General features: G+C 41.7%; 2 protein-coding genes across 2 annotated transcripts; one reads left to right on the plus strand and one right to left on the minus strand.

The window, feature by feature from the left end:
- Positions 1-27,500: 27,500 nt before the first annotated feature.
- On the minus strand, positions 27,501-39,009 carry mrpl15 (mitochondrial ribosomal protein L15). Its single transcript, XM_080194920.1, has 5 exons — positions 38,905-39,009; positions 36,656-36,813; positions 33,229-33,394; positions 28,632-28,755; positions 27,501-27,934 (listed from the first exon to the last, which is right to left on the minus strand). The coding sequence occupies exons 1-5, from the start codon at positions 39,007-39,009 to the stop codon at positions 27,597-27,599; spliced, it is 891 nt and encodes a 296-aa protein (XP_080051046.1). The 3' UTR covers positions 27,501-27,596.
- Positions 39,010-39,584: 575 nt separating this feature from the next.
- Positions 39,585-101,831, plus strand: LOC145346668 (acyl-protein thioesterase 1-like). Its single transcript, XM_080194228.1, has 9 exons — positions 39,585-39,735; positions 53,370-53,401; positions 65,758-65,823; positions 79,709-79,756; positions 84,928-84,998; positions 89,053-89,126; positions 94,382-94,483; positions 99,041-99,217; positions 100,555-101,831. The coding sequence occupies exons 1-9, from the start codon at positions 39,667-39,669 to the stop codon at positions 100,606-100,608; spliced, it is 693 nt and encodes a 230-aa protein (XP_080050354.1). The 5' UTR covers positions 39,585-39,666; the 3' UTR covers positions 100,609-101,831.
- The last annotated feature ends 22,681 nt before the right edge of the window (positions 101,832-124,512 follow it).

Genomic DNA, 124,512 nt, shown 5'->3' on the forward strand with positions numbered 1-124,512 from the left:
TCATGAAGGCTCACCTCCTTACCCTTGCCTGAGGTGTAATAATCCTCAGGTTAAATCACTACCATTCAGCTCTCCCACTCAAAGGGCAGCCTATGATCATCAGGGACTATGGAGACTTTACCTTCTACTCCAAAGTGCATTATACAAAGCTAGCTTAATACTTTAGTTTCATCTCCCACTAACATTGGTTCTATCAGAGTTCTCTGGGTAACAGCAATCTAAAGGCATTCAATCAACTCTACACAAACATTGCTGGACACTATGCATCCAATGTAAGGTCTTTGATTACTTGCGCAAAAGGAGACTCCCCCCCCCGCAACCCTGCCAATCCCTGGCCAACACAGGAGGACCGGAGCAGTTCTGAGGTTACAGAGAAACAGCTCAGCATTTATTATCAATTTCAGCAAATCAGGAACGAGATATTTTTCACATCTTTCATTGAAATAATATTTGCCAATTAAATTCTAGCCTTTCATCCTTTCTCATTCAATGAAAAAGGACTTCTGCTAATCCTTCATTTGCACAACATATCCTCATATCTTGCCTTTGGTATTTGTTATAGAAAAAATCTGGTCTTGCTCACCCTCTGGTGAAGACCAAGAAAGGAAAATGTTATGGGGGCCTGAGAAAAAAATAGCAGAGACTGACTCTTTTTGAAGGTCAGTAAGCTGATAAACATTTTGCACTGCACAGAGAGAGCATGAAATTTATAATTTGAACACTTCAATTTCCCCCCACAAGTTAACTTCCAAACTACAAAACTTCAATCTGAACATTTTAATTCCACACTTCTATTTAATTCTACACAACACATTGATTTAACTATTGAATCAAAGATCAAAGGTTTATAATGGTCCTTTCTCAAGTGAATTAAGATGGTCTATTTCATGATCAGCTTCAAGATGATTTTATCCATTTATCTGTGACTTTGGGGCCACATTTTACCACTCTACTTCTAAGTTCTGGGAGGTCTTGAAACTGGGACTGTTTCAGATGCAACTTTTAGACCCGCTCTCAGGCATCCCCATGCACACTCTGCCTGAAAAAATAACAGTGATTCTAAATTGTGCTGCAGAAGCCTGTTGGCAGGGCTTAACATGCCCGAGACAATGCTGCTCCGATCGGAGCCTTCAACAGTGCATGTGCAGTAAAATAGAAAAATACTGCTGGGTTGGATAATGCCTCCTGCTGGCTCCCACAGACATTGTCTCACTCCCATAACATTTCTGGCCCCCTTATCCCCCACTATCCAGACTGAGCACACCCCCTGCCCCCTGCCCCCTGCCCCCTGTCCCCCCTTCCCCCAAATGACCTCAAATTAGAACTTAATTGGAAAGTCTGTTAACCCATTTTTAATAGTCTCCCCTTCCTTGGGGAAAAAAAGTATTTTCATGAATATTGTTTTTCACAGAAAAGCACTCTATTGTATGTAAGTTTTGTTTCTTATTACAGGAAAAGTCCTCATGTAACAGATGCAATCAAATGAAAATAACGCCCATTGGCTTAACTTTGACTTTGGGTGACAATATGTAATGAGACCTATCAATTTAACTGCTTGTTATACATTACTTCTGATTTTTGAGGAGTGGGGACCCCAAATTTTGAAGCTGGAGGCCACAGGCCAAGATAAAATAGGGAGAGGTCAGAAATCTAAAGACTCTTAAGTTCAGGATTTATGTTATCCTTTGCTTATTCTCCTGTCTCTTCCTCCTCGCTCACTATTCATTTCCTGCAGCTCAGGCAGAAACAGCACGTCATACATATGGAAAGTAACGTTTCAAGAGATGCCTTACTGCTAGAATTCTAATGTTATATTCTCCTTCAGATTTTGTAAGCGCCCAGGAAAAAGAGACTCGAGAGGCCAGTTTCCACTGATTCTGATCATTTTTCAGCATTAATTAACAGTGACAAGAATATGCACATTGTCCTCTTGTTGGCAGTTAGAGGGCAACTCGCAGGCTGGCACTGCCACTCAGGAAGTTGCTGACTGTACTTTACTGACTGTAATTACTGATCTTTGTCTGGAAGTGAAATAACAACAATAACAACTTACATTTATTAGCACTTTTAACGTAATTAAACATCCCAAGGGCCTCACAGGAACATTAAAAAGCTAAGTATGACATTGGGCCACGTGAGGAGAATTAGGTCTAATGACCAAAAGCATAATGAAAGAACTTTATGGAGTATCACTAAGGAGGAAAGCAACGTAGAGATGCAGAGGGAGGTTGGGGAGGTGGGGGTAAGTCGGGAGGGAGGGAAGTAGATTCCAGTGTTGCCTAGGCAACTGAAGAAGTGAGCATCAATACTGCAGTAATTAAAATTGGGGGTGCAGAGATGACCAGAATGAGAGGAGCAGAGATATCTCAGAGGGTATCGTGGAGTTGGAGGAAATTGCAGAGATGCAGAGGGGGCAAGGCCATGGTGAGGTTTGAACACCAGGAAGGGGTCATTTTAAAATCAGGATCTTGCTTGACTGGGAGCCAATGCAAGTCAGTGAGCACAGAGGTGATGGGGATACAGGGCTTGCTGCGAGTTAAGACACAGGCATAAGAGTCTTGGCTGACCATAATGCAGCCACTAATTCAATAATGCAACCTTTGTTGTTGTCAAAGGAAAATTCTCATGTTGCATGTACACTACAGAAAAGTATATTAAAAAATGCATTTTTATTAATTAGTAGAATTGTAGGTTTACTGTTAAAATGTGAATAAATAATGCGTACCACATTTAAAAGTTTGATTTGTTGCCATTGCAATGTGATTCAATAACGAAAGAAACTTTCTCTGCTGAGTTTTGACTTGTATTGAATACTGTTTTGAGGTTTAAAGTTAAAGAGTGATATTGAGATTGAATTACTATCCACCCCCACCACCCCCCCTGCCCTGCCGCACCTCTCCCAGAATTCTCCCAGAAACCTCAAATTCAGCTCATGAAATGAGGAAAATTTTGAATTATTGAATGGGGATTTTTTGACAAAGGGCGCCATCTATTGATTTTTGATAAGGTAGCAGTGGTCCTCTTTTTCTTGGATTTTTATAGATAGCGGCCCAGAACTTCGTTTACAGTCATTTTTGGGCATGAACCAATTGGCAACAATGAAACCACATTTAAAACTGATGGGAAAGAGGACAATCCCAAATGGTTCTCTTGAATCATTAGGAGGTAACCAACATACTGCAAGCATTGGTTGCACTCAAGAAACCGTTCACCTGTTACAGGGAGAAATGGTAGCCATGATATGGAGATGCCAGTGTTGGACTGGGGTAAGCACAGTAAGAAGTCTCACAACATCAGGTTGAAGTCCAACAGGTTTATTTGGCAGCACAAGCTTTCAGAGAGCTGCTCCTTCATCAGGTGAGTAGGAGTTGTGTTCACAAACAGGACATACACAGACACAAACTCAATTTACAAGAAAAGGCTTGTTTTTTTAACTGAAGAACAATTATTTCTTCCGCACGCTCTCCAAAGCACTTTTGACCAAAATGACAGAAAGGTTTTGAACAGACACAGGACACATCTTCATGTATTTAAATGAAGCCAGTGTTGTTGAAGTGACCATCAGAGATGCTTGAAAGCAGATAGCCAACAGCCACCATTTCAGAAGCACAGCCTTGTGCCGAGAAACTGATAAATTTTGTGCCTGTCCTATATCCAAAACAGACAAAACATATATCGACTTCTACCTCAGTAAATTACATTAAAATGGGAATGGAATTTCATGACCATTTCATACTGAGGTTTTTTTTCAGCCACACACAAGTAAAACATAAATAATTGGTTCCCTAGTTTTAAACAAATGCTAACAAATATCCTTTTGCAAAGAATTCCTTATTGGTGTCACTCTAGGTTCAGGGTCAGCACTCTGATTTTTAAGCCTGAAGATCATTGATTAAACACCCATGCCAGAAACATGTCCACATATCCTGAACAGATACTCCGATACAGCATGTGTAACGTTACACTGTTGGAAGTGTCATTTAGAGGGGGAATGTCAGACCACAGTCCTGCTTGACCTGACAGGTAGAGGTAAAGGATTCATGGAAATATCGGAAAGAGTTCTCCTAGTCTTGTGATCTATATACAGCTCTTAACCAACATATTCAAAACAGTTTTTGGGACCCTGCTGTGCTCAAACTGGCTGCCACATTTTCTATATAGCAACAGCAATTACATTTCTGGACAATCATAGCAGGTATTGAAACATTGAATCTATTCTCTCTCCACAAATGCTGTCAGACTTGCTGCGATTTTTCCAGTGTTTTCTGTTTTTGTTTCAGATTCCAGCATCTGCAGTACTTTCCTTTTAGCAATTACATTTCACTGGGTGTGAGGGTGCTTCCAGATATCCTGATATTGCAAATGGCACAATAAAAATGCAAGTTCTTCCTTTTGCTTTTTTATTAATTCTCTTTTTAAAACAAGGCTTCCCACTCTTGTTTATGAGCGATCCTATGTAAAAGCCACAATCAAAGAGCAAAGAACAAAGAAAAGAACAGCACAGGAACAGGCCTTTTGGTGTTCCTAGCCTGTACCAATCATGATGTCTGCCTACATTAAAACTGTATGCACTTATGGAGTCCGTATCCTTCAATTCCTGTCCTATTCATGTATTTGTCTAGTTGTCTCTGAAATGCCACTATCGTACCTGCTCCACCATCTCCCCGGGCAGCACATTCAGACATTCACCACTCTGTGCAAAAAACTTGCCTCGCACATCTCTTTTAAATTCTTCCCCATGCACCTTAAACCTATGTCCCCTAGTACTTCACTTTTCTACCCTAGAAAAGAGCATCTGACTATCCACTCTGTCCATGCCATTCATAATCTTGTAAACTTCTATTAGGTCACCCCTCAACCTCTGTCTTTCCAGTGGAAACAAACTGAGTTTATCCAACCTCTCCTCATAGTTAATACTCTCCAGACCCAGCAGCATCCTAGTAACTCTCTTCTTTACCCTCTCCAAAGCATTCACATCCTTCTGATAGTGTGGTGACCAGAATTGTACATAATATTCTAAATGAGGCCTTTACAACTGCAGCATGACTAGAAAATTTTTAATCTCAATGCCCCAACCAATGAAGGCAAGCATGACGTATGCCTTCTTGATTATTTTATATACCTGCATTGCCACTTCCAGTGATCGGTGGACATGTGTGCCCAGATCTCTCTGTCTGTCAATACTGTTAGGTTTCTACCATTTGTGTATAATTCCTACATGCATTGGACCTTCCAAAATGCCTTAACTCACACTTGTCCAGATTAAACTCTATCATTGCCAGTTTTCTTGAGAGTGAAGCACAGAAAAGGGCAAGGAAAACAAGAAAATGAAAAATCGGTCAGAGTGATAACCCTTCGAAAGTTCCAGCTAATTTGGAACTGTCACATATTGGGCAGTAGTTTATGTTCTCCCACTGGAGGGTTTGTAGTTGGGACTGACTAAAATTCTCGGATGACTTTCCAGAGCGCCCCTCACCACCCCGATTGCTCTTGAACAGGTGAGGCCTCGGTCGGCACACCTGCCCTAGCTCCAGTTGAGGCCTTTAAGTAGCCAATTATTAATCACTTGAGGGCCATTTCCCACCCAGCCTCAATTTTCGACTACTGGGAGGACTTTAGGTGCAGGCAGGGTGCAAGATCAAAACTGAACACTGTTGAGACCACTAGAAGGGATGTTGGAGGAGTACCTCCATAAGCAGCCTTCTTTTAACATTAGACACTATTCTCCTCCAAAGACTCCAGACCCTGCAGGTCCTCTTACCTCCACCGAACTCTCCACCAACATCTCCACACTTCTCTCAGCTCTTTTCCCTGCCCTATGATCCCTTAGGGCCTGTATTTAGGCTCTGGGGACTGCATGTAGCCCCAGTCCTTGACTGTAGCCTCTGTTGCAATATGTGAAGCTAGCTATTTCAAGCAGCGACTATACACTAGCAATATGAGTGATATTTGCCACTATCAGGATGGTGCCATCAGGTGAAAAAGACGTTATCAGACAAATGAGCGATATGGTATATGAAGTTCAGTGCTGGTGTGATACTAGGTATCTGGACTATACATCCAAAGACTGGTGAATTGTCTCAAATAGCATGTCCCTTCCAATGTTTGCAATGGGCAAAGTACAGACCATACATATATAGCTAAAACTCAAAACAGTGTCCAGCATTGGATGTGATTCTGTGATTGGACAACAGTTGCTAAATGACCCTCAGTGTGCTAAACATTATGCTGACAACCAATTTAGGATTGTTTGTTGGGTTCACAGCATTGTGCATCTGAATGTAATGGCACGATGGTTAACACTGCTGCCTCACAGCGCCAGGGACCTGGGTTCAATACTCACCTTGGGTGACGGCGTGGAGTTTGCATGTTCTCCCCATGTCTGCATAGGTGCTCCAGTTTCCTCTCACCGTCCAAAGATCTGAAAGTTAGGTTGGTTGGCCACGCTAAATTGTCCCTTAGGATCCAAAGATGAGTAGATTAGGTGGATTAGCCATTGTAAATGCACAGGGTTATGGGGATAGAATGAGGGGAGTGGGCCTGTGTTAGATATTCTTTGGAGAGTTGGTGCGGACTCAATGGGCTGAATGGTTTGCTTCTACACAGTAGTGATTCTATGGAAGCTACATATGTCAGTACATAGGGCAGACAGAAAGAACATGTACACACATTGCACTTGCTTCAGCTAAAGAAAGTAAGTGGTAGCCATTTGCTGATTCATTCCTCATGGCAATACTTTGACTGATCAGAGTCAAGCTGTCTAGTTTAAATTTTCAAACAGTGCTTGGCAATTAACTGTCAGTCATCCTTAACTGGTGCATTCTCCATGGCAACGCTTCTACCAGTCAGAGTCTATTTGCCAACTAATCAGCACAAGTTGTTGTTTCCCCTGGCATTGGTATTCTTCCGATTGTCCAGATGAGTGCAAGACAAAAAACTTGGACAAAATGTCTTTTCTCAGCAATATTTTAGCAAGGCGAGTGTGAATTCAGAATTCATAAATGTATGCTTGAGACATATAATTCACAACATTATGTACAGAAGCTATTGATTAAAGATTACGCAAGTAGGCTTAGAACAAACAATCAGAAAATTGTTTTCTTACTGAATTAATTCATGACAGATTTTGTCATGGCAACCACCCAACAGATGGTAGCTATTGCACAACCTTTGTGTTTGATCAGCAAAAGGCATTCCTTATCTCTTTCAAAAATGAGCTGCATATTTATCAGAAATTTTCTAACTACATATTCCTCCTGATAATCTTAAATATGTAGAAAGGTCAGTATTGTAATCTGCCCTAAACAGTCTTACTTAAATTAAGGTACATTAGTAACAAATACAAGCTCAGAAATTAATGTTACTTTTCGATGGAATACCCAAATTATTTGCGGGTTAGAGGAGAAATTATTTTGGAAATGTAACATAGCTCATATTTCACTTGTTGGCCACACACTGCCAGCTCGCTATTTGCAAGATGTAGTTTCTGGATGCTTTTGTACTGAAGCATTAAAGTAGTAAAATACATAATTCTCATCAAAATCACTAGAAGTGTAAAGCATATTGTATTCTAGAGTTTATACATTGCATATTTAGATTAGTATGTCATCAGCCTCAAATCAAACCAGATTTTTGGAATATTCAGCACCATTTGCAACACCTCACTGAAGAAGCCCATGGAAATACGCAGCAAGACATGGATAACATTCAGTCTTTGGATGATATGTGGCAAATAACATTCAGGCCATACAGGTGACAAGCAATGACCATCTCCGACAAGAGAGAAGCTAACCATCTCCCCATGACATTCAGTGGCATTACTAACACTGAATCCAGTACGTCACTGCAAAAACAAGGCTGAAAAACTTGCCAACATCTTTAGCCAGAAATGCTAAGTGAATGATCCATCTGGGTCTTCTCCTGCAGTACCTAGCATCACAGATACCAGTCTTCAGCCAATTTGATTATCTCCGTGGGATATCAGTAAATAGCTGAAAGCTGGATGCTGCAAAGGCTATGACAGCATTCCAACAATAATGCTGGAGGCTTGTGCTCCAGAATTTACCATGCCCCTAGCCAAATTATTCCAGTACAGCTACCAAGCTGGCATTTATCTAACCAACTTAAATTGCTTCATGAATGACCATCCTTCCATCATTAGATCAGAAGTGGGAATGTGAAGGGCAAGTTGATTGAATTACATAAGAAACTGGATGGTCTTGATAAGGTGGACATGGAAAGGATGTTTCCTTTTGTGGGTGAGTCCAGAACTAGGTGACACTGTTTTAAAATTAGGGATTGCTCTTATAGGACAGAGAGAACCTTTTATTCTCAGACAGTCTTGTGACTTTGGAAACTTGCCTCAGAATCAATGGAAGTGAGGTCACTGAATGTTTTTAAGGCAGAGATAGATAGATTCTTGTTAGGCAAGGAAATCAAAGGTTATTAGGGACAGATAGGAAGTAGACATTGAAGCACAAACATAACTCATTCTTTAACTGCCTATCTACAATTACCAACATAGCATAATACTAGCAATTATCTGTATACCTTATATTTCAGGGTCATCTTCTATGTTGTCCTTATTTGCAAGGAAAGACACAGGAAGAATTTTAGGCTACTTCCTGCAAATCAAGGTTTGCTTTCAACATAATGTGTGTCACAAGCTGAGTGCAAACAATCAGAATGCCAATTGAACATACCATTAGCAGTCATCAACCCTAAATTTACCTCCCAAGGCCCTCCTAAATAATTATCTGATGTATGTCCTGTAACTTCCCCTGGAAAGCAGCCTTACTCTGAAGATAAAAAGATAAGGTGATGAAACCATGGCAGAACAGAAGGATGTAGGTGCTAGCAGACCAGTACAAATGAAGGAAAACTGCATTACCAGATGCTTTTCAATAAAGGCCACATCTGGTCCATTTCTTAAAGCTCTGAAGCACATTTTCGCTTGATTCTTCCCAAACCATTGAATCATAAAATCATAGAATCCCTACAGTGCAGAAGGAGGCCATTCGGCCAATCGAGACTGCACCAACAACAATCCCACCCAGGTCCTATCCCTCTCACCCCACAAATTTACCTTGATAATCCCCCTGACACTAAGTGGAACTTTACCAAGGCCAATCAGCCTAACCCGCACATCTTGGAGTGTGGGAAGAAACCAGAGAACTCAGTGGAAAGCCACACAGTCACCCGAGGCCAGAATTGAGCATAAAAATTGAGGGCTACTGTGACCTTCAGAGCCACTGACATGGGTGCCCAGCCATACAGTTGGAGGTGATTTCCAGCCCAAACATTTGGTGCAATGATGTTCCAGTACAGCCTCCTGTGACACTGGACTTCGGACATGTTGAGGTAGCTGGATCACTATCTGTACACTCTGGCAGCAGGATAGTGGTATTTTCTGCAATGCTGTCTGGCTTGCTCTCCCTGCTGGCTTTCCACTCCTGTGCCTGCACCTCCATTCCTACAGTTCACTCCCTGCGACCCCTCCTGTGGACAGCTGGCTTCCTCTCCCTTCAGCACCTCTCTTCCTCCTCAGAGGAAGAGAAGATTTACCTTCAGTGGAGTACACAATCCCCATCTGTTGAAATGCAGAAGGCACAGCCCCATGCACTGAAGACTACAATGAACACAAATGGTCCAACAGAGTTGACAAAAAAATACAGTCCTCAGCACAAGGTCAACAAAGAAAATACTTACTAGCAAAGCAGAGGAAAAAGCTTGAAATGTCATGGATAAGGCAACTGCAAGCTGTCACCCTCACTTCTAACAATTCTCACAGTCAATGTCCCAGCCTACTTTTATCCCGTACTTGGATGAGAAATGTGAAAAAATGAGATGGCTGCCTGCCCGTGTTACTTGTGTTACCTCAAAATCACATGGGCAACAGAAAATTGCAGTTGATGGCCAAAGGACAGCACAGTGGCCCAGTGTTTAGCATTGCTACCACACAGCGCCAGGAACTTGGGTTCGCTTCCCAGCTTGGGTCATTGTTTGTATGGAGACTACACATTCTCCATGTCTGTGTGGACTTCCTCTGGGTGCTCTGGTTTCACCCACAGTCTGAAAGATGTGCTGGTTAGGTGCATTGGCCGTGCTAAATTCTCCCTTAGTGTATCTGAACAGGCGCCAGAGAATGGCAACCACAGGATTTTCACAGTAACTTCATTGTTAACGTAAGCTTACTTGTGCAACTAGTAAATAAACTTTATAGAAACTTGTTTAATTGCCTTAACTAGCTGATTAATTGTCAACAGATGCACCTGTGACTCGATGGCATGCTCACTGACCAAAATATCGCTTGAGTGCATGATGATGGTGGGACGTACATTTGACATTTTCCTGCACAATTTCACGTTCTTCCGGGTTCAAAGCGCACCCAAAAATACTGCAAAAATTCTGGCCAAAGAGTTTACAATTTTTGTGAGGGGATGAATTGCAATTTTATTAGAAAGTAAGAAATGCTGATCTATGTGACCTGGTGACCCTTGACCTAGAAGCAGTACCATCAGGAAGGAAGTTAAGATAAAGAAGCCATGTGTGGCCAGACACAAAGCAAAGCTCCAGACGCAAAGTGCAGCAGGGCAAGATGGAAAAGGCATTTTTTTAAGGAGCTGTGCATGTAAAACAGTTAAAAAGGACAGAAGGCTGAAGACAAGGAGTAGAGCTGAGATTGTGAATTCTTTGGTTATGATTCAGTTTTGCCAGAACCAGAGCCAATCAGCACATTTAACAAAGTTTGTTTTAAAGGAATCTAATAATAAGTCCCTGGGATATCAGTGCAATAAGGACTGCCGTGAACCTAGCTAACAAGGTTATGCAGCAGTGTGCTGTCTCAGTAGGAAAAAAATAATAAAAACTTGGAAATAAGATTACTGGTCCGAACTGGTCTTATGTACCTTAAAATATAAAAACCAGATCAGACTAGCCCTTTCTTCCCAGGTTTGTTTTCATTCTGGAATTGCGCTGATTGTCTCCGGCAACTCAGATGGAGTGGAGCTACTGTTGCGGGTGAACTGACAACCAAATCCTTTGAGAAAAGTGAGAGATCCCAAGTTCCAGAGGCTGAGCTGGGAAGACTGTGAAGTGGCCCATGATGTCACATTGGTGTGGAGAGTGACCTGATTGTTTGACATCTTGTGAGATAGTCTTTGCTGTACCTTCTACTCTCTGTGTAATTTATAATTCATACCAGAAATAATTTGTCATTTAATCCATGGTTAATCTACATAGATACTAACTCATGTTAAAGTAAAAGCTTCTTAAAAATTACAAAATATCTATATGGTTGTTGTTACACCTCAAAGTTTATTGCTCTAATGTTTAGATAAGTAGCAAACAACAGAATTCCCCATAAGGAAACCACTGTTGATAAATAAGCACTTTGTCTGAGTGAGAGAAGAATATTTCCCAGGGCCTGACAAGTCTTTTGTCCGTCAGAGATAAGTCTACCTCTGCACATCATCAAAGGGGGAGAAAAATTCAAAACAATTATTTCAACTTCCATATATAGCTTTAAGTAGCTTTTCAAAGTTGCAGGGAATCAAACACTTCCGCTGGTATCAACTGTGGCTGGCGGGAGGTATATTTCTTGACAGTTACACTGGCTGCAATTATCCAGCTACACCAACTCCATGTATTACGTACATTTCAATGCAGTTTAACTTAAAGTGATATAGTAATCAAATCTTCTATATCAGACTGTAAGTTATAGTGCAAGGAAAAGCATGTTTCTTTCACACAGAGGTGGGGTAATTGCCTAGAATGCGCTGCCAGAGGAGTGGCAGAGCAGATACAAAAGCAACATTTAAGCGGCATTTTGACAGCTGCACGAATGGGTAGGGAATAGAGGATATGGTCACCTAAAGGCAAATGGTCTTTAGTTTAGAAAAGCATAACATGTTAGCACAGGCTTGGTGGCTGAAGGGCCTGTACCTGTTCTGCACTGTTCTTTGTTTCTTTATTACATGGTCCCAAATTTGCAGGAGTCAAAATGCTATGCCATTTTTATGATGTTACAATACAGCCTAATGGAGCTCCATGTAGAACCCTATCCTTTACAAAAGGAGCTCTCCTGCTGCAAAAAGGATAGTCTTCATACAAAGGTTCCTATTATTTGTGATAGGATTGCTAACTGTGCCCCTGGATCCAACTACAAATCAAGGCAAATCTGGATATTCCCGAAAGTTATTACTCAGATAAAGCTGAGGAGTTTATGATTTTGTAGCTCAATATTCTCCAGCCAAACCAATCATTACTGCTGATATCAAGCAAACTGCCCAGACTTTTACAGTGCTGGCAATTATATACTACAACAAAAGTACAATTCCGATGCTGCTGATGGCCCACAGTGCTAATTGTTAGCAATTCACTCACTCTCAGGCATTGTATTCCAGAATCTAATAACTTGCTCATTCTCATGCATTGCATTGCAGAACCTAACAACTCACTCACTCTGGCATTGCATTACTGAACCTAACAATTCACCTCACAAAAAAATTTTACTTTTTCTGTCAGTAATTCTTTTGCCGATTGGTGTCCTTTTGGTTTTGATCCTGATGCCAATGGGAATAGTTTCTCTCTATCTACTTTACCCCTCATGATTTTGAACACAGTCTCTTTCAAATTTATTAAATTTCCTCTCATCTTTCTCTAGATTAAGGAGGATATTATCAGCTTCTCCTATCTACCCATGTAACTGTGATTCCTCATCCTTGGCACCATTCTTTCCTGCACTCTCGCTTAAAGCTTTCACATAATTTCTAAAGTATCCTGCCCAGAACAGGGCACAATATTTCAGGCAAACCAACGTTTTCTTAAAGGTTTATCATAATTTGCCTTCTTTTGTACTTCTATACCTTTACTTAAAATATCTATGGTCCTGTATGCCTTATTGACCACTTTCTTAACCTGTCCTGCCACTTTCAAATATTTGTGCCTATATATCCTCAAAGCATTTCTGTTCCTACACCCCTTTTAGAATTGTGCCCTTTATTATGTATCACCTCTCCTCATTCTTCTGACCCAAATGTACCTCTGCACACTTTTCTGCATTAAATTTCATCTGCCATGTGCCTGACCTTTCCACCGGCCTGGCTATATCAACTTAAAGTTTATTATCATTCTCTTTACAACTCACGGTCCTTCTGAGTTTTGTGTCATCTGCAAATTTTGAAATTGTGTCCTACACAGCTAAATTTAGGTCATTAATAAATATCAAATCAAGCAAGGGTCCTAAAACTGACCCCTGGGAAACCTCACTGTATATTTTACATTAATATGAAAAAAAACTATTTGTCAGTACTTTCTGCTTCCTGTCACTCTATCAACATCGTGGGGGTGATTTTCCCAAAAAAATCAGTGATTTTGCAGCACCATTTTCCTTGATAAAGATAGAGATAAAGTCGTCATTAAGTACTCATTTAGTATTTTATAATAATTTATTTATTATTTAAAGCCCTAGTTAGAGCAGGAGTACTGTGTGTACTACAACATAGGAATGACGTTTTGATTGATCTTGAAGGATGGGTCTGAAGTTATCAGAATGATACCGAAACTCCAAGGGTTAAATTAAAAGATGAGATAACACAAAGGTTGTATTCCCTGGAATTTAGACAGTTGAGGGTGATTTTATCAAAGATTTCAAAATATTAAGGGGAACAGATTGGCTGTAAAGAGACAAATTATTTTTTCTGGTTAAGGAATCTAGGACTTGGGGTCATTGATGAAAACAGAGAAAGACCTCTCAGGAGTGAAGTTAGGAAACACTTCTACACGCAAAAGGTGGTAGAGGTTTGGAACTCTTTTCCACGAATGGTAATTGGTTCTAGATCAATTATTAATTTGAAATCTGGGCTTGAAAGCCACTAAATTACATTACTTTCTTTTTGTTTTCAGTAAGTATTCATTGCCTTGGTTCAATCTGCGAGCATGAGGCTGGATAACCTTTGTGGAAATGCTTCTCCTGGATACAAACAATCGACTTCCCAATTATTGCACAGTTCTACAGCAATGCCTCTCTGCCCCAAATCCATACAGTTATCCCGTGTGGTGCAGAAGCCAATAAATTTCCCATTGTCACAAATTGGTGAGCTGCCTCAGAGCATGGTTTGATACTCGTAGATTAACAGCCATGTGCTAATGAGACCTGATCACTAAGATGGTCCAGGCCTCTGCAGTGGATTGGATGAGTGGCATGGTTGCAACACTTTGCCACCTCTTCAATGATGGATAATGAAATGAAAACGTTTAAGATGAATTAAAAGAAGCAATACCAAAACAAATAACAAACAAGCCCTTCCCTCAAACTGTCAGTAGCGTTATCCACATGTCCATAAATGTAGCATTTCTAAAATCGCCTATTTTCTTTAAGTATTAAGGCAATAAGTATTAAGGGCGGCGGAGTGGCACAGTGGTTTGCAGTGCTGCCTCACATGCCGGGAAGTGGGGTTCAATTCCGGCCTTGGGTCACCATTTATGTGGTGTTTGCACATTTTCCTGTGTCTGCATGGGTTTCCTCTGGGTTCTCTGGTTTCCTCCCACACTCCAAAGATGTGTTGGCTAGGTTGATTGACTATGCTAAATTGCCCCTTAGTGAAGGTGGAGGGGAACTGGGTAAACATGTGGGGTTACAGGAAAAGGGGCCCAGTGGGAATGTTGTTGGTGCAGGCTCGATGGGCAAATGGTCTCCTTCTGCACTGCAGGGATTCTATGATTAGCGTTAGAATGTCAATATTATACTTCACAATGAGTGAGCTTGTTGTGTAATTTTTTTTATATTTAAGGCGCTGCTCGATTGAATTTTAAAGATCTGTTTTCAATTTTCTTCTGCAATGAATATTTCAGATCACATTTTGAAGAGGTCAGTCAGCAGACAAGTACGATTTTTAAGAGCTGACATCATGTGGCACACACCAGTAACAACTTCCTACAATGCAGCCTGGCAGCAGCCTTTCCTGTTATGGCAGTCTTGTAAAGTCAAGCAGAAATCTGTTATTGCTTATATAAATGCCTCAACAAACATAGGAAATTAAATTGAAGCTGTCGCAGCTGATAATTTTCAGCATATAAACATGCCACAGATTCTTGAAATCCCAAAAGGAAAAAAAACTCTTACAAGATGATGTATGCAGCAGTATCACAAAAATGAGAAATGCACTATGACTGCACATTGGAAGATTTCCAAAAACTAAGATATGACTTACAATTAATCAATTATTCTTATTATAATGTGCATTAATACCAGACGTTATTACTTACAGCTCTAATTATAGGATTAGCCAGATCTTTCAATTCTTATTTGATCATTTGAGTTGATAATGACAGGATTATAATATGATGTCAGTTTGATTCAGCTGTGAGTAAATGGTTAAGTGTTTAAGCTCCAGCGTGGGATTTGATTCAGAGTTTAATCCACTACTTTGATGCAGCACTAGTTGTGCTGTCTTTCTGTTGAGAGCCTGTCTGCTTTTCTCACGCATGCTTAAGTTCCCATCATGTTTACTTAATAAACAGCAGCATTTTCTCCAGATCAATATGCTTCCTCAGCCTACACTATTAAAACCAAATTAATATGTCAGTTATCACATTTGATATTTGTGGAGCTTTGTTGTGTACCACTGGCATCAACAAATATGCTTTGAAAAATAGCGTTCACTCAGTATGTGATACACAATATATAAAGCCAGGTTCCTTTACTTCCCAACTGTTTGCTATATATTCACATCTGGAATTTCCATGGAAATTCTCCCAGTTTCACAGAATCATAAATTTGTTGCAGTGCAGAAGGAGGCTATTCAGCCCAACGCGTTTGCACTGGCTGTTCAAATGAATAATTCACTTAGCGCCATTCTGCCTGTAATCCTGCATAATCTTCCTGTTCACTTTGACTTCTTTGACTGAACCTACCTCCACCAAACTCTCAGGCAGCATGTTCCAGACCTTAACCACCCACTGCACGAAAATGGTTTATCACATATCGTTTTTGCTTCATTTACCATTTACTTTAAATCTTGTTCTCGGCCATACGTTTAAACAGCAGGAGCTGAAATAGATTGGATATTGGATGGTTCTTCCACTTTACCTTTCAAATGCATCACAGAGACCCCACAGGTGGTATATAAATATTTTACTCTGTTTTTCCCAGGTTTTAATGAGGTGTGGTAGGACATCAGGAAATCCCAGCAAAAATTCTGCCATTTTTACCAGTCACTTACACACGAGCATGCCACATAATCAATGAAACTTTTCCATGGTTTTGTCAGATACCTAAGAGGTATGAATTGCCTTGTCTAAGAAGGAGCTTTATATAATCACAATTAGAAATATATTGATTCTTGATAAACATATTTGCTAGAAATATTAAATAATTAATATTGGGCTTGTATTTTCCATAGCAGAGTTTATTGGCTAGACTTGCTCCTGTACCTTTCAGTTTTTTGTTCACAAAATGGCTGAAAATATCAGTAAATTGCAAAGTGAAGGAAACAAGGCAGGGTGTCTGGGGTAATGGAACAGGACAACCAACAGGATATCTCCTGAACTATCTTTCTTATTGGTTTTGCTGGCTAGGCCAGAATTTATTGCCCATCTTTAATTGCCTTTGAGAAGATAGTGCTGAGCTGTCTTCTTGATCCACTGCAGTCCATATGGTGTAGAGACACCCTGAGTGCTGTTAGGGAGGAAGTCCCAGGATTTTGAACCAGCGACAGTGAAGAAATGGCAACATGCTTCCAAGGATGGTGAATGGTTTGGAACTTCCAGACAGTGATGTTCCCATGCTGCCTTTGTCCTTTTAGTTGGTAGAGGTCATGGATTTGGAAGGTGCTGACTATCAAAGGAACCTTGGCGAGTTCCTGCAGCGCATCTTGCTGATGCACTGTATACTGCACTGTACTCAGTACAGAGATCTGCACATGTGCAATGGTGCCCTTTGCTGCTATCAGACAGCTTCAGGGTGATTTAGGCCTCACCCACTTCCCCTACAGGCAGAAATCAGATCAAGGGTTTTTTGATTGCAGAGAGTGAATAAGATTTAACTAGTAGCCTTGCTGAAAAAAACAGATCTGAAACTCCCTCATTTTCATGCCCATTCTAGACTTAGAATTATTTTAGTAAGATTCCCCCCACAGTCAGAGAAAAAATAAGAAAAAATATTAAGTTTCATATTTAACATTTTTAAATCTCCTACAAATTCTAAACCTAAAGGAATTAGACTCCACATTTGTAGTAATTGTAACAATTAATTTTCAGTGCCAGTGATATTGATTGGCAATAATTCACAAATACCACACTATTAAAGAATATTACCACCAATAATTATTAGCCCTAAATGTTGACAGTGGGTTTAATCTTTAGCTATTATGTAAATATAGCAACTCCATGATATTCAATACATATGTCATTGGAGATGCAGTTGGCAGAATGCAATTTTCACAAAACTAACAGCAGAACAATGCAACATGGACGGCAACTTGTGAATATTCACATTTAACTTTGCATCTGCTCTTTGCCTGAAGTTGCTATAGCATTTACTAATATATAATAGAGTGCCATAAGCCTCACCATTACTTCAACAACAAATTTTGCAGGTGGAACTCTGAAGCCTCATCATCAATGGTAAAAATGCTTCCCTATCTCACTGGGAGTAGTGTGCTTTAGTGCGCTCTTATTGCCAGTAGCATTATTATTGTTGCTGCTAAATGTTAAAAAGTTTATTTGAAAATGCTCACTATCCCAACAGGGCCACCATTAATAAGATTTGACTGAGAAAAGCACCCACATGCAATCTGACCAGGTCTCCCTTCATCAAATCAATAGAAAAATAAATTGCATGTGTCAACCAGAAAAACTAGCAAAACTGACCAAAGTTTTGAAGAAGGTAACACAGCTTTTGAATTGTTTGAAAACCATATTGAACATAGAAAAACATGCAATACGCAAAACTGCAGTGGGAGATGGGCTCCCCATAACTAAACCTGCTGGTATACCTAATGATTGATTAAAGGCATCATTGTGACACAATAGTTAGCATTGCTGCCTCACAGCCTTGGGGACCAGGCTTCAATTCCAGCCTTGGGTGATTGTCTTTGTGGAGTTTGCACATTTTCCCCTTTACAGTCTGTGTTTCCTCCGGGTTCTCCAGTTTCCTCCCACAGTCCAAACATGTGCAGGTTAGGTGGATTGGCCATGGTGAATTGTCCCTTGGTGTCAGATATGTAAGTTAGATAGATTAGCCATAGTAGATGTATGAGGTTATGGAGATAAGGCAAGGGTGAGGGTCTGGGTAAAGTACTCTGTCAGAGAGTTGGTGCAGACTCGATGGGCTAAATAGCTTCCTTCTGCACTGTAGAGATTCTATGATTCTATGAATGTTGTTACATGAGGAAGAAAACCTAAGGTAAAGGCAAAATGCAATCTGCAGCTGTGGTATCAAAGGCTCAGTTGCTGGTCAGCTTTACCACATGGTTGCCCAGATTTTATTTTATTTGATTCTTTATTTGATGCATTTTGCTTAATTTCAAAATATTTCATAATGCTACCTTTCAAAAGAATGTGTTCTCAAAAAGTAAGAGATATTTTAAATAATACAAGTAATTCACAGCTTCTCTCCTTGGGAATCAAATTCCAGTTGCATTACATTAATTTGTGAACTGATACCATTGACAATCCCCATGAAGAAACGTCCAGTAGATGTGGGGAAGGGTTTGTGGGGAAGGGGGTTCGAGGAAGGGGTGAAAATAGAGATTATGTAGAAGGCATTCTCATTTACTTCTTTCGAACAATCATTTTGTTATTTTTAATTTTCTTCAGGTGAACAAAAGGAAGTTAATATGGTTGAAATGAATTCTGAGAACAGTTCTAAAGAGCACTCATTGATCTATATTTTCCTCTTTTAGACGCTGATTAAATGCAGTGCTTATCAAGGACAATTTGCATTGATACAACCTTTCTAATTTATCAAAATGCACAAATCTCTTTATGGAGGGACAAAAAAGGAACAAACCCATCCAGAGAGAAAGGATTAAATGAAAGCTTGGCCAAACAGGTGAATTGTAAGGCTTTAAAAGATGGAAAGAAAGTTACATTTAGGGTATTTGGGGGTGGGAATTGGTGTCATTGGGTGTGGTTAAATTCAGGGATCTTTTAAAGAGTATAGTCATTACGGCTGAATGTTCTGCTACCATTGATGAAGGCTGTGCACTGACCAAGAAGATCAAAGGGAATACAGTAGGTTGTAATGATCAAGGAATTGGCAGATAGAGTGTGGATGAATCCATGGAGGAATTTGATGCTAATAATGGACCAACACTTCCATAATTTAAAAAAAAACTTGCATTCATAGAGAACTATTCACAATCTTAGGCTGTGAAATTGGTCTCTGTTGTTAGCAAGTCTGCAAAAGAGAATTTACTTTTTTCTCCCCAGTGATTGGAAAAGAAAATCAGGCAGATGTAAAATAGACTGTTATTGTCAATTCTGTCCTACCACTCAAGTGGCTATGTGGGGGAATGTGAGCATATTACAGAAAGTGATATTTTTTAAGATAATTTCTTAGGTGCAGAAACTAGAGGGGTGGAAATCTATAGATTGAGAGTTAGAATCATATATCGTCACATAAAGGGAGGCCATTTGGTTCATTGAGCCTGTGTCTACTCACAGCATACTCTTGGCCCTTTCCCTTGCTCTCCAAGTTTTTACTTTTAGGTGTTTTTCCAATATCCCAAAGCTACACCCTCAGGCAATGCCTGAACACTCACTTTGGAAAAATATTTTTCCTCATATTGCATTTGATTCTTTTGCCAGTAACTTTAAATCTGTGTCCTTTGGTTCTAGATTCATCCGCCAATGGGAGATATTACTCTCTGTCTACTCCATTTCTACCAAATCTCCTCTAAGCCATCTCTTCTCCAATTTCTACAACCTATCAAGGTAACTGACGTCTATCATCACTGGGAACCATTCTCGTAAATCTTTCCTGTACCCTCACTAAATCCTTTATATTCTTCCCAAAGTGTTGTGCCCAGAAGTGGACAAAATATTCTAGTTGATGCTGAAGGTCTTCATCATAACTTCCTTGTTTTAGTACTCTGTGCATCTGTTTATAAAGTCCAGAAACCTTTTTGCTGTTAATGGTGGGGTGAAAAATAATTGACTAATGCTTTAATAATTTTTTAAAAACCTTACATTTATATAGTACTATTCATAACTTTACGATGTGAAATTGGTCTCTGTTGGTTGGCCATTCTACAATAGAGAACTTATTTTTTTCTCGAAGTGAATGGAAAAGAAAATTAGGCAGATATAAAATAGAGAATAGGGGCAGAGAGCCACAGAGAATGTGGCAGGACATGTGAGTCTGAAGGAACTTGCACAGGTGGGTTTAGGTGAGGCTGCTAAGGTTGATGAAGATGGAGACAAGATTTGAAGTTCAGTGTGTTAGGGGGTATGAAGCCAATGTATGTCGATACACACAGGAGTGGTAGAAAGTGAGACAGGGTACAGGCAGCTGACTTTTTGGGCAGGGCAGATTTATGAAGAATGGCAAGGAAGCTGCTGGAGGAATTGAATATAGGGGTGCCAAAAATATAGAAGATCCCTATAGTAACAACAGGATTGAAAGAAGGTTAATGGTGGGTAATATTGTAGAGGTGGAAGAGAATGGTCTTAATAATGAATGATATCTAGAGTATTAAACTCAGTTTTATGTTGAAGAGAACAGCAAGGTTTTGCATTGTTTAATTCAGCCTGAACAAATAGCTGAGAAGAGGGATAGAATAAGCAGCAAGGGAGCAATTGTTAGCAATTGATAAAAGTTATAACTTCAATGCTCCTGATGTTCAGTTGAATGAAATTTTAAAATGTTCAAAAAAAAGGTAGTCAAGACTTGATAACATTTCTGGAAATGTAGAGATGAAAGGCCAGCAGCCTTAATAAGAAGTCTGTTCCTCAGTTCACATACCCTCCCCCTGAACCCACTGGATCTGGAGTCTTTGTGCATCCTCTTCCAGTAGACAAAGTGGTATCACTTGCTTGTGAGATTTTCATGCAGCTTTGTTGGGGTCTAGCTTCCCTTCCCTCAGTCTGCTTTTCATCTTCCATTTTTCACCATCCTCATCCATTTCCTTGCAACTCTGCCTGCCATCATGCACTCTCTCCCTTCTACCTCCTGCCCTTGCACAGCCCTCCTTCCACATTTTCCCCCTGATCTTTGTCAGCTCAAACCCCTCACTTTGTGCCCCATCCTTGGTCAAACTTAAGACCTTTGGAGTGGAGGGTTCATGAGTCCCACAGCACAGTGACTGTCTGTGGACAAGCTCGGCATGGAGTTGGAGCCCACAAACTGGTTTGCCCCAGTAGAAAGGTGTTCAGTGCATCAGAAGCAGTAGAATACTACAGCAGTTAGGCTATGAGTCTATCTTGTCCATGTCACTCCTTTTCAAATGGGCTTGAGGCCAACGTGGTTTCCCACTGCATGACACAAGATTGGAAGACCTGACAAGATTTCAGTGATGAGCTGTTTTAACGAGCAATCATGAGATGCAAATGAATGCCAATGGAATATACAGCACCAGGCAGGGGCAAACCAACCCACAATTAACCCATCATTGGGAGAATTGCAACCCATTTTACATTGGCGGAATTCCAACTTTTTGGCTCTCATTGGATTCTTCGCTCCTGCCCGCCACCAAACTGGCCATGGATGATGGGTAAATTCTGCCCAATGTGTTCAAGGGTATTTTAATTTGATTTATAATTGTCACATGTATTACTATACAGTGAAAAGTATTTTCCTGTGCGCTACACAGTCAAAGCATACCGTTTCTAGAAAAGGAAAGAAGAGAGTGCAGAATAAGGTGTTACAGTCATTGGAGAAAACAATGTTGTTATAATGTAAAGCATCTGTTCAGGATATTCCAAAATGTTTATAATTCATTAATTACTGCTGTAATGTAATTACCATTGTTTTGTATGCAAACACTGCACCTACATTTCACACAGCAAGGTCGCAAAAACAGCAATGTTAATCTAATTTTATGGTTAAATGTTAGCCAGGGCTTCTGAACTATCTCTTCTTTGAAATGAGTGCCACAAGACTTATCATTTCCATCTGAACAGTAAAGCAAGTTTTGGTTCCCATCTGGAAGACAGCACTTTAACAATGTACTGAAGTCTTGGAATAGGGCTTAAATTCAGAAACTTCTGTCTCAGAAACACAGTGGCACCATTGAGCTAAGATAGCACAAAGAGAGAAGAAATGAAATAGTGAAAGGGCAGTATATACGGAGATGGATGGATTAAGGGGGCATGGCACTGGCTTTGAAAGAGAGAAATATTAGTTGTGCAAGGTGCGATATTAACAATCTTGGCCAACATTAGCATCAGCAGAAGTGATTTATAATTTTCCATTCTTATCAGTAAGCTGTAGACTCACTTAAGATAAAAGCAAAATACTGCAGATACTGGAATCTGAAACAGAAACAGAAAATGCTGGGAAATCTCAGCAGGTCTAACAGCATCTGTGGAGAGACAATAAAGCCAATGCTTTGTCAGAGCTGATGAAGTGTCATCTAGACTCAAAATGTTGGCTCTATTCTCTCCCCACCGGTGCTGTCAGACCTGCTGAGATATTGCAGCATTTTCTGTTTTTGTTTGAGGTTTAACTGCTGGGTACAGTCAGAAATCATAGGTTCTGCATAATCATATAGACTAAGTTTCTTTGAAAGACAGAAAGGGCATCAAAAAGTCACTCACTATTGCAGAATATAGAAAATTCTAGCATCTTATAGCATCAATCCTTATAACTAGCCTCAAGTCCAGTACAAGACATTTTCCCTCTTGACAACTTAAATGAAGCCAATAATTAATGTAATTTAAATTAATATAAACAAAATCATGATTTATTTGAAATGTTGAAAATATGATAAATTGCAGTAAAAACATTATTCCATTGCCAGTTTTAGATAAATTTAAATAATGTACTTGAAAATTAAGCCAATGCCTGTGTTCATCAAACTGTTTACTCAGCAAGTCAAATTCACAGCCAGGACAAGTAATTTGTACATGTGGCACTCTGATTTCAAATTTGATTTGAATTAAATTGTAAATTGAGAGAGCTCACAATACTACATTGCACGAAAGATGCTTCAGTTTGGAATGACGTAATAGGAGGTTAAAAGAAGGAGTTAAGTGTAAATAAATAAAAATCTAATTTCTTAAATTAGTCATACACATCTCAATAGATCTTGTACCTACTGACATTATGTACCGACATTATGTTTTTTTAAAATGATGTACCAATTAAGACCATGTACTGCCTCATGCCCAGTTAATGTTCAAATTAAGAAAAAAAGCAGTTCAGATTCAGATGCAATTTCTATGTATGCAAAAGGAGACAACATTGTAACCAGGATGCAGCTGCTCCCTGTCTAACATCACGTCCACTCACTCAGCGCAGTCCTATCACCTCCAGTAAGCAAGCATCTGTTTCCTGTTTTCATTTACACAATTAACTATTTTCCCCCTTCTTTTCCATGTCACCTGCAGTAACATTTGAAAACTGACTAACAAGTGTAAATTTATTTATTGTATGTATTACAGAAAATATAATCAGCATGGTAAACACTGTCATGCAGGAAAAATAGGAATTAACACATTAACGTCTAAAAAAAATCTTTTTCTATTTGATGGTTATTATTGCTGAAATGTTTTCCTGTTCAACTTGGCAAAAATTATTGTAGTTAAAATAACAACTTAGCTCACTCTCTGCTCTGAGTCAGAAAATTAGTCCCACTCCATTATTTCAATGCATAATTGAGACTAACACTTCAATGAAGTACTGAGGGATGGTTGCATTGTCAGAAGTGCTGCCTTTCAGATGAGAAGCTAAACTGTGGCTCCATCTATTGGTGGATGTAAAGAGCCGTTCCACCATTCAAAGAACAGCAGTGACTTTTGCCAATGTTTATCCCTCAGCCAACATGATCAAAATAGGCGCTAGTCATTTATCACTTTGCTGTTTGTAATACCCTACAGAATGCAAATGAGCTACCATTGTTCACATAACAGTAACTACACTTTAAAAGTAACCCATGACCTGCAAAGTACTGTGGACATCCTGAGGATATAAAAGCTGCAATATTAATGCAAGCTCTTCTTACTTGTTGTTCTTAGTACATGGGTATCATAGAATTTAACAGTGCCGAAGGCCATTCAGCCCATCATGCCTGTGCCAATTCTTCTAAGCAGCTATCCTATTTGAACCATTATGCTCTTTCTTTTCAAGTATATATCCAAGTTCCTTTTGAAAGGCACTATTGAATCTGCCTTCATTCCCCTGGCATTATATTCCAGTTCATAAAAATGTGTCATCTTCTCTCCTTAACCATCAGGCATCCTGACTCAAAACGTTGGTTCTATTCTCTCTCCACAGATGTTGTCAGATCTGCTGAGATTTTCCAACATTTTCTGTTTTTGTTTCAGATTCAAGCATCTGCAGTATTTTGCTTTTAATCCTGCGTATTTATATAGCTTCTGGTACATGCTAATGCACCACACTGCAAGCCTAACTAACAATCTCAAATTGGTTGTGTTTAATCTTTAGCTCACAAAACTTAGCAAATGTTGTCTAATTGCAGAATCACATCTAATTTTGGACTCTGGGTTTTGAATTTTGCAAGCGTGAGTCGTTCAGGTATGGTTTGTATCATGCACATTGCAAACAGTGGAAGGGTCATACTGATTGATACAATATGCTAGTCTTTGAGACTTACAGCCCACATACCTACAATCGTGCTCATACTGAAATTCAAATACCACATTACTCATATGTGATGGGCAGAACGTCATTTTGACTTGACACCAGCATCCTGTCAGTGGTGAATACACTTGCATTGCTACTGCACAGTAGTGTGAGACAGCTAGCTTTACCTGTTGCTCAAACTTTTAAGATACCTGATCCCTCCAGGGCAATTGAAGGTGGACTGGGCATTTCTCAGAAGCAAAAGTGATGGCCTTAGGCCCATGCAGGTGCATGCAGGTGCGCAGGAAGGCGAATGGGATGCTGGCCTTCATAGCGAGGGGGATTGAATATAAAAGTAGGGAGGTCTTGCTGCAGCTGTATAGGGCATTGGTGAGGCCGCAGCTGGAGTACTGTGTGCAGTTTTGGGCGCCACACCTGCGCAAAGATATTTTGGCCTTGGAGGGAGTGCAGAGGAGGTTTACTAGGCTGATACCGGAGTTGAGGGGGTTGAGCTATGAGGAGAGGCTGAATAAACTGGGCTTGTACTCGTTAGAGTTTAGAAGAATGAGGGGAGATCTCATTGAGACGTATAAGATGATGAATGGGATGGATAGGATAGAGGTGGAGAGACTCTTCCCGCTCAAAAAAGACAGTAGGACTAGGGGCACAGCCTCAAGATAAAAGGGGGGCGGTTTAGAACGGCGTTGAGGAGGAACTTCTTCACTCAAAGGGTGGTGAATCTCTGGAATTCTCTGCCCGTTGAAGTGGTGGAGGCTACCTTGCTAAATATATTTAAGACACAGGTAGATAGGTTTTTGGTAGGCAAGGGAATTAAGGGTTATGGGGAGAAAGTGGGAAAATGGAACTGAGCCACTTCAGATCAGCCATAATCTTATTGAATGGCGGGGCAGGCTCAAAGGGCTAGATGGCCTACTCCTGCTCCTATTTCTTATGTTCTTATGTAAATATCTCTACCTACTAGGTTTACCTATAAGCCTTTATCTCACTAAGTCCCATGTACTCATCCAGAGGTCTCTTAAAAGACCCTATTGAATCTGCCTCCACCGCCACCGCCGGCAGCCGATTCCATGCACCCACCACCTTCTGAGTGAAAAATTTACCCCAACATCTCCTCTGTACCTACTCCCCAGCACCCTAAACCTGTGTCCTCTTGTAGCAGCCATTTCAGCCCTGGGAAAAAGCCTCTGAGAATCCACTCGATCAATACCTCTCAACATCTTATACACCTCTATCAGGTCACCTTTCATCGTTCGTCTCGCCAAGGAGAAAAGACCGAGCTCTTTCAACCTATCCTCATAAGGCATGCCAACTAATCCAGGCAACATCCTTGTAAATCTCCTCTGCACCCGTTCAATGGCTTCCACATCCTTCCTGTATTGAGGCGACCAGAACTGAGCACAGTACTCCAAGTGGGGTCTGACCAGGGTCTTATACAGCTGCAGCATTGTTGTGCAGTTATTAGGAAGTGTGTAAGATCTTTCCTTGACCACTGATGTCAAATCATTAAATATTTTAAGGTACTGCAGTCATATCTTAGACAGCAGAGCTCCCGGCTTTGACTTGATACCACATCACTTATATTCTCTACCAGGACTGCCACTGCTGCCTTTGAGAAAATGTAAGGCTCTTTCCACTACGTGCTGTCAACCAGTGCACTCTACGTTTTTAGCAGAAGCTCTTGCATGGAGTCTACATATACCTCCACAAAGTGGGGTGACCCAGTGTCTAGCACTGCTGCCTCACAGTGCCAGGGACCTGGGTTCAATTCCCGGCTTAGGTCACTGTCTGTGTGGAGTTTGCACGTTCTCCCCATGTATGTGTGGATTTCCTCCGGGTGCTCCAGTTTCTTTCTACAGTCTGCTAAAGATACAGCGTGCACTGCTGATAGTACTAGTTAGGTGCATTGACCTGAACAGGTGCCGGAATGTGGCGACTAGGGGAATTTCACAGTAACTTCATTGCAGTGTTAACATGAGCCTTACTCATGACTAATAAATAAACTTTAAGCATTGTTCCTAAACAATACTGTAGGCTAAATTAGACTTCTAAATATGTATTTTTTTGGCATTATACTCATTTGGCACGTGTTTTCACCCTTTACCAAAAAGAGCCCCAGCACCAGCCCAAAACTGTGGCTATTTACATAGAGAACTAATGCTTTCTGCTCTTACACAAATTACGTGTGGACTATGGGGAAACGGTGTGCATACTGTATCCATCAAATGGAAATTCTGCTCAAGCAATTAAACAGTGCTGTTTTGATTTGAAGTCTCGTTGAGTATCCGAAGCTTTAAAGATAAGAAATCAAGTATGAGTAAAGAAATGTCTGAACTATGCAGGTAAATTGAGAGAAATACAGAAGAGACAACAAGCAACAGAAAAAAGTGAGAATTAAATAGACACAAAATATCGGAAAATATCAAAACCACACCAGAAAAGGAGTGCAAGAAAGTACAGAAGACAAAGTTAGAAAGCAACAAGAAGAATGGAGTTGAAAAGGATAAATAGATTGCAGAGATTATAAGTTGTCAGTTTTGCTATCCTTCAAGAGCACCAGCCCAGCAGATCAAGTTTAGAATACAATATATTGTACATTAAATGGTACAACATCTTGTTATAAACAGCATATCTTCCAACTTACTATGAACACCACCCAATACTGTGTATTAACTTTCAAAGCAAGAAGTATTTATCAAAGTCAACAGAAAAATTGAATTCTGAAACAACTAACTCAAGTAGAAAACAAACAGTCTTTTAATACATAATTCAATTTACACAGGTGAGTAATCAACAGTGATATTTCTACAGCTAAATCATTATCATCAGTTCAAGAGCTATAGTAACTACATAGCTCTTCATCGGTTGGTTTCAAAATTTTCTTTTCAGATAGGTTCACCACCCAACCAGGAGCAAGACCGAAGAAAATTTGTCGAGGATCCTTGCGCATTGTTAGCATGTTATACATCTCATCTTTGGTAATGTCTGGTAGAATGTACCCATATTTCTTTGCAAGTCCCATTCGTGCTTCTTGAATTTTTGCTGGATCTGCTAAATAACCACGATTTTGAGCATCTGTATAGTAGGGAACTAGTTCTTCAGGTGGAAGCATACGCTTTGGAATAGGTTGTCCTCTTAGAAAAAAAGGCACTGGCTTACACAAAGCATCTGTTTGAATGCAGAAACATTACTAAACAGTTAACCATACTGATGTAATAAGATTATTAAATTATTCAACAATGTTGGTTTATTGCATACTACTTCAGATATTTAAATCCACAGTAAGTTTATTGTACAAGTACATTAGGGGTGGATAATTCATGCTGTTACAACCATTTCATTCTGATAAAAGTACCATATTCTATGTGAGGGCTATGTGCCATGTCTTGTTAATCAGGAATGACAAAACCTACTTGCCATGCGCTTACTTGTTTTGTTCATCTCAGTCATTGTAAGTCTGTCAATTTAGTACCAATTGGTGAACAGCTTTGTGCTGTAGACCGAGACTCAACATGAACTGAACTGAAGCTGGTCAGTAATTTTACATCGGACAGCTTTAGATTTTTGCTAATTATCTGTGCTGGCTGCATTTAGGGTAATCCAAGTTTGTACAGAGAACTTCAATCAGGCATTAGGCACCTTGTTTACCTATGCAAGAAGTCTAACAATTGTTCTAAGTATGGTTCCAGCCTGCTGTTTTGGAGCTTAAACATCCTGAAAATGAAACATGAAGCTAGCCAAAGAATCAACACCACAAAAAAGTTAAAGAATGAGATTTGATTTTAGATCATTCTCAAGAGACCCAATAAAAGAGCTTACTTTAAACAAATATACACACAAATGATTAAAACAGAACTTTGCTTACCCAAACTGCGTGGATCATAGAATCCAGTAGTTATAATTCCGCCATTCCTTTCAATCGCAGCTATAGCAAGCTCTGATGCCCACTGAACTTCAATGTTTACTTTTGCTGCAAAGGTGTCAGCACCCTAAAAAATGAAGCAAGAACTGTGGTGGGTTGCAGTAGTCTAAGTAACTTACATTAATTATTAGCTCATTTTTGTGGTTATATTTTTACAGCAATCTATATGAAAATGTATGCTAACAAATGCCTTTGTAGATACACAAAGATCTCTCAGTTTCTAATGTCCTTGAAAAAACTACAAGAACCACCTAATTGAATTGTCTACATGTTCACAAACTGTGCTTTTGCTTCCATCTAATGGCAGCAAGAAAAACAACTGTCCAAATGAACAGTTGTTAGCTTTGTATCTGTTTGTTCTTTGGATTAGGTACACAAGTTAGTTGGGATAAAACAACAAAGCAGCTGATAAAGAAGTCAGCTGATTTTTGAAAAGCCAAAAAGAGAACTGCAGGAACTCTTACTACAAAGTTCACTTTGAATAAATAACCCACCTCTGCTAGAAAAACAATCCATCTGCTGCTGAAACTCATCCATGTTTTTGTCACCTCCAAGCACAACTATTTTAATGCTCACACAAAATCAGAAAATGCTGGAAAATCTCAGCAGGTCTGACAGCATCTGTGGAGAGAGAATAGAACCAATTTTTCAAAACACTGGCTCTATTCCCCTTCCAAAGGTGCTGTCACACCTGCTGAGATTTTCCAGCAAAGGAAATAGAGCCAGTGTTTGGAAAAATTGGTTCTATTCTCTCCCCACAGATGCTGTCAGACCTGCTGAGATTTTCCAACATTTTCTGCTTCTGTTTCAGATTTAAACATTGCAGTATTCTGCTTTTATTTTAATGCTCTCCTGCATAGCGTCCTTTCTTCACACTAACGAAACTTCAGCTCATCTAAAACTCTGTTGCCCCCATCCTATCTGGCATCAATCCCACTCACTTATCATTCTTGTTCTTTCTGACATGTACTAACTCCTGATCCCTCAACAGCTCAAATTTAAAAAGCTAACATTCACATTAATATTCATGCATCACACATCCATAAATTCGCCAAAGTGTCACCCAGCCCTATAATCCCATAATTCTCCATTCCTCTGCCTCTGGTGCATCCCATTCTCTTTTCACCTATTCATGCCTTTACGTTTGGGTCTGATGTTTACAATTTAATCTCTAAACTCCTCAGCTTCCTCTCCTCTCAACCCAACTTTGACCGAGTTTTTGATACATCATATCTTTGGCTCAGTATCCATTCTGGCTGATTACACCACAAAGAAATGTTCCATGGTACTTCAAAGTTAAAGGTGTTACATAAATATTAATTGTTGGTGTAACATTCAGTTGCAGACATTACAGAATGAGCGAGGAAGTTAAAAAAAAAAGGTTCACTCGAGTGATTTCTGGGGTGAAAGGCTTATCTTACGAAGAAAAGTTGGACCTGTATCCAAAAGGAGTTTAGAAGAGGGAGATTTGATCTTACTGGAACATGCAAGATCAGGAAAGGACTTGGCAGGGTGGGATGCTGAGAGAATGTTTCCCCTTGTGGGAGATATTTGAACTTAAGATTCGGAGTTTAAAAATAAGGTATCTCCCATTTAAGGCAGACGTGAAGAGAATTTTTTAAAAATAGAGTCATTAGACTGCAGAACCTCCTTTTTCACAGAGCAGTGGAGACACAGTCATTGAATATTTTTAAGGCCAAGGGCGGCACAGTGGTTAGCACTGCTGCCTCACAGCGCCTGGAACCTGGGTTTGACTCCTGGCTTGGATCATTGTCTATGTGGAGCTTGCACATTCTCTCTGTGTCTGCATGGGTTTCCTCCAGGTGCTCCAGTTTCCTCCCACAGTCCAAAGATGTGCCGGTTAGGTGGACTGCCTGTGCTAAATTGCCCCTTAGTGTCAGGGGGTCTAGCAAGGTAAATGCATGAGGTTACTGTGGTTGATGGGGACTCGATGGGCCGAATGGCCACCTTTTGCACTAACATTCAGTTGCAGACATTGCAGAATAAGCAAGGAAGTTAAAAAAGGTTCACTCGAGTGATTTCTGGGGTGAACTAACAGATTTTCTGTCTCAGTTCTGAACAGCCGAATGGACTTGAAATTTTAACACTGTTCGCTCTCCCTACAGATGCTGTCACACCTGCTGAGTTTATTCAGCATTGTCTGCTTGTTTTAGATTCTAGCTCGCAGTATTCTGCTTATTATAGAATCTTGATTGACAAGGGAATAAAAGGGTATAGAAAGTAGGAAAAAAAGTAGAGTTCAAGCTACAGTCAGATCAGCCATGATCTTATTAAATGGGGGAGCAGGGTCTAAAAGCCCATTGGCCTACTCTTGCTCTTAATTTACATGTTTGTCAAACATAGGGAAGTGGGAGAAAAGTGAGAACTTGGAGAGTAAACATTGGGAAGAGTAGCAGATAGCAACACATGAGAGGAAAGAAGGGGAAGGAGGGGACATTAGACAGGGAAAAGTAGGAGAGGAGACAGAACAGAAGCACAGGAAAGAGAGTTGAGTCTGAAAGGCTAGGGCAGCACGCTGGCACAGTGGTTAACACTGCTGCCTCACAGTGCCAGAGACTCAGGTTTAATTCCCGTCATGGGTCACTGAGTGTGGAGTTTGCACGTTCTCCCCATGTCTACGTGGGTTTCCTCCAGGTGCTCTGGTTTCCTCCCACAGTTTGAAAGACATGCTGGTTAGGTATTTAACTATTTACCAGCTATTTACCATTTATATAGATGATCTGGAGGAGGGGGCTGAGTGTAGAGTGACAAAATTTGCTGATGACACAAAGATGAGTGGAAAAGCAAATTGCATGGAGGGTGTGGAAAGTCTGCAGAGGGATCTGGATAGGCTGAGCGAGTGGGCGAGGACCTAGCAGATGGAGTACAATGTTAGCAAGTGTGAGGTTATCCACTTTGGCAGAAATAATAGTAGGAGGGATTACTATTTAAAGGGAGAAAAGCTGCAGCATGCCACGGTGCAAAGGGACCTGGGGGTCCTTGTGCATGAGTCACAAAAACCCAGTCTGCAGGTACAGCAGGTGATCAGGGCGGCGAATGGGATGCTGGCCTTTATAGCGAGGGGGATAGAATATAAAAGCAGGGAGGTCTTGCTGCAACTGTACAGGGTACTGGTGAGGCCGCAGCTGGAGTACTGTGTGCAGTTTTGGTCACCGCACCTGCGCAAGGATATTTTGGCTTTGGAGGGAGTGCAGAGGAGGTTCACTAGGCTGATACCGGAGTTGAGGGGGTTGGACTATGAAGAGAGACTAAAGAGACTGGGTCTGTACTCGTTGGAGTTTAGAAGAATGAGTGGGGGTCTCATAGAGACGTATAAGATAATGAAAGGGATGGATAGGGTAGAGGTAGAGAGATTCTTCCTGCTCAGAAAGGACAGCAGGACTAGAGGGCACAGCCTCAAGATAAGGGGGGGGGGTGGGGCGCAGTTTAGAACGGAGTTGAGGAGGAACTTCTTCACTCAAAGGGTGGTGAATCTCTGGAATTCTCTGCCCGTTGAAGTGGTGGAGGCTACCTCGCTAAATATATTTAAGTCACGGGTAGATAGGTTTTTGACAGACAAGGGAATTAAGGGTTATGGGGAGAAAGCAGGAAAGTGGAACTGATCCACTTCACATCAGCCATGATCTTACTGAATGGCGGGGCAGGCTCGAAGGGCTAGATGGCCTACTCCTGCTTCTATTTCTTATGTTCTTAGGTACACTGACCCAAACTGGCGCCAGAATGTGGCGACTAGGGGAATTTCACAGTAATTTCACTGCAGTGTAAACGTAAGCCTTACTTGTGACTAACAAATAAACTTTACTTTAAGACAGATTCGATGAGAAAAATAATGGAAACAGAAAGCGAGAGGAGGATGGGTGGAATACAGAAAAGTGGAGAACCAGAATTCTGGTCTTTCATTGTCGGGACCATTCGGAACGGGGTTTGAACTTAGTACCTTCCAGCTCAGAGGAGGGAATGCCAGCAGTAAGCCAAAGGTTTACCACTAGTGGTTAATAACCATGTTCATGAAATAATGAAAATTTGCATTGTCCCAGAGAACCTTAGACTGCTCCCCATTTTGAGAGAGACAGCTGACCAGTGGTGATTTAACCTGAGGGTCACCACACCTCGGGCGAGGGGCAAGGTTGAGAAGGCAGAGCCTTCATGGATAACCTCAGCCGGCACAGGAATTGAACCCAAGCTGCTGAAATCGCTCCGCATCACAAATCAGCTAACTTAGCTAACCGATTCCCTCAAAAAATAATATGGAGAAATTTATAGTCCTTTGTATTTGAAACAGAATTTCTGAAACTCTTCAAACAGTAAATTCAGTCTTTTGAATTCCACTGTTAGTACAGCAGCTATACTATTGCTTCTAAGAATTCAAAAACATGTTGCAGATTTATTTCCTATTATCTGCACATAGGTAGATAGATTTCCTAGAAATAGCGAAGAGGAGTGGAATACTGATGACCCTACTTGAGAAACAGAGCTGTGATTTTGTGCCATTAATACAAGCATGTTCAGTTTGTATTACCTCCTCTACTAGCTGGATTCCATAGTCTCGTTTAAGTGGCTGGATTGTAACTCCTCTCGCATTCACTAACTGGGTCAGATCAACTGGTTGACTGGGATCTACTCTGCCCAGATCGATCAAATACTGAAGTCGATTCAAACTGAGTGGTTGGTATTGCCGCCTATAACTGAGAAGAAATTTAAAAGAATATTTATTTTTCTTAATAGTTAGAATATCATATTTTTAAAGTTCTGTCTAAGAAATGACCACCTCTCCACAGACCATCTGTTCTTCAGTTCTGTACTTATTATATACAGATACACTGACATACATATAGGCATGGAAACTGACATTCACGTAAGTAGAAAGACTTGCGTTAATGTCGCGCAATTCACCATCTCAGAACATTACTAAGGTGCTTTACAACTAATTCAGTATTTTTGAAATGTAGGCATTATTGAAATGCAGAAAATACAATTTGCACACAAGATCCAAAAACAGCAATGTGATTACGGCCATTGATGTTCATATTCCTGAAGTAGACTTCAACCCACAACCTTATGCTGGGAGTGGCACGGTGACCCCTCAATTCTGGCCTTGGATTACTGTCTGTGTGGTGTCTGCATGTTCTTTGTGTGTGTGTGTGTGTGAGTTCCTTCCGGGCGCTCCAGTTTCGTCCAACAGTTCAAAGATGTGTAGGTTAGGTGGATGAGCCATGGTAAAGGGTATGGGGATGGGGGTCTGGGTAAGATGTTCTTTCAGAGAGTTGGTGCAGAAATGATGGGCTGAATGGCCTCCTTCTGCACTGCAGGGATTCTATGGACTCAGAAATTACAGTCATGGCTAATAACAAGAGTCATGGTCAATATCCTATACACATGCACATATATCTTTTTGCACCCGCAAGTATGTGCCTACAACTATAAATCAGCACATGTGCTTCGATGTGCCAACATATATTGATTTACGGGGAGAGATTAAACAGTTTGGGCTTATACTCACTGGAGCTTAGAAGGATGAGAGGGGATCTGATTGAGATATATAAAATTTTAAGAGGGATTGATAGAGTAAATGTAGACCACTATGGGACAATCGAGAACAAAAGGTCACAGGTGTAGGTTGCGAGGCAGTAGATCTGACACTGAGATGAAGAGGAACTACTTCTTGTAGAGGGTGGTGAATTTGTGGAACTTGTGCTGCGTAAGTGCAGTGGAGTCTGAATCACTGAATAGTTTCAAGGAGATAGATGTATTTCTAATACAAAAGGGGATATGGGGAACAGGTGGGGAGGTGGATTTGAGACCAGGGAGAGATCAGCCATGATCTGATTGAATACAGAACAGACTCAAAGAGCTGAATTCTGCTCCTAATTCCTGCGATCCAACACATATACATGCAGACATAAGAGAATAACAATACATACTCATATTTTCATGTGTATGCAGGCATATTGCAAATTTACATACACATTTACTTATACATGCGAACATGCATAGAGTTGTAACAGGCATGCGTGTATGTATGTACATACACAAACACAATCACTCATGCATATCTGCACACATACACATAGGCATACAAATGCCTGTTCACAGCCAGGTATGCATATATATGAAAATAGGAAAGTATGTATACAGATACATGTACATATATTTGCATGGATTACATGTGCATGCAGGCTTGCATGCAAAATCGCACCCAAGCATTTACATATATATGCAAGCACAGATAAGAATTTCCTGCACCCAAGTACCCCACACATTGTTGTACATACATATACATACGACAAAGCACATACGCATGTAGACCATAAAAAGTAGGAGCAGTAGTAGTCCATTCAGCCCATTGAGTCTGCTCAACCATTCAATGAGATCATGGCTGACCTGATATGATAATTCTCAACGGCACTTTCCCACCTTACTCCCGCAACTTTTGATTCTCTTACTCATTAAAAATCCATCTTGACCTTGAACATACTTAACAACCTAGCCTCAAAGGCCCCACTTAGAATTCCACTCTAAGACAAGAAATTCATCCTCAACAATGGGTCACCCTTACTCTGAGATTATGCCCTCTGGTCCTAAACTCTTCAACATGAGGAAACAACCTCTCAGCATCTATTCTGTCAAGGCCCCTGAGAATCCCATACCTCTCAATAAGGTTTGCCACTTATTTTTTTAAATTCCAATGAGTACAGGTCCAATCTACTCAACTTCTCATAAGAAAATACCTCCATACCCGGGATCAACCTAATGAACCTCCTCTTAACCGCTTCCAAGTCCAGTATATCTTTCTTTAGATAAGGGGATCAAAAATGTTCACAGTACTCGAGGTGTGGTCTAATTAGTGCTTTGTATAGTTTTAGAAAGATTTCTCTACTTTTATATTCCATTCTCTTTGAATGAAGGCCAACATTCCATTTGCTTTCCCTATTGCCTGCTACACATAAGGACCCCCAAATTCCTCTGTGCTGCAGTTTTCTCCATTTAAACAACATTCAGCACCTTTATTCTTCCTACTAAAGTGCATATCTTCACTTTTCTACATTATATTTCATCTGCCAAGTTTTTGCCCATTCACTAACCTGCTCATGTCTCCTTGCAGACACTCATCCACACCACTTGCCTTCCCACCTATTTTTGTGTCATCTGCAAACTTGGCAATAGTACATTCACATTGATCCTTGTCATACTCCACTAGTTATAGGTTGCCATCCAGAACATGCCTCTTTTATCCCAACTGTCAGTCTTCTATCAGTAATCAATCTTCTATCCATGCTAACATATTACCTCCAACGCCATGGACTCTTACGTTATTTAGATCATGTTGGATCTTCTGTGACTTAACTCTACTTTCCCACTTTTTCCCCATAACTCTTGATCCCCTTGTCAATGGGCAGCACGGAGGCACAATGTTTAGCACTGCTGCCTCCCAGTGCCGGGGACCTGCGTTTGATTCCTGGCTTGGATCACTGTTTGTTTGGAGTCTGCACATTCTCCCTTGTGTCTGTGTGGCTTTCCTCCAGGTGCTCTGGTTTCCTCCCACTGTCTGAAAGATGTGCTGGTTAGGTACATTGACCTGAACAGGCCGGAATGTGGCAACTAGGGAAATTTCACTGTAACTTCATTGCAATGTTAATGTAAGCTTTACTTGTGGCTAATAAATAAACCTTACTTTTCATCTATCCAACTCAGCTCTGAATATAACCAATGACCCAGCCTCACTGCCCACTAGAGGAGAGAATTCAAAACACTAATGACCTTCCTGGAGAATAAATTCCTCTTCATTGTCTTAAACCTCTTATTTTTAAATCGTATCCTCAATTTTAGATTCGATGAGGGGAAGCATCATCTGAGCATCTATCTTGTCAAGCCCCGAGTTTTCTATGACTAGCTACAACCGAATAAAATTACTATTACATAGTCAATGGAGTTGTTCATTCACCAACCTGTGCCCCTCATTGTAACCATATTTTGGAATAACAATATAAAATGGAGTCTGTCCACCTTCAAATCCTAATCGTGGCCGGTTACCACGCTGTGTCTGGCCTTTGTGACCTCGGCCACTTTTTTTTCCTCCATGGATGCCCCTGCCACGTCTTTTTTCCTAAAAATTAAGCATTATTTGTTAACTATGTACAATAATTTTTTCATCATCTTTGTTCCAATTGAATCTAAAACAGAATGTCAAAGTTGTGACGCATTAGTCTTTTTACATTCCTAGTAAAAAAATCTAAACAGAATAATAATTATTCCAAAAGTCACAAAGTTGTTGTATTTTGGACTTGCTTAAGTATGAAAATGTTGAATAAGAAATACTCCTAATTTGGCCATTCTTGCCACAATCTTGAATAACAGTTTAAAGCTATTTGTGAAAGACTCAAGAGGGTCTCAGTATTAGTTTGAGTTAACCACTTTAAGTGCTATAGAATTTATTCTCCTCCACATCAATTTCCAGACCCCATTCCTTGCCATTCATTGGTGGCTACATTTTTAGCTGCCTAAGCCTGAAGCTCTGAAAGTCTTTTATAGACACACTCTCCCTTTCAGATACTCCTTAAAACCTAATTCTTGAACCAAGCCTTTGGTCACTTCTTTATTTCCTCCGAGTGAACATCTCTCCCCTTCTGTCTGTGAAACACTGGAATACTCCTCTATTTTAAAGCAACTTTATAACTAAAGTCTGCTGCCTTTGAGACTGATGAAAAGTCAGGGAACCTGGGTAACTATAACCAAATTAAACCACAAGACTGGGCTTGGGGCCAATGTGGAATTCGTCCGAGCAGGGGTACGCTCAGATGGGATCCCACTGCACAGTTGCGCCTCCTAGAGATCATGTGTACCCTTGAATCTGAGCACAACCTTTCTAAGGTCTTGGATAGCATTGGCCGCACACCCTCACTCGCTCAGCAAGTTCGTGGGGTGTCATCCAGTCCATTCCTCCACCACTTAACGTGACCCTGATCCTGGTCACCCCGGCATCCACAGTCCTCCTCTCCACCCACCACTGGAAGTTATATGGTTGGAGCAGTGGATTCCTAAACAGCAGCTCTCGAATGATAGCTGCTGAATAAACTGGGCTTGTACTCGTTAGAGTTTAGAAGAATGAGGGGAGATCTCATTGAGACGTATAAGATGATGAATGGGATGGATAGGATAGAGGTGGAGAGACTCTTCCCGCTCAAAAAAGACAGTAGGACTAGGGGGCACAGCCTCAAGATAAAGGGGAGGCGGTTTAGAACGGAGTTGAGGAGGAACTTCTTCACTCAAAGGGTGGTGAATCTCTGGAATTCTCTGCCCGTTGAAGTGGTGGAGGCTGCCTCGCTAAATATTTTTAAGAAGCGGGTTGATGGGTTCTTGATAAGAGAGGGGATTAAGGGTTATGGGGAGAGGGCGGGAAAGTGGAACTGAGCCACAACAGATCAGCCATGATCTTATTGAATGGCGGGGCAGGCTCGAAGGGCTAGATGGCCTACTCCTGCTCCTATTTCTTATGTTCTTATGTACTCCAGCTGGAGATCAGCTGCGGTGCAAGGCGACCATGTTCCAGACTTTGAGAAGGTCCTAGTAAATGGTGGGCAACATCTACAAGCAGTTAAAAAGACCCTCCAGATTTATGTACTCTCATTTTCCCACCTTATCCCCATAAACCTTGATTCCCTTGCTGACTAAAAATCTTGTCTCCCTTAACCTTGAATATATTTAACAACTCAGCCTCTAACAGCCCTCTAAGGTAAAAAAAATTCCACAGATGCACTACCCTTTGAGAATTGGATAATTATGAGCGAAAAAAACATTTGCAGAGCGACTAGGAAAGGACGGGGGATAAGGACAAGTTGTGTTGTTCTTGCAAAGAGCCAGCACCCACAGGACGGCCGAATGGCCTCCTACAGAGCTGCGATCAAGGCCCCAATCTCCAGGCTGACCTTCAATAACAGAGTAGTAGTACACAGGCATCAACCTCGGATTGGGGCTTCAGAATGCCTCCTGCCCCGAGCATGTTTAAAAAATGAATGCGGATCGGTCAGTCTATGCTTCCACTGACATCCTCCCTCGCCCTCCCCACCGCCGCCGAAACCAGAGCTTTTTCTGCGATCACGCTGTACAGTGTCAAGTGCGTTAGTCCTCAAGGTCGGCTCTTGTCTGTCCGGAGCGCGGATAAGCCGCCACCGGCGCTGATGGTGGAGTGCAGACTGACCGTTTTCTTGGCGCCTGGGTTTGGCCGCAGGTTGGCGAGGGAGACCCGCGGCAGCCGCCGCAGCAGCTCCAAACCGGCCGAGCCGCCGCCACCGCGCGCCGCCATCTTGCCCAACCACCACAACTTAGGACTGCCGTAAAGACCTGCGCCCCTCCCCCCCGCCATTCTACTTTACGACAGGGGCGGGAGGATGGTGAATCCCTACCGGGAGTGACCGGTTCGTCCTCTAAGGGCCAGTCACCGACCTTATTTAATGCGTGTATACCTTTCACTAGGGCCTTTCATGGCTTCAAAAATATCGTGTGCGAGTGGCAACTGACTGATGTTTTTATCAACAGACACAATTTGGTCTATCTGCAATTCCCTTCCACGGCAATATTTATTGACCCTTTTCACAGAATAGACGGGGAAACGAAGATAAAAAGAACCAGGTTATCAACTGCCAATGACACCGGCACAACATCAGCAAGGCGCCACCGCGCTGCGCCTGCGCCGTCCGCCGCCGATTGTTCCCGCTGATTGACATCCCCGTCCAGCCAATCACAGCGTCCGTCCACGGGCTTCCGATTGTGGAGGCGTCAAATCCGGGCGATGAGGGGGTGGGATATCCGGCGGCGCCGTGTGCAGCTGCGCGGGGGGAGGAGGAGGAGGTAACGGATTAGGAGTGGGTAGGAGGAGCGCGGAGGTGGCGGCGGTGGGGCCGTGTGTTTGCGGAGGTGACTCGGGGGTTACTGGACACTTCTCTTCTTTTTCTTGCTGTGTATGTGCGGTAACAACATGTCATCGCCGGTTCCAGTCATTATCCCAGCTGCAAAGAAAGCCACGGCCGCGGTGAGTCTCACCTGGAAGGCGGTGGGCAAAGGGCGGGTGCAGCTTCCAGTGTCTGGATCACAGCACGACCAGGATCGTTGCACTGAGCCACTGAGAAACGTGTCCTCGGCGGGAGGGCGGGCTGGGTACCGATATGTTTTGCTAGCTGTCATCTGTAGTAAAATTGTATGATCCCGAAGCGAATTTCTGCATCTGTGATTGTTACAAAAACCCAACATGCATCATATTAAATTGGAGGAAACTAAAGCTATTAGAGAAGTTTTAAAGGTTACTGGAGAAGAGGATATCAATCAGTTGGGGCAGAGATGTTGAGAGTTTTCTTCACTATGTTAATGGGCCATGAGAGACTACATAAATTAAAAGGCTAAAATGGGCTCTTCGAATGGTAAAGCATCAAATTTGAAAGCTACGTTCGACAACCAACAGGAACTTGCAATGTTTTGCGGGGGGGGACTAACTCCTTTAACCCAGCTCTCATCTGCACAATTTACTGTACCTCTTAATGTTTTGTTATCTCTGCAAATCTGAATATAGCGCTTGCTAAACTTTCATCCACGAAATTGATATTCATGCTGAAAACTCGAGTCCCTAGTTTTGCTGAAGAATGTGACTTGTCACAGCCTTTCATTCACTCACTTTGTCACTGTCTTTGAACTCTCAACCAGTTTCCAGCTCTTGCTGCAAGCATGCCCCAGTATTGTGTACTTTTAGTTTTATTGTGAAACTCAGATACAGAACTGCTTGGATACAGAACCTTATTAAGAATCTTCTAGAATTCCATGTAGGTAATACTCAGCTATTCAATTATCCACCATAGAATTATAGAATGGCTAAAGTACAGAAGGAGGCCATTTGGCCTGACATCAAAGGAGGAGCAAATCATCCAGGGACTGCCACTCCTTGCCTTATACCCAAAGCTCTGTGTGTTCTTCCTTTTCTGATCAATGATAGTGATCTCCTCCGGATCAAACATTTGAGTCATCAAAAATCTATGCTAATCCATTCAAACTTGTCCCAAATCCGTGAACATTTTGCCCATTATGATAGATTTCAGTAATTTTCTCACGAGATGTTAAATTGATGGGTCTATCATTATGGTGCCTGGTTTTTCTCTGTTGCCCAATCTCCTCTCAAATAGTGGAATGTTTTTATACTTTTCAATCCTGTGACAAAATACCTAAATGGTGACTACATCTGCAATTTCCTCAGCTATTTATTATTCTTTGTACCACTGGTAATTTATTAGAACATAGAATAGTACAGCACTGTACAGGCCCTTCAGCCCTCAATGTTGTACTGAGCTATGTTCAAACCCGAGATCAAGTTATCCTACTCCCTCTAATTCTGGTGTGCTCCATGTGCCTATCCAATAACTGCTTGAAAGTTCCTAAAGTGTCCAACTCCACTATTACAGCAGGCAGTGTATTCCACACCCCAACCACTCTGAGTGAAGAATCTACCTCAGACATCCCTCCTATATCTTCCATCATGAAGCTTATTGTTATGTCCCCAGCTATATCCTCCCGAGGAAATAGTCTCCACACGTCCACTCTATCTATCCCCCTCATCGTCTTATAAACCTTTATTAAGTCACCTCTTGTCCTCTTTCGCTCTAAAGAGAAAAGCCCCAGCTCCCTCAACCTTTCCTCAAGACCTACCCTCCAAACCAGGCAGCATCCTGGTAAATCTCCTCTGCACTCTCTCCAATGCTTCCACATCCTGCTTACAGTGACATGACCAAAACTGAACACAATATTCGAAATGTGGTCTCACCAACGTCCGGTATAGTTGCAGCATAACCCACGGCTCTTAAACTCAAACCCCCGTTAATAAATGCTAACACACTATGAGCCTTCTTCACAACTCTATCCACTTGAGTGGCAACCTTCAGAGATCTGTGGATATGAACCCCAAGATCTCTCTGTTCCTCCACATTCCTCAGAACCCTGCCATTGACCCTGTACTCCGCATTCAAGTTTGTCCTACCAAAATGAATCACCTCACACTTATCAGGATTAAACTCCATCTGCCACTTTTCGGCCCAGCTCTGCGTCCTATCAATGTCTCTTTGCACCCTGCAAGAGCCCTCCACCTCATCCACTACTCCACCAATCTTGGTGTCATCAGCAAATTTACTAACCCACCCTTTGGCCCCCTCTTCCAAGCCATTGATAAAAATCACAGGTAGCAGAGGACCCAGCACTGACCACCTTTGTTGCACACGGTGCTAATTTAAAGTTTATCATTGCCTCATTTTTGTTCTGCATTGTGGGTGATCTTGCAATCCCTTTTACCACCTCTTTCCCTTCTTATGCTTGCAAAAGCTTAGCTTTGTTGTTCCTTGCAGGTTTTTTCCTTCACATTCATTTTTTTGCACCTTGTTTGTATCCCTTTGTTGCTGTTTACATCTCTGCTGATTTTTCTTGCATTTATAAAAGTCTTTTCTTGTACCTTGAATTTTAAAATTGGTTTTTGACTATTTGTCCTCCCTCTTTAACATTATCAAATTAAGTCCTATTGTGTTCCCAGATAAACATTGCTGCACAAGCTAATATCTCTGGGAATAGTAGGAAATTGGCAACATGGATAGAGCTTTGGCTGCATGCCCTTAAGCAGAAAGTTTTTATCAATTCGGGTGGGTTTGCTTGAAGGTTCGTTACCGGTGCTGTCATCAGTATTGGGTTCTTTAGTGACCTCGAGGAAGATGTAAAGGGGAATGATATGAAGATTTGTGCTTGTGTTGGCCTCTGGAGGAGCGGAAACAACCGAGAGCAGATCAGTGTGTTGGAGGAATGGGGCCATGTTTGCAATGGAGAAGTGCAGTTTAGGCCTGTATCAAGTTTAAGTTTAATTTTTTAAATCCAATTCAATCAAATCAAGTCCAATCCAGAGTCTCAACAAGTTGAGACATTCCCGATCCAAGCTGACAAGACAGCATTCTCACCTCCTGTCCTGGGCTTGATCTACATGATTCAAGCTGATTGGAGTTGATATTGCACCTCCTCCAAGGCTTGATCTCATTTGCATCTCAGCCAAAAGGTCGAGATGCCACTTTTAAAAATTGCTTCAAATGAAGTTAAAATGTAACCTAATGACTTCAACCAAGTACAGCATGTCAAAACTACACTTGATTTTAGCCAAAGTTTATTTATTATTGTCACAAGTAGGCTTACATTATCACTGTAACAAAGTTACTGTGAAAATCCCCTAGTTGCCACACTCGGTGATGCCTGTCCAGGTAAACCTGAGGGAGAATTTAGCATGGCCGATGTACCTAAAGAGCACACCTTTCTGACTGTGGGAGGAAACTGGAGCACCCAGAGGAAAGCCACGCAGACACAAGGAGAATGTGCAGACTCCACATAGAAAGTCAACACTTAAGGATGTCTATACTTCGATTTGCTGATGACACAAAACGTGGTGGGAATGTGAGGCGGATGTTAAGAGTCTTCAAGGTTTATACAATTTGATGAGTGGGCAGAAGCATTATAATATCAAGAATTGAAGTTATTGACTTCAGATAGAGAAACAGAATGGCAGAGCATTATTTAAATAGTGATAGATTTGAAAATGTTGACATGCAAAAAAGGGATTTGGATGTTCCTTTACACCGGTCACTGAAAGCAAGTATGCAAGTACTGCAAGCAGTTATGAAAACAACTGGTATTTTGGCCTTCATTGCAAGAGGATGGAGTACAGGAGTAAGAATGTCCTACTGCAGCTATACAAGGCCTTGGTGTGACCACATCTGAAGCATTGTGTGCAGTTTTGATCTCCTTACACAAGAAAGGATGTGCTTGTCAGGGAGGGAGTGCAGTAAAGGTTCAGCAGATTGATTCCTGGGATAGCAGGATTGTTGTATGAGGAGAGATTGGGTTGACTAGGCCTTTATTCACAGGAATTTAGAAGAATGCAAGGGGGTCTTATTGAAACGTATAAAATTCGAATAGCTGGATAGCCTGGATGCAGAGATGTTTCCTCAGCTGGAGGGCCTAGAGCTCAGGATAAATGGACATTTAGGACTGAGATCAGGAGAAACTTCTTCACTCATTTGGTGAATCTGTGGAATTCTCTACCACAGAAGGCTGAGGAGGTTAGGTCATGGAATATATTTATGGAAATAGATTTCTAGATTGTAAAAGGTGCCCAGGAGTATGGCATTGAGATTGAGGTTCAGCCATGTATTGAATGGCAACACAGGCTAAAGGGCTGAATCAGCTCCTGTTTCTTTCTATGAAATGAAACATCATTTCGTCTGTGTGTTTTCCCTTGACCAGGATTTGGGCCTCATTTAAATATAGTGTTTATATTTGATCCGTTCAGATGATGAGTGATAGTACGACTTTGGAAGTGATTTAGGGGAGTGCCATAAGAATGATTCATAATTTAAAATACTTCATTAAACCAGATAAGCTTGAAGTACTGGTCAAATACTTTAGAGAGGTATAGATCAAGCATCTGAGGCTAATAACACTGATTTGTAAACATTGACATTATTTCAGCTATTGAGTTGAATAAGATGTGGGGTTATGCATATTATTTGTGCAAGGGAAGAAATACGTTTTATATTGGACAAGTTTTTGTTTTATAGAACACTAAGTCCATGAGACAATTTACGAGTTTATCTGCGGTAAGTCTTTATTTGAGAGGGCAGGACTGTGTTGTTCCTGGCTACAGAAAATCACATTGTAGAAGTAGGATTCAGTTAACATCAGTGATGTTCAATATAGTCTCTTGAATTCTGGAATTCTCTGCCCGTTGAAGTGGTGGAGGCTGCCTCGCTAAATATTTTTAAGACGCGGGTTGATGGGTTTTTGATAGGAGAGGGGATTAAGGGTTATGGGGAGAGGGCGGGAAAGTGGAACTGAGCAGCGACAGATCAGCCATGATCTTATTGAATGGCGGGGCAGGCTCGAAGGGCTGGATGGCCTACTCCTGCTCCTATTTCTTATGTTCTTATGAAGCAGTTTTGTTGTCTAGGGGGTTCTAAGAGGAATTTTCAACGCGTTTTTTTTTGTAATTGTCAATGGGTTTTTGATCTGATTTTTCATCTCCCAGGAGACTCAGGTAGTAAGGATCTCTTGATATGACTTTTCTTGTTTGTTTTTATATTGCACTTCTTCCAGCTCCTCAAAAATAAGTAAAATGCCAGTAAAGACATTGTGACTTCTCCCTCAGCACACTCAGTTTATCCTGAGTTTTATTTGCTTTTCATGTATCTTTACTTTTCATATATATTCATATGATTAGTTGTTGGGCTTGTTTCTATTTAGTTTTTAATTTTCTCTCAGTTTGAAAAATGTTAATCAATTATAGTTTAACTTTGGAAAATGTTAGTTTATAGTTTAACCTTGCTTAATCTCTTTAATTTATGTAATTTGGTGGGGCATCAATTTGAATGAAAAAATTGATAAGGTGTGGCATTTAAATGATTAGGTGGAGCATTTTTATTTTGTTAGCTAGAGTACTTTTACTTATTCCAAACCGCTCTATTGAATGCTGTTACTGCTGGATATTTAAACACAAAAGTTAATTCACTTGTTGAGTAAACATCACCATTCAGTAACTATATGGATATCAATTTCTTTCCTCCAATCCACACAAAAAAATTAAGTATAAAATATTGACAAGCAACCTCAGCATTAATAAAACTACATGGTTGGCAATCCAAAATTCTCTTCTGGATTTAACTCCCCTCTTACTCCCCACCCACATTTGCACATATTCTGTACTAAAAGAATAGGATCCATGTTGAGATAAATTTGTGATGTCCTTGAGACTGCAGTCCACGCATGCATTCATGGTAACTAGAGATATGATGAGGCAGTTTGTGGCCTTAATGTTCATTTGCTTCCTTTCTTTTTCCAAATGCTAATATTTCATGCTTTCTTTCTACTTAACTCACTGCAGCTCTCTTGGTTTCCCTTTTCTCTCATTCTGATTCCTTCACCTCCGGTTAATAGTAGTGTGCCATTTAATCACCTATTCTCCCCCAGAGTGCTTTACCGATCATTCTATTTATTTGCCTGTGAGTCTTTTTCTTCTTCCCAGTCCCCTTGCCCATGTTTTTAACTGTTGATCTGAGATTTCTCTTAATTCTGGGAAAGGGCTAATGTATCAACTGCTATCTTTTTAAAAAAGAAAATGATCTGGAAGGATAACACTGGACTACCTCGGTGTCAGTAACACCAATGGTGTCTTTAAGAGCACAATGAAGCAAGGGCACGGAGGAGACAATGGTGGAACTAGTAATCCAGAGACCTGGGGGAGCAAGGTTCAAATTCCACCATGGCAAATTTGAATTCTGTTTTTAAAAAAACAAAATTTAATGTTGACCATTGTTGTAAAAACCCATTTGGTCTTATGTTCAATAATGTCCTTTGGGAAAGGAAATATGCTATCCTTACTTGGCCTGGCCAATATGTGACTCCAGGTCCACTGAACATAAGAAATAGGAGCAGGAGTAGGCCAACTAGCCCTTCGAGCCTGCCCCGCCATTCAATAAGATCATGGCTGATCTGTCTTGGCTCAGTTCCACATTCCCGCCCTCTCCCCGTAACCCTTAATCCCCTCTCTTATCAAAAACCCATCAACCCGCGTCTTAAAAATATTTAGCGAGGTAGCCTCCACCACTTCAATGGGCAGAGAATTCCAGAGATTCACCACCCTTTGAGTGAAGAAGTTCTGGCCTGGGAAGCTGCTCAGTTGTATCAAACCACTACAAAAATTATAAGGAATGAAACCAGACTACTTGGCATCAACATAGGCACCAGAAATGACAATGGCAAATTCAACCTTGTCAATCCAGGAAAGTCCTTCTCATTGATTAGGGGCTTGTGCCAAAATTGAGAGAGTTGTCCCAAGTCTATTCAAGTAACAGCCTGCCATAGTCATACTCGTGGAATCATACTTCACAAATAATGCCCCAGACACTACGATACAGTCCCTGCTGATTACTATGTACTGCCCCCCCCCCCCCACCGTATTCCAGTAAGCCTATGAACGCTTGCCATCTTCTCGGTGTAACTGGTGATAAGTAATAACTGCAACATTTCTAGCATCACCCACACGCTTAGAATTTTTAAATAAGTTGGTTATCCCTGAAGCTGTAGCAGTATAGTATTTGTTTCAGAAGTCTTTCTCCTGAATAAATTAAAATTTAATCAGCTGTCCTTTTGATAGTAGTCACTTGTTGTTATAGGGCTGGGCAAGGGGTTGGCTGAGGAAGGATCATCTAGATGCAATGTTGGCTCTATTCTCTCCCCACAGATGCTGTCAGACCTGCTGACATTTTCCAGCATTTTCTGTTTTTGTGTAGAGGGGAGGAAAAAAACTCATGCTATGGGTGGCACGGTAGCCACGATTGTGGTCAGTGCAGACTCGATGGGCCAGATGGCCTCTTTCTGCACTGTAGGGTTTCTAGGATTCTATTTCAACCCACCCAATGGAAATTAACTCCTATATTTTCCTGCTTCTGAATACAATTTTAATTTCTGGAAGGAGAGATTATAACTCCTAATATTTTAAGATTTTGAATTGGTGAGTGGTTAATACGCATTAAAGCAAAAGGGGCTAAATCGGGGAAATAACCAAACTTGTTTCCCCTTCCTCCCTAACCCAACTAGAGAATAGAGGGATATTTTAAATGGTTATTATAGCTTCTCTTGCCCAAGGTGCGACTACATTAGTTTTATGGGGCAAAAACAAATTGTAGGAAGCCTTCTGAGATCAAGATTCCCCTCCACAATGCACAATAACTAGTCAGTCCTATTTTGTAATGTTCCTTAAACCAGGTAGAATCATAGAACCCTACAGTGCAGAAAGAGGCCCTTCGGCCCATTGAGTCTGCACCAAACACAATCCCACCCAGGCCCTACCCCCATATCCCTACATATTATACCCACTAATCCCTCTAACCTACGCATCCGTGGACACTAAGGGGCAATTTCTCAGCATGGCCAATCAACCTTACCCGCACATCTTTGGACTGTGGGAGGAAACTGGAGTACCCGGAGGAAACCCACGCAGACACAAGGAGAATATGCAAACTCCATACAGACAGTGACCCGAGCCGGGAATCGAACCCAGGACCCTGGAGCTGTGAAGCAGCAGTGCTAACCACTGTGCTAATGTGCCGCCCATGATCCAACCCCACTTTTTTGAACTTCTCAGTCCAGATTTTAATCATTTCCAACAAATATTTTCCCAACTTCACCCTGTGATTTCTGATACTGATCAGCTTGGAACGTGGGAGTTGGACATTTCCATTCATCCCCAATTCCCTAATCAGAGGGAACGCTGTTTGTGTTGGATTGGACTAAATAAAACCTAACCTTGTGTGTATTATTAGTAGTAGGTCTGAACAGCCACCACTTCATCCTTTCAATATATTGCTGGCATTTAGACAGAAAAAACAGGAAAAAAATTTTCCAACAGCTGATTGGGGACCAAAGACAGATTTAAGGTATTGGGCAAAAAAAAATCTGGAGGTGATATGAAGAAGGAATTTTTTTTTTTTACACGGGTTAGGATTTGATTTGGAGTCACTGTCTGATTCAACAGTAACTTTCAGTAGGGAATTAGATAAACACTTGTATAAGATAAAACATTGCAAGGACATAGGAAAGGAGCTGGGGAAATGGGCATTACTGGATTGTTCTTCACAAGAACTGACACACACTCCATGGAATGAATGGCCTCCTGTGTTGTATTGATTCTGTTTTCCTTCAAGTGGTTATTGCCTGGAAAGAAAGCATTTTAACATTTGGAGTAGCCATGTCGCAGCACAGGTGCCACTCCAATAAAATTAAAATACATTGCAGAAAGTTAGATGTTTTCATTGGCACATGTTCCTTACAAGTTAATTTTTGGAACAAGCTACCCTGATTGTATTCTTACATTATCAAAATATATTACAACATGTTACCAGTTGACGGTGTGTGTTGGTAGAGCATTGCAGTGGACTAGAGACAGCATCACATGAGAAGTGTCACTCAGACCTGGTGAGCAGGTGTGAGGATGGGTCATGGCTAAGGAAGGAGCCATATATATAATGTATAAAAGCACATAAGATCTGCGTGCAAATTCCACAGAATTAAAGAAGCAGCAGAATCTCAAAATTCTCCTTCAATTGTCAACTTCACAGACTGTGTCCAAGATTAAATAACAATTTCAGATATTGTCTTCACTGAATCCCATTGTATTCATTTAGTGCCCGGAGGTCAGATTTAACTGCACTTCGAGTTCAAATTTTAAATGCTATCTTAAGTCCAGCTTCCAATAAGGCAGTGTTTTACTTGGCCAGTGAATTCAAGAGCCACAATGAATTGATTATATTGGAGTGATATCGGCATAGCATGAATTTGTGAAGAATTTACTCATTCTTAATTGTCTATTGACTGTTAAATCCAGGTTAACATGAAACATTGGACTATCACTATGATATGGTTTTCAAAGAACTCCCTCTCCAGCAGAACTGTGCTACTTTCAAAATGCAGAAATTTTGTACCTTTGTACGAATTATCTCGGTTCTCCAGTGCCACTCCAAAATTTGGACATAAAGGCTAATGCTCCAGAGCGGTATAGAGGGAGCATTGCACTGGCACTTTTTGGACTTGAACAAAAGCCCTATCTACTTGTTTGGGTGAATGTGGAAAAGCTTTGAAATGTTTGATTGTTGTGAAAAGCCCTATATAAATACATCTTTTTCTTTATAATGTGATTATTGTTGGTGACTGCAAATCACCTTCTTTAGCCCAGAAAGTGAACAACTAACTAAGCTGTTCAGTCCCAGTCCTGCATGCTATAAATAATTGGAAATTTTTAAAAATCTTCATTTTTTTCTTTTTCTTGGCTTATCTCCCTCCACCAATCCAACCCTCCTTTCTCTTTTGATGTACCTGCTATAAATTCATCTTTTTAATTAACCGTGCTCTTCAATTTTTCCTTTGTTTATTGCTCAATCTTGCAATTTCACTGATTAAGAGGAGACAGTGATTCTTTCGTAGAAAAGTCTCTCGGTCTAGATGAGGTACAATTGATGTTACTGATGAAGTAAGGGTGGAAATTGTGGAAGCTTTGGTTGCAATCTTCTAAATTTGTTTGGATATGCAAATTGACTGGAACTGGAGGAAAGCAAAAAAATAGCGAGGGATAAACCTGGCAGTCGTCTTAATGATGTGGATGTGCCGGCGTTGGACTGGGGTAAACACAGTAAAAAGTCTGACAACACCAGGTTTTAAACCTGGTGTTGTCAGACTTTTTAAAGTCGTCTTAATGCCAGGGATGAGGAGATTTTGTGACACATTACAGGACAAAAGTAATTGGCACCTGTGAAATGTGGGTTCATTAATGAAAGCAAGAACAAATATGTTAAAGGCAAATCATATTTGAATAACTTTGAGTCCAATGATGAAGTAACAGAGAGGCTTAATTAGGTTTTTTTTAAAAAAATGGAATTTGATTGTCACTGACAAGACCAGCATTCACTGTCCATCCCCACTTGTCCTTGAGAAAATGGTGATGAGTTGTCACCTCATACTGGTGCAGTCCATGTGATCGCACTCCCACTCCTCCAGGATTTTGACCCACCAATGATATATTTCCAAGTCAGAATGGTGTGTTGTTTGGAGAATTTATAGATGAAGTGTTCACATACACACGTGGACCTTGTCATTCTAGGTGTTGGAGGTTCTCTTGAAGTTTAGTGAGTTGCTGCAATGTATTGTAGCCACAGTACGCTGGTGTTAGATGAAGTGAATGGTTGTGGTGAATTTGGTGCCCATCAAAACTACTTTTATCTAGGTGGTATCCAATTTCCCCCAAGTGTTTCTGAAGTTGTATTCATCTAGGCACTTAGAGTGTTCTGCCAAATTCCCGACTTGTGCCTTTAAAGATGGGGGAAAGGCTTTGGCAAGGCAGGTGATGAGTCATTGCCCACAGAATAATACCCAGCCTCTTGATGTGCTCCGATATCCATTTAATATTTCTATAGCTGGTTCACTTAAGTTTCTGATTAATGATGCTAACCGTGGAGGGTTTTCCTTCAATTCCCATTGACTTCAGTTTTACTATGGCTTCTTGATGCCCCATTTGGTCAAGTGCTGCTTTGATGTCAAAGACATTACTCTCACCTCACCTGAAATTCAGTTCTTTATAGCCCTCATCCAAACATGGGCAAGTGAGGTTTGGAGCTGAATGGCCCTGGCACAATCCAAACTAAACATCAGTGATGAAGTGCTTTCTATCACCTGCTGATGTTTTAACAGTGATTAATGATTGATGTCAGTGGCTGGGTTAGATTTGTCCTGCTTTTTTGTGAACAGTACGTATACAGGCTATTTTCCACTGACTAACGTTTATGTATGTATGGACTTTCAAAAGGTGTTTGAATAAAGTAGCGCATAATAAATTTGGTAACAACATTGGAACCTATGGGCTTAAAGAAGAAATGTCTAGTGGATTCAAAGTTGGCGAAAGGAAAGAAAACAATTGTGTGGAATGGTTATTTTCCGATTGGAGGGAAGTGTACAACGGGGTTCCCCAGGACTCTGTATTAAACTACTATGCTTTCTGAAATATGTTAATATTGACTATAGTTTGGATTGTGCCAGGGTCATTCAGCTCCAAACCTCACTTGTCCATGTTTGGATGACGGCTATAAAGAGCTGAACTTCAGATGAGGTGAGAGTAATGCCTTTGACACCAAAGCAGCACTTGACCAAATGTGGCATCAAGGACATACTTTCAAAATTTTCAGACAACAGGAAACTCAAGTATATTAAACAATGAAGAGAATAATGCTAGATTTAAACAGGTAGGTACATTGATTAGAGAAGTGTGACCATTTTGATCGGAAGATTGAAGAGAGGTATTCTAAACAGCATGATACAATTTAAAGGGGATGCAGGAACATAGCTATAAGATTGTTAATACACAAATCTTTGAAGATAGAAAAACAAGTTGAGAATGCTGTTTAGAAAAGCACGTGATCCTTGGCTTTATAAATAGCAACATGGAATACAAAACTACAAAATTGTGCTAAATCTTTAATAAAACACTGATTAGGTCCGATTAGGAGTCATGTGCCTAATTCTGGGCACCACACTCTGGGAAGGATGCCAGAATCTTGGAGAGGGTGCAGAGCACAAAATATTTACAAACATAGTGGCAGGGATGTGGGATTTTAGTTGTGTAGAGTGACAAGAAAAGCTGGGGTTGTCGTTAAAGAGAGAAGGTTACAAGAAGATTGATAGATGTTTCAAACACATGAAAGATTTTGAAAATAAACAAGAAAAATGGTTTCCTGTGGCATAAGGGTCAGTAACCACAGGCCACAGATTTGAAGTAATTGCCAGAAGAGGCAGATGTAGTGAGTTATGATCTGGAATATACTGTTTGAGAGTGGTGGAAGCAGATTTAACAGCAACTTTCAAAAGATAATAAAGTGAGACATTTTCAAGGGGTATGGGTCTAATTGGAAAGATCTTGAAAGGCCATTACAGGTATGATAAGTCTTCTGCCACAACATTTTAAATCACATTATTCAATAAGGTCCCTTTTGCCCTCTTCATACAATGATAAATTTGTACTTCCAGATGTTTACTGGGTAAGAACAGTTTGAACTGAGAAGTGCAGAAAAAGTGTAACTGGGCCTGTGGTGCCCCTAAGTTTCCAGCAAATTCTGAACCATTATATTTATTGCAATGCAGCTTTTGTCCACAGCCATGAGTGCTTACGTGGCCAATGTCACATCAGCCTTAGCCTTGTGATTTTCTTTTTAAAAAGAAAAGCTTTCACAGATGCTAGTTTTTTTTAGTGTAACTTTCCATCTTGTGTCAATCAAAGCCGCTATTGTCCTTCCCCTATTTTTCACTCTGAGCATTAACCTTGCCCTATTTTAATTCTTGACACTCTGTAATCCTGCTGTACATTTCTCCTTTGTGCTCCTAACAGTTTTTCCCAACCAGCAACATTGCAATGTGACAATATCACATGAAATCAGTTCGCATTTTGAAATATGCTTGTGTATGCACTTCCTGTCCAACCTCCTATTGCCATTTTTGGCAAATTGTGAAATTAAACATTGAAACTGCCTATGTAAACATTTTGAAGGGCGACCCTTTATGTAAAATGGAGTTCTGTTAGTTACCAACTTTGGAATTACAATTGGAAGATGTTTATATGGTGTCAGAACAAGATGTCTGTAACAGCCTGTAGTACAACAATGAAACAAAATAAAATTTATGGAAATAATTTTAGACTTGAGTGCCAGTGCACAGTCCCAACTGTGTTTCAGGTGATTTAATCAATGAAGAAATATGACTGAATTGATGCTTCTAAACAACAAAAAAAAATGGTCCCCCTAATTTGTTGCCTAACAATGTAAATTTATCAGTTTATCTTCTCAAAGATTGTCCATGGACAGTGGCTAACATTGGAAAGTTAGAAAAAGTTGTCGGGTTTTGTGAATTTTAGTTTTGACCTTCAAGGACAAAGATAGGCATGTCTATTTTCTCTCAATTCTATCTTTCTGCTATGAGTATTTACCGTACAGTTAATTTGGCCAAATTTAAGTAAGTTATTAATAACAACTTTAAAGAGTTCTTAACTTTGTTTCTCTCCTTTATTTGCAGGTTATCTTCCTACATGGATTGGGAGACACTGGGTAAGAGGATACTTTTTTTAAGGAAGTTTTTGTGTGCAATGTATCATTTCAGAGGTAATACTGTAAAATTTGTTTTTATATTCTGTCATTCCTCGGTTCAATAAATATACTGTGGTGTGGTAGGAAAACCAAGGTGATCCCATTCCTGAAATGATTTGTCCCCCTCACTGTGAGGACAGAGCACTTCAGTACCCCTCCGTGTCCCTCAACTATAAATGGCGTAAACATGTTTAACGTTTCACACACACTGACATACGCAAATGAAAGGGTACATGTGTAAGTGTTGTTTAAGGACAGACTGGGGCTTAATTGTAGTTATCCTGCCTCCATAATCAAATAGCACTCCCAAACTCGTTTTCTAGGCTTACATGTGATGGGCATGCATGTGGCTGAGCTCTGAGGGCTACTGGCACAATAAAAACCAAGCCACAACATAACTGTTATTACATGCATAATCAATATATTTATCACTGAATAGAAAACTTGGTGCCTCCCATATCCAAGCAGTATTGAATCGAAAGTGTAGACAAAGCACGATGGCAATGACAGTGGATAATCACTGAAACTATTAACAAAGAACAAAAACAGGCCCTTCGGCCCAACGAGCCCGTGCTGCCATTTTAACATTACCAGTCCCCCCTCCACCCATGACCCTTATCTATGATTATGGCATTCCACATTGAGGGAAACTAATTTAGGGACAATTTATTACCTCCAGTCAGCCTAATAGCACATCTTTGGGTGTGGGAGGAAACCGGAGCACCCGGAGAAAACCCATGCAAGCACAGGGAGAATGCGCAAACTCCCACAGACACTGGCCCAAATCCATGTGTCTGCACAGCAAACAGTGATAGTCACTGAGCTCTCGTGCTGCCCAACATCTGGTCCAGCTTAAGCGCACACTAATGACATGAAGCACTAGGTTACTCTCGAACATCCAAGAGCAGCCCTAGTATGACCCATCGCATGTATGCCCCTCGTTGGACAACAAGGTGGACTGACTTAAAACCTGTCAATTAAAAGAGAAAAACATTAGTATTATTCCTCATCCTTATACGTCACCAAGGATGTCCCAATGCTAATGAACCTTATTTAAAACAATCTCCCATCTCCAACCCACTCGTGCATGTCTAAGTAACTCTTAAACAAATCCAGCGTCCCTGCCTCCTCCACCTTGCTTGGCAGAGCATTCCATACCCCCACTACCCTCGGCGTGAAAAACCACCCTCTAATTTCCACCCCCCCTTCACCCTAAGCCTGTGGCCCCTCGTACTGTGTCCCCCTAACATAGGAAATAGCTTACCACTGTTTACTCTATCTATACCCTTCATAATCTTATATTCCTCAGTCGCCGTCTTTCAAGGGAAAACAGCCCCAATTTGCTCAATCTTTCCTCATAACCCAGTCCTTCCATACCAGGCAAATTCCTGGTAAACCTCCTCTGCACTCTCTCCAGAGTCTCCACGTCCTTTCGGTAGTAAGGCAACCAGAACTGGACGCAGTACTCTAAATGCGGCCTAACAAATGTTCTATACAACTGCAACATTAGACTCCAGCTCTTATACTCTATACCCCTTCCTATAAAGGCTAACATACCATAAGCTTTCTTCACAACCTTCTCCACTTGTACTGCCACCTTCAAAGACTGTTACACTTGCACCCCCAGGTCCCACTGCATTTATACACTCTTTATAGGCTTACCCTTTATCATATAACTCCCCCCTACATTATTCCTGTCAAAATGCATCACCTCACATTTATCAGGATTAAACTCCATTTGCCATATATCTGCCCAATATACCAGCCTATCTATATAGAACAAAGAACAACCCAGCACGGGAAACATGCCCTTCAGCCCAACAAGTCCGCGCCGCCACATCCTCCTACACCTACCCTGCCCTGTGTGTATGTGAGTGGAACCCCTAATTTAGCCAGATTCGGGGGAGAATAGTGTCAATTTGGTATACCAATCAGCCTAAGCGCACATCTTTGGGGTGTGGGAGGAAACCGGAGTGCCCGGAGGAAACCCACGCAACCACAGGGAGAATGCGCAAACTCCCACAGACACAGGCCCAAATCCATGTATCTGCACAGCTAGCAGTGATAGTCACTGAGCTGTTGCGGCGCCCGTCTGCTGGTCCAGGATTAAGCACACACACCGACACGAAGTACTAGGCCACTCCCGGAACCTCCAAGAGCAGCCCATGCATGACCCACCGTGTGCATGCCCCTCGTTTGACAACAAGGTGGACCAACACCTGCAGAATAAAAAGACAAAAACGTTAACATGTAATTCTACATTTCCGGTGTCGTCCCGAGGCTCTGACCCTATTTAATACCCCCTACTATAACCCTCCATCCTTGTTTCGCTCATGTGTCTATCTAAGTAAACCTTAAACAAGTCCAACGTGCCTGCCTCCACCACCCTACTCGGTAGCGCGTTCCATACCCCCACGACCCTCTACGTGAAGAACCTTCCTGACATATCCAAATTATACTTCTCCCCCCTCACCCTTAGATCGTGACCTCTCGTAATTGTCCCCAATCTAGGGAACAGCCTACCACTATTGACTCTATCTATTCCCTTCAGTATTTTATATACCTCTATCATGTCCCCCCTTAATCTCCATCTTTCCAAGGAGAAGAGTCCCAGTTTCTCCAACCTTTCCTCGTAACTCAGTCCTTCCATGCCAGCTGTATATCCTGTTGTATTGCCAGACACTGCTCCTCACTGCCTGCCAATCCAGCCATCTTGGTGTCATCAGCAAATTTGCTGATCACTCCGCTTACTCCTTCTTCCAAGTCATTTATATATACTACAAAAAGAAGAGGTCCCAGTACTGAGCCCTGCGGCACATCACTAGGGACAGACCTCCAGCTAGAAAAGGACCTTTCCACTACTACTCTCTGCCTCCTCTTAGCAAGCCAGTTCTCAACCCATCTAGATACCTGGCCTTGTATCCCATGAGCCTTAATCTTTTCTACCAACCTACCATGAGAGACTTTGTCAAACGTCTTACTGAATTCCATATAGACGACATCAACGGCTTGTCCTTCGTCAACCGTTTTTGTCACCTCCTCAAAAAATTCTACCAGATTCGTAAGGCAAGGCTTCCCCTTAACAAAGCCATGCTGCGTATCCCTAATCAGATTGCAAAGCTCTAGGTGCTCATACATCCTATCCCTAAGAATCCTCTCCATCAACTTGCCTACCACTGACATCAAACTCACCGGCCTATAGTTACTAGGGTTATCCCTCCTACCCTTTTTAAACTACGGTACCACATTCGCTATCCTCCAGTCCTCTGGGATCTCACCTGTGTCCAAAGAAGAGACAAAGATTTGCGTCAGTGGCCCGGCAATTTCATCTCTCACCTCCCTAAGCAGCCTAGGATATATGCCATTGGGCCCCGGAGATTTATCAGTTTTAATGCTACCTAAAAGCCCTAACACTTCTTCCTTCGTAATGGATAGTTCCTTCAATTGGTCTATAGCTCCCTCGAAGACTGTACCAGACATCAAGCACCTTTCCTTTGTGAATACTGATGCAAAGTATTCATTCAGGATCTCCCCCATTCCCTCAGACTCTAAGCACAATTCCCCTCCTCTGTCCCTGAGGGGACCAATTTTTCCCCTAGCCACCCTTTTGTTCCTAACATAGGAGAAAAACCATGATCTTATTGAATGGCAGGGCAGGCTTGAAGGGCTAGATGGTCTACTCCTGCTCCTATTTCTTATGTTCTTAAAACACCTTTGGATTTTCCTTAATCCTACCTGCCAAAGCCATTTCATGCCCCCATTTTGCCCTCCTAATTCCCCTTTTGAGATCCCTCCTACCTTCTGTATTCCTCCACCGCTCTCTCCGTTCCCAGTTGCTTAGACCTAACATACGCCTCTCGTTTCTTCCTGACCAAGTCCTCAATATCGCTAGTAATCCACAGCTCTCTAATCCTACCTTTCCCATCCTTCCTCTTAACTGACACATGCCTTTCCTGCACCCATTTTAGTTTTCCCTTGAAAAACTCCCACATGCCTAACGTGGACTTGCCCTCCAACAGCCTATCCCAGTCTGTATCCCTAAGCTCCTGTCTAATCCGGCTGTATCTAGCCTTCCCCCAATTTAGCACCCTCCCCTTCGTCAAATACCAATTTTAATCCCTTTATTTGATACAGCAAATTTCAGTGTTCAGTATCAAGATCCATGTGATGGCAGTTCAGTGACTGGATACCTGGAATGGCAGGAATTCAGTGACTGGTTCCTTGGCAGTGAGTTAGTTCAGTGACCGGATTCCTGGCAGGGGCAGTATTCCCGGTAACCAGATCACTGGTGATCATAGAAATCCCACAATGCAAAAGGAGGCCATTTGGCCCATCTGGTCTGCACTGACTCTCCTAAAGAGCGTCGCACATAGACACCAGTCCAAACGCCTGTGTATTTACCCCATTTATCCCCTAACCTACACATCTTGGGGCACTAAGAATGCATTTATTAGACAAGGCTGGCACAGTGGTTATGGCTGCCTCAGAGCAATAAAGACCTGGGTTGGATTACAGCCTTGTGTGAGACTCTGTGGAGTTTGTATGTAGTCTGTGTGGATTTCTTCTGGGTGCTCCAATTTCCTCCCACTGTCCAAAGATGTGTCAGGTTAGGTGGATTAGCCATGGTAAATGCAAGTTATGGTGAAAGGACAGAGGGGAAAATCTACCCTTTCAGAGAGTCGGTGCAGATCCGATGGGCTGGATGACCTTGTCTACACTGTAAGTTATAGCTTATAAGACAAGTGTGACATGACAAATGAGCTTGTTCTCTTCTGTACGTAGAACATGTAATTCTTTCCGCACAAGAGCGTGCAGTCTGGAACTACTTTTCCACGAGCCACTAGCATTTTAAAATAAAATCGAGCAACTATGGCTGCCCCTCTCAATTTGCTATAGTAACTCTAAGCAATCTGCACCATCGGTAATATATATGTTTTTTGAAATATCAATACTTCACAAGAACCAAGCAAACCTAGAAGCCATGGTCAAATCTCAATAACCAGCGGATGCATCAATAAAGTGTAAATAAAATCTAGAAGTTTTTTTCCCAACTTCTCAAAAACATTAATCTTCTGGTTGTAATTCTTGTCATGATTAGAAATGAGTAAATAAGTGAACAATTTAATAGGATTGAACAGAATAGAAAGGAAATCACCACAGATAGTGATACAGAACTGAATACAGTATGGCAATTACTATTATACGAAAGATGCTGTAAATAGACTTTTCCTAAAAGTGAAACATTTGAAGATGAGTACTATGTAATAGGCAAAGATCACCTAAATAGGCGGGATCAAGCATTGAAAGTGCTGGTGAAACAGTGCTGGTACAGATGCATTTGAAAGGGCGTAAACATTTCCAAAATAGGTGGGAACAAAGTAGAATTGAGTTCTTATTCCTTTTGCTAGAATATTTATGTTTCTCACAAGTGATCCCTGGCAGCTGATTTTTTTTTTAAATTTTGTCTAGCAAAATGTGATATTTGATGTACATTAAATATGTACCATACGATAGACTTTAGGCTGTCTGTCGATTCAAGGATGATGTCTCCTCAGTCATGGTTTTCTGCCATGGGTAATGGCAGCCTGATTCCTGACTCTCAGATCTTTGGGTACATCCATAGAATCCCTACATTGCAGAAGGAGGCCATTCAGCCCATTGAGTCTGCAAATATTCTCCGATAAATCATGTTACTCGGGCCCATTTCATAGCCCTGTGCATTTCTTGTGGCTAACCCACTTAGCCCACACATCTTTGTGATACTAAAAGATAATTTAGTATGGCCAATCCACCTAAACTGGACATCTTTGAACTGTGGCAGGAAACCAGAGCACCCAGAGGAAACCCAAACTGACGCAGAGAACGTGTAAACTCCACCCAGACAGTCACCCAGGCAGCAGTGCTAACCGCTGTACCATCAAGCTGTCCTCGGACAGGATGTCCACAAAGTAATGGGATTTGGAGTGCAGGATTTGCTTACTTTTCTTTCCTTTGTTGCCTCATGAAAATGTTGTGCCTCAAAATTATGGTGCATCTTGATGGGCAAATTGTCAGTGTGTCATTTTAATGGTTGGCAGCAAGCTCCTCCCAGTTGTTAAAGTCAATGCAGCTACACTTCAAGAAAAGTTTCAGAGCATCTTTAGAACATTTTCTTTGTCCTCTGCCAACTTTTGAGAGTTGAGACAATATGACCTAACTGGCCATCTGGGTACAGTATCCAGGCCATTGAAATTGCCTTCACTCAAGTTTTGCTTGAATGCTTGTGGATCTGGCTTCAAGATGGCATGAGCATTTGTTCGCTTGTTTTCTTAGTGGATCAGAAGGGTGCGGCAAAGGCATTGCTGATGGAATTTCCCTAGCACTTGTATATGTGAATGATATACAAAATGGCCCTTATAATAGTACAGATGTTTTGATGACTACTTCTCTGTACATTAGGACTTTGGTTGGCCTATGTGGGGGTCTTTGTTGTCAAAACACCTATTTGTTTGTAGAAATGCCATATTTTGTAGAAGGCTGAACTGATGCCCCTATCTGGCGTTGGATTTCCTTGTCAGTGGTGACCTTTGAGAAAGGTGCTGCCAAATTGTATGAAGTGCTCAACATGGAATCTCCATCAACAGAAGTGGCAAGAAAATTATTTGGCTGATCAGGTGTAGGTTAAGTTTTATTTTGGCAACATTCAAGGACAAGTTGAATTTCTTGAGTGCAGAGTTGACGAGAGCAAGTGTGGCTTGAAAATTTGGTGCAGAGTAGGCAAAGATACTGCAATCATTCACAAACTTTATCATGTATCTTTACGGTGACCAGTTTAATTTTGGCACAGCGGGCAACTGAGGTTAGATTTTTCCATCCAGGTGGTGTTTAATATTGGAGGATATTTTGACCTTGGATGAAGTGAATAGCCACTGTTTGATAAATTGTAAATAGTAAGAAGATAACCCCACACAGCCCTGTTCAACCTTGGTCTGAATTTTGAAGGTGACTGTCACAGATTTTTCACTCAACGGTTGCAGAGACTGTGGTGAAGTCTGTTGGACGTCCAAATCATTGGGGCACGATCCCTAGATTTGCTGATTCATTGCTTTGGTCTAGTCGATGAATGTAATGAAGAGTTCCTGATGGTGCTCTGCACGTTATGTTTGGATTTGCCTGGCAACAAAGACCATGATGTGGGTATGCCGGCGTTGGACTGGCGTAAACACAGTAAAAAGTCTGACAACACCAGGTTTTAGTCTAACCTATTTATTTGATAATATACTCGCAAGCTTTCGGGGTTAGCCCCTTCGTCAGGTGAATGGAGAGTTCTGGCCTCAGACAGAGCATATAAAGCACAGACAGTTTAGAGATTACTGATTAGAATGCGAATCCTTACACCTAACCTGCTGTTCAAGACCTGAAGTGGCTGATCATGAGTGGAAGGAGCACTGATCACAGTTTAAAGAGATGTGTATTGTCTCCAGACAGTACAGTAAGTGAGGTTTTGCAAACCCAGGCAAGTCACGGGGGTTACAGATAGTGCGACATGAACCCAAGATCCCTGTTGAGACCGTCCTCATGTGTGCGGAACTTGGCTATCAGTCTCTGTTCAGCGACTCTGCGCTGTCGTGTGTCGTGAAGGCCGCCTTGGAGAATGCTTACCCGAAGGTCAGAGGCTGAATGCCCGTGACCACTGAAGTGTTCGCCAACAGGAAGGGAACAGTCTTGCCTGGTGACTGTCGAGCGATGTTCATTCATCCGTTGTCGTAGCGTCTGCATGGTCTCCCCAATGTACCATGCTTCGGGACATCCTTTCTTGCAACGTATCAGGTAGACAATGTTGGCCGAGTTGCAAGAGTATTTACCATGTACCTGGTGGACGGTATTCTCACGTGTGATGATGGTATCCATGTCGATGATCCGGCATGTCTTGCAGAGGTTGCTGTGGCAGGGTTGTGTGGTATTGTGGTCACTGTTCTCCTGAAGGCTGGGCAGTTTGCTGCGAACAATGGTCTGTTTGAGGTTGTGTGGTTGTCTGAAAGCAAGAAGTGGGGGTGTGGGGATAGCCCTGGCGAGATGTTCGTCTTCATCAATGATATGTTGAAGACTCCGGAGAAGATGTCGTAGCTTCTCCGCTCCGGGGAAGTACTGGACGACGAAGGGTACTCTGTCCACTGTGTCCTGTGTTTGCCTTCTGAGGAGATCGGTGCAGTTTTTCGCTGTGGCGCATCGGAACTGCCAATCTATGAGTCGAGCACCATATCCTGTTCTTATGAGGGCATCTTTCAGGGTCTGGAGGTGTCTGTCACGATCCTCCTCATCTGAGCAAATCCTGTGTATACGGAGGGCTTGTCCATAGGGAATGGCTTCTTTAACATGTTTAGGGTGGAAACTGGAGAAGTGGAGCATTGTGAGATTGTCTGTGGGCTTGCGGTACAGTGAGGTGCTGAGGTGACCGTCCTTAATGGAGATGCGTGCGCCCAAGAATGCAACTGATTCTGGGGAATAGTCCATGGTGAGTCTGATGGTGGGGTGGAATTTGTTGATATCATCATATAGTTGTTTCAGTGATTGTTCACCATGAGGCCAAAGGAAGAAAATGTCATCAATGTATCTAGTGTACAGCATCAGTTGAAGATTCTGTGCAGTGAAGAAGTCTTGTTCGAACCTGTGCATGAAGATGTTGGCATATTGAGGTGCAAATTTGGTCCCCATGGCTGTTCCATGTGTCTGGATGAAAAACTGGTTGTTGAAGGTGAAGACATTGTGGTCCAGGATAGAGCGGATGAGTTGTAAAATTGCATCTGGAAACTGGCAGTTGTCAGCATTGAGTACTGAGGCAGTCGCAGCAATGCCATCCCCCACAACGATGGCATTGCTGCGACTGCCTCAGTACTCAATGCTGACAACTGCCAGTTTCCAGATGCAATTTTACAACTCATCCGCTCTATCCTGGACCACAATGTCTTCACCTTCAACAACCAGTTTTTCATCCAGACACATGGAACAGCCATGGGGACCAAATTTGCACCTCAATATGCCAACATCTTCATGCACAGGTTCGAACAAGACTTCTTCACTGCACAGAATCTTCAACTGATGCTGTACACTAGATACATTGATGACATTTTCTTCCTTCGGCCTCATGGTGAACAATCACTGAAACAACTATATGATGATATCAACAAATTCCACCCCACCATCAGACTCACCATGGACTATTCCCCAGAATCAGTTGCATTCTTGGGCGCACGCATCTCCATTAAGGACGGTCACCTCAGCACCTCACTGTACCGCAAGCCCACAGACAATCTCACAATGCTCCACTTCTCCAGTTTCCACCCTAAACATGTTAAAGAAGCCATTCCCTATGGACAAGCCCTCCGTATACACAGGATTTGCTCAGATGAGGAGGATCGTGACAGACACCTCCAGACCCTGAAAGATGCCCTCATAAGAACAGGATATGGTGCTCGACTCATAGATCGGCAGTTCCGATGCGCCACAGCGAAAAACCGCACCGATCTCCTCAGAAGGCAAACACAGGACACAGTGGACAGAGTACCCTTCGTCGTCCAGTACTTCCCCGGAGCGGAGAAGCTACGACATCATCTCCGGAGTCTTCAACATATCATTGATGAAGACGAACATCTCGCCAGGGCTATCCCCACACCCCCACTTCTTGCTTTCAGACAACCACACAACCTCAAACAGACCATTGTTCGCAGCAAACTACCCAGCCTTCAGGAGAACAGTGACCACAATACCACACAACCCTGCCACAGCAACCTCTGCAAGACATGCCGGATCATCGACATGGATACCATCATCACACGTGAGAATACCGTCCACCAGGTACATGGTAAATACTCTTGCAACTCGGCCAACATTGTCTACCTGATACGTTGCAAGAAAGGATGTCCCGAAGCATGGTACATTGGGGAGACCATGCAGACGCTACGACAACGGATGAATGAACATCGCTCGACAGTCACCAGGCAAGACTGTTCCCTTCCTGTTGGCGAACACTTCAGTGGTCACGGGCATTCAGCCTCTGACCTTCGGGTAAGCATTCTCCAAGGCGGCCTTCACGACACACGACAGCGCAGAGTCGCTGAACAGAGACTGATAGCCAAGTTCCGCACACATGAGGACGGTCTCAACAGGGATCTTGGGTTCATGTCGCACTATCTGTAACCCCCGTGACTTGCCTGGGTTTGCAAAACCTCACTTACTGTACTGTCTGGAGACAATACACATCTCTTTAAACTGTGATCAGTGCTCCTTCCACTCACATTATCAGCCACTTCAGGCCTTGAACAGCAGGTTAGGTGTAAGGATTCGCATTCTAATCAGTAATCTCTAAACTGTCTGTGCTTTATATGCTCTGTCTGAGGCCAGAACTCTCCATTCACCTGACGAAGGGGCTAACCCCGAAAGCTTGCGAGTATATTATCAAATAAATAGGTTGGACTAAAACCTGGTGTTGTCAGACTTTTTACTGTAACAAAGACCATGTCAGCGATTTCTCTGGAAGGTTTAAAGTCACACCCTGTCCCTGAAAGAATTTCCTCAGCCACAGGAAATCAACAATCCAAAAGAAGATATGTCAAGATTTTCTCTCATGGGCAAGAATGAAATACCACATTTTATATATGAAGGTATCTATATTCCTGTATTAAGAAAGTTAGATGAACATAATCCGATAGAATTATTTACACTGATAGGAAATAGATAGATGTAATGTTTTAAGTAATTTTTATGTTTGTAATTGTATGTTAGGAATAAGGTCATTTTAATTTTAAGCTTAATTGATATTTCTGTATTTGTGCGAAAGGAACTTGTGTTTTGGTTTCACTTTTTAAAAAAAAATGTTGCTTGAGGTCTGGATTTGTTTAGATGCCTACATTTGAAATAAGGTTTGGTGACTCCAAAGCAAACATGATTAAAACAAAAACTGGGCTATTGCCTAGCAACGAAGAGGCAACATGGGAATAGAAAGCAGTTTGATTTCAGTTGAAAGAATTCAATCCATTCACAGAATCTACTGGAACAGGCATGAAGGAAAACTACAGAAGGGATTCCCCAAACTGAAAGGTCCCAAAACCTGGGAGAGGGATAGAAGGAAGTTCCAAGAAGACCTTCTAGTTTAAGGGAATGGACAGGAATCTGGAGTAGTCCTGTTCAGGGAAGGGCTTGTGAGAAGCCAGAAATTTTAAGAGGACCCAGACGTTCATAACTTCTTACTATGGGCTTCTGAAGCAGTGATGTTCTGGGTATCTGAGGGATTGTGTGGAAAGCAAAGCTTGAATGCACATGACAATCCAGATAGAGGAACACTGGAAAGAGAGGTTGAAACCCTGGAGGTGGTTCCTTGGTGATGGCATTTAAGAGAAAGTGTTGTTTAGGCAGGGATTCCAAGGCATGTCTTTCAAGAACAGAGATTGAAAACTTTTGTGACAGTTAGAGTTCAGGTGAGACCTGTTGGTGCCTAGTGTATGACGAATGTCTGGGGGGAGTTGAGAAATCTGTAGAGGTTGTTTGGATGGCTCTGCTGCTTAGTTTCGGAAAGACAGTTTGCCTATTGGTTTCCATGGGCTGTGTAATTTGAACATTGGAGTACAAGGTAGGTTTTATAACTTGTGTTATCCTTACAAATCTGTATATATCTGTAAAGGTATAGTTGGGTTTCTTGGTTCATAAATGTTTTATTCTTCTGATAGAAGTTCATCAGCAGTCCTGAGACTCTGTTCAGTGTCACCCTCTGTCTGTTAAGCCAGATTCTACCCTGGGATCTGATTTCTTCAGAATTAACATCAGCTAGGATCATAACACTGGGTTATTTAATTGTTGGTCTAATATAACTTGTGATAGCTATTCTCCAGCATTCACTGTCTAATGCTCTGCACCAGGTAATACCATCACACACAATAGGAACTGTTTGTTTCTGAAATCTTTTAACATTTTATATTGCACAATAGGCAACATAACTCAAAATGATCTATCTTTCATTACATAACAGCATATATTTTCTATCTTCTCCAGCTTGCTTCATTTGAGCCTTGGCATTTCTCAATTAGGAAAGAAAGGCGGTTTTCTACTTCTGAACAGTCTGTAACGTATATTCGAATTGTTTGTCTGTGTGCAGCATGGAACCGGATTCAGTAAATGTGTTGTATCTTTGTATCATTTGCAGTTATTTGCTGCTTATTTAATATTTGCACACATTGGTTCCTTCGTTGAGCTAAACAAAGTGGCTGGCACCGTCTTTGTTGGGAATGTTTCAGATTTTAACGTGCAGCATTTATTAGTTACTTTACATGCTTTGTATTTTGTAGACATGGCTGGGCAGAGGGCTTGGCTGCTATCAAGACTCCACATGTGAAATACATATGCCCGCATGCGTAAGTATTCTGATGGAAAATTCTTAAAGGTCTATTTTTGATTTGTTTGAATGCCCATATCAAAATAAAGCTGCATGTTTGCTACAATTGCTTTATTTTTTCATGGGGTATAGACACTGCTAGCAAGGTCAGCGTTTGTTGCCCATCCTTAATTTTCCTTAAGTTGAATGGCTTATTAGGCTATTTCAGAGGGCAGTTAAGAATCAACCCTGATGTTGCAGATCTGAAGTCAAACGGAGGCCAGTCCAGGTTAGAATGGCATTAGTGAACCAGATGGATTTTTATGTTGATCGATGACAGTTTTATGGTAACATTATTGACTCTAGATTCCATTCCAGATTTTATTAACTGAATTTGAATTCTACCAGCTGACAAGGTCAGATTTGAATCTGTGTCCCAGAGAAGTAGAATAAATGCAAAATACTGCAGATCATGGAAATCTGAAATAAAAAACAGAAAATGCAGCAAAAACTCAGCAGTCTGGCAGCATTTGTGGAAAAAAGAGTCATATGGACTCAAAACGTTAACTTTGTTTTTCTCCCTATAGATGCTGCCAGACTTGCTGAGTATTTCCAGCATTTTCTGTTTCTATCCCAGAACATTAGCCTGGACCTCTGGATTAGTAATCCAGTGATGTTACCAATACACCAACATCTTCCCCCAAATTTAAAAAAGCAGATATGTTGTTAAAAATCTTATCAGTAGCATCTTTCCTGTGAAATTGAATCTTACTATCTTGTGAAATACGTATCTTGTGATTTAATTTTTAAAGCAAACAGAATAATGAAATTATCATTATACCAGCATAATGAGGTTATCAACTGAGTTTTGTTAAAGGTTGGAAAATGTAAAAATTCTAATTATTGACTGAGACAGACATCAATTTTGTGTGAGAGGCATTTCAGAAATCATTTACAAAACATCAGATTTAATGTTAGTGGACAGATTTTTAAAAACCAGCAAACCTGAGCTGCCAGACATTAGGAAGGCCCTGGTAGGCTCGATTCAACCTTTTTGCTCAAGAAATATGAGCAAGAGTTGGCCAATTGGACAGACGGACGGACACACACACCCCCAGTCTGCTCTGTCATCCATAAAGACCATGGCAGATCTTTGATCTCAACTTCGTTTTCCTGCCTGATTTTCATATCGTTTGAATCCCTAGGCATTCCAAAATCTTGTTGATTTCAACTTTGAGTACAGTGAACTTCCACAGCACACTCGGGTAGAGAATTCAAAAGATTTATAACTTCTAAATGAAGGGACGACTCATATAAGCCCTTACAGCTAGCCCCTATCCTGAGACTATGTTCCTTGATTCTCCATCATTTAACCAGCAGAAACAGTTTCTTAGCATTTATCCTCTCAAGCCCTGTTAATCTTTCAAAGGAGGGATAGAAACCAACAAAGGATGACTTAAAAAGAAATAGGGGGAGTATGAGAGAAAACTAGGAAGAAATCTCGCCAGACAGTAAAAGCTTCTACAAGTATATTGTTCGCTGGAGCAGGCGGAGTGAAGGAGCACTGAGTAAGGTAAGCGATTACCTTTAAAAACATTTTCACGGGCTTATTAACGTTTACAGCTTTAAAACTACAGAGGAAGTGGGTCGCGGGGATTTGTGGGTAAGGATTTTTTTTTAACCGCGCTAGGTTTAAAAGGAGGCCTGCTGTAGACAGCGGAGTGAGAGGGAAGCAGAGTGAGCTGTAAGGGCTTAGGAGAAGAGGGCCAGGTGAGTTTGACTTGTAAACTGTATTTAGTAATTATTAAAGGGCAATAATGGAGGGGCATGTGATGTGCTGTTTCTGTATGATGTGGGAGCTGGTGGACCCCAGGGTCCTTCCCAGTGACCATGTCTGCAGTAAGTGCTGGTTGCTGGAGGAGCTCCAGCTCAAAGTAGATGAGCTGGCCTCTGAGCTTCAGACACTGAGGCTCATCAGAGGGAGGGTGCCATTGATAATGGGGTGCAAGAGACATCCACACCCCCTGGACTGGCTCACTCTGAGGGTCAGGAACAAGAGGGGGCTGCTGAGGGGAGGAAGGAGGGTGGGGAGAGGAGGAAGGAGGGTGGGACCCGAATGCCTCAGCCTCTCAATCTGCATAACAGGTTTGAAGTTCTTGCTTCCAGTGTGGACAAGAATTAGGGCTGTGAGGTCGATGAGCAAACTGCACACGGTACAGTGATGCAGACACAGGACAAAGAGAAGGTAAAAAGGAATGTAGTGGTAATTGGGGATAGTGTGGTTAAGGGTATAGACACTGTCTTTTGTCACAATGATAAAGAGCACAGAAGGGTGTGTTGTCTGCCTGGTGCTCAGGTCCAGGATGTCGCATCTGGGCTGCAGAGGAACCTGGAGTGGGAGGGTGAGAATCCAGTCGTTGTGGTGCATGTCGGTGCCAACGACATAAGCAAAATGCGAACTGAGGATCTGGAGAGGGAGTATGAAAAGCTGGGAATGGAATTAAAAAGCAGAACCGACAAGGTGGTTATCTCTGGATTACTACCTGAACCGCGTGCAGATGGGCGTAGGGTAGATAGGATTAAAGAAATGAATGGGTGGCTCAGGGATTGGTGTGGGAGGAATGCTTTTGAATTTATGGGGCATTGGCACCAGTATTGGGGAAGGTGGGACCTGTTCAGGTGGGATGGTGTTGGTCTGAACCGGGTTGGGACCAGAGTCCTGGCGAATCGTATAAATAGGACTGTGGATAGGGCTTTAAACTAATTTGTGGGGGGGGTGGGGGGGGGAGGGTGCGAGGGTAGGTGAAATTACAGGGTCTAAAGTAAAGCAGAGGGTACAGGTATGGGAAGAGGCCAAAGATGTCCCAATAATAAAGGGAGTAGGGGGCGTGAGTAAGGTTGGTAGCGTTCCTTCAAATAGGGTCCAGGTGAAGGATGGGATGAAGACACTTTATTCGAACGCACAAAGCATTCGGAACAAAGTGAATGAGCTGGTGGCGCAGATCAGCACAAATGGATATGATCTGGTGGCCATTACTGAGACATGGTTGCAAGGTGACAGGGACTGGGAGCTGAATGTACAGGGGTATCAAGTGTTTAGGAAGGATAGACCGGAGAAAAAAGGTGGGGGGTGGGGTAGCTCTGCTGATTAAGGATAGCATCAGGGTGGTAGTAAGGGAAGATATAGGCGCCAAAGAGCAGAGCGTGGAATCGTTGTGGGTGGAGATTAGGAACAGCAAGGGGAGGAAGACGCTGGTGGGTGTCATCTATAGGCCCCCAAATAATGATCTGGAGGTGGGGAGGGCTATAAACGCGCAAATAAATGCTGCGTGCAGGAATGGAACGGCGATAATTATGGGGGATTTCAATCTACATATTGATTGGTCGACCCATGTTGGACACGGTGGGCTTGAGGAAGAGTTCTTGGAATGCTGCCGGGATAGTTTCCTTGAACAGTGTGTGCGTTGGAGCCGACGAGGGAGCGAGCTATCTTAGATCTGGTGTTATGTAATGAGGCAGGTAGAATTAGGGACCTTGTTGTGAAGGATCCTCTGGGGAAGAGTGATCATTGTATGGTGGAGTTTCTGATGCAGATGGAGGAGGAGAAAGTAGGAGCCCGGACCTGTGTCCTTTGTTTGAACAGAGGGGAGTACGATAGGATGAGAGAGGAATTGGCGAATGAAGATTGGGGGCGCAGATTGGTCGGTAGGTCTGCTGAGAAACACTGGAGGATCTTTAAGGAGATCTTTCTTGGTGCTCAGCAGAAATTTATTCCGATGGTAAAGAAGGATCGTAGGAGAAGAGATAATCAGCCGTGGATAATGAAGGAGATAAAGGAGAGTATTAAATTAAAAGCTGATGCGTTTAGAGTGGCTAAAAGTAGTGGGCGAGAAGAGGATTGGGAGAGGTTTAAATATCAACAAAGAATGACGAAGAAGTTGATAAAGAAAGAAAGGATAGACTATGAATCTAGGCAAGCGCTAAATATAAAAAAGGATAGTAAGAGTTTTTATAAATATATAAAAAGGAAGAGGCTGGCTAGGGTGAATGTTGGACCCTTAGAGGATGAGAGGGGGGATTTAGTGGTGGGGGATGAGGAAATGGCTGTGGCCTTGAATAACTTTTTTGCTTCGGTCTTCACGGAGGAGGACGCAAATAGTTTGCCGGGTGTTAACGATGGAAAGATGGTAGGGGTGGAGGGCCTGAATGAGATCATTGTTGCTAGAGAGGCAGTGCTTGACAGACTAGAGGGACTGATGGTGGACAAGTCCCCAGGACCGGATAGAATGCATCCGAGGGTTCTGAAGGAAATGGCAGAGGTGATAGTGGATGCCTTGGTGATTATTTTCCGAACCTCGCTGGATTCCGGGGGAGTGCCGGAAGATTGGAAAACGGCTAATGTTACGCTGCTGTTTAAAAAGGGTAGCGGGCAAAAGGCAGGGAATTATAGGCCGGTTAGTTTAACGTCTGTTGTAGGGAAAATGCTTGAATCCGTAATCAAAGAGGAAATAGCGAGGCATCTTGAGGGGAATTGTTTAATAGAGCAGACGCAGCACGGATTCGTTAAGGGGAAGTCGTGTCTGACAAATTTATTGGAATTCTACAAGGATATGTCTAGTGTAGTGGATAGAGGGGAACCGGTGGATGTGGTGTTTCTCAATTTTGAGAAGGCGTTTGATAAGGTGCCGCACAAAAGGTTGTTACAGAAGGTTAGGGGGCATGGAGTTGGGGGTAAGGTGTTAGCGTGGATAGGGGATTGGCTGTCAAATAGGAGGCAGAGAGTGGGTGTCAATGGGTGCTATTCGGATTGGCGGTTGGTGACTAGTGGAGTGCCGCAGGGATCGGTGCTGGGGCCTCAGCTATTTACCATTTATATAGATGATCTGGAGGAGGGAGCCGAATGTAAGGTGTCGAAATTTGCCGATGACACAAAGATAAGTGGAACGGCAAATTGTGCAGAGGGTGTGGAAAGTCTGCAGAGGGATCTAGATAGGCTGAGCGAGTGGGCGAGGACCTGGCAGATGGAATACAATGTTGGCAAGTGTGAGGTTATCCACTTTGGTAGGAATAATAGTAGGAAGGACTACTACTTACAGGGCGAAAAGCTGCAGCACGCTACGGTGCAGAGGGACCTGGGGGTCCTTGTGCATGAGTCGCAAAAACCCAGCCGACAGGTGCAGCAGGTGGTCAGGAACGCAAATGGGATGCTGGTCTTCATAGCGAGGGGGATTGAATATAAAAGTAGGGAGGTCTTGCTGCAACTGTACAGGGCGCTGGTGAGGCTGCAGCTGGAGTAGTGTGTGCATTTTTGGTCGCTGCACTTGCGCAAGGATATTTTGGCCTTGGAGGGAGTGCAGAGGAGGTTCACTAGGCTGATACCGGAGTTGAGGGGGTTGAGCTATGAGGAGAGGCTGAATAGACTGGGCTTGTACTCGTTAGAGTTTAGAAGGATGAGGGGGGATCTTATTGAGACATATAAGATGATGAAAGGGATGGATAGGGTAGAGGTGGAGAGGTTCTTCCCGCTCAAAGGACGACAGCAGGACTAGAGGGCACAGCCTCAAGATGAGTGGGGGGGGGGGGGTGCGGCGGTGCGGTGCAGTTTAGAACAGAGTTGAGGAGGAACTTCTTCACTCAAAGGGTGGTGAATCTCTGGAATTCTCTGCCCATTGAAGTGGTGAAGGCTACCTCGCTAAATATATTTAAGACGTGGGTAGATAGGTTTTTGGTAGGCAAGGGGATTAAGGGTTATGGGGAGAAAGCGGGAAAGCGGAACGAAGCCACTTCAGATCAGCCATGATCTTATTGAATGGCAGGGCAGGCTCGAAGGGCTAGATGGCCTACTCCTGCTCCTATTTCTTACGTTCTTATATAAAAAGGCAAACCACTGTGGAAGTAAGCAGAAGGTGAGACTGGAGAGTTAATGGGAAACCAGGAAATGGCAAAGATTTTGAATAAGTATTTTGTATATGTCTTCATAATCAAAAAGCAGTGCATGAATAGTAGAAAATCAACATGTGAAAGGGAGGAAGGAACTTAAAACAATTATGATCGTTAGAGAAAAAGTTATTAAGAAAACTAATAGAGTTAAGACTGACCATTGGACCTGATGGCTTTCATCCTTGGGTATTTGGTTGGGGAGTTGGTAAATGAATTGGTTGTAATCTTCCAAAATTCCAAAGGTCCCAGCAGATTAGAAAAGCTCCTTCAAGAAAGGAAGGAGATAGAAAACGGCAAACTATAGGCCACTTAGCCTAAAGTCAGTCTTTGTGGAAAATGGCAGAATATTATTCAGGGGATCATCGCAGGACATTTAGAATATCATAATACTACCAGGCAGGGTCAACATGGGAAAATATATTTGACAAAATTATTAGGGATTTTTGAGGCTATAACAAGCAAGGTGTATAAAGTAGGATTGACAGTTGCAGTTTACTTGGTTCTCTAAAAGGCTTTGTCTTTGTTGTTTTGTTCTGTTCAGTATTGGACCCTCACAACTCCCCAGCCCATCCATTCATCATTCCTTCTACACACGTCCAATGGCCCCTTGGAATCTCCATGGTATCCTATGCTCGTACTCATCCCATGGCCCCTTCAGCCCCTAAACTAAATTAGTGCCATATGAACTTGCGTATGAACATACAAATTAAGAGCAGGAGTAGAACATTTGACCTCTTGAGCTGGCTCCACCATTCAATAAGATCTGATCTGATCGTGGCCTAAATGCCACTTTCCTGCCTTCTCCCGATATGCTTTGACTCCCTTGTTAGTCAAGAATCTATGTACATCTGCTTTAAGGATATTCAGTGAAGTATTGTGTGTAGTTTTAGTGTGTTTATCTGAGGAAGGATATCTTTGCTATAGAGGGAGTAGAGCAAAGGTTTACCAGGTTGATGCCTGAAGTGGCAGGTTTGTCATGTGAGGAGAGACTAAGTTAGGATTGATTTCATTAGAATTTAGAAGAGATCTCATAGAAACTTATAACATTCGAACAGGGTTAGACAGGTAGATTTGGAAAGAATATTCCCGATGGTGGGGCAGTCAAGAACTAGAGGTGATAATTTAAGGATAAGGGGCAAACCTTTTAGAACTGAGGTGAGGGGAAATTTCTTCACCCAGAGAGTGGTGAACCTTTGGGATTCACTACCATAGAGAGTAGTTGAGGCCAAAATGTTGAGTGATTTCAAGAAGAAATTAGATATACCTTTTAGGGCTAAAGGGATATGGGGGGGAAGAGAAGATCAGGATATTAAATTTGATGATCATAATGAATGGCAGAGCAGGCTGAAAGAGTCAAATGGCCTACTGCTGCTTCTAGTTTCTGTTTCTATGACCCTGTCTCCATCACTGTCTGGGACGAGCACTCCAAAGATCTATGACCCTCAGAGAAAAAAATCTAATTTCTGCATTAAATGGGAGCCCTCTGACTTTTAATCTGTATCTCCCAGTTCTGTTTTCTCCCACAAGATGAAACAATATCTCCGTATCCACTCTGTTAATCCCCTCAGGATCTTATGAGACCACCTTTTATTCTTCTAATCCTGAATAGATACAGTCCCAACCTGTCCAAGCTTTCCTCGTAGGATAACTTCTTCACCCCAGGAATGTCTAAGGTGAAGCTTCTTTGAACTGCTTCTGAAGCAATTATGTTCTTTCGTGGAGTCATCACATCCCTACAGTGCATAAAGAGGCCATTCGGTCCATCAAATCTGCACCAACTATTTGACAGAGTATCTTACCCAGGCTACTCTCTACAAAAGGAAACTTTTCCATAAAAACCCTCAAGTACACTTATATCCCCTCAATACTTAAGAAAGCAAACTTTTGTCATGCCCCGCCCCTCCCGATAACTTAGAGCTGCCAATTAAACTGTGAACCTCCAACTTCCCGAACAAAAGTAATGATAGTTTGCAGAAGCAATAAGATCAGTATTAATGCATTAGGGTAATGTCAACAAACATCTATTGAAATTGCTGGATTTTTTCACTTTTGAGACACAGGCGGGCTTTTCAATATTTCAGAGGCAGTGGATTTTAATAACTCGTCAGTTTCACAGTTCCACAGATTTTATCCACCCATCATGACTGTTTATACTTCTGTCCTGAAATTGTGAAATACTCACTGTGGCTTGAGGCTGCTCCTGGAATGACAATCTGATCTGCTTTTCCTGTAAACTGAGTTTGAATGTACCAGCTGCTTTGTAATTCTTGTCTCAATGCTTCATGTTCTGCCCTCTGCCCTACTGGCAAAAATGGCAGCTGGCCAAAGAATCTAAAAAGGGATATAGATACATACAAACATATGAGTTAGGAGCAGAAGTAGGCCTACTTCTATTCCTAGCCCCTCCAGGCTTGTTCCACCATTAAATAAGACCGTGGCTGAACTGATCATAACTTCAACTCCACATTTCCACCTCACCTTCCCTGTCCCCAATAATCCTTCACCCCCTTGCTTGTCAAGAATTTATCTAGCTCTACCTTAGAAATATTCAAAGACCCTGCTTTCACCACCTTTTGAGGAAGAGCGTTCCAAATAAAAACTCGTTTTTGTCTAAAATTATTTTAAATTATTGTTCGCTGGAGCAAGCGGAGTGACGGTTGCACGGAGTAAAGGTAAGCGATTACCTTTGTAAAGATTTTCGCGGGCTTTGTAATGGTATTTCTGCTTTAAAAAGTTAGACAGGAAGTGGGCCGCGGGACTTTGTGGGAAGGGATTTTTTTTACCGCGCAAAGTTTAAAAGGAGGATTGCTGTAGACAGCGTCGGGAGCAGGCAGCGGAGTGAGAGGGAAGCAGAGTGAGCTGTAAGGGCTTTGGATCACAGGGCTTGGGAGAAAAGGGCAAGGTAAGTTTAAATTCTTAACTGTGTTTAGAAACCACTAGGAGACTGTGATAGAGGGGCATATGATGTGCTGTTTCTGTATGATGTGGGAGCTGGTGGACCCCAAGGTCCTTCCCAGTGACCATGTCTGCAGTAAGTGCTGGTTGCTTGAAGAGCTCCAGCTCAAAGTAGACGAACTGAACTCTGAGCTTCAGACACTGAGGCTCATCAGGGAGAGGGAGTGTAAACTGGATAATGGGGTACAAGAGAGATTCACACCCCCTAGACTGGCTAACTCTGAGGGTCTGGAACAAGATGGCGCTGCTGAGGGGAGTAATGGTGAGAGGGAGGGGGGGACCCAAAGGCCTCAGCGCCTCAATCTGCACAACAGGTTTGAGGTTCTTGCTCCCAGTGTGGACAAGAATGAGGGCTGTAAGGTTGACGAGCAAACTGCCCACAGTACAGTGCTGCAGACACAGGACAAAGAGGAAGAAGTAAAGAGGAATGTAGTGGTAACTGGGGATAGTGTAGTTAGGGGTATAGATACTGTCTTTTGTTACAGTGATAAAGAATACAGAAGGGTGTGTTGTCTGCCTGGTGCTTGGGTCCAGGATGTATCATCTGGGCTACAGAGCAACCTGGAGTGGGAGGGTGAGAATCCGGTCGTTGTGGTACATGTGGGTGCCAACGACATAGGCAAAATAGGAACTAAGGATCTGCAGAGGGAGTATGCAAAGCTGGGAATCAAATTAAAAAGCAGAACCGACAAGATGGTTATCTCTGGATTACTACCTGAACCACACGCAGATGGGCGTAGGGTAAATAAGATTAAAGAGATGAATGGGTGGCTCAGGGATTGGTGTGGGAGGAATGGGTTTGAATTTATGGGGCATTGGCACCAGTATTGGGGCAGATGGGACTTGTTCAGATGGGATGGTCTTTGTCTGAACCACTGGCAAATCGTATAACGAGGACTGTAGATAGGGCTTTAAACTAATTAGAGGGGGAGGGTGCAGGGGTGGGAGAGCTTACAATATCTAAAGTAAAAGAGAGGGTACGGGCGCTGGAAAATGTTGAGGATGTCCCAATAATAAAGGGAGTAGGGGGCATGAGAAAGGTTGGTAGCGTTCCTTCAAATAAGGTCCAGATAAAGGCTGGTATAAAAACACTTTACCTGAATGCACGAAGCATTTGGAACAAAGTGAATGAGCTGGTGGCGCAGATCAGCACAAACGGATATGATCTAGTGGCCATTACGGAAACGTGGTTGCAGGGTGACAGGGACTGGGAGCTGAATGGCCAGGGGTTTCAAGTGTTTAAGAAGGATAGACGGGAGGAAAAAGGGGGTGGGGTAGCTCTGCTGATTAAGGATAATATCAGGGCAGTCATAAGGGAAGATATAGGCTCCAAAGAGTAAATCGTGGAATCGTTGTGTGTGGAGATAAGGAACAGTAAGGGGAGGAAGACGCTGGTGGGTGTGGTCTATAGGCCCCCAAATAATAACTTAGAGATGGGGCGGGCTATAAACAAGCAAATAAATGATGCGTGCAGAAATGGAGCAGCGATAATTATGGGGGATTTTAATCTGCATATTGATTGGTTGACCCAAGTCGGACGCAGTGGGCTTGAGGAAGAGTTCTTGGAATGCTGTCGGGATAGTTTTCTTGAACAGTATGTGACGGAACCAACGAGGGAGTGAGCTATCTTAGACCTAGTGTTGTGTAACAAGGCAGGAAGATTTAGGGATCTTATTGTGAGGGATCCTCTTGGGACGAGCGATCATAGTATGGTTGAGTTTTTGATGCAGATGGAGGATGAGAAAGTAGGGTCCCGAACCTGTGTCCTCTGTTTGAACAGAGGGGAGTACGATAGGATGAGAGAGGAATTGGCAAATGTAGATTGGGGGCGCAGATTGGTTGGTAGGACAGCGCAGGATCTTTAAGGAGATCTTTGTCGGTGCTCAGCAGAAATATGTTCCGATGGTGGAGAAGGGATAACCAGCCGTGGTTATCGAAGGAAGTAAAGGAGAGTATTAAACTAAAAGCTGATGCGTTCAGAGTGGCTAAAAGTAGTGGGCGATTAGAAGATTGGGAAAGGTTTAAAAATCAAAAAAGATTGACTAAGAAGCTGATAAAGGAAGGATAGACTATGAAGCTAAACTAGCACTAAATATAAAAAAGGACAGTAAGAGTTTTTACAAATATATAGAGAAGAGGCTGGCTGGAGTGAATGTTGGACCTTTAGAGGATGAGAGGGAGGATTTAGTGGTGGGAGATGAGGAAATGGCTGAGGTTTTTTCCCTCGGTCTTCACGGAGGAAGACGCGAATAGTTTGCCGGATATTAAAGATAGAAGAATGGTAGGAGTTGAGGGCCTGAATGTGATTACTGTCACTAGAGAGGTAGTGCTTGATGGACTAACGGGACTGATGGTGAACAAGTCCCCAGGACCGGATGGAATGCATCCCAGGGTTCTGAAGGAAATGGCAGAGGTGATAGTGGATACCTTAGTGATTATTTACCAAACTTCGCTGGATTCCGGGGAAGTGCCGGAAGATTGGAAAATGGCTAATGTTACACCGCTGTTTAAAAAAGGTAGCAGACAAAAGTCAGGGAATTATAGGACGGTTAGTTTAATGTCTGTAGTTGGAAAAATGCTTGAATCCGTCATCAAAGAAGAAATAGTGAGGCACCTGGAAAGGAATGGTTTGATCGAGCAGACGCAGCACGGATTCGTTAAAGGGAAGTCGTGTTTGACGAATCTATTGGATTTCTATGAGGATGTGACTAGTGCGGTAGACAAAGGGGAACCGGTGGATGTGGTGTTTCTAGATTTTCAAAAGGCGTTTGATAAGGTGCCTCACAAAAGATTGCTTCAGAAGGTTAGGGTGCATGGAGTTGGGGGTAAGGTGTTAGCGTGGATAGAGGATTGGTTGTCTAATAGGAGGCAGGGAGTTGGTATCAATGGGTGATAATCTGATTGGCAGTTGGTGGCCAGTGGAGTGCCGCAGGGATTGGTGCTGGGGCCTCAGCTATTTACCATTTATATAGATGATCTGGAGGAGGTGGCTGAGTGTAGGGTGACAAAATTTGCTGATGACACGAAGATGAGTGGAAAAGCAAATTGCGCGGAGGGTGTGGAAAGTCTGCAGAGGGATCTGGATAGGCTGAGCGAGTGGGTGAGGACCTGGCAGATGGAGTATAATGTTAGCAAGTGTGAGGTTATCCACTTTGGTGGAAATAATAGTAGGAGGGATTACTATTTAAAGGGTGAAAAGCTGCAGCATGCTACAGTGCAGGGGGACCTGGGGGTCCTTGTGCATGAGTTGCAAAAACCCAGTCTGCAGGTGCAGCAGGTGATCAAGGCGGCGAATGGTATGCTGGCCTTTATAGCGAGGGGGATAGAATGTGAAAGCAGGGAGGTCTTGCTGCAACTGTATAGGGCACTAGTGAGGCCACAGCTGGAGTACTGTGTGCAGTTTTGGCCACTGCACTTGCGCAAGGATATTTTGGCTTTGGAGGGAGTGCAGAGGAGGTTCACTAGGCTGACACCGGAGATGAGGGGATTGAACTATGATGAGAGACTAAATAGACTGGGTCTGTACTCGTTGGAGTTTAGAAGGATGAGGGGGGATCTTATAGAGACATATAAGATAATGAAAGGGATGGATAGGGTAGAGGTAGAGAGATTCTTCCCGCTCAAAGGACAGCAGGACTAGAGGGCACAGCCTCAAGATGGGGGGTGGGGGGCAGTTTAGATCGGAGCTGAGGAGGAACTTCTTCACTCAAAGGGTGGTGAATCTCTGGAATTCTCTGCCCGTTGAAGTGGTGGAGGCTACCTCGCTAAATATATTTAAGTCACGGGTAGATAGATTTTTGACAGGCAAGGGAATTAAGGATTATGGGGAGAGCGGGAAAGTGGAACTGATCCACTTCACGTCAGCCATGATCTTATTGAATGGCGGGGCAGGCTCGAAGGGCTAGATGGCCTACTCCTGCTCCTATTTCTTATGTTCTAAACAATGACCCCTAGTTCTAGGTTCTCCCTCATCTTAAATGCATTTTCCAAATATCGTAGCCTGGATATAATAAGCAGGCAATGTAATGATTAAGGTTGTCCACAAATATTACAGCTCCTATTTCTTAATTAATACTTTGTTCAGCAGTATTGTTACTGTTGGGGAGTCTATAAACTATTCCCACAGTCGTTCTTTCTCTGTTATTTCTTATCTTCATTCCTGCCAATTCCAGTTCCTGCTCTATGAAGCTAAGATTCTTCATCAGTATTGTTCTTAATATTGCCTTTATTATCTGAGCTCCCTCTTTTCCATTTGTCTTGGAATTGTCAAGAATATTTAGTTCCCAATCTTGGTCTCTCTGCAACAGCATCTTTTCAATGACTAGTAGATCAACCTTATTTGTGCCATTAATCTGTCTGTCTAGTTAAATGTTTCATTCACTCTGATAAAGCACCTTTTGTTTTAATGTTTAATAAATTTCCCTGATTTGATCAGATGCACTTCCCCTGTTAAACTTTTATAACTTCCTATGAGACTCTATTTGTCTTTACCTGAAACACTACAGTGCTCCATGATCTTGACTTTTCTTTTGAGGTTGAGATATTTCCTTCGCATGAATGATTCCCTTCCCTTCTTTCCTCTCCACTTCTTCTGCCAGTCTCCTCAATTTAAAATCCTACTTTCAACTCAAGTTTTATATAATCTGCCAGGACATTGGTTCACCTTAGTTTAAGTGGTGTGTCCCCCAAAGGAGCAGTTCTGTCTTTACACAGTACCAGCGTCATTGGCACAGAAATTGAAACCCTTGTCTTCCGCGTTACTGATGAAATCATGCATTCAGCTTCCTGATTTGTTTGACCAAATGCCAATCCAGAAATTAACTTTAAAATTGTGGGTGGGAATCCTAAAATGTTCCAATAGTACTATGAATCTATCTCCTGTACAAGGTCTGCACTGGCTCCAGAAGGTGGCTCACCACCACCTTCTTGAGGGCAATTAGGGTTGGACAGTAAATATCGTGTTTGCCAGTGATGCTTACACCCATGAACTATTTTTTAAAAGTTAATTTATGGTCTGTGTTTGTTTTTAGGCCTATTGCTCCTGTCACAATGAACTTCAGAATGAATATGTCATCTTGGTAAGTGTTTGATGAGAATGGATACTACTTGTAATTCTAGTGTAGTTGGTTTGTATGAAATGTCATGGGGATGCAAGAAATTTTAGGAGTGCACTAATAATGTTCCTTACTGAATAAGATTTTACAGTTTGTGTAAACCCATACTGTCCTTCCTCAATTCCTGCCTGTCAAATATATTTTTGGAGCTTAGTGTCCTGTTCGATCTTCCTTCAACCTACAATTCCTAACCCCTCCAATAATAAAATAGCCCAAGCCTAGCCAAAGCAGGACTTGAATGACATTCCTGCTTAAACTTCCATGTGGCGAGTAATATTTGCTTCATGTAAATGTCATATGGTGACTGTTGAACAAAGCCGACCACGGGAATGTAGGACTTGGGAATAGGAGTAGGTATTTGGCCCTTTGAACCTGCTCCGAAATCAATAAGATCATTGCCTGATCTGGTTTTGATCTCAACTCCACCTTCCTGTCTGTCCCCACCTCCACTGCTTTCTGGAGAAGAGATTTCCATAGACTAATAACCCCTAGAGAAAGATTCCTCTAAGAGACTACTTATTTTTTAACAGTGTCCTCCTTCTAGTATTCACTCTATGAATTCCCATTGGGATCTTGCATTTAATAAGGTCACCAATCATTCTTCTAAACTCCTGTGGATATTGGCTCAACCTGTTCAACCCTTCTTCATAAGATGAGCCTTTCATCCCAGGAATGAGTTGAGCGAGCCTTCTCTGAACTGTTTCTAATGCTGTTGCATCCTTTTTCAAATAATGAGACCAAAATTATAGACAGTGTCTCACATGTGGGCTCAGACTCTGCAACTACAGTAAGACACCCTAACTTTTATATTCGATTTCCCTTGCAATAAGCACAAATATTCTGTTTGCCGCCTTAATGACTTGCTTTACCTGCACGTTAACGTTTGTGATTCATGTACAAGGCCATCCAGATCCCTCTGTACTACAGAATTCAACATTCTTGTTCTATTTAAATAGTATATTTTCGTCTATTCTTCTTGCAAAAGTGGACAAGTTTGCATTTTCCCACTTCTGCTGATTTTCAGTGGCTGGGTATCACCATTTCTTGAGTTCCCCTCCCATTTATGTTCTGAAGGTCACCATTGTCCAAAACTGCCCTGGAGCAGTCATTACAATGCCTTGCTGCTGTTGCCATGGCAGAGAAGCATTAGGAGCCAGAGTTGGCCCTTCAGTCATTCAGTCATTCAGTTTGGTCGTAGCTGAATTATACCTTGGCTCCGTTTGTCCTCATCTCACAAAAATCCATCTTAATGCTTTGAAAGCTCCAGTTGTTCCAAAAGCTCACAGCATTTTGCAGGAGAAAATTCCAGATTGCTACAATCCCTGTGTTCAAAAAAAAGTGTTTCCTGATTTTTTTCCTAAATAGCCTGGCTCAAATTTAAAAAGATGTGCTCAGTTTTACCAGCAGATAAAATATCTCCTACCCAACAAACACTTCAAATATTTTAGTCACTGATCAGATCTCTTGTTTCCTATGCTAAAAGGAATATAAGCAACATTTATCATATTTGAGGATTGGTTGTCAAATAGGAGACAGAGAGTGGGGGTCAATTGGTGCTATTCGGATTGGCGGTTGGTGACTAGTGGAGTGTCCCAGGGGTCGGTGCTGGGGCCTCAGCTTTTACCATTTATATAGATGATCTGGAGGAGGGAACCGAGTGTATGGTGTCGAAATTTGCTGATGACACCAAGATTGGTGTGGAGAGTCTGCAGAAGAATCTAGATAGGCTGGGCGAATGGGCCAGGAAATGGCAAATGGAATTTAATGTTGGTAAGTGCAAGGTGGTCCACTTTTGTAGGAATAATGGTAGGAAGGACTATTACTTAGTGGCGAAAAACTGCAGCAGGTGACGGTGCAGAGGGACCTCGGGGTCCTTGTGCATGAGTAGCAAAAACCCAGCCTGCAGGTGCAGCAGGTGGTCAGGAAGGCTAATGGGATGCTGGTCTTCATAGCGAGGGGGATTGAATATAAAAGCAGGGAGGTCTTGCTGCAGCTATATAGGGCATTGGTGAGGCCGCAGCTGGAGTACTGTGTGCAGCTTTGGTCGCCGTACTTACGCAAGGATATTTTGGCCTTGGAGGGAGTGCAGAGGAGGTTTACTAGGCTGATACCAGAGTTGAGGGGGTTGAGCTATGAGGAGAGGCTGAATAAAGTAGGCTTGTACTCGTTAGAGTTTAGAAGAATGAGGGGAGATCTCATTGAGACATATAAGATGATGAATGAGATGGATAGGATAGAGGTGGAGAGACTCTTCCCGCTCAAAGGACAGTAGGACTAGGGGGCACAGCCTCAAGATAAAGGGTGTGCGGTTTAGAACGGAGTTGAGGAGGAACTTCTTCACTCAAAGGGTAGTGAATCTCTGGAATGCTCTGCCCGTTGAGGTGGTGGAGGCTGCCTCGCTAAATATTTTTAAGACGCGGGTTGATGGGTTTTTGATAAGCGAGGGGATTAAGGGTTATGGGGAGAGGGCGGGAATGTGGAACTGAGTCACGACAGATCAGCCATGATCTTATTGAATGGTGGGGCAGGCTCGAAGGGCTAGATGGCCTACTCCTGCTCCTATTTCTTATGTTCTTATCATGTTGTTGTTCTATGCTGCGATCTTTTGAGGCCAATTTGTTCTTCCTGAGGTGGTGAATCCAAAAATAAACTCCATGCATCAGATGGCATCTGACCTAGACTGTACATAACTGAAATGTAACTTCCTCCCCTTTGTATTCCGAACCCCTTGAGATAAAGGCCAACATTCCGTTTGTCTCTTTAATTGCTTTATGCACCAGTCTGCTAGCTTTTAATTAATTTTGTAGTTGAACTTCCAAATCACTTTGCTCCTTTAGATTCAAGTGGATGGCATCAAACATGTTCATGTTGAACTCCACTCATATTAATGAGTCTCTCTCTTTGCAACTTCCCATTCTCATCAGTGTCAGCTGTGGCTCAGTTAGTAGCATTCTCTTGAGCCTGAATGTAGGGGTTCAACTCCCTAGAGACTTGAGGACAAAACTGTTGGTTGGCATTATAGTGCAGTAATAATGGAATGCACTGTAGACTATCTGGCCATCAATCACATTGTTGTTTTTTTGGGAGCTTGCAGTATACAAATTGGCTGTGCTCCATCATTATCAGCTTGATGGGCAGTATGATGGTGGTGGTTTGGATGCAGGAGGTTCTCTACTGGTTGAAGTCGTACCCAGCACCAAGAAATGATGGTTCGGATTGTTGAAAGCCAATCATCTCCGCCCCAGGTCACCTGCAGGCATTCCTCAGGGAAATGTCCTAGGCCCAACCATCTTCAGCTGTTTCTTCAATGACCTTCATAAAGTCAAAAGTGAGGATGTTCTCTGATTGCACACTTCAGTATCACTGAACACTCCTCAGATATTGAAGCAATCAATATCTGCATGTTTCAAGATCTGGATAGCATTCTGGCTTGGACTGATAAGCGACAAGTAACATTCTTGCCACACAAGTGCTAGACTGTGATCACCCCCCCAAAAAAATCTAACCCCATTGCCCTTGACATTACCATTGCTGAATCCCCCACTTAACAACATTTTGGAGATTACCATTGACCAGAAACTGAACTGGATCAACCATATAAATAGTATGCCTACAAGAGCAGGTCAGGAGCTCCTAATTTGCCTTCTGTCTCCCCTAAGCCATCTATGAAGCACAAGGTAGCAGTGTGATTGAGTACTCTCCACTTGCCTGGATGGTGCGCTCTAACAGCATTCAAAAAGCTTGACACTGTCCAGGAGTCACTTGATTGGCATCCCATTAACAACCTTAAAACATTCACTCCCTCTGCCACAGCATACTGACAACAGTGTGCACCATCTGAAAGATGTGGTGCTGCAACTCGTCAAGCTCCCTTTGAAAGCATCTTCCAAACCCACACCTACCACCTAGAAAAATAGTAGTTGCTTAGGAGCACCACCACCTGTAAGTTCTCCTGAGCCGCACACTATCTTGACTTGGAACTGTATCCCTGTTCCTTCATAATCACTCGGTCAAAATTTGGAACTTCTTTCCTAATATCACTGTGAATGTACCTACGCCAGTTGGACTGTATTACTTCAAGAAGGTGACTCAGCATCGTCTCCTCAAGGGCAATTAGGAAGGGTAATAAATGCTGACTTTGTCAACAATACTTAAGTACCATGAATAAAGAATGAAATAAGATATAATCATTACTTAACTGGAGGTGTGCAGTATTAACAACTGCATCCGCATATCAAAGCATTTAAAGCACTTCTCTGGATTGACATACCCACCGCTGGATTTAATATCTTCTCCATTCATCACTGAATCTCTGGCCAGAGGAATGACAGAAATTGTGGGGGTGGGAGATCACAGCAAAGCAATATTGGGTGAGTTGCTGCAGTACATTTGGTATGTAGTACATTTATTTAGCCCTTTTATGATCTATGTCCCAATGTGCATGAATGATATACTTTTGAAATACAGGACATTTCTTTCCAGAAATATTTTTACGTTTATGCTCACTTTAGTCAAAACTATACATCTGGGCATTATCAATATTATTCTCTAAATATCCCCGTACAGTCGGCACCATATGCAAGACTAGTGCTCTTCTTCACCCAACATTTGTTGGTGAGCAAGACATTGGAAAGTATTGCACCCCTAAGAGAAAGCAGCCACAATGGTGACCTTTGACACAGTCTTGAGATTCAAAAATATTTAAAGTTGGGGCTCTGATAATTTGGAATAGGCTAAATTCAAATAAATAAATTTCACCCAGACAAGAGGGACACTTTAAATTACAACGTTAAACAAACTAACAAAGGAAGTGTGCAAACTAATTCCTAGAAGTCTTGCAGGGAGAAAGAGTTTACTGACGTAACAAGAAAATGCAGGAACATTTAAAATGGAGCACTGAGAAATAAAACACTAGGGCCAAGTCTGTAGCAAGGATGGAACAGTACTTAAACGGTAAGAAGAGGGGAAAAAAGCCCATAAGCTCAAAGTGGGCTTTGAACTGAGGAACACAAACTAATAACTAACCAAAATGAAGAGGTACTCAGGAAGACATGAGCAACATAGGTTATCTGAGTTTAGGGAGGCCAAGTTCATTCATTACAGATTTGTCAGTAAAAATGTTTTTTTCCCCATAGGTTTGATATCTTTGGACTTTCTGTGGATTCTATTGAGGATGAGGGAGGAATCAAAAATGCAGCAGAAAGTGGTATGGGAGAAGACAACTTTGCACAACTAGTGCATAATTAAGTCACGAATTGTTATTATTGATAGTTATATCCATGTTCAGACTTTCAAAAGCTAGGCGGCTTTGAAACTTTTTGCCTCATCCATTAACTGCTTGAGAAAACATTTTAGGTAACATTTATATCATTTATCTAACCATCTGCTTAATTTACTAATATTCTGAGATATGTTACTGTTATTACATGTTTTTCAGAGTTTCCACTTCTCTCTGTTGGCCTATCTTTAATATTTCACCTTGTAAAATATTTGACTGAGAGATGAAGTAAGTTTCCATCCCCAGGGTCCCCGGGGAATCCAATCAATTCATTTTTTTTCTTGCCTTCCTTCCTACCCTGAATTCCTGATTCCCTTGCACCTCTTCTCCAGTATTTGAGGTTGATTTTCTTTCTCATTGGCACTTTGCTCTGCCCTTTGCAACTCTGTTTGAAAACCACCCCAACTCCTGCGCTCAAGGTCTAAAATCTTTTGCCTTTGATTTTCTTTCTTTCCACCCACCCTCTTTAAAATTTTCCTATTCCCTGCTCTGTATGCAACTTTCTCCATTTTGTAGTATTCTCCTGAGATTTTTTTTTTAAAAATTGCGAAGCGCATGTAATGTAAGCTCTTCTGGAATGTACTTTTTACTGTTGTCAGTTACTGGGTTGACAAACACACAGGAAAGCAATAACATGCTAATCTTGTCACTTTGTGGATCAGTGTCAATGGTTGTCTCTAAAATCTGGCAAACGTAGAAACTAGAAGCAGAAGTAGGCTATTCGGCCCTTCGAGCCTGCTCCACCATTCATCTTGATCATGCTTGATCGCTGAATTCAATATCCTGACTCTGTACCTCCCCCCCGCACTTCCCTTTCCTCCCATATCCCTTGATCCCTTTAACCTTCAGAGCTATATCTAATTTCTTCGTGGAAATCAGATAACGTTTTGGCCTCAGCTACATTCTACAGTTGTGAATTCCACACGTTCACCACCCTCTGGGTGAAGAAATTTATCCTCACCTCAGTTCTAAAAGGTTTACCCGTTATTGTCAAACTATGACCCCTAGTTCTGGAATCCCCCACCATTGGGAACATCTTTCTGAATCTACCCTGTTAGAATGTTATAAGTTTCTATGAAATCCTCTCTTCGAAACTCCAATGAATATAATCCAAACCTTTTATAAAATATTCTATTTATACCTATATTCTAAACAATGCATTGATCTTTTAAGGCAGGCTTTCACATCATGTTTTGAATTTCCCACCTTATTTTGTCCACTTAAGTGTATGATAAGAAAAGCCAAGTGGCCCACTTGAATTTATTCCTTTATGACGAACCTGCTCGCTGGGATGGTCTTTAGATTTCTTGGCCATCCTGTCTGGTTGAAGGTGTTTTTTAATGGCACAAGATGTCAGCATTGGCTCAGTGGTAGCACTCTTGCCTTTGGATTAGACATTTCAAATCCAGCTCTAGAGACATGAGCACAAAATCCAGGCTGACCCTCCAGTATGGTACTGAGGGAATTCTGCACTGTCTTTCAGATGGGATGTTAAACAGTGATTTCATCTGCACTCTTGGATGTACGTGAAATATTCTATGGAATCCTTTCAAAGTAGAGCAGGGAATCAGGGCACCCAAAATCAGGAGTGAAACTGATATGGATGAAGGCAGTGGTGATGCAAGAGGAGTGAGAACTGAGCAAGGAATGGACCAGAGTCTTGGGTCAGATTTTCTCATCCAAGACAGGAATTGGGAAGTGAATCTGATCCCATTTTGCGTTCTTGCTTCCATCTTCAGCCTGCCATGGAGCACAATTTTCATGAGGCCTGGATCTTGAGAACATAAGAAATAGGAGCAGGAGTAGGCCATCTAGCCCTTCGAGCCTGCCCCGCCATTCAATAAGATCATGGCTGATCTGTCGTGGCTCAGTTCCACTTTCCTGCCTTCTCCCCATAACCCTTTATCCCCTTGCCTATCAAAAACCTATCTACCCACGTCTTAAATATATTTAGCGAGGCAGCCTCCACCACTTCAACGGCAGAGAATTCCAGAGATTCACCACCCTTTGAGTGAAGAAGTTCCTCCTCAACTCCATTCTAAACTGCCCCTCCCCCCCTTATCTTGAGGCTGTGCCCTCTAGTCCTGCTGTCCTTTCTGCGCGGGAAGAGCCTCTCCACCTCTATCCTATCCATCCCATTCATCATCTTGTATGTCTCAATGAAATCTCCCCTCATTCTTCTAAACTCTAACGAGTACAAGCCTAGTTTATTCAGCCTCTCCTCGTAGTTCAACCCCCTGAACTCCGGTATCAGCCTAGTAAACCTCCTCTGCACTCCCTCCAAGGCCAAAATATCCTTGCGTAATGACCCTTGACACTGACATCTTAATGATCCTTGACACTGTTCTACCATCCACTTACTGACCAGGGGTCAGCAATAGAGGCAGAACATCTGGGAAACTGGCCACATTCTGGCCTGGAAGTTACTGCCTGCGCATGGTCTTTATATAAAAGAGATGATTTTCATGTTCAAAGTGACCAGGACAAAATGGAGACCTGGGATAGGATAGGCAAAAATTGGTTATTAAAATGTCACTGCTACTCAGTTTTTTTTTTGTCCAAGCTTTACATTTTGCATCAAATAAAACTGAGCAGTCATACCTGTTCCTGTCAGATGCAGCTAGTCAACTTTAGAGAGCTCCTAATAGTTGTCACCTGTTACCCCATGAAAATTCTAGGAAATCAGAAGACGAGCTCACTATGAGCTTTCCAGTGAGCTCAATATGCCCCCTTAATGAGGTGGGTGACTTTACTTGATGCCCACACTTCCCAAGTCCATGGGAGACATCAGCAGAGTAAGAGACAAAGGCAGTAGATGGACACACAGACACCATTTCTTTTTTTTCTCTCTATCCTCCTCCTTTCCATCCCAATTTGGGACAGGAAAATCCAGAATGAGGACTGAGACAACCTGATGGGGATAAATAGGCCTAGGTTTGGGCTCAACAAATCTGGATATAACAATTTAACAAGACAGTGGAGGAATTGGGAGAAATGATGTTGAGGTGGAGCACAATTGACAGTGTATGTGTCTCAGTGGATTATGTCACTATGGCAGAATGTAAAAGGGGAGATAACTTGGTGGGGGGTGAGAGGAAAACCCATTGCTACAGATGTTTTGGCTATTATCAGTAAAGAAAGGAAATATTTAACAAATGAGGCAGTCCCCCTTTCCTACAGAGGTGAGGCATTCGTGGGAATGCTATGATTGGTACAATCAAAGATTCCATTTGTGCCTTTGGAGAAAAGATGTTTCTTTGCTATGGCAGAAGTGTATACTGATTCGAGCTATTGAAATGGGGAGTTGTAGAAAAGATGAGCATGGATTTGAGAGCCAACAGCAAATTAAATTACCTTGGAGAGACTAAAGATGGGCAACTCTTTTTGAGGATCTGGAGGTCAAGGATACAACTATGGCTTATAAGTCAACTTACAGTCAACAGGTGTATAAGGCAACTCCACTTTCCAGACCTAATAATTAAGATTTGCATATACTCAGCATACAAATCAACCCCTTTTTCAGCCGTGACATAATAACTCATATTAATAATCAACCTCAGTTTTCCACAAATACACATTATGTTTACTAATGCCTTATAACTGAGCAAAGGCATCAAGCAGCCAATAAGGCTGTGTTGAGAAGATGTGCAAGCGTTTAAGACGTGTCCATTTTTGCGTTGGATGCTGATGACATTTCAAAATGGTGGCCACCCACATCCATGCTGGCAGTTCACTTTCATACTCGGCACAAAGTTGATCCCCATCTTTGAAGAGTTCTTTTGAGACTCCAAAGGCTGAGTTATATGGCAACACCTAGAGTATTTTTTGGGTGGATGGGGAAAGATGATGGCCACATTTTCCTTTTTTAAGTACACAATTTATACAAAATCTAAATAATGTGTAATTTTCCTTGGAAGATTGCATAATTTTCTCTGCACTGAGTAAATACATTTGTTTAATTTGATTTACATTTATTTTTCAGTTAAAGCAATGATAGATCTAGAAGTTAAGAATGGAATACCGTCTCACCGAATTATTTTGGGAGGATTTTCTCAGGTGATGTATCATGTGAGCAAGACATCGTGTCTACTGGAATAAAACAAATGATGCTAGAAATACGCAGCAGATCAGGTAGCATCTGTAGAGGGAAGTATAATTAATGTTTCTGGCTGAGATTACTTTTATAAGAACATTGTGATGAAAGATTATCTAGGCCTGAAATGTTCACTCTGTTTCTCTTCACAGATGTGGCCTGATCTGAGTGATTCTAGCACTTTTTGTTTTCAGATTTCCAGCATCCACAGTTTTCTGCTTTTGTTTTCATGTCTCATTGTGTTGGTCTATATAGTATTAGTGACTGTGAATTGAGAGGGAAGCAGTTTTCCCTTCACTTTCAATGGTGCAAGTTTAAATGTTGCCACGGGTATTATTAGTGGTATTGGTTTTGGTTTTATGTTTTCAAAATATCAACCAGGGATATTTACAGAACCCTCCCTATTGTGATATCGTTATCTATTTTAATAACATTAACAATGTTCATTATTTTAATTTATTTTGCACAATTTCTCCTGTCAGTACATTCAATATAAAGTGCTAATGACGCCACAAATCAAGTAAAGCTGATAGATCTAAAAAGGAAAAAGAGGAAGCAATTCTCCTCAGACTTTGGATTGATGAGAATTTTTTTGCGGAATTGGGCAATGCAAGAGATAAATGACCTTGCACTTTTCTCTAAAGTTACTGATCTGTAAAAATATACTGCTAAGAATTGCCTGCTGACTTTTGACAGGTGTGAGATCCCAAGTAGCTTTGTTATTACAAAAGTTAATTATTGCTAGAAAAGAAAAAGAACAGCATGAGGCCAGGAACTGTCTATAGCCTCATGTCATTTCAATGTGGGTGTGTGTGTGAATGTATGTTAAAGTCTAGATTTTTACTTGCACTTACAACCCAGCATCTTGATAATGAGTTCTATCATTGACCCTGGAAATTAAAATATGCGTAGAAATGGCTTATACTAAGTCTAAAAGGCAGGTAAGGGAGGCCAAAGCCTGTATCTGAATATAAATTTGCTAGGTCTGGATACATTTCTCCATTGTTACAGACATTTTTGTTGAATCCTATTTTCACTATAAAAGGATGTGGAATGACACCAGACGGGTGTAGATGCTGTTATAATCTGTAGGCCAGACCCCATGTTTTCAGTTAAATCCGGTTAGGAACCAAAAATGTTTTGTGCAAGATGCTCAGTGAATAAAGTCATTAGATTTTAGGAGCAGACGTCTTCTTTAGTATCTCTGAGCTATTTGCTCAGCTTTCCAGATCATTTTATCCATCTCGTGTAGAACTTATAAGAGTTCCTATCTTGTTTTCTGACAAACAGAAAAGTTGACCTCTTCCTGAGTGTTTTTGTTTCTCTTTACCAAGAATTTCTGTGTTAAGAACATAAGAAATAGGAGCAGGAGTAGGCCATCTAGCACTTCGAGCCTGCTCCGCCATTCAATAAGATCATGGCTGATCTGAAGTGGATCAGTTCCACTTTCCTGCTTTCTCCCCATAACCCTTGTCTGTCAAAAACCTATCTACCCGTGACTTAAATATATTTAGCGAGGTAGTCTCCACCACTTCAACGGGCAGAGAATTCCAGAGATTCACCACCCTTTGAGTGAAGAAGTTCCTCCTCAACTGCGATCTAAACTGCCCCCCCCCCCCCCTCCTTTATCTTGAGGCTGTGCCCTCTAGTCCTGCTATCCTTTCTAAGCAGGAAGAATCTCTCTACCTCTACCCTATCCATCCCTTTCATTATCTTATATGTCTCTATAAGATCCCCCCTCATCCTTCTAAACTCCAACGAGTACAGACCCAGTCTACTTAGTCTCTCTTCATAGTCCAACCCCCTCATCTCCAGTATCAGCCTAGTGAACCTCCTCTGCATTCCCTCCAAGGCCAAAATATCCTTGCGCAAGTGCGGCGACCAAAACTGCACACAATACTCCAGCTGCGGCCTCACCAGTACCCTGTATTTCCTCTTTGTGTTCCTTTTTATGTCTGTCTGCTTTCTCTTTGTGTCTTCATCTGAATACCAATTGCCTTCATCCTGCAGCTCCTCTGCTTGTAGTTCTCCTTTGTGTCTGCCAACCCAAAAGGCTTCTTTCTTAACTTCCTTTCTGCGGTACTGCTTCTGGGTCAAGGGCTGCCAGGTCACATGGACCAGTACTACTTACTAAACAAAGAATTGATCCCTTTACTACTGATCTAAACGCTAAAGTCATTTTCAAACATTCTTTTTAAAGAAATTACAAAAATTTCTTACTGCAATGCTTTTGGATCCAAGTTTGTCATAGGGAATGCCAGGGCTTTATGGCTTTAGTAGCTAAAGGCCACTGATAGTGGAGCAATTAAAATTGGAGATGGTCCAGAATTACCTTGAAGAGCTGTGGGACTGATGGAAGTTAAGAGATTGTGGGGCTGGAGGTGAGGGGAGGTGTGCAGCTATGGAGATATTTGAAAACAAGTATGCAAATTTAAAAATTGAGGCACTGCTTAACCAGGAGTGCAAACAGGAGTGATGACTAAGATATTTTAAGAGTTAAGACACAGGCAGCAAAGTTTTGGATGACTTCAATTTTCAGAGTATAGAATGAGGGTGACCAGCCAGAAATATTCAAGTCTAGAGAGAGTGCAGAAATGGATCAGAATGAGCTGAGACGGATGGAGTCGGGCAGTTTTATGGAGATGGAAATGGAGATTGTAATGGCTGGATGTGGGATTGAAACTCATCTGTGCTTACATGTGACTGGAATTATGTGAACAGTTTATTTCTGTCTCAGGCAATTGTCAAGGAAAGGGATGAAGTCGGTGGTTAGGGATTAAAGTTAATAATGGGAACTGAAGATGGTTTCAGTCTTCCCAATATTTAGTTGGGGGAAATTACTGCTCATCCAGTGACTGATGTCAAACAAGCAGCCTGACAACTTGCAAAGAGTGGAGGAGTCGAGCAAAGTACAGCTGGCTATCGTCAGTGTAGATGTGGAAATTGATGCACTGTATTTGAATGATGTCACTGAGGAGCAGTATGGAGGAGGGAGCAAGATAGATCCTTGGGATCAACAGAGTCAACGATGCAAGAGTAGAAAAAGAAGTCAGATTATTCTCTGCTGTGATTAAACAAGATGAGAGTGGAACCAGATAAGAGCATTCCCATCCGGCTGGATGTCTGTGGCAAGGCATTGAAGGAGAATGGCACGGACAATTGTTAAAGGCTGCAGACAGGTTGGGAAGAAAGTCGCAGGATGCCATTTGTGACTTTGACAAACTGTTTCAGTAATGTGGCAGGGATGTGAAGCATTTTTGGAAGGTTTCAAACATGAGTCCTGGGAATGATGGACACGGATTTGGGAGACAACAACACATTCAAGGAATATGACAGCCTCTCCCGAAGGCTTTCCTTCAATCCTCGTATCCAGTGCATATTAGGATATGTGTGCGCTACAGCTGTGGCGCCAGCTGCTAACACCTAAAGAGAATTACTCTCTGAAGTCCTCAATATCCTTTCCATTTGTAGGGCCCTCTTTTTAAAAAAAAAAGTGACCTCTTTCTGTGATGTGAAGATGCCGGCGTTGGACTGGGGTGGGCACAGGAAGAAGTCTCTCAACACCAGGTTAAAGTCCAATAGATTTATTTGTAATCATGAGCTTTTGAAGTGCTGCTCCTCCATCAGTCACCTGATTCCAAATAAACTTGTTGGACTGTAACCTGGTATTGTGAGACTTCTTAATACCTTCTGTGGCTTTGGTGCCATTTTTGGTTTGTGAAGATTTGGGAAATTATGCTACATTAAAAGTGCAGTAAAAATGCAATTTCTTGTTGATTAAACCTCCCATGGAGTGTATTCGAATCCTTTTTCTTAACTAAATACACGATGTAAATCCCACTTGTCCATTGTAAGGTTGACTACCAGTGCAGGTTGCTGAACACGATCCTTGCAGATGCTTCCTTCTGCAAAAGCTTTTTCTAACAATGTTGCTGTTTTAGTAAATTTTTGGAAGAACGTGTATTTGCATGTAAATGATGTCTCTGGGTAGAAAATGTCGTCAGAAGTGTATATATAGTCTTATGGATTCTGTCAATTTTTTATCAACCTGCAATTTTTATCCTTGCTGTGTGCTTTGTAAAACACATGCAAAACCACAAACGTAAAAGAAATAGTGTGGATATGATCCAAAAGTTATCAAATAATGTCCCTGAACTTTCAGGACCACTAGCCTGATTGAGTAAAATATGCAAAACCTAGCTGCAAATTGCACTAGGCACATTAATCAAGAAGGCGAATGGAATGTTGGCCTTTATAGCGAGGGGGATAGAATATAAAAGCAGGGAGGTCTTGCTGCAACTGTACAGGGCACTGGTGAATCTGCAGCTGGAGTACTGTGTGCAGTTTTGCACTTGCGGAAGGATATTTTGGCCTTGGAGGGAGTGCAGAGGAGGTTCACTAGGCTGATACCAGAGATGAGAGGGTTGGACTATGAAGAGAGACTAAATAGACTGGGCCTGTACTCGTTGGAGTTTAGAAGGATGAGGGGGGATCTTATAGAGATGTATAAGATGATGAAAGGGATGGATAGGGTAGAGGTAGAGAGATTTTTCCTGCTTAGAAAGGATAGCAGGACTAGAGGGCACAGCCTCAAGATAAAGGGGGGGGGGGGGGGGGGGGCAGTTTAGATCGGAGTTGAGGAGGAACTTCTTCACTCAAAGGGTGGTGAATCTCTGGAATTCTCTGCTCATTAAAGTGGTGGAGGCTACCTCGCTAAATATATTTAAGTCACGGGTAGATAGGTTTTTGATAGACAAGGGAATTAAGGGTTATGGGGAGAGAGCGGGAAAGTGGAACTGATCCACTTCAGATCAGCCATGATCTTATTGAATGGAGGGGCAGGCTCGAAGGGCTAGATGGCCTACTCCTGCTCCTCTTTCTTATGTTCTATGTTCTTAATCATAAGCTTGTAAATATTGCTTGTAATCAAAACAATGAAAAGGAAATTTATCATTATCAATTATTTGCTTAAGATTAAACCATATTCTTAAGATGGTATTTAAATGTGTGAATTTATAGTGAAATTTAGAATTATTCTCTATTACCTATTTATTGACCATTGCAGCTGTGGGTCAACAAAGTAATAGTTGGCCAGCAAATTTTATGAAAGTTGAAGATATTTTAACTAAATAGGGCTTCAGCTGTAAAATATTAATACAAATGGTTTATTTCTGATGAAGGTTAACGGTGAACTAATTCTTTTGTAATTTATTTATAGGGAGGAGCTCTGTCATTGTACACTGCTCTATCAACACATCAGAAACTTGGAGGAGTGATTGGCCTTAGCTGTTGGCTTCCACTTCGAAACTCTTTTCCAGAGGTACAAACAAAATAATCCGCATCATTGCTTAATGTTGTTACTCAGTGAGCAAAAACATTCAGTAGCCACGATCATAAACTGTTTGTGGACTGGCTGTGGCTCTTGTGCAGTCACCCAAGGTCAGTGGGGTTATCAAGACCATTCAGGCTGCAGGTGTGGTGCAGTCCGACAAACGATGAGAAATAAACTTGTCAGCTCATTTGATGCCGAGTTGAGCTTCTGATTTCATATACGTGATGTTTCAAAGACTATCTTTTTACTTATGTAACGCCATTTGACTTTGTCCCCAATTCAGCTCATCTGCTGCTGAAGCCCTCACCCATGCTTTCACAAACTCAACAATTCCAATGCACACCAGGCTGGTCGACTATATTCTAACCTCCATAAAAATGGCCATCCACAACTTTGCTGCCAGTGTTTCAACTCAAAACATGTTCATTACCCTGCCATCCACGTACTCACTGATCTACACTGGCTTTCAGTCAAGCAACAGCTTGATTTTGAAATTCTCATGCTTGTCTTCAAATTCCTCCAAAGTTTTGCCTCTCTCTATCTCTGTTCTCCTCCAGCCCCACAAATCTCTGCTGTCCTCCAGTTCTGGCCCCTTGGATAGTGTATTCCTTATCAGCTGTATCTTCACTTGCCTAGATCCCAAGCTCTAGAATGCCCTCCATGCACCTTTCTACTTTGCTTGCCTCCTTTAAAACCTACATCTATGAGCAAACCTTTGGTTATCCGACCTAATCATCTCATGGTCCAATGTCATATTGTTTTATAATGCCCCGATGAGACACTTTGGGACATTTCATTATATGTTAAAGGCATTATACTTATATAAGTAATTGTTATATATGGTAAAATATGAAACGACTTTGGCAACTAATAATTGCATGGCCTTTGTGTTTCAAAATATTCACGATTTGTATTTCATTACTTGCATGTTTGATTTGTCATAAATGTGTGAGAGATGTCTCATTGTTGTAGCTGGCAATAACAGAAATGATACAAATTTATAATTCAAGAACTCAAACTGTTTTGTAAAGGAACAAATAAAAATAATTGAAATCGTGTATTGCTAAATGTTTCCTAAATTTGCAACCGGTAATTTCCCACTTGCATCTCTTCCAAATTCTACATAATTAAAATGCAACTAATATTATTGGTTATCTTATTAATACATAAGAGGCATGAAGTGAAAACCACATTACAGTACTTTTAGTACTGGATATATCGGACTATAGACTATAGAATAAGAAACCATTGCAAAGGTACTAGCAGCGAGAACTAGCTAGTTCAGTTTGTACAAGACTAAACAATGTATTATATGTTGCCAAATTTTCTTTTCTATTTTGAATTAACCCAACCTTTCCTTCTGTCAGTTTCTATTTTTACAAGAAATTCTCCTTGAATACTTAGTACCACATCACCATTAGCTGCAGTGTGATTAAGAAAGTGGACTTATTGCTTGGAGTAAAACAAAAGAGGAAGTGATAGTAGTATCGTATCTATTAGAGAAGCAAATATAAATTTATTACCCTTTTTTTTCGAGAACACAATAATACATTCCACTCTACTGTGCAGAAAGTTGAGATTTTTGGTTGGATGACTAACCAATGCTAACATGAAAGCCAGCTGTAAATAGCGTAATAATTATTAGCATTGTGGTAAGAAAGGATTTTTTTCCACTCATCAAATTTGATCAATAGCATTTTCTTCATGACCATTTCTTTGGTCTTGCAATTTATTTCAACTTATAGTTTTTAAACTTGGAAGTACTATTTTCAATATACAATGGACTCTCACTACATTAGGAACTCAATTAGTCTGTTTTGGGAATGTTAGTTTAGAAAAAAGCCATGTTATTTAACTTCAGCAATGCTGGTTAATGCTTGCAAATCTTGTGAATTCTTTTTCTAATAACTTACTATTCTTGAGCCTACAATATGTTGTTTCTCATAGGAATTTGGACTTCAATAATTTTTCCTTGTGTAGTCAGTAAATGTTTCTCACCTCTGCTCAAATTCATCCATTTAAATAACGTTTTTGTTTTCCTGACTTTTCTAGTGAATTACTGTCATTGCAACTACCTGTTTTTAATGTTAGTTCTTGATATTAAAATCTGTGCTCCTCTTGACAATTTATGAAAAGTATCTTCTGTTGATTTTTAATTTTAGATGTCTCCTGTCCTCTTGAAAAAAAAAAGTACCGTGGAATCTTTAAAATCTTCCAGGAGTAGAGACTTGCTTTAACGTTTCATTTGAAAGGTGGCTCCTCTGATAGTTTTGAGAGGGTGCTGCACTATGCCAGAGTGTCAGATTACGTTTTAATGCTCTAGTCTAAAACCTACAATATTTTGACTCTGAGGAACCAGTTGCTACCAATTGAGCCATGTTTTAATCTGATTTTTTTTAACGATAAATGTAGGGTTTTTTTTGTCCTGAATATGAATGACTTCTTTTGCGGGAATCAGAAAATTCTATGTTTAACTTATATCAGGCAATGATAATTTCGAAATGATTTTTCTGAATCACATAAACATAGTTAATAAGCTGGGAAGCAATTAAAAACCATCATTGAATAAAAGATGTGCTTTATTGTTATTGCAGCTTTGGGTAGGTTTAGATTTCACCTATTCTACATTCATTTGGACCATTCTGCAGCATGTTTTCTTTTTATCTTTTGTTTTCCAGGTTCTGATTTTAAAATTTGCATCTGTTTTAACTGTATCTGTGTGCAAAACATTCAATTAATTATTCAATATGCTATCAGAAGCTTCCATTAGCACATAATACATGGTTTATAACTAGGCTGTGTATCCACTCTTAATTGTATTGTGAATATTTAAAGTTGAAAGAAACTAAAGTCACTGGTGACAATGATTATTCATTTCTTTTGTACCCATAAGCTCACAAGAATATTCATATTTTTAGTTATAAAACATTGATTGTGCTTTTTTTTTAGAGCTTAAGCTGTTTTATTAAACAAAATTCTTTGCAAACATTTGATTGTCTGAGTAACCCAGTGGGATTTGCTTTTTTGCATGTGCATACTTGAAATGTGAGTACTAACACAACAGTTTTGCACTGTGCCAAACAAATCATTCCACAGCAGAGGGAAAAGACTAATTACTAGCGATTTTTTTTTCCTGTCAGATTGCTAAGTTACTGCCCATAAGAACATAAGAAATAGGAGCAGGAGTAGGCCATTTAGCCATTCGAGCCTGCCCTGCCATTCAGTAAGATCATGGTTGATCTGAAGTGGATCAGTTCCACTTTCCCGCTTTCTCCCCATAACCCTTAATTCCCCTATCTATCAGAAACCTATCTACCCATGACTTAAATATATTCAGCGAGGTAGCCTCTACCACTTCAACAGGCAGAGAATTCCAGAGAATCACCACCCTTTGAGTGAAGAAGTTCCTCTTCAACTCTGATCTAAACTGCACCACCCCCCCCTTATCTTGAGGCTGTGCCCTCTAGTCCTGCTATCCTTTCTAAGCGGGAAGAATCTCTCTACCTCTACCCTATCTATCCCCTTCATTATTTTATACGTCTCTATAAGATCCCCACTCAGCTTTCTAAACTCCAACGAGTACAGACCCAGTCTATTTAGGCTCTCTTCATAGGCTAACCCCCTCATCTCCGGTATCAGCCTAGTGAGCCTTCTCTGCACTCCCTCCAAGGTCAATATATCCTTCTGCAAGTGCAGCGACCAAAAACTGCACACAGTACTCCAGCTGCGGCCTCACCAGTGCCCTGTACAGTTGCAGCAAGACCTCCCTACTTTTATATTCTATCCCCCTCGCTATAAAGGCCAACATTCCATTTGCCTTCTTGATCACCTGTTGCACCTGCAGACTGGGTTTTTGCGACTCATGCACAAGGACCCCCAGGTCCCTCTGCACCGTAGCATGCTGCAGCTTTTTGCCTTTTAAATAATAATCCCTCCTACTGTTATTTCTGCCAAAGTAGATAATCTCACACTTGCTAACATTATATTCCATCTGTCAGGTCCTCGCCCACTCACTCAGTCTATCCAGATCTCTCTGCAGACTTTCCACACCCTCCACGCAATTTGCTTTTCCACTCATCTTCGTGTCATGAGCAAATTTCATCCCTACACTCAGCCCTCTCCTCCAGATCATCTATATAAATGGTAAACAGTTGAGGCCCCAGCACCGATTCCTGCAGCACTCCACTAGTCACCAGCTGCCAACCAGAATAGCACCCATTGATACCAACTCTCTGCTTCCTATCAGACAGCCAATCCTCTATCCATGCTAACACCTTATTTCCAACTCCATGCACCCTAACCTTCTGCTCCTTCTACTGGTAGAGAGAATGCATGAGGTTTAGCTATTTCAGTCTATATGTTAGCTGAAAGTAGATTTCTGCTGAGTAAAAAGGGTGCCATAATTTAGAACAGATTAGAGTACCGTAACATTTTTTTTTCCAGAATTGTCATTTCTTCTAAAAATAACCTTTCTTATTACTCTCATTTCTATTAAACTGTGGATCAATATAGGTTCTACAATTTGTTGTCATTTTGTTTTTCAAGGTAGCTGCCAATAGTCCAAACAAAGATATTCATATTCTTCAATGTCATGGAGAGGCTGACCCTCTTGTACCTCTAATGTTCGGTCGTCTCACTGCTGATAAAATAAAAACCATCATCAATCCAGACAATGTCATTTTCAAGTCCTATGCAGGCATGATGCATGGTTCGTCTTCCCAGGTCAGCAGTTATGTAATTTGAAATATTAGAAGTTGAAAAATCAAGGTTATTGTTTTGAAAAGTTGTGTTGAATTTGAGTTGTTACAATCATGACCACACTATTTTAAAATATATAAATTTATAGAAATAATAATCCAATGCATGGAAAAGTCATCTGATTGCTGTTGAAAGAATAGTATTGTAGTTTTTTGTTAACTTTAATTTGAAACCATGTTAAAGACATTTTTGTTTTGAAATTGTCATTCTTGTTTTTTTTTTCCCTTGCCCATCCTTTGCCTCTCAAGTCACAAAGGAATTAAGCAAGCTCTTCCAATGCTTCAGTGATTAAATGTGTCATCCAGTATGGTACAGACTTAGACAAAAAGGTTCCAAACTTGATCCTTCGTCTATGCCAAGTTAATTGTTCTTGGCCAGTGTGGTGGAATCTCTAGTCTAGTTGGTCTCTACACTGATGGATTTTGAAAGGGAAAAGTATCAAGATTCTGCTGCTTGTAGTTGGTTTGGGAGAAATTCAGAAAATGTATATTCATAAGCATTTCTTGAAATCGGGATCAACTATTATGTCTTTCCATGACCAAATAGTGTAGTGAAACTTATTACAAAGCTATTATAAGGAATAGCCAGTTGCATGTGGTACCAGAAGCTGATATAATTATGAAATGATACTCCAACATTAGCCCTTTTAGCCCCACCCCTCTCCACCTCTGGAAGTGAGCAATTTAAAAGTTAATTGACCGTCAAGCATCATGTGGAAGAAAACATAACTTTGCAAATCTGATATAATGAGCAGATTACTGATAGAAATAAGTTGAGCTGGAAGTGTAGCTCCTCAGAAATATGGTTTTGAGTTGTGTACCTGTCAAAATACCATCCATTGGCAGTTGGGCAGTTCTACTCAGCTGTGAATTTCATTTTAACGGCCATTTATGGATAATAAAGGTGTACATTCATATGTAATGAAGCTCCTATGTGATTAAGTATCCACTTGAATATTTGTGTTTAGTCTCACACGCAGCGGTGGATATTCCCATATTATATAAGTTGAGAGTCATGACTGCAGGGTTCCTGTAAAAGTAGTATATCTTCACACCAGTTTGCTTGAACTAGGAATGATGAAAGTCAGAGTCAAATGCAGTTTGTTAAGCCTGGATTCTGGGAATATCGTGGCTCGTGGCTAAATGAGTAGGGTGTTGTGCAGAGGGAGTAGTTTGTGTTGTTAGTTGTCCAAGACTGTCTACATTGCATACACCATTACTCTGATCACAAATGTATCATATGTTAAAGCTTTGAACTATATGCAATACAGCAATTTTAATAACGTTTTCTTTTCAAACTAGGAAATGATGGATGTCAAACAATTCATCGAAAAGCAGCTACCTCCAATCAACTAATAGACCACCAGAAACATTTTTCTAAGAGGCTGCACCAGCATCTGATCATGATAGACCTTAATCCTTCCTTTCATTTACTCTTTAAGATGTCAGTCATCCATCATTTTAATACTTGCACATTTTTCCCACTTTACATTCTGTAATTTTCACAAAGGAACTCTGTGTTGCATTGAGTTGGATTCTGCCTGCTACGGTTTATAAATATTTTACACTGTAGTAATTGCAGAGAATGTTTAAGCTGCTCGTACCCAAATGTTTGAGCACCTTAACTTTACTCTGCCCAACTTCAGTTTGCTTTGACTTTGTTCATGTGCTTCATTCTGTCTTGACTGTGATGATGGTGTCTGTATGATTATATGGGGAAAAAAAGATACAAGAAGCAAATTTCTATTAACTCCCAAAAAGAATGTCACTTGCTGGTATTTTAGTACAGCAAATATTGAAATAGAAAATCAAATAAAGGTCAAAGTTGATAACCAAAGGTTGTTGGTCCAAGATAGTGATACATGTAATTGCATTTCTCTACATATTAATCGGAGGAGTATGTTTAGTATTTACTTCTCAAAGAGGGGTTTAAAAGCCAAACAGAGTATGAAAAACAATTGAAATAAATGATCTGTGAAAGAACAAATGCTGTCAGAATTGAGCATGAAGCCAGCATTAAAATGCGGTGCTTTAACGTTTAAATAAATGCAACTTGTTCAGGACATTACTTGGTATAATATGATATATCGATTTTAAGAAACAACTATGATCAGTTTAAGAAATAGCTATGAGTTGAATTGTAGTTGTCTTTACTATGTCCATTTCCCCAAGTTTAAAGAAATAAACTGCGCAGGGATAACTTTACATATTCCGGTTAGATATGTGCAAATGTTGTAATGGTGGAAATGGCTAGCGTATTTTTATTTACTTTTTGTATGATGTGAAATTTACCTAATGTTTAAGTTACATTTTTAAACTGCAAACTATCTTAAGAATATTGATCCAACTTGGTCTGACATGTGGCTTGTGTGACACACAATCCTAGAATGCAGACATGTTTCAGTGACAAATGTGCTTCACGATTCTCAAAATAACAATGAGATTTAATAGAAGCATCTAAATTTAAATTTGTGGTTATCACTGGTACAACATTTAATTTATTTTTGAAAAAAATGGCTTTTGTACAGGAATTGCATGTTTTTTTAAAAAGTTGCCATGGAAACCAGACGAATCACTTCTTCAAAACAAAAAGTGATTTCGCATCAAGATTGAGATAAGCTTTACTCCAATTGGCTACACATCAAAATTTGGCATGTTAAAGAAATTTTGATTGTGCAGCAAGTATAAACAGTTATCTGGCAATGTATTCAGAAGTTTATGTAATGTACCTAACTACCTAGGTTAAACTAACATAACTATTTGTTAAATAAATTCATGGATGTGATAAATTCTGTTGCTGTACAGTATTCATACTGTGAAGCAATGCTGAGAACACTTGATTCACATACATTTGTCAAGTTTTATGATAAATGTGCACTATCTTTAGCACATATAGAAAAAATCAGAATGAACCGACAACATGATTTAAAAATAAAACACCTATTGATACTGGACCATGGTGAAGTCTTAAGTTGTGTGCTTTGTTTTTCTACTCTGCATTTTCTTCCACTGCTCAACTATTTGATTCCTCTTGGACTGAAATTGCGAAGAATCTAACTTGAATGAGGTAGATAAGGACCTCCTAAAAGTTCAAACTATGATTGGAGGTTGCAGGTGCAGTTCTATTTGTGCTTACCTATCTTTGCTGGTTTGGTTTGTGGAGGCCAGGAACTATGAAAAAGCCAGCCCTTAATGTTGTCACATGGGTGAGAAAATCCTAAATCACAAAACTAGAGAAGCATGATGAGTATGTAACTGGGCTAGTAATCTGGAGGCCTGGATCTGAAGCTCTGAATACTAATAATCCAGAAATGTTAGCTCAATTAATAAATCTGGAATAAAAACTTCAATATCAGTAATAATCATGAAACTAAAGTTTAAAGTTTAATTATTAGTCACAAATAGGCTTACATTCACACTGTAATTAAGTTACAGTGAAAATCCTTCAGTGGCCACACTCTCTGGTCAGATATACTGATGGTGAATTTAACATGGCCAATTCACCTAAACTGCATATCTTTGAACTGTGGGAGGAAACCGGAGCACCTGGAGGAAACTTATGCAGACACGGGGAACATGCGCAAACTCCACACAGAGACCCAACCTGGGTCCCTGGCACTGAGGCAGCAGTGCTAACCACTGTGCCGCCATACCTCATTGTCATTAAAAATCCATCTAGATCACTAAAGTCCTTTGGAAAAGAACATTTACTGCCCTTACCTGGTCTTGCCTACATGTGAATCCAGACCCACAGCAAAGTGGTTAATTCTCAACTGACTTAATTGCCTCTGACGTGACCTAGCAAATCATTGTGTTTTCAAAAAGGGTAGCTTACCATCATCATCATCTTGAGTGCAGCAGGGGCTGAGTAATAAATGATGGCTTTGCCAGTGCTGCTCAAATCCTGTGAATGAATAAGAAAAATTAGCATCAATAGTTTGAGATATATGCATATTAATGGAACACAAACTTTTCAGATGATTTGTGGAGATGTACTTCAAATCATATCTAGTTTTATGAAAGAAAGGGGAAATGTTTGAAATTTGAGATGGCCAGGGTAGCCTGTGAAGTGTAAATGGAATAATATTTGCACTGCAGTGATGGAAAGTTGAAGATGCGTAAGTGATGGGTTTGAGGGAGCTGATGGTAATTCAGCAAACATACACACGTTTCTCTTTTAATTATGTTTCAACATACTATTTCCATATAGCACCACTTCACTGACATAAACAATAACTTATTTAAAAACTTAAAACTTTATTAGTGTCACAAGTAGGTTTACATTAATACTGTAATGAGGTTACTGTGAAACTCTACTTGCCATACTCCAGCGCCTGCTTAGATTCACTGAGGGAGAATTTAAGCATAGCTAGTGTGCCTAACCAGCGCTTTTTTGAATTGTGGGAGGAAACTGGAGCACCTGAAGGAAACCCCTGCATACATGGGGAGAACATGTAGACTCCACACAACAACTAACCTAACCAGGAATCAAACCTGGATCTTTGGTGCTGTGAGGCAGCAGTGCTAACCACTGTGCCACCATGCTGCCCTGGGTTAGTCAACTTTCAAAGTAGCTCAATTGCTTTATTGGGAGACAAGGCTTTGGATTCATCAAGAACAATGACTCCAGAAAGTCTGGTTGAATGTGAAACTTTGCCTTGCCAATATAACTCCCAGTAAACTTTATGGGGTTACTTTAGGGCCTTGTGAACTGACTTTGACATTCCAGCAGTTCCAGAAAGATGAAATATCAGCTGCCAAGAGAGCAAAATGTGTAGAACATGATATTAAACATTTTAGGAAGAACCTTTGAATTGAAAATGTACTTATCTAGGAGAAGTAAATTGTTTGCAGAAAGATTCTACAAAGAGAAATAAGCTAAATGGCTAGTTTGAACTGGAGCGTTTTCTTGGAGAAATTCCTGCTCTCTTACAGTAGCGTCAATGGCTTTTTCATGTACTGCAGCAACACAGAGTCTTTGTTAAAACTCTGATTTGAAGGACGGTGTTAAATTTTATTGGAGACTATTCCATCAAATTCCCTATTTGTGTCTCGTAGATGGTAGAAAGCTCTTGGGCGTCTGAAGATGACTCACTGAAGAATTCTCAGTCTTTAACCTATCATTGTCACCACAATATTTCTATGCTTGTTTTGTTTACACTTCTGGTCATGCAAGAACCCCCAGCTGACAACCCCAGATGTTAACTTCAAGAAAAATGTCATGGGGAGATGTCACTTGGTTGGCAAATAACGTGTGCCACACATCAGCCGAAGCCTAAATGTTGTCCAGATATTTCATACAGGCATAGACTGCTTCGTTATGTGAAGATGTGAATTAAATCATTAGGCACCTAAACCCACGTGTTAAGTTCTCCATTTATGATCTTCTGATCAAGGAATGCTCATTGAGAAAGTAATGAAAGTAGTTGAGCCTTGGGACACTGCCCTGAGAAACCTCCACAATGGTATCCTTGAGTTGAGATGATTGGCATTCAGCAATTATCTTCCTTTGTGCCTTCAACCAGTGAAAATGCTTTTCCCTGCTTCCTATTGACTTCAATTTTAATAGGGCTCATTTGGTTGGATAATTTTTACATTGTTAGACTGGAACAACTTGGAGGCATACCTAGTTCTGGAGCACTATCTTTAAGACTACAACTGGGATGTTGGGGCCCACAGTCTTTAATGTATCTAGAATCTTGATACCACATGAAATGAATCAAATTGGCTGAAGACAGGCTTCTAATGGTAGCAACTTCCAAGTGGATCATCCATTCCATTTCTGGCTTTGATGGTTGCAAATATGTCAGGGTCATGTTTTGCATTTATGTGCTGAGCTGAGCTATCATTGAGGGTGGGTTGTCCATGGAGCCTGTGCCATGAACATTAGTTACTTAGTTGTCTACCAACATTCTGCAGAACCACAATCTGATCCACTGGTTACTTGATCACTTAGCTCAATATATAGCATGCTGCTTCCACTATTGATTGTACATGTAATCCTGTGTTGTAGCCAGATATCACAGTTTTCCGGAAGCCTGCTGTTGCTCCTAGCTTATTTTTCTACACTCATTGAACCAGGATTATTCCCCTAGCTTGATGGTAATAGTGGAGTGAAGGATATGCCAGGCTTATAAGGTTACAATTGTGATGTTCCGAACCTATCCAGTTCAGTATGATGATAGTGCCAGACAACACGATGAAGGATATCTTTAGTGTGAATACAGGACATTGCCTACAAAGGGACTGCGAAGTTGTTACTCCTACCAATGCTGTCATAGATCAATGAAACTTTGACATTTAGACTAACAAGGAAGATCAAAAAGATTTTTCCCTCATTTTGGTTCTATCTCTACCTGCTACAGATTGAGTATGGCAGCTTTATCCTTAAGAACCTGGCTACCCCAGTTACTGGTGATGCTGTCAAGCCACTTTTGCAGATGGGCATTAAAATGCCCCACCTAGAGTATATTTATACCCTTGCTGCCCTCCATTTTTTCTAGGTGGTGTTCAACATGGTGGACTATTGATCCATCAACTGAGGGAGGGTGGTAATTAGCATGACCTCTTATTTGTCCATTTTCACCTGTTACCACAATATTTCATGAGGTCTACAATATGGACTGACAACTCCATTTCAACTGTAATGCCACCTCTGCAGGACAGGACATTCTCACGGAATGTCATCGAGGAGTCTGGGATGTTGGTAGAGAGTCATTCTCTCAGAATTGTATGTGTCAAGCTGTTCCTTGATTAACCTGTCGGTTAACTCCCCTAATTTTGGCACAAGTACCCAGAACATAGTGAGAAGGACTTTGTTACGTTTGCTGGTCTGAGTGTGCCTTTTGTCAAATCCAATGTTTAAGTCTAGACCAGGAGGTCTGTCCAGTTTTATTCTACTTTGAAATAGCCTAACAAACCATTCAGTTTATGAAATCATTAGGACAGAGGGTAGTTAAGAGTCAACCACGTTCCTGTTACTGTTAATTATGGGCTTATGCTTTGGAACAAGGATTAAGCCTACTATGTGCTGACACAACGAGAGCTCCAGCAGCAGCCTGGCTGCACTAAAGCAAGAGATGGAGGTGGCACTTTAGTCATGTCAACATGCCTTTATTGCTGCTGAGTGTATATTCCACAGCAGTAAAATATCACAAATTAAATGTTTTAATTACAGATTTTTTCATTAATCAAAAAGAAATTTAATAAAATGTTTATTTGTGATAGGCTTTGGGTAAATAGATTGTCTCTGGTGTTTATTAAATCCGTTTTTAGAAGAACATAAAGTATTATCATTCAATTTTATTTTATACATGAGTATAAGAGTTTGGAACACAAGATAATCCCTGACTTATTTTCTGCATCCCAATATCTCCCACCTTCCCCATCCCATCCTCGCTCTTGTTTATTGAACTCATAGACATCAGCCATCTCAATTTCTCTGCTCCTCCTACTCACTCCAACTTGCTTCCTTGTGAACTTGCTGCACTCCATTCTCTCAGGTCCAATCCTGACCTTGTTATCAAACCCACTGGCAAAGGTGTTGCTGTTGTTTGGCGTACTAACCTCTACCTTAGAGAGGCTGAGCACCAACTCTCGGACACTTCCTCCTATCTCTGCCATGATCCCACTATTGAAGTCAAGCCATTGTTTCCAGAACTGACACTGACCTCACCTGCTCTGGGAGTCTTCCCTCCAGAGCTTCCAAATTCACAGTCCCCCAATCCCACACAGCCCTCCTACCTCCTTCTCAAAATCCACAAACAGGACTATCCTGATAAACCCATCATGTAAACCTATTTGGAATGAATTTACTTACAGCTGCGATGAAGAGCAACACCCAGGAGAATCTACATCAATCAAGGTCACATCGATTGCAGTACAAATCCTTGGAATGATGATTAGTTTTCAACTGTGTCCTTATGCACAGATAATATTGTCTTTGCATTTTTGAGTTTGAGAACCATAGAGGTTATGTACAGTGAAAGTCATATTCTATCAACTAAATAAAACTTTAAATCTCCACACTGTTGAGTCCAATTAGGTTTCATTTCTTACAAATTGACAACCTGGATGGGATCAGAATCAAGTTAAACGAGAAAACATTTATCACCCAATTACACTATAAAACTCACCCAGTCGATATATAGTAGTCATGATGTGGATATGCCGGCATTGGACTGGGGTAAACACAGTAAAAAGTCTGACAACACCAGGTTTAAGTCCAACCGATTTATATTTAAGTCCAAACGTAAATCGGTTGGACTTAAACCTGGTGTTGTCAGACTTTTTACTGTATATAGTAGACCATCCTTGAAAGCTTTCTTGAAGAATGAAAACAGAGCAATAGATTTAAAAACACTTGGTTGATAGAACTAACTAATAAGTGACACCAAGAATGTATTTGAATTTTAATAAGTTAATAAGTAAAAAAAACATTGTTTTCTGAACTTCTGACAAATTCAAACAATGTTCTATAAGGAGACATTTCAATATATCCTGAAAAGCAAAGATAGTAAAATAGGAAGAAAGGAAAATGGTGACTTGCCTGCACACATTGTCTTGTGAGGGGTTCTGAAGAACAGCAGATGAATCAGTGGATATCCGGCAAGTAAAAGAAAGATACAGTTTAAAATAGCACTATGACGAAAAGCTGAGAAGCCTCAGTGCCAGATTGGTACTTTTTAAAATTCAATAATGGGACATTGGCATCATTAATTGGCCAGCATTTATTCCTCATTCCTTGTTGTTCAAGGGCTGTTAAGGGTCAACCACATTGCTGTGGCCATGGATTCACAAGTCAGTCAGGCCAGGTAAGGATGGCTGATTTCTTCCTAAATAACATCAGTGAACCAGATGGGTTTTCTGACAATGACAATGGTTTCATGGTTATTAGTAAATTCTTAATTCCCGGTATCTCGTGGCAGGATTTGAACCCAGATCCCCAGGACATTAGCTGAGTTCCTGGACTAATAGTACAGCGATAATACCTCTAAATCAACAGATCATTAAATACTGGTTCTGTTATGACCATCATACATATTCCACACTCTGAAAGACATTGCATAGATGAAGCTGAATATTTTACACTTATGGGCTACAATGGTTCTCATTCTTCAATAATAGATTTAATGTTTTCTTTTTTGTGACATTCCATTGATGGTTTATATGTGTGCTGTAGGTGGGAAGAGCATTTTGGGAATGGGGTTAATGGAAAAGTACAACATGATCATGGATTATACCAATGGGTGCAAGTGATTTGGAGATTGAGCTCGGAATGGACTGGAGATGATGGAATGTTGGATACAATTACACTACCATTAAAATGTTGAATTTGGTTAACGGCAGGAAGGGCATCTGTAAAAACCACCCGCCAAATATAAAAATGATGGTTGATATGAAGGAGTAATCAACCAGTATTGTGGTGACCACATATAGCATGAGAAAGGAAAGAAAGGTAGAATATTCCAATCAGACTAATCAGTCAATTGCTTGGAACTTAAAGAAATCTAAAAATTAATTAAAGAAATATTTAGACAAAAAGGTAAAACCATTTGAGTATCAAGTCGGAGATACTGTCACATGTTCCTTTTTCCCTAATTCCATTTTTGAGCCAAACTGGAATGGATCATTCTCTATAAGTGATGGAGCAAGACCTGCTGTTTCTTTGATACATTCATTCATTCAAGAGTGCTTTGCTTAAAGGCAGGGCTTTGGCTCATTGTCTGTTGGATTCTTCATCTCAACCATGTCCTTGGCAATTTTTGTTAGTGGTGCTTTGACACTCTCAGGACCAGAGTGAAGAGCTGCCTAGTCTTCCGCAGCCGGAACAGTAATCGAACAATCCCCATTGCCATTATTCTGAACCACAATCTTGCCATCTTACCTGAGCTAAATGGGCCCCTTATTTGACACAATACCCTGGGAGAAATGGGATCAAAGTAACCAAATGATATATTGATCAAAAACTGTGAAAGGGCAAATGCAGTTTGTATCATTGTAGAAAGGGTTGGGAATGTTATTCCTGCCACTGGGCGCTTCCTGGCTTTGCCTGTGGTAATGGTATCACCAACCATCTGGGGAGTGGGAAAATAATAAACAATGAAATCAACGACTGCAAGTTCACCATCAATGATGAAAAGAGGTGAGTTCTGTGGAATTATATGGGTGCCAGAGTGAGACTGTGTTTGAAGTTTTGATATGTAGTGCGACTTTTAATGGATTATATCAATGGATGCTGAAATGAAACACCACCTTCAACCTCACAGCATGGGAGCAAAGGAAAATAGGATGAGCCCCACATGAAAACTGTGGGACTGACCATTCTTGTTCCCTGTGTTGGGCAAGACATGAAGTCAGATTGGGATGTACAGCTGGAAATGGAGTGAGGCGGGTAGAATTAGGGACCTTGTGGTGAAGGATCCTCTTGGGGAGAGTGATCATTGTATGGTGGAGTTTCTGGTGCAGATGGAGGAGGAGAAAGTGGGTTCCCGGACGCGCGTCCTTTGTTTGAACGGAGGGGAGTATGGTAGGATGAGACAAGAATTGGCGAATGTTGACTGGGGGAGCGCATTGGAAGGTAGGTCTGCTGAGGAGCAGTGGAGGATCTTTAAGGAGCTCTTTCTTGGTGCTCAGCAGAAATTTATTCCGATGGTTAAAAAGGACCGTAGGAGCCGTGGATAACGAAGGAGATGAAGGAAATTGTTAAATTAAAAGCGGAGGTGTTTAGAGTAGCTACGAGTAGTGGGTGAGAAGTGGATTGGGAGAGGTTTAAAAGTCAACAAAGATTGACAAAGAAGTTGATAAAGAAGGGTAGGATAAACTATGAAGCTGGGCTAGCGCTTAATATAAAAAAGGATAGCAAGAGTTTTTAAAAACATATAAAAAGGAAGAGGCTGGCTAGGGTGAACGTTGGACCCTTAGAGGATGAGAAGGGGGACTTAGTGGTAGGGGATGGGGAAATGGCTGAGGCCTTGAATAACTTTTTTGTTTCGGTCTTCACGGAGGAGGACGTGAATAATTTGTCGGGTGTTAGCGATGGAAAGATGGTAGGACTGGAGGGTCTCAATGACATTATTGTTACTAGAGAGGCGGTGCTCGACAGACTGGAGGGACTGATTGTGGACAAGTCCCCAGGACCGGATGGAATGCATCCGAGGGTTCTGAAAGAAATGGTGGAGGTGATAGTGGATGCCTTGGTGGTTATTTTCCAAACGTTGCTGGATTCCGGGGAAGTGCCGGAAGATTGGAAAACGGCTAATGTTACGCCGTTGTTTAAGAAGGGTGCCAGGCAAAAGGCAGGGAATTATAGGCCAGTTAGTTTAACGTCTGTTGTAGGTAAAATGTTAGAATCTGTCATCAAGGAGGAAATAGCGAGACATCTTGAGGGGAATTGCTTGATAGAGCAGACGCAGCATGGTTTCGTTAAGGGGAAGTCGTGTCTGACGAATTTATTGGAGTTCTATGAGGATGTGTCTAGGGCAGTGGATAGAGGAGAGCTGGTGGATGTGGTCTTTCTTGATTTTCAGAAGGCGTTTGACAAGGTACCTCACAAGAGGTTATTGCAGAAAGTAAGGGGGCATGGAGTTGGGGGTAGGGTGTTAGCGTGGATAGAGGATTGGTTGTCAAATAGGAGGCAGAGAGTGGGGGTTAATGGGTGCTATTCGGATTGGTGGTTGGTGACTAGTGGAGTGCCCCAGGGGTCGGTGCTGGGGCCTCAGCTATTTACCATTTATATAGATGATCTGGAGGAGGGAACCGAGTGTATGGTGTCGAAATTTGCTGATGACACCAAGATTGGTGGAACGGCAAATTGCACGGAGGGTGTGGAGAGTCTGCAGAAGGATCTAGATAGGCTGGGCGAATGGGCCAGGAACTGGCAAATGGAATTTAATGTTGGCAAGTGCGAGGTGGTCCACTTTGGTAGGAATAATGGTAGGAAGGATTATTACTTACGTGGCGAAAAACTGCAGCAGGCGACGGTGCAGAGGGACCTCGGGGTCCTTGTGCATGAGTCGCAAAAACCCAGCCTGCAGGTGCAGCAGGTGGTCAGGAAGGCGAATGGGATGTTGGCCTTCATAATGAGGGGGATTGAATATAAAAGTAGGGAGGTCTTGCTGCAGCTGTATAGGGCATTGGTGAGGCCACAGCTGGAGTACTGTGTGCAGTTTTGGTTGCCACACTTATGCAAGGATATTTTGGCCTTGGAGGGAGTGCAGAGGAGGTTTACTAGGCTGATGCTGGAGTTGAGGGGGTTGGGCTATGAGGAGAGGCTGAATAAACTAGGCTTGTACTCGTTAGAGTTTAGAACAATGAGGGGAGATCTCATTGAGACATATAAGATGATGAATGGGATGGATAGGATAGAGGTGGAGAGACTCTTCCCGCTCAGAAAGGACAGTAGGACTAGGGGGCACAGCCTCAAGATAAAGGGGGGACGGTTTAGAACGGAGTTGAGGAGGTACTTCTTCACTCAAAGGGTGGTGAATCTCTGGAATTCTCTGCCCGTTGAAGTGGTGGAGGCTACCTCGCTAAATATTTTTAAGACGCGGGTTGATGGGTTTTTGATAAGAGAGGGGATTAAGGGTTATGGGGAGAGGGCGGGAATGTGGAACTGAGCCACGACAGATCAGCCATGATCTTATTGAATGGCAGGGCAGGCTCGAAGGGCTAGATGGCCTACTCCTGCTCCTATTTCTTATGTTCTTATGGGATGGAGGAAAGGGGGTTTAAGATCAAGGTGCAATGAAACACATGGACTGTTCCAAATCAAAGAAAACAATGGATTGATAAATCATGCTCATCTGTAGCCTGAGAGATTACACAATTACATTAGAACTGAATTGTCCTTCTAATGTTCGTATATCAGAGCTCTTTGTGGAAAATCCCATCTAGGTTCTTTCATAACCAAATGGAAAATCAAATAATCTTGGGTTTCACAGGAAGAAATGCAGATAAGCTGAGATTCAACAGTGCCTTCCAAGATTGGAAATGTGCTATAAATAGCCTTGTTGTGAATAATACTAAAACAAGAGGGTAAGAACATAAGAACATAAGAAATAGGAGCAGGAGTAGGCCATCTAGCCCTTCGAGCCTGCCCCACCATTCAGTAAGATCATGGCTGATCTGTCGTGGCTCAGTTCCACTTTCCCACCCTCTCCCCATAACCCTTAATCCCCTCACTTATCAAAAACATAAGAACATAAGAAATAGGAGCAGGAGTAGGCCATCTAGCCCTTCAAGCCTGCCCCGCCATTCAATAAGATCATGGCTGATCTGTCGTGGCTCAGTTCCACATTCCCGCCCTCTTCCCTTAACCCTTAATCCCCTCTCTTATCAAAAACCCATCAACCCGCGTCTTAAAAATATTTAGCAAGGCAGCCTCCACCACCTCAACGGGCAGAGAATTCCAGAGATTCACCACCCTTTGAGTGAAGAAGTTCCTCCTCAACTCCGTTCTAAACCGCCCCCCCCTTTATCTTGAGGCTGTGCCCCCTAGTCCTACTGTCCTTTCTATCCTATCCATCCCATTCATCATCTTATAAGTCTCAATGAGATCTCCCCTCATTCTTCTAAACTCTAACGAGTACAAGCCTAGTTTATTCAGCCTCTCCTCACAGCTCAACCCCCTCAACTCTGGTATCAGCCTAGTAAACCTCCTCTGCACGCCCTCCAAGGCCAAAATATCCTTGCGTAAGTGCAGCGACCAAAACTGCACACAGTACTCCAGCCGTGGCCTCACCAATGCCCTATACAGCTGCAGCAAGACCTCCCTACTTTTATATTCAATCCCCCTCGCTATGAAGGCCAGCATCCCATTAGCCTTCCTGACCACCTGCTGCACCTGCAGGCTGGGTTTTTGCGACTCATGCACAAGGACCCCGAGGTCCCTCTGCACTGTCACCTGCTGCAGTTTTTCGCCACGTAAGTAATAGTCCTTCCTACCATTATTCCTTCCAAAGTGGACCACCTTGCACTTACCAACATTAAGTTCCATTTGCCATTTCCTGGCCCATTCGCCCAGCCTATCTAGATCCTTCTGCAGACTCTCCACACCCTCCGTGCAATTTGCCGTTCCACCAATCTTGGTGTCATCAGCAAATTTCGACACCATACACTCGGTTCCCTCCTCCAGATCATCTATATAAATGGTAAATAGCTGAGGCCCCAGCACCGACCCCTGGGGCACTCCACTAGTCACCAACCACCAATCCGAATAGCACCCATTAACCCCCACTCTCTGCCTCCTATTTGACAACCAATCCTCTATCCACGCTAACACCCTACCCCCAACTCCATGCCCCCTTACTTTCTGCAATAACCTCTTGTGAGGTACCTTGTCAAACGCCTTCTGAAAATCAAGAAAGACCACATCCACCAGCTCTCCTCTATCCACTGCCCTAGACACATCCTCATAGAACTCCAATAAATTCGTCAGACACGACTTCCCCTTAACGAAACCATGCTGCGTCTGCTCTATCAAGCAATTCCCCTCAAGATGTCTCGCTATTTCCTCCTTGATGACAGATTCTAACATTTTACCTACAACAGACGTTAAACTAACCGGCCTATAATTCCCTGCCTTTTGCCTGGCACCCTTCTTAAACAACGGCGTAACATTAGCCATTTTCCAATCTTCCGGCACTTCCCCGGAATCCAGCGACGTTTGGAAAATAACCACCAAGGCATCCACTATCACCTCCGCCATTTCTTTCAGAACCCTCGGATGCATTCCATCCGGTCCTGGGGACTTGTCCACAATCAGTCCCTCCAGTCTGTCGAGCACCGCCTCTCTAGTAACAATAATGTCATTGAGACCCTCCAGTCCTACCACCTTTCCATCGCTAACACCCAGCAAATTATTCACATCCTCCTCCGTGAAGACCGAAACAAAAAAGCTATTCAATACCTTAGCCATATCCCCATCCCCTACCACTAAGTCCCCCCTCTCATCCTCTAAGGGTCCAACGTTCACCCTAGCCAGCCTCTTCCTTTTTATATATTTATAAAAACTCTTGCTATCCTTTTTTATATTAAGCGCTAGCCCAGCTTCATAGTTTATCCTACCCTTCTTTATCAACTTCTTTGTCAATCTTTGTTGACATTTAAACCTCTCCCAATCCTCTTCTCACCCACTACTCTTAGCTACTCTAAACGCCTCCGCTTTTAATTTAACACTTCCCTTCACCTCCTTCGTTATCCACGGCTTATTACCTCTCCTCCTACGGTCCTTTTTAACCATCGGAATAAATCTCTGCTGAGCACCAAGAAAGAGCTCCTTAAAGATCCTCCACTGCTCCTCAGCAGACCTACCTTCCAACGCGCTCCCCCAGTCAACATTCTCCAATTCTTCTCTCATCCTACCGTAGTTCCCTCTGTTCAAACAAAGGACGCGTGTCCGGGAACCCACTTTCTCCTCCTCCATCTGCACCAGAAACTCCACCATACAATGATCACTCTCCCCAAGAGGATCCTTCACCACAAGGTCCCTAATTCTACCCGCCTCATTACATAAGAAAGGGTTCTAAGAATGGACAGGGATAGGGGTCACCACAGGAACCATAGCAAGGAATCACACAGAGATACAGAGCATGTGGAAACACTGTGAGAAGATGAGGTGTCAATCCTGGCCAAGATAGGCAAGACAGACAATAAACAGATACTAGAACTGCAGGAAAACCTTACATCAACATTAGCCACAACATCAAAATTTACAGAAATTCTAGGATGAGGTGAATGAAATAGTTACTGACTCAGTCTTTCACAAGGATGAGTTAGCTGATACCAGTGTCTGTGATGTTTTGGAGTTTCCTTCTCAAGCAGACACAGAAAGGCCTCAATGATATTGACAAGAATTGAATACCAAACTATGTTACCCTGAGCCATTTAATGGACAGTCTGAAAGGTACAAGAGGCCAATGTGGTTCAGAAAAGAACGGGCTTTCCTACTAAGCTATGATCCAATGTCCTGGAGCATCAGAGTCCACTGACTGTTGTTTAAACCAGATTACAATAAGAAGTGGGAAATATTTAAGGTGAAATCTACAGGAAACCTAGAATGGGTTCTCCACACGCAGCACATAGAATATCCCCAGCACTTCTTTCAGGAAGGTGCAATCTCAGAGATTCCCAAACTAGATTATTACTCACACAGCAGGTGATGTGACAGTATACGAAGCAGGATTCCAGAATGTGGCTTCACGTTGGATGAGGCAAAGGAAGAAGGCGGAACTCAATCAAGTTATGGGGACCAGGGAAAGTTATTATTGTGCGACTACTTCCACTCTTAAATGAAGTCATGGGCAGATCTGTGCCACATGAGAAACCACACCCCTGTTTTGGACCTACCACAATGAACAAAATGGAAATTCTCATCTCAGTCTGATAAGAACCCAAAATATGAGTAAAATCTAGGTAAAGATCACTGTACTCTTTGAAGCTTTGAGACTGTTACTAATTTGGACATCGTATTCCCCTGCCCTCTCACCTCTTCTCTTGACTTCCATTATTCAATGAGCTAGTCACTTCCAAAAATATCTGATTAGAATGCTACAGAAAATGATTCGACTTTCCAGAAAGGTCAGCAATTAGGAATCCATCATTAATGGAAAGTCAGCATTTGTGCACGGACTCGAATGACCTTTTTCATCCTTGTCTTAGTACAGTAAGAAATCTCACAACACCAGGTTAAAGTGCCAACAGGTTTATTTGGTAGCACGAGCTTTTGGAGCACTGCTCCTTCATCAGGTGAGTGGAGAGTTGGGTTCACAAACAGGGCATATATAGACACGGACTCAATTACAAGATAATGGTTGGAATGCAAGTCTTAACAGGTAATCAAGTCTTTACATGTGCAAAAAATGTGAGTGGAGAGAGGGTTAAGCACAGATTAGAGGTGTGAATTGTCTCAAACCAGGACAGTAAGATTTTGCAAGCCCAGGCAAATCATGGGGTTTACAGGACATGAATCCAACATTCCGGCTGGGGCCGTCCTCATGTGTGCGCAACTTGGCTATCAGCTTTTGCTCGACAATTCTACACTGCCATGTGTCTTGAAGGCTGCCTTGGAGAACGCTCACCCAAAGATCAGGGGCTGAAAGCTCTTGACAACTAAAGTTTTCCCGACAGGAAGGGAACACTCCTGCCTGGTGATTGTCAAGTGGCGTCCATTCATCTGTTGTCTGCATGGTCTCACCGATGTGCCATGCCTCAGGACATCCTTTCCTGCAGCTTGTCGGGTAGACAATGTTGGCAGAGTCACAAGAGTATGTACCGTGTACATGGTGGATGGTGTTCTCACATGAGATGATGGCATCCGTGTCAACATTCTGGTACATCTTGCAGAGGCTGTGGCAGGGTTGTGTGGTGTCATAGTCACTGTTCTTCAGAAGGCTGGGTAGTTTGCTGTGAACAATGCTCCATTTCTCCAGCTGTTTGAGGTTGCGTTGTTTGAAGTCAAGTAGTGGGGAGTGGGGATGGTCTTGGCAAGATGTTCATTTTCATCGATGATATGTTGAAGGCTCCGAAGAAGGTATCATAGCTTCTCTGCTCTGGACAAAGGGTGCACTGTCTGCGATGTCATGTATTTGTCTTCTGAGGACGCCGGTGCGGTTTTTCACTGTGGCGCATCGGAATTGTTGATCTATAAGTCAAGCGCAATATCCTGTTCTTATGAGGGCATCTTTCAGTGTCTGTAGATGTCTATTGTGTTCCTCCTCATCTGAGCAGATCTTGTGTACATGGAGGGCTTGTCCGTCGGAGATGACTTTTTTAATGTGTTCAGGGTTCCACCCTGAAGAAGTGGATAATTGGGAGGTTATCCGTGGTCTTGCAGTATAGTGAAATGCTGAGGTGGCCGTCCTTGATGGAATTGTGTGTGTCCAAGAATGCAACCAGTCCTGGAGATTAGTCCATGGTGAGTCTGATGGTGGGATGGAACTTGTTGATGTCATCATGTTGTCGTTTCAGTGATTGTTTGTCGTGAGTGCAAAGGAAGAAAGACATTGGAATCTGGTTGGACACAGAGTTCTTACAACAATGACTACATGTTATTAGTATGATTAGTATCATCCCAAAATGCTTTGGGATGTCTGGCAGTCATGAAAGGCACTTCCATGTGGTTGTTTTTGTAATTTGTACTGAGTTCTATTCACCCATCACTCTTGTGGTTGTTAACCTACATTAGCTCCCAATTTAAGCAAGCCTTGATTTTCAAATACCTCCAAAATTTCACCCCACCATATCTATGTAATTTCCTCAATTTCCACAAACTTCCATGATATCTGTGCTCCTCTAATTCTGTCTTCATAAGCACCCATGATTTTAATTGCTCCACCATTGGTGGCCATACCTTCAAATGTCAAGACGTTAAGTTCTGGAATTCCCTCCCTAAACCTCTCTACCAATCTTTCCCCTTTTAAGACACTCTTTAAAATCTACCTCTTTGACCAAGCTTATAGTCATCTGTTCTAATTTTATAATTTGGTCAATTGAACTGCCAGGATAGGTATTTCACGTGATGTATTCCTATGTTGTAAATCTGACACTGAGAATATTTGAAGTTTAGACTAGAATTGCCCAGTGACTGTTGTCAGAGATAAAATGTAAATGATATTGTAAGAATAAGGTGTCCAGTATGAGATGGATTTACAGTTGCAGTGAAGAGAAGCAGCTAAGGAAACCTACATATTTTTATCTAGCTGCATCAAATTTTGCTTTATAGTGTTCCCATTTGGAAAGTTTCATAATATTAAAGTTACTAACCAAATAGAAACTGTTGATGTGGAGTCATTCAACAGTTGACAGCATTCTCAACTTCTCCATTGGACCATTGGCAATAAGCTAATAACGACATATTTAAATCCATGTGTCTTGGCAAACACTGCCAATACCGCCGGTACAAACTGTGGACTATCATATACTACTGGGATGGTTTATATCCCAATTTTGCAAATATGTCTTGGAGTTTTCTCTGATCACAATGCTTGATAATGGAAATGAGACTAGCTAATTTGATAAAATATTACTCTGATAGTCATACGCAATGAATAGGGTACAGCAGTGTAACTCGCAAAAGTTGGCCTGACCTTCAGCCAAGGCTTGGGCACCATCTCGTGCTATGGTGATAGCTGCCTGTTATGATGAACAAGTAGAGATGTCACATGTTTCATTAGGTTAAGCTCTGTTGACTTTTTTTTCCATTCATTTCAATTTTTCATGGTATGTGAGTATCGCTAGCTAGGCCAGCATTTATTGTCCACTCGGAATTGCCCTTCAGAAGGCAGTGGTGAGCTGGCCTTGGCCAACAGAAGCTGTCACAGATTCTACAGATAGGGCATTCTATGACAGAGTTGAATGAACTACTGACATTAATTCTTTGTATAATATAGTTATTCCCACAAATTGTTATCCTTTGAATATCATATAAATATTCAAAATAAGAGAAGTAAGCCATTCAGCCCCTCAAGCCTGCTCTACTATTTGACAAAACCATGGCTTATCTTTTTGTGTTTCGAGTTCTACATTCCCACCTACCCCAGATAACATTTGAAACCTTTGCGTAACAAGAATCTACCTACCTCTGCATTAAAAATATTCAGTGACTCCAATTCACTGCCTTCTGAAGCAGTGAAGTTACAAAACCCTCAGAAGAAAATTCTCCTCATCACCTTCCTAAAAGGGTGACCCCAATTTTAAAACAGTGCCTCCTAGTTCTGGACTCATCCACAAGAGGAAACATCCTTTCCATGTCCACCTTGCTAAAACTATTCAGGATCTTGGACATTCCAATCAAGTCACCCCTCACTCTTTTAAACAAGCCCAGTCCGTCTTACACTTCTTCATAAGACAACCCACTCATTTTAGGTAAAATGTAAATCTCCTCCAATTTACATCCTTCCTTAAATAAGGAGACCAAGACAATATTTTAGATGTGATGTCAGCAATGCTTTGTAGAACTGAAGCATAACATAAGAACATAAGAACATAAGAAATAGGAGCAGGAGTAGGCCATCTAGCCCTTCGAGCCTGCCCCGCCATTCAATAAGATCATGGCTGATCTGTCGTGGCTCAGTTCCACATTCCCGCCCTCTCCCCATAACCCTTAATCCCCTCTCTTATCAAAAACCCATCAACCCACGTCTTAAAAATATTTAGCGAGGTAGCCTCCACCACTTCAACGGGCAGAGAATTCCAGAGATTCACCACCCTTTGAGTGAAGAAGTTCCTCCTCAACTCCGTTCTAAACCACTCCCCCCCCTTTATCTTGAGGCTGTGCCCCCTAGTCCTAGTATCCTTTCTGAGCGGGAAGAGTCTCTCCACCTCTATCCTATTTACGAACATATGAATTACAAGCAGTAGACCATTCAGCACCCCCACCCCCTAAGCCTGTTCTGCCATTCATTAAGAGCAGAGCTGATTTAAATTTAGCTTTACATTCCTGCCTACCTCTTATAATCTTTCATCCTCTCGCTTATCAAGAATTTATCTACTTCTGCATTAAAGATATTCAAAGGTCTTGCCTCAAACATTCTTCTTCCAAAGTTAATCTTCACAAAATCATTTACAATGACCCTTTTCCCTTGCGGTCCTTCCACTAGCTCGTGTATTTTTCACTTGGAAATTTCTGTTGCAGAGCTGATGCAAAATGCCATACATTTTCAATCCAAAATGTCTGTGAAATATTATAAGATATGACAACTGTTGATTGAGGCTCACCTGTCAAAGCCCATTGTGGACATTGCGATGTGTAAAGACGTTAGCACCTTGTAGCTATAGCTTCAATAGTTTGTGGAAAATAATGCACTCTTCAAGTTCAAGTTTTTAGCAGCTTACCAGATGCTTAGCATGCCATTCTTTTCAGTTATTATCACCAAACTGATTTATGAGGTCAACACTGATGCAGGAGCAATGGTGCTCTGTCTGACTAAATTATCCAAGGTTTCCTTCATTCTATCTCTTGTTAAAGTTGTACAAGACATTGGTAGGTTACACTTGGAATACGATGTACCTATTAAACCCTATTAAACTAGAAAGAGTGTAGAAAAGATTTACTAGGACGCTCCTGAGACTTGATGACTTGAGTTATAAGGAGAGGCTGGATAGACTGGGACTTTTTCCTCTGGAGAGCAAGAGGCTTAGGGTGATCTTATAGAGGTCTATAAAATAATGAGGGCGTAGATCAGCTAGATAGTCACTATCTTTTACAAAGGTAGAGAAGTCTAAAGCTAAAGGGCATAGGTTTAAGGTGAGAGGGGAGAGACACAAAAGGACTCAGAGGGGCAATTTTTTCACACAGAGGGTGGTGAGTATCTGGAATGAAGTGCGAGAGGTAGTAATAGAGGCTGATACAATCTTGTATTTTAAAAAGTGTTTAAACAGTTACATGGGTAAAATGGATATAGAGGGATATGAACCAAACGTGGGCAATTGGGACTAGCTTGGTGGTTAAAAAAGGGATGGCATGGACAAATTGGGCCAAAGGCCTGTTTCCATGCTGTAAACCTCTATGACTCTATCCCTTAAAGATATTGATCCCTTAAAGATACTGCCCTTGGAAAAATGTTGGTGTAGTAGTAAAGTCACGGGCCTAGTAATCTAGAGACTGGAATTAATCCTCTAGGATATGAGTTCAAATTCCACCAAGGCAACTTGAATTTAATTCAAACAGTAAATGTAGAATATAAAGCTACTCTCACTAATAATAACCATGATTATCACTAACATCCATCTTGTTCAGTAATCTTTAGGGAAGGAGATCTACTGTTCTTACCTGGTCTGGCCTATGTGTCCCAAACCTATAGCAATGCGATTGATCTTAACTGCCCTCTACAATAGCCATGCAAGTCACTCAGTTCAAGGCCAATTAGGAATAGGCAATAAATGCTGACCTTGCCAGCAATGCCCACACACCATGAAAGAATTAAAAGGTTATATAATGCGGGTTGTAATGGATTGAATCTACTACCTTGTTGAAATTAATTGACACTCTTTTTCATCTTGTCCACACATCACTGAATGCATGAGGATATTTCAATATTGAACAGTCTTTGATTGGTGGCTTATAGCTGTGCATGTATATGCACCAGTTGAAGCTGTTCTAAGTTGTATCTTGATGTTCATGCCCAGAAACACCTTTCAATCCAGACCTTTCTCTCCGACTGAGGTCACATTGTAGTCCTATGAATGAACTCATAGCCCAATTTACAATTATATTCACCCTGTTGGACCAAAATTCCTACTTTATAATAATTTATAATTGTGGACACAAGTTGTTCCATCTTTTTAAGTTTACAATTAATTGTTTTTTGGTATCAAAGGGAAATTACATTACATTGTACACTCTTGTGTCTATTTCAAATCGTAAGTAGTCTTTCTGGTACCCTTGAGTCAATCCGCACTTCCAAACACAAGTCTGTCTAGTACTGGTTATTGTATTTCATCAATATCTGCTCCCTTCTTGCAAAGATGGTTAGGTGCATTGGCTTTTCTAAAATTCTCCCTCAGTGTACCCAAATAGGCACCGGAATGTGACGACTATGGGATTTTCACAGTAACTTAATTGCAGTGTTAATGTAAGCCTATTTGTGACACTAATAAATAAACTTTAAACCGAAAAGGAACCTATTGTTTGGTTAAGTTTTTTTTAAATTTAAGTTTGGTTGGCAATGTTGAACTTCCTCAGCACAGGCTTTACCGTGTTCCTGTCTCCAATTACAGCCTAGCTAGCCCATGTGGAGTAGACATTGACTGCTTCTTCCCCATTTCTGAGAAATGTCACCACCTGTACATGCTCCAAGTCCTGGCCAAACTTTGTCGCAAGAGCACTGTTTTCTCCAGTTTGCTCCTATTTCTTCCACTTCCTTGCAGTGGTAACACAACACTGTTTGATGGCATCATGCACGCACACTTTATTTCTTTTAAAAAAAACACGCTGGCTAGCAATGTGTCTACCAAAGTAACAAAAGACACTCGTTTAAACAATCATTATCATTGCTGCCAATAGTCCATCATGCAAACCAGCCTCCATTCCTTGACTCTGTCTACACTTTCTGCTGCTTCAGAAAAGCAGCCAGCATAATTAAGGACTCTATGCACCACAGGCATACTCTCTTCCATCTCCTTCCGTGGGGAAGAAAAGATACAAACATCTGAGGTCACGTACCAACTGACTCAAAACAGCTTCTTCCCTGCTGCCATCAGACTTTTGAATAGACCTCCTTTATATTAAGTTGAAATTTTGCAGACTTGATTGGCCAAATGGCCTCCTTTTGCACTGCAGGGATTCTATGAAATTCATCTTTCTCTACATCTTATGATTGTAACACTACATTCTGCATTCTCTCCTTCCCTATGTACGGTATGGGTGTAATTCTGTAATCTGTTGTTGGGAAGCATGGAATGGGCAAGTGCAACAGTAACGGCCTACTCTTAATGAAGACCTGTGCAGCACACGACCTCCTCATCACCAACACAACCTTCTGTCTGTCTACCCGTAATGAGATCTCCTGGATGCACTCCAGCTCTAAGCATTGACATCTTATCAACTATGTCACTGTCAGGAGAAAAGACAGGCAGAATGTCAGAGTAACCAAGGCCATGTGTGGTGCTGACTGTTGGACAGATCACAGGCTCATTGTCTCCAAAATGAGGCTCTGCATCAGACCCAAGAGGCAATCACAAGGAAGCAAGGTTATGAAAAGAATCAATGTGGCCAAGCTAAAGAACCCCAGCGTAGCTTCAGCACTGGTAGAAGACTTAGAAACCAAGCTTGCTGACCTACATCTCACGAGTAGTGCTGAGGGCAACTGGGAACACTTCAGGGATGCTGTCTGTTCATCTGCACTGAAGATGCTCAGGCCTTCTACCCGCAAGCAGCATGACTGGTTCGATGAGAATGATGAGGGGATACAGGCTCTACTTATTGAAAAGCACCGTCTTCATCATGCCTGTAAGAGTGACCCATCATCAGTTGCCAAGAAAAACGCCTTTACCAGTGCTCGCAGGACAGTCCAGAATAAACTGCATAAAATGCAGGATGCCTGGCTAAGCGCCAAGGCAGATGAAATACAGGGATTTGCAAACAGAAACGACTTGAAACAGTTCTATGAAGCCCTCAACACTCTCTACGGACCTCAATCTCTCGGGAATTCCCCCCTCCTGAATACAGATGGTACAACTCTCATTACAGAGACGGCTCAGATCCTGCAGAGATGGGCTGAACACTTTGAAGCCGTCTTCAACAGACTGTCATCTATTAATGATGAGGCGATAGACAGGATTCCCCAGGTCGATATCAACCTGGGGTGACCCACCGGTAGTAGCTGAGGTCACGAAGGCTGTCAGCCAGCTATCCAGTGGCAAAGTCCCAGGGGGAGACGCCATACCTGCAGAGATCTATAAAGCTGCTGGTCCTGTAGTTCTCGAGAAGCTCACCAAGTTGTTCTAGTCCTTTTGGAAGCAAGGATCCATTCCTCAGGAACGGAAAGATGCTTCCATCGTACACCTCTACAAGAGGAAGGGCAATCGGCAAGTATGCGACAACCACTGAGGAATCTGGCTGCTCTCCATCACAGGAAAAACCCTCGCAAGAGCACTGCTAAATCGGCTGGTCACTCATCCGGAACTGGGTCTGCTTCCAGAGTCACAGTGTGTGTTCCGCAAAAGTCGCGGGACTATTGACATGATTTTTGCCGCGTGCTAACTTCAGGAGAAGTGTCAGGAGCAGAATTGCGAGCTCTACACAACCTTTGTTGACCTCGTGAAAGCCTTCGATACTGTCAACCAACAAGGCCTGTGGAGGATCATGTCAAAGTTCAGCTGCCCCCCCAAATTCATTCAGATAGTACACCAGTTCCATGATGGCATGATGGCCAGAGTACTGGATGGCAGAGAATCCTCTAAGGCATTCCCAGTCACCAATAGCGTCAAACAGGGCTGTGTGCTTGCATCCACACTGTTCAGCATGATGTTTACTGCCAAGCTGAATGATGCCTTCACCAACGGTGTTGCTGGAATCAGCCTCAAGTACAGAGTGGATGGGAAGCTCTTCAACTTGAGGAGACTTCTAGCTATTACCATAGTGAAGGAGACTATTCTGAGAGAATTCCTCTTTGCTGATGACTGCGCGCTGTATACTGGTTCAGAATCAGAGATGCAAGTCAGTATGGACAAATTTTCCACAGCTTGTGACAACTTTGGACTCAACAGCAACATTAAAAAGACCAAAGTCATGCACCAGCCTGCTCCTCATGCACCGTACAC

The sequence above is a fragment of the Carcharhinus amblyrhynchos genome, chromosome 8 (genome assembly GCF_965287045.1).
Source record: "Carcharhinus amblyrhynchos chromosome 8, sCarAmb.v2.hapA, whole genome shotgun sequence".
In the NCBI taxonomy this organism is placed as follows: Eukaryota; Metazoa; Chordata; class Chondrichthyes; order Carcharhiniformes; family Carcharhinidae; genus Carcharhinus; species Carcharhinus amblyrhynchos.

Excerpts from the sequence above, each read along its gene's own strand:
- mrpl15 (XM_080194920.1), bottom strand. The coding sequence starts at position 39,009 with ATGGCGGCGCGCGGTGGCGGCGGCTCGGCCGGTTTGGAGCTGCTGCGG. Across the intron at positions 36,814-38,904 it reads ACCCAGGCGCCAAGAAAACG|GAAAAAAGACGTGGCAGGGG; the intron begins GTCAGTCTGCAC and ends CTTAATTTTTAG. Across the intron at positions 28,756-33,228 it reads GAATCCAGCTAGTAGAGGAG|GGTGCTGACACCTTTGCAGC; the intron begins GTAATACAAACT and ends TTCATTTTTTAG.
- LOC145346668 (XM_080194228.1), top strand. The coding sequence starts at position 39,667 with ATGTGCGGTAACAACATGTCATCGCCGGTTCCAGTCATTATCCCAGCT. Across the intron at positions 79,757-84,927 it reads AGAATGAATATGTCATCTTG|GTTTGATATCTTTGGACTTT; the intron begins GTAAGTGTTTGA and ends TTTTCCCCATAG. Across the intron at positions 84,999-89,052 it reads CAAAAATGCAGCAGAAAGTG|TTAAAGCAATGATAGATCTA; the intron begins GTATGGGAGAAG and ends TTTATTTTTCAG.